General features: G+C 43.3%; 11 protein-coding genes and 2 long non-coding RNA genes across 25 annotated transcripts; 4 read left to right on the top strand and 9 right to left on the bottom strand.

The window, feature by feature from the left end:
- Positions 1 to 12,563: 12,563 nt before the first annotated feature.
- Positions 12,564 to 13,284, bottom strand: LOC136351282 (uncharacterized). Its single transcript, XR_010734250.1, has 2 exons — positions 13,156 to 13,284; positions 12,564 to 13,020 (listed from the first exon to the last, which is right to left on the bottom strand). It is a non-coding gene; the product is annotated as an uncharacterized lncRNA (long non-coding RNA).
- Positions 13,285 to 18,631: 5,347 nt separating this feature from the next.
- On the bottom strand, positions 18,632 to 21,468 carry LOC4345734 (subtilisin-like protease SBT1.5). Its single transcript, XM_015793391.3, has 2 exons — positions 18,901 to 21,468; positions 18,632 to 18,687 (listed from the first exon to the last, which is right to left on the bottom strand). Exon 1 carries the CDS (start codon positions 21,327 to 21,329, stop codon positions 18,939 to 18,941), a length of 2,391 nt encoding a protein of 796 aa, XP_015648877.1. The 5' UTR covers positions 21,330 to 21,468; the 3' UTR covers positions 18,632 to 18,687; positions 18,901 to 18,938.
- Positions 21,469 to 23,531: 2,063 nt separating this feature from the next.
- On the bottom strand, positions 23,532 to 25,171 carry LOC4345733 (E3 ubiquitin-protein ligase RSL1-like). Its single transcript, XM_026027332.2, has 2 exons — positions 24,459 to 25,171; positions 23,532 to 23,905 (listed from the first exon to the last, which is right to left on the bottom strand). The coding sequence occupies exons 1-2, from the start codon at positions 25,106 to 25,108 to the stop codon at positions 23,836 to 23,838; spliced, it is 720 nt and encodes a 239-aa protein (XP_025883117.1). The 5' UTR covers positions 25,109 to 25,171; the 3' UTR covers positions 23,532 to 23,835.
- Positions 25,172 to 26,792: 1,621 nt separating this feature from the next.
- On the bottom strand, positions 26,793 to 28,161 carry LOC4345732 (E3 ubiquitin-protein ligase RSL1). The gene is made up of 2 exons (XM_015794146.3): positions 27,271 to 28,161; positions 26,793 to 27,149 (listed from the first exon to the last, which is right to left on the bottom strand). Exons 1-2 carry the CDS (start codon positions 28,143 to 28,145, stop codon positions 27,077 to 27,079), a joined length of 948 nt encoding a protein of 315 aa, XP_015649632.1. The 5' UTR covers positions 28,146 to 28,161; the 3' UTR covers positions 26,793 to 27,076.
- Positions 28,162 to 31,301: 3,140 nt separating this feature from the next.
- LOC107281837 (uncharacterized) lies at positions 31,302 to 34,162 on the top strand. Its single transcript, XR_010734799.1, has 3 exons — positions 31,302 to 31,744; positions 32,882 to 32,973; positions 33,914 to 34,162. It is a non-coding gene; the product is annotated as an uncharacterized lncRNA (long non-coding RNA).
- A 4,553-nt stretch (positions 34,163 to 38,715) lies between these two features.
- On the top strand, positions 38,716 to 49,822 carry LOC4345731 (AT-rich interactive domain-containing protein 4). Of its 8 annotated transcripts, XM_066303381.1 has the most exons (22): positions 38,716 to 38,964; positions 39,048 to 39,202; positions 39,710 to 39,894; positions 41,025 to 41,216; positions 42,589 to 42,642; positions 43,087 to 43,175; positions 43,267 to 43,519; positions 43,613 to 43,669; positions 44,379 to 44,410; positions 44,940 to 45,075; positions 45,151 to 45,324; positions 45,455 to 45,692; positions 45,778 to 46,075; positions 46,395 to 46,509; positions 46,864 to 47,069; positions 47,287 to 47,522; positions 47,639 to 47,710; positions 48,155 to 48,271; positions 48,369 to 48,488; positions 48,616 to 48,675; positions 49,182 to 49,417; positions 49,501 to 49,822. In XM_066303381.1, exons 3-13 carry the CDS (start codon positions 39,733 to 39,735, stop codon positions 45,783 to 45,785), a joined length of 1,395 nt encoding a protein of 464 aa, XP_066159478.1. In that variant the 5' UTR covers positions 38,716 to 38,964; positions 39,048 to 39,202; positions 39,710 to 39,732; the 3' UTR covers positions 45,786 to 46,075; positions 46,395 to 46,509; positions 46,864 to 47,069; positions 47,287 to 47,522; positions 47,639 to 47,710; positions 48,155 to 48,271; positions 48,369 to 48,488; positions 48,616 to 48,675; positions 49,182 to 49,417; positions 49,501 to 49,822. The 8 variants fall into 8 exon arrangements, with proteins under 8 accessions (XP_066159478.1, XP_015650469.1, XP_015650479.1 ...); XM_015794983.3 differs by having other exon boundaries at positions 48,155 to 48,488; XM_015794993.3 differs by having other exon boundaries at positions 47,597 to 47,710; positions 48,155 to 48,488; positions 49,247 to 49,417.
- Positions 49,823 to 65,606: 15,784 nt separating this feature from the next.
- Positions 65,607 to 78,442, top strand: LOC4345729 (AT-rich interactive domain-containing protein 4). Its single transcript, XM_026027485.2, has 12 exons — positions 65,607 to 65,749; positions 66,182 to 66,393; positions 73,782 to 73,973; positions 74,944 to 74,997; positions 75,463 to 75,551; positions 75,642 to 75,893; positions 75,987 to 76,044; positions 76,778 to 76,809; positions 77,256 to 77,391; positions 77,467 to 77,640; positions 77,791 to 78,028; positions 78,114 to 78,442. The coding sequence occupies exons 2-12, from the start codon at positions 66,232 to 66,234 to the stop codon at positions 78,119 to 78,121; spliced, it is 1,395 nt and encodes a 464-aa protein (XP_025883270.1). The 5' UTR covers positions 65,607 to 65,749; positions 66,182 to 66,231; the 3' UTR covers positions 78,122 to 78,442.
- Positions 78,443 to 83,795: 5,353 nt separating this feature from the next.
- On the top strand, positions 83,796 to 93,540 carry LOC4345728 (AT-rich interactive domain-containing protein 4). 6 transcript variants are annotated; one of them, XM_015795079.3, is made up of 17 exons: positions 83,796 to 84,029; positions 84,124 to 84,245; positions 85,949 to 86,167; positions 86,240 to 86,431; positions 87,408 to 87,461; positions 87,928 to 88,016; positions 88,107 to 88,359; positions 88,453 to 88,509; positions 89,507 to 89,538; positions 89,942 to 90,077; positions 90,162 to 90,335; positions 90,804 to 91,379; positions 91,479 to 91,616; positions 91,741 to 91,839; positions 92,843 to 92,943; positions 93,028 to 93,118; positions 93,215 to 93,540. In XM_015795079.3, exons 3-17 carry the CDS (start codon positions 86,003 to 86,005, stop codon positions 93,341 to 93,343), a joined length of 2,286 nt encoding a protein of 761 aa, XP_015650565.1. In that variant the 5' UTR covers positions 83,796 to 84,029; positions 84,124 to 84,245; positions 85,949 to 86,002; the 3' UTR covers positions 93,344 to 93,540. The 6 variants fall into 6 exon arrangements, with proteins under 6 accessions (XP_015650565.1, XP_015650567.1, XP_015650569.1 ...); XM_015795081.3 differs by having other exon boundaries at positions 85,938 to 86,167; XM_015795083.3 differs by having other exon boundaries at positions 84,124 to 84,275.
- Positions 93,541 to 94,790: 1,250 nt separating this feature from the next.
- LOC136351596 (protein SENESCENCE-ASSOCIATED GENE 21, mitochondrial-like) lies at positions 94,791 to 95,108 on the bottom strand. The gene has a single exon (XM_066303781.1). The coding sequence runs from the start codon at positions 95,106 to 95,108 to the stop codon at positions 94,791 to 94,793; it is 318 nt and encodes a 105-aa protein (XP_066159878.1).
- Positions 95,109 to 97,089: 1,981 nt separating this feature from the next.
- Positions 97,090 to 98,477, bottom strand: LOC9272028 (uncharacterized). Its single transcript, XM_015793163.3, has 2 exons — positions 97,865 to 98,477; positions 97,090 to 97,651 (listed from the first exon to the last, which is right to left on the bottom strand). Exons 1-2 carry the CDS (start codon positions 98,251 to 98,253, stop codon positions 97,465 to 97,467), a joined length of 576 nt encoding a protein of 191 aa, XP_015648649.1. The 5' UTR covers positions 98,254 to 98,477; the 3' UTR covers positions 97,090 to 97,464.
- A 9,339-nt stretch (positions 98,478 to 107,816) lies between these two features.
- LOC4345726 (conserved oligomeric Golgi complex subunit 3) lies at positions 107,817 to 118,662 on the bottom strand. Its single transcript, XM_015795532.3, has 25 exons — positions 118,333 to 118,662; positions 118,152 to 118,235; positions 117,513 to 117,611; positions 117,324 to 117,368; positions 117,168 to 117,242; positions 116,967 to 117,062; positions 116,005 to 116,082; positions 115,283 to 115,368; positions 115,128 to 115,194; positions 114,978 to 115,040; positions 114,799 to 114,900; positions 114,569 to 114,673; positions 114,392 to 114,484; positions 113,764 to 113,852; positions 112,964 to 113,183; positions 112,333 to 112,416; positions 111,895 to 112,011; positions 111,759 to 111,791; positions 111,557 to 111,643; positions 111,404 to 111,466; positions 110,283 to 110,399; positions 109,909 to 110,001; positions 109,313 to 109,438; positions 109,140 to 109,240; positions 107,817 to 108,315 (listed from the first exon to the last, which is right to left on the bottom strand). Exons 1-25 carry the CDS (start codon positions 118,408 to 118,410, stop codon positions 108,186 to 108,188), a joined length of 2,331 nt encoding a protein of 776 aa, XP_015651018.1. The 5' UTR covers positions 118,411 to 118,662; the 3' UTR covers positions 107,817 to 108,185.
- A 473-nt stretch (positions 118,663 to 119,135) lies between these two features.
- Positions 119,136 to 120,081, bottom strand: LOC107275352 (transcription factor MYB77). The gene has a single exon (XM_015793820.3). It carries the CDS (start codon positions 119,854 to 119,856, stop codon positions 119,254 to 119,256), a length of 603 nt encoding a protein of 200 aa, XP_015649306.1. The 5' UTR covers positions 119,857 to 120,081; the 3' UTR covers positions 119,136 to 119,253.
- A 522-nt stretch (positions 120,082 to 120,603) lies between these two features.
- LOC4345725 (1-phosphatidylinositol-3-phosphate 5-kinase FAB1B) lies at positions 120,604 to 131,357 on the bottom strand. The gene is made up of 11 exons (XM_015794444.3): positions 130,243 to 131,357; positions 128,274 to 128,975; positions 127,858 to 128,011; positions 127,394 to 127,738; positions 125,992 to 126,909; positions 125,592 to 125,920; positions 125,400 to 125,523; positions 125,161 to 125,331; positions 123,584 to 125,044; positions 122,322 to 122,585; positions 120,604 to 121,366 (listed from the first exon to the last, which is right to left on the bottom strand). The coding sequence occupies exons 1-11, from the start codon at positions 130,944 to 130,946 to the stop codon at positions 121,043 to 121,045; spliced, it is 5,496 nt and encodes a 1,831-aa protein (XP_015649930.1). The 5' UTR covers positions 130,947 to 131,357; the 3' UTR covers positions 120,604 to 121,042.
- Positions 131,358 to 133,152: the final 1,795 nt, after the last annotated feature.

Raw genomic sequence — 133,152 nt, 5'->3', positions numbered from 1 at the left:
CCTGTGAAAATTTCCGTTTTCTATGCAGATTTGGTACTGAATAGTGTAACTGTTTGGTATCCTGATTGGATTAGGACTTGATTTAAACAATCAACCAGCATGCACTGACGTGACATTTCCATGATACCTGTACATTGCAACAGTGACAATTCAGAAACAAGTATGCAGGCAATTACAAGAGCTCATACTGTTCCTGCCTTTATTGCACACCACATATCAATATCACGCCGAAATTGCTCTGAAAAATTTTTCTTTAGTTTGGTGCCGTCATTGCGTTGCGCTACGATATAATCTGTCACTGACGCGTCCATTTCGCTAAATTAGCGCCAAAATGATGGAGCTAATTGCATGCCACGTATCAGCTGCCGTCCAGAGTCATCAGTCAAAGCTAGCTACGCAACAAACTGAACCCAAATTGAGGTTTTCAGATTTGAGTAATGCACGTCCTCCAGCTGCTAATCAACACTCTGTCCTGCTCTCTGCACACAAAAACATAATCTTTTTGGCCTCTGGTTAATTATATTGTACGAGTTTATGCTAAACACATTTTTGTACACGGCAAAAGGAGTTTAATTTGCAGGCACGTACGGCGATGGATGAGGGATCGCTTTAGCATCCCAGCTGTCCCAAAAGTCCCAGTCTGAATGTAATGGTAGTTGCCTTAACTTCTAAAGTCCAAAGTCCAAATAGATTTCGTATTCTTTTCAAGGACCAACCGCTCTACTTTGATGACTTGCGAGTGCGAGACACCCCAATGCAATCCTCCTTTTATTTTAGAGGGGACACCCAATTGAATTCAGTAGTGAGCCGGCAGGCCAAAGCACAAAATAAAATACAACGTGCCACCTTACATGCATGCACCAGTGCAGTTTGATTAATTAATGGAAAAGGCAATCAGCTAATCATGCAGTAATCCCCCATTGCAAGAATTAAGGGAACCAACCACAAGAGTGGCCAGAGGAAGCAACAAAAGGACATCATCATATTTGCCTTGCTTTGTGGCCTTAATTGTATATATATTGTATCCTTCTCTTCTTCACCTAGCTAGCTTAACTATATTTAGCTGCATATCTATCTTTTGGTACTAATGATTTGTTACAGACACATCTAACAATGCACTTTTAGATTCTTCTCTAACCTCCCAGGCTCATCCTTCTAATAGTAAAATGCTTGAGGTCTGCCACTAATAATATTGTAATAAGTTCCGACACTAGGAGTGGTTAAAGATAACTTGATCAATTTCGTCAAACGAGAATACTATTATGCCCATGCTTGTCAACTAGTAGGATTTGATTCGACACGCATCAACACAATCATGGGAGACGACACACAAGTTTGGTGCTTCAACATCCGTCCTAAAAAATCCTAATTATAAAAAGAAAGGATGCAGTATTAAAGAAAACATGTTGTGTTTACAATACATAGTTAATTTCATCTTAAACCCGTTTATCGGTGATTATAAAATGTTTCAGTTAGAGGTTTGAGAGGCGGCCCATTTCGACTTAATTAGTATTTTGCTAAGCGTATGAATTATGAAACCGATCGATCGACAAAGCCATGCGCTGCTACATGCTGCCATGTCTTACTGATTTCATATATATTGTTTCATACTTTCATGTCGTCAATTAGTACTTCTTCCATTTAGAAAACTAATTAATCGTAGATTAGTTATCGGTGGCTGGCTAGTCGCGGTTGCAGAGGAAGATCAAATGTCAGATGAAAAGTATCTAGCTAGAGAAACCCTGGCTTGACAGCAACATACGCCCATATATGTCCGATTTTTTGTAATGTACTACGTGCAATTTTCAACGGGATTGCTTAATGTAGCAAGCTATAGCTAGGGCCCTGGATCGAGCCCCTACAAGTTAAGTTCCAGATCTGATTGATGTCAAGTGTATGCATACATAGTTGGCAGTTTGGCACCATGCTATCCTCAAATTGATCATAGATCGACAGGGTCATCAGCTACGACAGCCATTATGTTGGAGAATAATATCGATGGATCGGATGGAGTCATATTATGTGGATTTTGGGACGTGAAAGATCTTATCACCATCCAAAATGTTGGTACAGCTATGGGCGTTTTGTTTATGTTAGGATTGCTACCAAAATTGGGTAATGCCCAATCAAGCCTTGGGTAATTAATGCCAATGCAACCCTGTTACATCTGCTTGTCTCGTGATAAGCTCGTCAACGATAACTTGTGTCGGGTCTTAGCAGTTGTGCCGTCACATGTATATTTTTGGTTTTGGCTCTCCGTGTTTTTTCTTTGCTCAATTAACCATACATATGTAAGTTTTTTTTTTACCTAGTTTTTCTCATAAGTTGACTCGACGCTTTTATACTTAACATAAAGCGGGAACTCCCTGCCCTCTTTTGAGGTGTGCCTTTCTTTGGTGGCAGAGAAACAAGCGAATTAACCATAATAAAATGCGTACAAAATGCACTTAAGACTTGTTTGATTTATTGCTCAACCCAAATCGACTAAAATTTGGTAGTGTTGAGATATGCTTGGTTTGGGTTTTATTCGCACAGTGAATATAGCTAGGTAGGGTTGAAGGGGCTTGGTCAGCTGCCAGCTTCTTGGCCACACCCTTTGCTCATACACACGAGATATTGGATCTAAAGTTTTATGGTTGATGGAAAGAAACCAGAATCAATCCAATAAAGAGAGTCCCAAGCGCACTCTTTCATCCCAAGCACCCTTCCTTTTTTCTGGTAAAGTTCTTAAGGGCCTATTCGTTTTGGGAGGAAAACTAAAGGACTTAGATTCCTTAGAATTAGTTCCTATGAGTGTTATTTGGTATATAGAAATGTAGGTATAGGAAAATCAAAGAAAAAAAATTTCCTTTCCTACAATTCGTAGAGAGAAAACATAGGAAAATTTTCATCCACTCAAACCTCTTAAAAAATTTCTATGGATTAAAATATACATATATTCTATTCATACATTTTTCCTATTCCTATGTCTTAGAGAGTTGGTGTGTTCAAAAAGACCAAAATTTAGTTGGTTAGAATTGGCAATGAGGTGCACAGTGAGCATAGCTCAACTCATTAAGTTTACGATGAATTTGTAAATTTTAAGATATACCAATCCAGCTTTTATAAGTGCTCATAGGGATATGCATGCACACATTTAAATAAAATCTTAAGATGTGCTAGTCCAGTTTTCAACATATTGTGTTTTTTTTGGGGGGGGGGAGAATTGGTAATGAGGTAAACAAGCCCTTAAGGCCATGGCCAATGCTCCAAACTGGAGCATGATCTCACCTCGCCTGTGACGGAGCGTGGGGCTCCTCACCGGGAGACCGCGCAGGCCCCCCTTTGCCGGTTCGGCCGGGGACTCAGGGAGAGATTCTAAGCTCTCTGTATGTGGAAGGCTCGCGAGACAGGAAACACACAAGACACGGGCGATGTATACAGGTTCGGGCCGCTGAGAAGCGTAATACCCTACTCCTGTGTTTTGGGAGATCTGTGTATGAAGGAGCTACAAAGTATCAGCCAGCCTCTCCCTTGTTCTGGGTTTCTAATCTGGAAAAGTCCAGTCCCCCATCTCAGTGGGCAAGGTCCTCCTTTTATATCTTAAGGGGATACCACATGCACCATTTCTCTCTTTTTTGTGGGGACTTACCCCACCTTTTCATAAACAGACGGAGACTTGTATGGTTGCCGTCCGAATGACCTTCTGATGGGACGGCCCATACCTACCTCCACTTCCGCCGGAAGCAGGCGCGACGTGGGAACATGGCTGTCTGCTGACGACATGACCAGTGTCAGACCGGTCACAAATCGGTCATTCTTGTCCACCACGTGTCAGTTTATCAATCTGCATATTCGCCCTTCTTCACACAACATCTTGCCTGTAATGGTTAGGATGAAGCCTGGCATATATCTGACCAGGACTAACGTGCCATCTCTGGGAGGTAACACGCTAGCTCCAGCTGGGGACGAGCGCCTAGAAGCCCTCGTCCTGACGGGATGGGGCGAGGCGTGCGTCAGATCGCCTGTCGCCACCTAACCCGCGATCTGACCGGTCTGTGACTGGTCACAGACCGGATAAACGAGTGCACTGCACTGCGTTACATGCGACGTGACACGCTCAGCCAAACCGCAATAAATGTGGTTAGGTGAGCCCCACTGTGCTCACCTAACCCATACACGCGGAGCAAAAACCCACGAGGGGTCGGGGCGCCTCGGCCCTCGGGGCCGAGGGGGGTGCGGCCCGACCCCCTCGGGGGGACTAAGAGGAGGGCGAACGCATCACCCTCGGGCCCGACGCCCCCCGAGGGTGCCAGGCCACGTGGGCGATTGTGTCTGCCTCAAGCCTCTAGTCATGATACTCCCGGTTCCATGTCACCGACAGCCTGAGAGGAATATTCGTGTCAGCTCGGATGGGACCGCACCCAAGCAAAACTGCGTGACCCCCTGCCAGAGGGTTACGTAATTTCGTCAGAGCCACGGTGAGGAAAGGGCGAGGTACCGTATTAGGGAGAGGCCTCGCCCTACACCGTTGTGGCTCCCGCACCGAGGAAGAAGATGGAAAGGGGATGGACGGGGGAGAAGAGCCTACCCAAGAAGCTCCGTCGGCCATCGCTGCATCGATCTGCCACCGTCGGGTGTCGGGCCTGCTACTTGGCCGATCGCCGCCACGTCAATCTGCCACCGATGCGTTGATCCACACAGCCGTCACGTTGATCCCTACCTCTGTCGTCGATTATTCGTCTTTGCCACATCGATCCCCTCCTCCGGCTCGTCCATCAGCCATCCATGCGTTGATCCACGCTTTCTTGGTGGTGCTACCTAAGAGAAAGAGAGAGAGAGAGGAGAGGCGGCGCCACTGTGGGAAGGGAGAGTTGACGGGAGAAGCGGCGTCGCCTAGGAACGAGAAGGGGAGAGGCAGAAAAAGATGTGGAAAGGGAAGAGGTAGACCTTATATGTTTGTAATACTTAGGGGCATACTACACATAATGGACATAGATGCAAATAAAAAAATACAACGATTTAAAAGCAAAATAGAGCTATGATTTACCAGGTGCTACCTCCGTCCCAAAATATAATAACTTTTGGCTATAAATTAGACACACAATTATCCAAATCCATAACTAACGTGTTTTCATCCTGTTTGACGTCTCCTTTTTTACGTGGCTATAGGTTCGATTGACCGTGGCCAATAATTGCAAGTCCGATTGCCTCGCCAGGTCACTCACGCATAGGAGTCCCTTCCAAGGAAGGAACAAGAACTGCTAATTAGGTGGGTCCCAGGTGGTACTGGGCTTTAATCGGATGACAGGTAGGCCCCATGCATCAGTGCGGTTTATTTTATTAGATTGGTTGATTTCGCATACTAGTATCGTTGGCCTTGCCCGCTCGAGTATAGTACACCATACAGGGCATCTAGCCTACCGACGCGGTACGTGGGGATGGAGGGCGTGACAGTGGCGGCCTCTCGTGGGCGCTCGCATCGCAACCAGACGGATGCCGCCTGCTGCCTCGGTAGGACGCAGGGATATGACGGGGAAAGCCTGCGTCCGCGTCACCGCGTGCGCGTACTACTAGGAGTACCATATGCATGCGGGGCTCGAGGGCTCAGATATCACAAGACGACGAGAGGACGAAGAGTCGTTCAGGCCCCCGCCGCGCCCCGCGTTGCCGGCTGGCTCTGGCCGATAGCCCGCTACCTGCACGCCATGCGCCCTGCGCCCATGCCGCAAGTGGCAGCGTACAGCCGCGCGCATCGCAACGGCTCGGCTCTGCGTGTCGCGGCCTCATCCGGCCGCCCGGCCGTGTGGGTTCAGGGTTTGTTGTACGTGCTTTTTTTTTTTTGTAGGAGTACGAGCGGCGCGAGCGTTTTCCCAGCTCAGGGCGTACAGGCATGGGCGGTATAGAGAGGTTCAGAACTTCAGATAGAGGAGTCAGAGCCACAGCTGTTAGCTATGGCTACGTACGAGTACCCACTTCTCCTCGTTTGTGTGGTCACTCGTACAGTAAACAGCAAGGCTTGACAGAGATCGATGCTTACGAATTTGGTCACGACTGCTGCTGATGCTAGCTAGTACTCCATGTGTCCTATAATATAAGAGATTTTGAGTTTTTACATGCAACGTTTGAACACTCGTCTTATTTAAAATTTTTGAAATTATTATTTATTTTATTTGTGACTTACTTTATTATCTACAGTACTTTAAGACAACTTTTCATTTTTTATATTTGTAAAAAAAATTTAAATAAGACGAGTGGTCAAATGTTGCAAGCAAAAACTCAAAATCCCTTATATTGTGGGACGGAGGGAGTAGTAGCTAGTACTTCCTTCACGCAATAATACATTTACGCCGTGTTTAGTTCCAAAATATTTCTTTAAACTTCCAACTTTTCCATCACATCAAAACTTTCCTACACATGAACTTCCAACTTTTCCATCACATTATTCCAATTTCAACCAAACTTTCAATTTTAGCGTGAACTAAACACAACCTTATTTTTAACTCCTTTTATTTATTTTAAAATAAATCTATTTTTAAAGTAATCATTATGCCAGAGTTTATCAAAATAGATAATAATTATATTGGGAATAGATAAAATGAGAAATAGTTGTATTATGATTCACTACGGCAGGAACCTTTATTGGTGCTAGTTAAGAATCGGCTATAGGTACCGTTTTCTCAGCCGGAATTAATTTAAGAGTACCAATGCATAGGCTGTTTTAGTTCCTTCCAAAGTTGAAAGTTTGGGTTGAAATTGGTACGATGTGGCTGAAAAGTTGTGTGTGTATGACAAGTTGATGTGATAGAAAAAGTTGAAAGTTTGGATCCAAAGTTTGGATCTAAACATAGCCATAATAGTATAGGTACCGATTTAATAACTGATACCTATATAACTATATACCAGACTACTAGTTATCAACTAAAAAATTGGCATCTTAAGGTCGATACATATTTAAGATTCTATAATAATGATTTGATAAAATAGAGATTTTTTTACAGAGAAAGTACTATAGAACTAGGAGTGTACTACCTCTATCCCAAAATGTAACAACTTTTAGCTATGAATCTGAATATACAGTTGTCCAGATTTATAGCTAAAAATGCTTATATTTTAGGATAGAGGGAGTATCAAATAGGAGAGCGTGCTCCTAGTAATTAATCCACCGTTTCTTCTTGTTTGATTTCTTAATTCCAACACGTACTCCGGAGTAAGTGCTTAGCTATATGTGCGCATGTGTGTGTCGGTTCGTCGGTGTCGAGATCATACCGAGCGAGAAGAGAGAGAGTTGTCCGAAAATTAACTAAAGCATCAAAAACTTGTGCGTATATACATGGAGTAAAATACTCTAGTGAAATTGTAGCGCGCGCGAGAATCGCATATATAGATAGATAGTACTAGATCGCATGTGCTTCACTTCATATATACACCTAGCTAGTATATAGTTCGTACGCACGATACTAGGTGTAGGAGTATATTGATATCGATAGAGTTATGATACGTGCAAGTTGCTCCCCTTGGAGATGCACGAATGCATGCACCGATGCACGGTCCTCACCGCCTGCTAGAGTTGCTGTCTGAATACGTACTACTAGTGGTAGCTATAGCAACCATTTCGTGAGTGGACGCATGCATGGGATCCTACAGTCTTTACTTCCGTTACTTTCTTCGTTGTACTGTAAAATATATAAAATTGGATGGATGAGATATAGACATATGTAGCATTAAAATATGTTATATTCATGAAAAATAGTTTTTCTTTCATCCCAAAATATAATAATATAGAATTAAAGGAGATATTTCGTTTTTCTAGTACAACGTATCTTAACAAACTGTAATAGAAAACGTCTCATTTGATTTTAATTTAAGTTCTTATATTTTAAAACGAAGGGAATACTACGTGTACGTCACTGGTGGAGAAACTATCTTTGGTCGGTCGCCCGAAATCCACAATAGTCTCGGTTCCACTAAAAACCGGGACTAAAGATGATCTTTAGTCCCGGTTGGTGGCTACAGTGGGCATATTTGATCTTTAGTCTCGGTTGGTGTTACCAACCGGGACTAAAAATGATCTTTAGTCCCGGTTCTAAATCTGTCAGGCCTTGTCAGGCCCCCCGATATCTTTAGTCCCGGTTGGTAACACCAACCGGGACTAAAGATCCCAGGGATCTTTACTCCCGGTTGATATCAACCGGGAGTAAAGATCCCAGGGATCTTTACTCCCGGTTGATAATATCAACCGGGAATAAAGCGTACGCACCAGCCCACGCACAAGCGCATGCGTAGCCCCTCTCTCTCTCTATCTTCCATCCTTATCTCTTTTTCTTCTCCTTCCTTATCTTCATCCTCTCCCCTTCCTTTTCTCTCACCCCCTCTCCTCCTCCCCTCCCCCTCTTCCTCTTGCAGAGGCAGCCGACGGCGGCGGGATGGGGGATGGGCGCGGGCTGGCGGCGGCCGGGCGGCGGTGGCGGGATGGAGGCGACCGGGCGCGGGCTGGCGGCGGCCAGGCGCGGGCTGGGGCTGGCGGCGGCCGGCCGGCGGCGGCGGGATTGCGGCCGGGCGCGGGCCAGCGGGATGGAGGACGGGCGGCGGCGGCCCGGCGTGAGCCGGCGGGATGGAGGCCGGTCGCCGGCAGCCTCGCCCTCCCCTCCTCCAGATCCGGCCAGAGGGGAAGCGGCGGGATGGAGGACGGCCGGCGGCGGCCCGGCGCGGGCCGGCGGAATGGAGGCCGGTCGCCGGCGGCCTCGCCCTCCCCTCCCCCAGATCCGGCCGGAGGGGAAGTGGCGAGATGGGTGGCCAGCTGGCGGCGGGATGGGAGGCCGGCCGGTGAGTCGATTTTTTTTTTGATTTTTTTTAATTTGTGGTTTGGATGTTTTGATCTGTGAATGAATTTATGAATCGATATTGTGAATGAATCTGTGATGTTGTGAATGAGTATGTGACTCGATGTTGTCAATGAACCTTTGAATCAATATTGTGAATATATTTGTGATGTTGTGAATGAATATGTGAATGGATATTGTGAATGAATTTGTGGTGAATCTGTTAATCGTGCTGTGGAGTTGTGATGTGGATTTGGGGTTTGATTTGATGATATGCATACCACTCGATTCGGGAGAAAATAAAAAAGAAAAAAGGACTAGCTGATGGACTGCCGCTACCCTCTCTTTAGTCCCGGTTGATGACACCAACCGGGACTATCTTTAGTCCCGGTTGGTGTCATCAACCGGGACTAAAGATCGATCTTTAGTCCCGGATACCGGGACTACAGGGGGTTACGAACCGGGACTAAAAAGCACTTCTCCACCAGTGCGTACACCCTATACCCCCCACTTGATTGTCTAGAATGTGGTTCGGGTCATTTATTTTGCGTCGTCAGCATTTACCAATCACCAGCCCCTACGTTATGTGCACACACATGTTGTAATTCGCCTCCCAGACATCTGCGCACGCAGTCTCGTGTCACAAAACTGTGTGCGCACGTACTACTACGCATAAACGCTGCCAGGCACGATGGGTGGAGTGGACCAAAGCTGGTGAGCAAACCGACAGGGCCCAAGCGGCCAAGCACAGGAAGGCTGCGCATACATCTACAAATTAAATAGCCAGATATTTAGACATGCACCATTGTCATCTCGTTTTTTTCAAATTTCGAGGAGCACAAATACAATAATACTATAGCGATTTTTTTTTAACTTTTGAAACGTGGTTATAAATAGGAGTAGCATTCTTTTGAAATACTATAGTAATGTTCAAGTTTAAAGTAAGGCTTGACGGGACAAGCATGTGAGCAGGTGTGTCAGTCACCGCGAACGATAGAATTGTGGCTCGTGTAATCCGGCGAGCGCAGCGCACGCAGGAATCTCCGGCGTTTTGATCTCCAGGGTCCAAGTATTTCCGCTCCGCCGCCGTAGACGATGAGCTGCATCGCACTAGTGCTCCCGTGGCATGGGCTCCGCACGTTTTTTCACCCTCTCGTTGTTCCGGTTCGCGCATGATGAATGATGATGATGTGCGTGGATAGGAGAGTCCAGGAGGGCAAAGCAAACCTTCTCTAAACTACACACTGCAGTCTGCACCCCGCACCAAGGCCCCGTTTAGTTCGCGAAATGAAAATTGTTGAGTGTCACATCGGACGTTTGACCGGATATCGGAAGGAGTTTTCAGACACGAATGAAAAAACTAATTTCATAACTTGCCTAGAAACCGCGAGACGAATCTTTTGAGCCTAATTAATTCGTCATTAGCGCATGTGGGTTACTGTAACACTTATGGCTAATCATGAACTAATTAGACTCAAAAGATTCGTCTCGCAATTTCCTCTCTAACTATGCAATTAGTTTTTATTTTTATCTATATTTAATGTTTTATGGAAGTGTCCAAAAATTCGATGTGATGTTTTTGAGAAAAACTTTTTGAAAACTAAACAGGGCCCAAAAAGAACTACACTCTGCAGTACAGACACACATCACATTCCGCATCAAGGCATGTCATGCGTAAAACGAATGCACACGCCATGAAACCTACTGTACTACTCCATCCATCCCTAATATAAGGGATTTTAACATTTTACTTACACTATTTGATCACTCGTCTTACTTAAAAAAAAATTGTGCAAATATAAAAGACGAAAAGTTGTGCTTAAAAGACTTTGAATAATAAAGTAAGTAAAAAATAAATAATAATTTTAAAATATTTTAAATAAGACGAATGGTAAAACAGTGCAAGTAAAATGTGAAAATCTCTTATATTAGAGGATGGAGGGAGTAGTGAGATGATCAAATTCGATCAATTCAGATTTCCAGGCCACAGCTGAGCTCGATGCATTCGTGCATGGAAGTTACGGCCCGACAGGCGACTTGCGATGTCGCATCTAAGCTCAGCCCACTGGCCCATGCAGTGATGAAATTGATGATGGCCCATACGGATGTCGCAGCACATATCTGGCCCAACAAACACCGCACGCACGTAAACTACGTTCTCCTAAGTTGGAAAAAGTACACCGAAGGTCCCTCAACTTGTCATCCGAATACAAAATCGTCCTCCAACCACAAAACCAGATATATAGGGTCCCTTAACTATACAAAACCGGTCAAAATAGGTCCCTCGGCAGTTTTGACCCTAGTTTTGTCTTACGTGGCAGCTGAGTCAGCGTGGGCCCACGTGGGCCCCACATGTCAGTATGACACTTCATCTTTTCTGTTTCCCCTCTTTTCTTGTCTCTCTCTTCCTCCCTTGCGAGGCGCGGCGAGCCAGCGAGGCAACGGTGATCGCAACTCCGGCGGTGAAGGGCGGTGGCCGGCCCGGAGCTCAGCGGGGCGAGGCGGGAGAGGAGGAGGGCGGCGCCGCGACGACGGCCGGCGACGGCTGCGGCTGTGGTGGCCAGTGAGGAGCCGAGCGGGAGGCGACAGCGAGGAGCCGAGCGCCGCCACTGTGCTTTTCCCTTGTCAGCGGCCGGACGCACCGCCTCGTCGCCACGTTGGGAACTTGGAAGCGGCGGCGTGTTGGACGAGTAGTCCTCGTCGATCTAGAGGCGGAGCGCGTGTGGAGGCGGCGCGGAGAGGTGGAGCAGGAGTGGATGGAGGCAAGACGGGTGGGAGAGCGAGGCAATGAGAGACCCGTTGGGGGTGACGGCCACCGCGCCACCGCCGCCTCCTCCCAACCGAGGCGGCGTCTTCGCCGACTCCTCCCAACCGAGGCCGTTGCGGCCTTCCCCCCTCCTCCTCCTCCCCGCCTTCGCCTTCCGCCACCGCGGCCGCCCGCCGCCTTTCCCTGCTCGCGCGGTTCCTCCTCGACGCGTTCCGCCGCCACCAGCGTTGGGGCCCGCCCATCGTCGCGGACCTCTCCAAGCTCCACCGCGTGGCTCCCGAGCTCGTCGCCGAGGTCCTCAGCACTCGCCCGCCGCCGCTCGCCCTCCCGTTGTTCCTGTGGGTGGCGCGGCAGAAGGTTCCCGGCGTTCCACGTGCGTGCGAGAGAGGGGAAAGAGAGAGAGAGAGAGGAGGAGGAAGGGAGAGAGAGAGAGAGGAGGAAGGGAGAGAAGAGGGGAAAGAGAGGGTGACGTGGAGACCTGACATGTGGGGCTCACGTGGGTCCCACGCTGACTCAGCCGCCACGTAGACCAAACCGGAGTCAAAACCACCAAAGGACCTCGGGTGACCGGTTTTGTATAGTTAAGAGACCCCACATATCTGGTTTTACGGTTATAGGACGTTTTCGTATCACGATGACAAGTTGAGGGACCTTCGGTGTACTTTTTCCTCCTAAGTCGCATCTCCGCTTCTGGCCCAAAGTTTATGACCCGCACGTAAGTCGCAACTCTGTCACGACCCAACTACTATGGCGGTCTAGCCTGCACATTAAATAGTTCTCTTTAGGTCCCTAAAATTATCGCCCAGTATAAGATTCATCTCTAAACCGAAATATCAGATATAACAGTCTCTTAATTTACAAAACCGATTACCTAAGGTTCTTGGTAGTATTATGCACTATTTTAATTGATGTGGTAAGATGAGTCAGCTACTAGTTCTTCCCAAGTTCCTATCCTCTCTTGAGGAGCTATCGGCATATTTACAAACGAAAAGTAATTTGCAAATAAAACTTTTATATATGTGTTCTTATCGATCCAAAAGAAAAGGCTGAAAAATAAACTTCGATAAAAAAACCTTAAAATCCGTTTCAAATTTAAGGTTGCAAATTTAAATTTTGGCAGATAAGGATAAGTATAAGCGGAAAGATGAGGCCCTGCACCTCTCTTCCTCTATTCTTCAGTCCTCACCTTCTTGCGACGATGGCCGGCGGGGAGCCAGCGTGGTAGGCGTGGCTAGCAGCTGGAGGGGAAGGAGCGCTGCGGTGGCTGCCAGCTGCTCCTACCCTCGTGAGATCAACGAGGTCGACCTCGAATGCGGCCTACCTCCATCGCCGCGTCGACCCACTCCTGTGCCAACACAGCTCGCGCCGATGGCCGCGAAGGCGAGGCTGGCTCAGGCATCCCCGATTCCCCAGTGGCTACATCGACTCCGAAGGCGTCGGCATGGCCTCAGGCTGCGTATAAGATAGGTATAGTAAGCTCATGCGTGCCTCATGGCATGCAAATTGCAAAATAAAAATCCTGCAGTATATTGGGAACTGATGGATTGTCGGATCGATCTCTGAAAATAAATTGAATGAATCTCTCACCTGATCATACGGACACGCCGCGCGCAGAATTACGTACCAAGCTTAGCAGCAGCCGATCGTTCATCTTCGCGCATGCGCACTAATTAATTGACAAATGAATCAATGAATGAGAAAGGGAGCGCTTGTCTGTTGGGTTTGGACGGCGACAACCGGTCGTCTCGATGGCTGCAGCGCCGGTAGGATACGGGGTTAGCTAGCAGCAGCAAGAAGCTCGCTTCTTTGTTTGTTGTTACTCCAATTTAGCAAAATGTTTTTTACTCCCGGTGGATAACCCCTGTTTCCCGTGTGAAATAATTGGGAGTAAAAATCTATCTTTAGTCCCGGTTAGTGAAATGGAGCCGGGCTAGGTTCGGTTGCTCTTTTATTTTTCTTCTTTTCTTCATTGTTTTTAATATATTGATTTCACTCCATCCCCCATCCCCAAATCGTAAAATCCCAAATCGATTATCACCTCCAAATCCTCAAATAGATCATCTCCAAATACATCACAAAATCTTTAAAAAATTACATCACAAGTTCTACAAAATTCATCACAAATACATCACATATTCATATTACACACAAATCAAATACATCTCAGATCCAAATCACAAATTCTCAAAAAAAAAAAAAATCCGGCCGCCGCCTCGCCGCCCGCCGCCCGCGCAGGCCGCCACCTGCCGCACGGCCACGCCGCCACGCAGGTTGCCGCCTTCCGCCGGCCACCGGGCGCCGCCCTCCGTGCAGCCGGCCGCCGCGTGCATAGAAGTGGGGAGGAGGGGTGTGCAGAGAAGTGGGGAGGAGAGGGGAGGAGAATGAGAAGGAGAGGAACAGATATGGTAAGTGAGGAGAGGAGGAGAGGAGTTAAAGGAGAGGAGGAGGAGATAGAACCGGGAGGAGGGAGGAGATAGCTATCTCGATCCGATCCGCACGCATGCCTCGATCTCCACGTATGCCGATCTTTTTTCCCGGTTGGTGTGACCAACCGGGACTAAAGATGTTTTTTAGTCTCGGTTTTTAATAAAACCGGGACTATTGTGAAATTTGGCCGATCGACCAAAGATGATTTCTCCAGTAGTGTGGGCCGGCAAGAAGATGCCTTCCCTGCAAAGGGAGGAACACGGCTACGAGTGCTGGGCAGCTGTCACGCGGGGGCCACGAGGGGCCTGCTTCCGACCGGCTACGACTGTGGCAGGGGGCCGATGAGAAGGGGGCGGCGAGGGAGAGAGATATGAGAGATGGGGTATGGAAGATACAGAGAGGAGAAACAATCCCTCGTTATTTACGTGTCACTTAAATAGTTAAGAAAAATTAAAAAAACTGAGAATGTTTATTAATATGTGATATATCACTCTACAAACATTCAAGTTCAACAGTCGCAACGAAAAATCAAATTAAATTACAGCTAGAAAACGTGTATTCATAGTCTTCTTATTATTTTTTTAAAAAAGTTCATAACTATTTAAATAGCATGCAAGCAACGTGGGGACGTTCTCTCGACTCTCAAGAGTTTAAAATCCACTCTCACTAGGGATAATAGAGAAAGAGAAATAGGCCTGACATATGGGGCTCCATATAGGTCTCACTCACCACGTTAGTTAAAATCAAGCACTATATTGCTTGGAATTTTGGGCATACTGGTTCTGTAAGTTGAGGCACCCGTTATATTTGAATTTCAAACTCGGTGTCTAATTTAGGGACCTAAAGTGAACTTATTCCCCTGCACGTAGACCTTCCGCCCTGATCACTTCACTAGGGCTGCACTTTAAGTCGCGGAGCCATGGCTGTCCAGAGACAATTGGGCTGCACTTAAGCATGTCCTCACGAAACCTTTTCAGGGCTAGCATAATGGGCCCCTAGATTGTGTCGATCTATGAGACAGCAAATCAGCAATCGGTCCCGCTCTTGCCCTGAATTGGAATAAGTCCACTTTAACTGTCTTAAAAGTGACCCTAATCTAATACATGACCCTGATCAACAGCAAAACCGGATAAGATGACTCCTCGAACTATTGAAACCGGTGCAATTTAACTCCCTCAGCGGTTTTGGAGGGTGGTTTTGCTGATATGGTGCTGACGTGGTGATATTGACCTAATCTTTATCCCACGTGGCGCTTACGTGGCATTAAAATTACAAAAATATAGGACCCACATATAGGCCCCACTGACATATAGGCCACGGCCCCACTGACATATAGGATCCACACGTCATCCTCTTTCTCTTCTTCCTCCTCCCTCTCCCTTCTCTCTTTCTCTCCCCCTTTCTCTTCTCTTTCTCTCTTGCCCTCCATCTCGCCGATCTCCCAGAGGTGTCCCATGCAGATCGGCGGCAGCGCGCCCCGAGGAGCGATGGCTGAGCCGTCCGCGTTCGGGCGACGAAGCGAAGGCTGCGGCGGGCAGCGACGTCCCTCGCGCTGCTCCCTACCCCGCTCCCTGATCGCAGCTCGCCGTCGCCGTGGGAGGAAGCGGCCTGCCCAAGGACGAGCGACGGCTGGGCGGTCGGCGGGGAGATGCGTCGGCGGCGTCGATCTGGAGCCGGTCGGCGGCGAGCACTGCCGAGGCCGAGGACGGGGGCTTCATGGATTCCTCCTCCTCTAGGACATGGGAGTGGAGCGTCTCTTCCGGGATCTCAATCGTCGAGCAGGTCGAGTCCTCCTCCTCGGCGACCGCGGCCGCGCCTTCTGGCACACCTCCATCGGCTTCGACCTCTAATACTACTCGGAGAAAGGCTACCCCCACGAGTTCCCCGCGTCGCCCGAGGTGGAGGCCCGACCGTTCTAGGAGATCGGCGAGATGGAGGGAAACATCTGCGTCACCTCGGCTTCGGCGAGATCCATGTGTGGGGAAAGGCAGGGACCTCGCAACGACCGTTGCCGCTCTGGCCCGCCGCCGACTAGTCCCTCGACCGCCGCCGCGCTACTATTGGTTGCTCGCCGCCGCCGCCTCCCTACTATCGCCTGCCTGCTGTCGCCGCCCGTCAAGTCCCGCCCCTGCAGACCGGTGAAGGGGAGAGAGAGGGGATGACACGTGGGTCCCGCATGTCAGTGGGTCCCACAATATATTTTTTTTTATGAATGACAGATGGGTCCACGTATATTTTTTAATTCAAATGCCACAGAAGCGCCACATGAGATGAAGACTAGGTCAACATTGCCACGTCAACGCCACATCAGTAAAACCGCCCTACAAAACCGCTGAGGGAGTCAAATTGCACTAGTTTCAATAGTTCGAAGAGTCGTCCTATCCATTTTGCGGTTGAGGGTCACGGATTAGATTCGGGTCACTTTTAAGGGAGTCAATGTGGACTTATTCCCCCTGAATTTGGAGAAAATATATGGTGGAAGCTGTATATGTGATGGAAACTTGAAAACTACCGTTGAATCGAAAAATAGACGTCCGAAATTCTTCCACATCATCACGATTAAAAATTTCACTCGCAGATTTACTCATGAGTAAAAAATTTTGTTGGGAGTAAAATTTTTACTCATGATGACGTGAACGAATCTCGGATGTTCATTTCTCGATCCAACGGTAGTTTTCAAGTTTTCACCACGTTTGTGATTGCTTATTTTCCCCTAAATTTGGCCTATTGAATTTCGATATCCGGCGATGACAGTGAGGAAAAAGGTTAAAGTACAAAGAAGACGTAAGCCTAGAAACAAGTTAGTCAGAGCAGTTGTTTTTCCATTAGGAGTGCTGACTATTAGAGATTCGCATGCCGCATTTCTTTTTCTTTTCTTTTCTTTTCTTTCCTTTTCTTTTTGAAAGATAGAAGCCACAGTTACTGTCTTTGCAATATATAGCTACATGTTGATATATCTGCCGAGTGCACGTTTTGACTTTTGAGTATCACTATCATGTACTAATGATGTAACCGTGCATACATATTCGCGTGCAAGTTTACGTGCATGTTCAAAGTCTTGTTACCTCCCTGAGTTAGTTGGTAACGCGTGCATCCATGTGTTACGAGTGGGGTTAGTTTCAATAGTGTGTACTCATGAGGCTCAATGCAAGAATTACAAGTCTTGTCTCGCATTGCATTTGCATGTAACTGCGTGTAGCAGATGGTAGAATTAAGTGAACATGGTAGAGCCGTGAGCCGTGAGCATCACGGGCATAGCTAACACATGCCTGTGCTTTGATAAGCACTTGTGTTTGTGTTTAGTAGAGCTGGCCGGATGGAATAAAACGAACCAACAAGAAAATGCCGCGTGGTTACACTTGCACGGTGCAAAGGAAGCTCTCTGAAAAACCTCTTCAGATCGGAAACCTGTATGATCGAACATGTTCTATGTTTCTAGTTGAAATAAATTTCTGGTAGTAAAAAAAAAAAGATCTCGGTGCACTATTTCTTCTGTAGTTCTGTGTTCCACTCACGACAGCTCCACAAGTGCGTGTGATCCCAACAGTAAAAGAAAATTAAAAAAAAATCGCCTCCCTGGTCACAATCTCCTAGTAGTAGAGTACTATAGTACATTAATCCACTAGCCATGGTCTGTACTCCCTCTGTCCTATAATATAAGTGATTTTAAATTTTTGTTTATATTGTTTGACCACTTATTTTATTAAAAAAATTATGCAAATATAAAAACGAAAAGTTGTGCTTAAATGCTTTAGATAATAAAGTAATTCAAAATAAATAAATAATAATTTCAAAAAATTTTTAATAAGACGAGTGGTTAAACAGTACAAGAAAAACTTAAAATCCTTTATATTATGGGGCGGAGGGAGTACACTCAAAATCTCTTATATTATGGGACGGAGGGAATCCCTCGTATTATGGACGGAGGGAGTACGTAGCACTACTTACATGTGGTCAAATCAAGTCAACAACTCAACAAACATTATTCGATACAATATCCAGCAGCAGTACTACTAAAAGCGGTTATTATCATCAGTTGTTTAGCATCATGGGGGAACACAAAACAGTCACCCACCCACCAGCACAGGTAAACCACACCACCCTTACACACAAAAGTCTCTGTATGGCCACTAGCACCGTCAAGGGACGGCTTCTGTAAGTAAATCCTTGTCCCGAGCACGGCATTGCAGCAATAACTTGCAGCATGTTCCGCCCAGGCACAAGCTTCATTTTTGGTCTCCGGACCGCACCAGCTTTTGCCACCCCCTTTCGCTGCCATTGATGCCACGTAATTGCTCTCACAGTGCAAGGCCCCTTTCGGAAAAGCCACGCCGCGTATGATGATGATGATTTTTTGCCTTGCTTTGCTGATGCTCCTCCTCCCAGCAGCAGCGGCAGGCAGCCGCCTTTGGCTTTCCCTCCATCTCCTCCCAAAAAATTCAAGAGGCAGGAGGAGGAGGATGAGGTAGGTTGAATTGAAGGCAGTTAAGCTTGATCCAGGTGGTACACTAGCAAGTACACGTTGGGCCAAATCTCTCAATCGAGTCTCACACGTCCATGTGAGCTCAGGTGAGGACCATGGGTGTTGATAGCACAGATGATTGGATTAATTCCTTGCCTCTTTACACACATCATAAAACCTCTTGAAAACCCTCACATTGTAGTGGTACTGTGGTGGTAGTAGTAGCACCACTGCAAAACCACATAATAATGGCATATGCTTCAGAGAAGAAAAGAAGAGATGATCAAGATGAGGAGACTGAAAGGGAGGTAGAAGAAGAAGATTACAGAACCCTGAGCTAGAGTCCCAGTATAGCTTAAGCTTATACATATGTATAATAATAATAATACTAACACTACTAGATACTAATGCAATTATGGTCCAAGGAGCAATGTCTCACTCACTGAACAACACTGAGATGATCGCGTCGGATTTGTCGTCTTTACTGCAGCGGCGCTTGCACTGTCACGACGACCGGGGTGTTCACGGCGTGCCTCCCGTCGCTCCACGTCACCGCGCCGCTCCTCACCTGCGAGCTCCCGGGCTCCATCTTCTTGGCTGGCGCCGCGGCCTCCACCCGCACCGTGAAGCTCAGCTTCTGCCCGTCGCGCCGGAACGCCAGCTGCCGCGGCTGCACGGTCACCGCGCACCCCTCGGGCGACCTCACCGTCGCGCGGTACACCGCGCGCCCGCCGCCGACGTTGGTCACCGTCCGGATGAAGTGGGTCTTCATCGTCGCCCTGGTGCCGTCCGCGGCGAACGTGGCGGACATGGACGGGTAGTTGAGGTTCCCGGCGTGCCCCGCGCGCCGCGCGCCGCGGCAGTCCGCGGGGCGCCGCGTGATCGCCCGGATGTTCTGCTCGGTGTAGTTCAGGTTGCAGAGGAAGTTGACGTAGTCCACGGGGGTGATGTCGTAGACGAGACCAGGGTCCATGGCGCGCATCGGGTCAACGTGCCCTGCGCCGAAGTCGAACACGTCGGCCACGACGCCCGTGGACTCGTCCACCATGGTGCCGTTGCTGTTGTCCTTGATGTAGGCGGTGGTCATGAGCGCTGACTTGATCGCCGCGGGGCTCCAGGTAGGATGCGCCGCCTTGAGCAATGCGGCGAGGCCGGAGATGTGCGGGCAAGCCATGGACGTGCCCGAGAGGATGTTGAATTCCGTGCGGCGGCCGTCGGAGGGGATGCCGGCCGGCCCGACGCCGCTGGGCCATGCGGCGAGGATGTTTAGGCCGGGGGCAATCAGGTCTGGCTTGAGTATTTCCGGGGATTGGGGATTGGGGCCACGCGCGGAGAACGCGGCCACCACAGGCGCCGGATGCACGCCGAGGTGGGTGCCTTCGAACAAGATGGTGCCGGTGGCCGGCGCCTGCCGCGTCGACGACCCAATGTACTTACGGAGCTTGTCGCCAGCGGCCGCGCCGACGGCTGTGGCTGGCAGAACGTGGCAGTCGGCGACGAGGCCCTCCCCGTCGAACACCCCGTTGGCGAGCACCATCCCGATGCCGCCCGCGCGGTGAACCACGTCGCCCTTGGCGGCGCGCGAGTTCACGCCGCGGTCGCACACCACGATCTTGCCCCGCACCGCGGCGGGGTCGAGCGAGCCGTCGAGGCACATGGACGCCGAGTAGCCGTCAGCCGCAGACGAGGCAGCGCCGCTGCTTGCTCCAGCATATACAAGCTCATACATCTTGCCGGATTGGAGCGCTGGCCCGCCGTACACGCTGACACCGTCGAGCACTTGACCATTGCCGAGCTGCACGTTGGCCGGGAAGGCGCGGTCCATGGACCCAGCGCCAACGGTGGCCATCCAGGGAGCCACATTGGTCACAGTGAGCCCACCAGGGCCGCCATTGCCGGCCGAAGCCGAAACAACAATCCCAGCCTCCGTCGCCCCGAATGCCCCAATGGCAATGGCGTCAAGGTAGTACGGCACGACGACGCCACCGACGCTGAGGGACACGACATCGACGCCGTCGGCGACGGCGGCATCGAAAGCCGCAAGGATGTCGGAGTCGAAGCAGCCGCCCACCCAGCACACCTTGTACGCGGCGAGGCGTGCCTTGGGCGCCATCCCGGCAGCCACGCCCCGGGCGTAGCCGAGGGTGGACGCCGGGAACACGTAGCGGCCGGCGGCGATGGAGGCCGTGTGGGTCCCGTGCCCATCGGTGTCGAGCGGCGACCTGACCTCCGCCGTCTCGTTCATGCGGCCGGAGGTGGCCTCATACCCGGCGGAGAAGAACCGCGCGCCGACGAGCTTGCGATTGCAGGAGTTGGGCGGGAACCCAGGCCCCGACGAGCACACCCCGCGCCACTTGGACGGCACCGGACCAAGCCCACGGTCGTGGAAGCTGCGGTGGGTGGGGGAGATGCCGGTGTCGATGATGGCGATGACGAGGTCGGAACCAAAATCCGAGTCCGCGAGGAGCGCCGACGGCGGGGACGACAGCAGCCCAAGGAACCGCGGCGAGCGGGTGGTGGCGAGCTGCCGGACCCGCTCCGGCACCACCGCCGCCACCCCGGGAGCCTCCGCCAGCGCCGCCGCCGCAGCCGGCGACATCCGCGCGGAGAAGCCGTGGAAGGCGGCGGAGTAGGTGTGGATCAGCGGGCCCCCCTCCCGCCACTCCCCTCCACCACCACCACCCTCCGCTGCCATCACCGCCGCCTCGTACCAGTGCGCGTGCGTCGGGAACGCCGAGGGCTTCGCGTCCGCATCCACCCGCACGATGAACGTCCTCTCCTCCCCTCCCCCACCCAACACTCCTCCAACGGCAGCGGCCACAACCACCACCACCACCAGCAGCAGGAGAGTGCGGGACGCCGACGACGCCATGGCGGAATGCCGGATCCGGAGAGGTGAGGAGATCAGTGGAGATGGGGGAGGAGGAGGAGGGGAAAGCACAAAGCTGGACACGGGGTGGGGTGGTGGTGGAGGGGGAGGGGGAGATGCGGCGTGGCCGTGGCCGTGGCGGTGGCCGGTGGCAGGGGGACGGATATGGGGGTGGGGGTGGATGGGCCGAGGCGTAGTGGGCCAGAGCGTGTGTTTGGACCTTGGATTAACCGCTTGTTCCCATGTGTTCGTCAGTCCGTGTACGCACGTATACGTACGCTTGTGCGCTCGGTGTGCTACTAGCTGCTGCTGCTGCTCGTCACGGGCGGAAACCTGACGGGGAGACGGGCGAAAAAAACGGGGTAGATTTGGCGTGTAAAACCCGTGGCGTTTCACCGTCTCGGCCCTTCCGTGCGTGCGTTGCCAACTCGAAATCGACCGCGTGAGTGGTGGTGTTGTTGTTGTTGTTGCAGCTTGTCCTGGCTAGCTACACTACTGTTTCGGGGGAATGTTTCTGGGAGAGGAGCATATGTGGACGACCTGAGTACCTGACCAGATGAGTCTGTGCCGAGCCAGGTAAGGGGAACGTTGTCTAGGCCAATTCGGCCCAACCCAACGTGCCCAAATCAAGGTAGCTGATTAGTTCGTGCTAAATTGGGCGAGATATGAGTAGCCCTATAGCACCCTAGGTGGACCCAAATCAGAGTCAGGTAGGATTGCTAAATGTTGAAAACGGAACAGCCGGCCGGCCCTAACCAATCTTGATAGATCCATTGCTATTCAGTGCCTCATTTGGTAGAAGATGTAAATCAACGATTTGCACTCTAATAAATAGATAAATAGACTATGATAAGATGATTACCACTTTGAACGGATTAACCCAACTTTAATTTCTTTTATTATTTTCTACAAAGATTAGCAAGCCAAAAAAATACCATTGTGCTTGTGCCCCTTGAATACATAATGGATCGATCGCCCTTCTGTTTATCAAATCTCGCATCGTTCTCTCCTTACCTTTTCTCGTCGCTTGAGCAAGAAGCTGGTTGCTGCCGCCGCTGCTAGGGATCAGGAGCCCCCCTTCCCGATACAGTTCCTCCAACCACCGATGGCACTCTCCCTCTTTTGGAGTCCTTCCTCGCTTCGGCACATAATTCATAAATGTACCAGACAAAATTGTCTTCTTACAAGCACTGATAAAAGCCATCAAACTCTAGCTTGTTGCTTATTGTTGGGGAGAACCGTCGTGCAAGGAGGAAGAGCATGTCGCACCTATAGTTCGCCATCAAGAGTGAAGGGGGACCAACACAATCGATGTTGGTGAAGAGAGATGTGAAAGTAAGACGGTGTACCAAGGCCTAGCAGTGGCAAGTTGGTTGGAGAAGGCCTCCTCCGCCTTGCCTCGCCGCTATGTCGGGGAGCACATCACCGAAGAAGAGACATGTCCACCTCGATGCATTGCCTAGTTGCATGACAAGCGTTGTTGCAAAGGGGGAGCTCGTTGGAGAAGTGCCAAATCGCCTTGCTGTGCCACCGAATCATGTTGCACGGCAAGGTGATTTGGCACTTCTCCAGCTTGTTGTGTCATTAGGGAGCTCGTCGTGTCATTAGGGAGCTCGTCTCCAGAGAGAGAGGGGTGGGGGAAGGGAGGGGTCTTTACCGGAGAAGGGTTCCACGCCGACGGGGAGCATGCCGCCTTCGCCAAAGAGGAGAGAGGCGTCGTTGAGGTGCAAGTCATCGTCACCAGATAAGATATCGAGGGGGAAGAGAGGATATCAACCTGGTATTGATTGGTTATCAATAGGTACATCAGTTGCTATCGATATAGTATCAGATCTTATATCAACAAATATCATATCTTATATCAACAAATATCAATAAAATATCAAATCTTATATCAACAAATATCAGTTGATACTAGTGAGGTATCAGATCCGGATGGGATATTATGGTAAAGTGACGAACTAGAGAGCAAAGAGAAATTAAAATTCGCTTAATCCCAAAACAGAGGAAAATCCTAGAGGTTACAACAAAATGGGTGACATTTATTAGTTGCAATGTAGAGGGTTGTATCTTATCCAAGCGCACCGGATAGGGTGGCAAAACATCAACTTTCTCCTCGTTTGGAGGACGCGTTTTTCATCTTCAGCCTGAATTTTGCATGACGTTCATACTTCATAAGAATCAGTTTAATCAACTCCCAAAAAATGGGCAAAAGTTGGTGCATCTAAGAGGAAGAGTAAGACTTCGACACAATTGTTCCACCAAGGAAATTTCTAGACTCCCATACAAATGGATTCATCACGGAAATTCCCATAAAAAATAAAGGCAGTAGGAAAACCTGTGTTCACTGTTGAGTCCAAGTGATCAGAAAAGATCAACGAAACAAACATTAAAAAAAAACATTAAGTGGCATATGTCATTCGAGCGAGAGATCAGTGCATGTTCGCTTGTAATTAAATCGACTTCTGCTTGACTATCATCGAGGAGTATTATCACCACCAGGGCATCGTTACCCAGAGCAGCCGTCATGTATCAGCTGCCACTGTCTCCCACATCCATAGCAGAATTCAAAGCCGCACCTGGCATGGCATTATTGGTGAATCCAGACATAGATACATTATCTTTAAGTGATTAATCACAAATAAATCATCAATGTAACTCTACTGCCCTAAAGCATATATCTTTAAGTGATGTTAATTAGCAATGATATCTCTAGGTTGACATATAAGTTTCTATACTTTCCACACGTTAATACTTTTGTTACGTACCATCTATACTTATTTCTTTATCTCTTATAATATCCGTGGTAACAAATGGATCTTTAGTTTAGATAGTAGCCTACGTTCTAATCTTATAAAGATTCAGATTAAATACGGGCATAAAAAAAGATATTAACGTATGATTAATTAAGTTTTAATTATTACAAACTTAAAATAATACATATTTGATACTTTAAAGATAACTTTCATATATAAAGTTCACACATAAAACGTGCTGTTTCGTGTGTTTTTCTCGGAGTTTGAAAAACGTGTTAACAGAAACCGAGTTAAAATCTTTATCTTCATCGTAAAAGAACGGGGCAGTATAGAAGAAGATCACCAGCGACAGAGCCTCGGATCACAGATGGCGCACCTGCATGTGATGTGGAGGCAGCCGTGGGACTTCTCGACGTAGAACCTGCAGCGCGGGCAGCGCTTCCACCCGCCGTTCCGCGCGGCCTGCACCAGCAGCAGGTCCTCCCGCCCGCGCTCCCCCTCGCCGAGCCGCCCGAACTCGGCGCAGCTCACGCCGGCGTGCCACGGCACGCCGCACCGCGCGCAGAACAGCCGCCTGCACGCCTGGCACTCCGACTGCGTCACGCCCGCGCACCCCTCGTCGTCGGCGTCGGCGACCATCATCTCGGAGCAGCCAGGGTACGGGCAGTACGTCCGCCGCGCGCCGGCGAACATGGCCTCGCAGAGCGCCGCGCACCACCGCTCGAACACGTCCCCCGGGAGCGCGCCGCGGCACAGCTCCGGGTCGAGCGCGCCGCCGCACGACGGGTCGGGGCAACGCACGGCGCCCGCGCCGCCGCCGGACTCGACCTTGGCGCGGACGTGGCCCGCGAGGCACGCGCGGCAGAAGGCGTGCGCGCAGCCGCCGCCGCCGCCGCGGTGCGCCTCGGAGGGCGGCATGGGCTCCATGCAGATGCCGCAGCTTGGATGCTGCTGCCGCTGCGGCTGCGGCTGCCGACGCTGCCGCTGCCGCGGCCGCTGTCCCTCGGCCGCTTCCGCCATCGCCATGGCTCGCGTGCGCGGCGCCAGCTTTGCCGGGAAAGATGGGAAAGCTTTCTCGCTGCTGAAAATGCGGTGATCGATCGATGTAGTTGGGGTAGTGGATAGATTTAACATAAATGAACCGCTTTATCTTCGCTTGGTAAAAACCGACCAAATCCATCTGTTTAACTTTAACCCTAGGAACGTGGGGATTTGGTGGGTTCTGTTGGTATTTTTTTTCCGTTGGGTTGGGTTTAGTGGGAGTTGAGGAGCCGGCCTACCGTTTCAGTTTCCCGGGACGTGTTCGTGCGGTTTGCTCCACGTTCCCCCAAGATGTCCCAATATTGCTCTAAAAAAAAGATGGCCTGTGTTTTGGCGAAATTCTTTTGACATATACGAACACACATTTAAAGTATTAAACGTAGAATAATAATAAAACAAATTACAGATTCTGCCTGTAAACTGCGAGACGAATCTATTAAACTTAATTAATCGTCATTAGCAAATATTTATTGTAGCACCACATTGCTAAATCATGGCGTAATTAGGCTTAAAAGATTCGTCTCGCAATTTACATGCAAACTGCGCAATTGATTTTTTTTCCACATTTAATGCTCCATGCATATATCCAAACATTTGATGTGACGGAAAAATTAGAAGTTTGAAAGGAAATAAACACAGTCATCGTGCCAATATTGATCATTGCACATTTGCAACAATAGTTTTGAGATGGAATGGGCCAGAATTATTTTTCGTTTTAAGAATCAGCTAGTAATTTGTTTGGGACTTGTGGTGCCTAAATATTGTTACAGTTGTAATATGCGCCAAATGCACTGTTTTGGCACCAATCTACTAAGGCTTCTAATGCATCATTAATTAACTATTAGCTAAAAAATTAAAATTTTGATAAATATGAATTTTTAAAGCAACTTTCGTATATAATTTTTTTTAAAAAAAATCATTTAGCAGTTTGAAAAATGTAGATGAGTTAGGAAAGTTGGGAAAAAAAACTCAGCCTAGGTAAAATAGTATAATTTTAGGCTGACTCAATTTATATGAAAGTAACCATTTCAATTCTGGTGTTTTTTCCTATCTTGCGTTCTGATTGGGACTGAAAAAATTTACAGCAGTCAGTCCATTAACAATTGGAGGAATATTGATGGAACTATTAGCCATAAAACCGGATGCAACCTTTTTATGGCACCATAACACGCAGTTTTTATGTTAAAAGAAAAATCATTGGATGTAGTTAAATTGCTCAAAAGAAAAACTTTGAGATTCGTCCATTTCAAAGAAGGCCTCATGCATCGGATTTGAGGGATCAAATAAATGGACAAGATCCACAAGTTTACAAGTGCTAACATTGAAGAGATGGAAACAATTCGATAACTAACCCTTTTTTCTGTGGTGCTACATACTCTCAATTCTGTCTAATTAACAAAACAAGGAGGCTAGAACGGGCCAGAATGGCAGCTAGCCAGCTAGTACATATTTTTTTAGGAAACACGTTACAAACGCAGACGATTATAACACGCATATACCCATCGCTATAAACGCACACACTACCCCTATACACATCTCCGGAAGATTGGACTAACTTATGTTAACGGGTACATCATTTACCAGAAGAATTATTGAACACCCGAGTGTATACACATTGGAAGCACTTTTAATCACTCACAGATCTAAAATGGTCAAATGAAGCAAGGTCGAACGTTTAACAGACAATATATAGATTGCAAATAATTTGAATGTGGTATTCAAGCGAATATTATCGCGGTAGCTGTGTGCCATGTGTAGCGAATTTAGATTTAGAAATTAGCTCCAAGTTCATACTTTTGATAACCGAAACTTAATTCGGTGAGAGAATGACATATAATTCATGCTACTGATGACCATCGGTCTCCTAAATATGATAATTGATGCTACTAGGGTCTCACTGAGAACACAGAAAAATTCAATCAGATCAGCCCAGCCAAAATTAAACTGGAATTCTCATGCAGTGCTGCAACTCGCATGAGTAACGCCCCACTGCCCTCCACATCCATAGCAGAACTCGAAGCCACACCTGCAAAATGTTGTGATGATCATGATCATCTCAAAAACAATTTGATACAACATATATACTCCTGCAAAGAAAATTCAAGATATGGAAGAAAAGACATCTGAACGATAAAATGATGCAGCACCTGCAGGTGATGTGCAGGCAACCTTGGGACTTCTCCACGAAGTACTTGCACTTGGGGCACCTCTTCCACTTCTTCCCCTTGGCCATCTCCACCACCAGCAGGTCCTCCTTGCCCCTGTCCCCCTTGCCGAGCTTCTTGTACGCCGCGCAGTCGACGCCGGCGTGCCACGGCACGGCGCACTGCGCGCAGAAGAGGCGCCGGCAGCTCGGGCACTCCGACTCGGTGACGGCCTCGCCGGCGTCGTCCAGCATCATCGCCGAGCAGTCCTTGAACGGGCAGTACGCCCTCGGGGCGGCGAGCACCATGGCCTCGCACAGCGCCGCGCCCCACCGGTCGAACACCTCCCGCGGGAGGATCCCCTGGCAGAGCTCCGGGTCGAGCGCGCCGCGGCACCGCTCCTCGGGGCACCGGACGTCGGCGATCCTCTCCTGGATCTTGGCGCCGACGTAGCCCGCGAGGCACGCCGCGCAGAAGGCGTGGTCGCACCCGCGGCTCGCGCGGTGCGCGGCGGACGGCGGCACGGCGTCCATGCAGATCTTGCAGAAGACGAGCGTCGTCGCGGCGGCGGCGGGGATCGAGGTCAACCGAGACGACGACGACGCGGCGTGGGAGGAGGAGCACTCACCTATGAAGATAACCGGCGCCGACGAGGAGCGCGCCGTGGTGGCCGCCACGGAGGACGACATGATCACCTCCTGGAGCTGCAGCTCGGAGGCGTACTTCTCGTCGGATATCGGGAAGAGCTCGCCGTCGTCTCCATCGGCGGAGTCGTCGTCGTCGTTGCGGCCGTGGGAGAGGACGGAGAAGTAGAAGTCGTCGACGAGGACGGTGAGGTCGGCGGCGGCGTCGTTGGAACTGGAAGACCCCGACGCCATTGCCTCGTTTCGCGGCGGTTTCTCTCGCACGTCTTCGCGCGGAGATTAAATAGGAGGCACTCAACAGTCTGAGGAGTGGGTGAGTGGATTAACTACGGCAGCGGCGTTTGGGTATCTGGGATGAGAATGTGGGCGGATTAACAGGTGAGTGGGTGACTGTTGGTGGTTTACATATGCATATTCCCGAAATATCGCTTTTAAGTGTGGTGGAAAGTTTGTTGGCTTTAGGGCGCCATGGTTGGAAAATGGCGCTAAGAGCGAGATCAATAGTATAGCCAGTGGATGGCTCCAAAAATTTCCATATCATGTAGAGCCATGGTTAGAGTACAATAATAAGCTGCAGTGCATAATTTTCTAAATATTATTTTTCATTTTATTTATCACATTGTATCTTTTTCATTTGTATAGAGCAAGTACTGCTCAGCTATTCGTGAGCCAATTACTTAAGCTTTGCACTATCTTCAGGGCCGACCCTAGGGTCAGCCCGTGCGGCCGCCTGTGGCTCCCAAATTGTAGGGCCCCCATGGGTGATGGGCCATGGCCCATGGGACATCCATCGCCAGGCCTGAGGAGCAAAGGAGGAGAAGCGATCTGACTCCTCCCGTCGCGCGTCGCCTCGATCTCTGGGTGTCTACGTTGTCGTCTAGGGCTAGAGGCCATCAGGATTCAGCCATTCAGATTCATGCCAATCACCCGGTGGCCACGGGCAGGCGTCTGTTGCTCCTCAACTCCTGTTGCAGTGTTGCTCATCGCCTCATCGGCCGATCGGCGCCACCGCGCCAGGCGCCTGCTACTCGCCTGCTTCTGCTGCTCGGCGCTCGCAGTCGCGGCTCACCACGCTCGTCGGGTCGTGTCCCTCGTTCGAGGTAAATTTCATCTGTTAAATTTCCCCATCTTTTTCTCCTCTTCATAAATAAAAAATCACCAGCACATGATGATTATTTTTTCAGCACAACATTAATCATGTGGTCGAGAAAATATGCATCCGGTAGCGAAAAAAGGAAACGGAAAAAGCGTTCGGATGATTTCATTGAAACACAACGAGGAACTATTGACAGAATTTTTCACAAGTAATGCTAATGCATCAATGAGCCAAAATTTTGAAAGTGCCAACTAGTAAGTGTTTATGATTATGTTATTTCTCTTTGAAGTTTTAAAATGTTATATATAGATAATATTTTATCAAATCGAATATTAAATGTTGTGTTTATAAGATTATATAAATATATGTATTAGTTTATATAGATATATAAGGGCCTCAATATAAGTTTTCGTCCTGGGGCCCAAAAACCCAGGACCGGCCCTGACTATCTTGTAACTCGTGAGGAGTTGGCGCTAATTTAGTCGCCGGCTACAGCTCTTTCTCTCTTCCAATTTTGCTTTCAACTCATTTTTTAAGACAGGGTGGACTGCTATCGCTGGCTTGGAGCATCTATTGATTTTTTTATACCACATTAGGTAATTTTATTTTTGTTCATTGAATTTGTGTGTCATTCCTTATGGAAATCGACATATACTTAAGGACTTAACGCTGGTTTGGCTAATGAGAATGCTAGTGTCATTGTCTTCATCTTCATGTTGGCCATGTTTGTTTAATTCAAACTCCAAACTTTTTTAACTAGTACCATCTCTCTAGCTTCAAATATTATTGTCGTTCGAGTTAGGGGTAGAAAATGTTTTTAATCAATCAATATTCAATACTTCTAAAGTTGGTGCAATTGGCAGAACTAGCTTTTAAAATAGATTATGGAGTCATATGCGAAAAATAAATAAATAAATACACATGTAACAAAGAAAGAGATGCCACATCGCTCGAGCTTTCTTGCAGCTTGCAGTCTCTCTGGAGTTCTAATGTAACATCTTGAAAATGTGTCATTTTCCAATCCTGCATCATGCCGATTCTTATGTTCTTAATAACTTCTTAAACTTAGGACAATATAATTAGAGGGACCTCCTAAAACTAACTTGCACAGAATCCTTATGCGGTATTTAATCTCTTTTGTGTTTTTTATTTTAAAATATATATTTGGTTAAATTGAGGTATTTCTTGATTTGGTTTAAAACCTTCTTTTGACAAAAATTCTTTTATTCAAATTTAGTTTGAAAACCCCTTTCTATTTTTTATGAATTATGGTCCAAGAAATTCTCCACTATTGTCCTAGAACCTAAACCAAACGATTCCAATTGGATTTAATTGTCGACCCATCCTTTGATTTTAAACCTATCCTTTGATTCCAAACATATTCTTATTTATCGCCAAATATCTAAATTCTTCCTTTTGATCTAGCCGCTAATTTAATTCCCGTGGCTTGATTTCCTTCTCGGCACAAGAATAATATTATTACAAATATTGTGAATAATTGCTCTTGTGCTAAGAAAATAAATTATATCCTTGTCACCTAAATTTCCTTTTAGCCTCAAACAATTCCTTGAAACCCATGCCATATATTTTAGGGTTCAAATCGTATTCTTTTGCCTCCACCTATTTTCGTACCACATCCCCAAAAATATTTTGAGGAATACTATTAATTTCCCTTCCTATTTGAGTGCTTCCAAATAAATTCCCTCAAATTCCACCTCTAAATATTGCACTCAAATAAATTAGGAAATCTCCTTTGTGAATTCTCTCCGAATTCAAATTCTTCGCAAAACCTAGTTATCCAAATCAAGTATACAAATTAGATTTCTTCCTTTTTGTCATCGGGCCGAAACTCCGTTCTTTCTTCCTTTTGGCCCAATCCTTTTTCTTTCTATTTTCCTCCTTCCTCTTGGGCTGCCGGCCCAGCTAAGCCGAGCCGGCCCAATTCAACCCACAACCCAGCCGCCTCCCTCCTCCTCTCAGTGCGCGTGCCGTGCACGGCGCACGCCGCCGCAAACCTCGCCGCTAAGGAATCAAGCCGGCGCCGTTCTCTTCGTCCCCACTCCACCGACGCCGTGCCTTGCCTTCCTCCTCTGCCGCCCAATCTTACGTCAGCCACCACCTCACCTCGCTGACGACATCTGCAAGCCGAACCGACTCCAACGTCCAATGGGAGGAAAGAACCGGTGTCGTCATTCTTTCCTTCACGTCGCTGCAGCCGTGCCTTCGTCGCCCTCCTCCTCTGCGAACCGACCTTTGAAGCCTATAAATACCGGCGAGCCCATCCTTTCTCCCCCACACATCGAGCTAAAAGCTCTTTCCCTTCTCTCTCCCAGCCATAACCGGCTATTGCCGCCACCGCCCGATCTCCCTCACCAGAGCTCCACTAACCAAATCCTCGCGCCATTGGCTTCGCCTCGACGAGGTGATTCCATTTTTCCCCTTTCCCCTCTCCCTCCACCTTGAGATAAACCGCCACCACCACCTTCTCTTATCGCCGGAGTTGAGCTCCTGCCGTCGCTGTTCCGGCCATCTCCCTCTCCACCTAGCTAGCTACCACCCTCCCCGGATGCGCGTCGCTCGGGAACATGTTTTGCCGCCGACGTCGCAGCCTATCGACCACCGGAGCACCAGCGCCCCTTTCTCCCTCTCTTCTCCCTTCTCTCGGCTCTCTGTGAAGCGGGAGGAAGAAGAAGACGAGAAGAAGAGAAAGAAGAGAAAAGGGAATAGGCACTGACAGGTAGGCCCATGAATAGTAACCTTTCATATTTTCTTTATTTAATTCAAATCCCAATCTTTAGAAGCCCATATCTCCTAAACCGTAGATCCGATCTCAGTGAAACCTGGACCTAAATTCATATAAATTCAAATGCTTCATTTTGATGCCTAATTTGTTATTTTATAATTTTATTTGAATTTATTCAAATATCATTTGAATTTATATTTGCCTTTTTCAAATATTTTCTTTTACCCAAAAATACCCATTAGCCACTAAAAAGCCGCCGGTTGGAACTTTACGCCTTCCATGGGGACGTTCGTGTGGTCTACTGGCCCCGACGTCGAACCGTTGGTTGTAAAGCCCGGCAAAACCAAACCTAAGGTCGAAGTGCTGCTCCTAGCACCCCACGCCTCGATGCCTATAGCGGTCGGAGCTTCACTATTCCATCGACCTCCACAGCACGCCGCACAGTTAGCTCTCGGGCCATGTGTGATCCTAGCCGCTCCGCCGCCACTCACGGTTGTCGGAGTAACACTTCTGCCCCACTAAACCTGCACAAACCTCCCATCCCTCTAGCCATTATATTGTCTGTTGACACTGGCTAGAGAAGATACCAAACATAGTCGTCATGCTTTAGCGACGACTAGCGAACACCCAAACCCTAGCCGATATTTATCCTACCTCGATATCGGCTTAGACAATTGAAACCTTAGTCAGCTTATTAGCCAGACTCCCCGCCAGCTATAATCTCAACCATTTACCCTCCAACTACCCATAGCCTATGCAAGAATTACGAGCCGATATGCTATACTATTTCAGCATCGACTCGAGAACAACTAAACTCTAGCCACTGTTCTATCAAAGCCTGACCTTGACCTATACCAGCCACATGCCTACTTAACCACATCATTTATCCAGTATATTTCCTATCCTCCAAACCACAGAAGCCCATGCATGAAATATAAGCGACCCTAGTTGCTTAATCTCTTATCCACCTTAGCCTCCAACCCTTTAGAACCTGCACATAAAATATTAGCCAATAATCCCTATACCCTATAGAAAAGATAGGTTATACACTAAACCCTAGCCCTCTTAACCGTTTGTCGTTTTCTTGTTATTCTATGGCTTTTATTGAATTTGGATCTTCCTCTTCTACAGTAGAGTCTGTTATATTTTGAATGGCAACCTGTGGTATTTCAAGGATCGGATAATCAGGTTGCCTATCTCGGATTTATTTGCGTTAGAGCAAGGCAAGTTATTATTCCTCTCCTTTGAGCATAAATGCCCTATATTCTATATCTCTATTCTATGCATTAGTCATACATGATTTCAAATGCATAACCTGAACATAGCAAACCAGATATGCTAGCTTTTGCTTAGCCCTGCCTAGTTAGACTGCATAAAATATAATGAACTTAGATTGGAACAGTACGGTAGAAATGGTTGATTTCCGGGTGGCTAGTACTGTTCCAACCGACATAAGATTGCCAAGTACATGTGAAGAACATACGAGTACGACCGCAATTCTCGTATGGGCATAGACCTAGCTGATTAAGTTATCTAGCAAAAGTGGTACCTCTGTATAGTGGTTCTTCTTAAGTCCTCGCGCAGGAGGCAAACTTACGCCGAGCAGGGCGATTGTGATATTTACCGAGGCGCAGGTAAATATCTTGATTATCTCGCGAGCTGTGTGTGTATTATGAAAACCTGATTGAGATGACGGGGGTCTCTCAACCAGTTCTCTCTAAAAACCCCGGGAACACCAGAACTCCTCTCGCTGCTGATAACGTTACGTTCAGAGCGCATGGGGACTAGGGTTCATGGAACAGGTACCACTGATGTTAGTAACCGAAAAGCTTTGACATGACAAGGCTAATGTGTTTGGCACGTCATGGATTGCGGGTAAAGCGTACATCTACTGCAGTATGAATATTATTAAAACTATTCGAATAGCCGTGCTCGCGGTTATCGGGCATTGGGGCTCACAATGGCATCTTGGTTAGAACATAATTTCAAACTTTATTAAATACTGTTGCATTTAAAACATTATAGACTTTCCTTCAATATTCTCTGCTTTCTGCAAGTAAACCTAGTTCTACACAGAAGTTACCATTTCATGCATTCATTGTTGGTTAATATAATAGCTTGCTGAGTACGTTGTACTCACCCTCGCTTCAACCCCTTTTTCAGAGTCATTTTGGAGTTCTTGCCGAAGCTGGAAGTTCAATCATATAAGTTAATCTCATTTTAACTTAGTTCTCAAGTATAGATTAGATAGATGGTTTAACTCTATAGCAAAACACTAGAGTTATGTCATCGTATAGCTTCTGCTGTAATAGTTAGCCACAAGTTTGTAAATACCCTATTATTTTATGTAAAGGAATCTCCTTTAAAACCTTGATCAAATGTATGCAATGAAGATCCAGATCGTTGAACCTATATCAATCTACTGATCCAGGGCTTGATACAGTCTAAACATGTCGGTTTCCGAATCATTAGTTTTGGGACCCGACATCTAAGCTCATTATCAATAAACTAAACTAGGAATATCTAGATCCTTCAAATGAGTTAACAATACCACTAGACTATAATAAACATTACACAGTCTGAAAATTTGCAAAATAAAAATTAGGAAAAACTAAGGAAGATATAATATAAAATGTGAAATAAATAATGATACTTTGGAAGGAAAACAAATAGCGGTGGTCAAAAGAAAAGAAAAACGTAAGAGGCTCATTGGTCCCCTAATAAGCCAAAACCAAAGTTAAAATTTGAATTTTCAAACTTAATTTTGAATTGATTTTAAGATATTTTATACGTAGTTTTTTTTTTCAGCATTGGCCTTTAAATCGCTAAGAACACATATGTAAAATTTTTACCTATTAATTTTTATTCTCTAATAAGCCATATTCCTAATCGCTAAGAACACATATGTAAAAGTTTTACCTATAATTAATTTTTATTCTCTAATAAGCCACGGAATATGGGTAACCGATGAGACCTTAAGACTTCGTTAGAAAAAAAATCAACAATTCAACACGCCTTACATTCCACGTATGTCTCTGAAATTGAAATAAATAGAGATAGATGAAAGCTCAAAATATATATAAAAAAAAGGTGCCACACCGACGACAGTCACACTATATTGCTTATACAATCGTCGGTGGCATGCTAGAACCGGTCAACTGAATGTGATAAAATTGAAATTTTAAGAGCTCTCAAACAAAATTTCTAATTTATTAAAAGCTACAAAATTTTTTTTTTTACTAAATATGCATTTCTCTACTACTTAAAAAGCAAAAAATGTTTTCGTCGTGTGTTAATCCAAGCAACACCGAGATTGTTCATGTGTTCCAGCTTCGTTTCGTTGTCCTATGTAAGCCACATTCATATATTTAGACTATGTTTGCATGGCAAGACGAGATAACCCAGATCTCCTCCATATACTAATGCATGCACCTGAAGGCGGCAACTGCGCATAGATCGATTGATCGGTCAAGAAGATGATCATATCGCAATGGTGAGAAAGGCGGCAGCGATGACGACTGGTGGAGTGGTGGTGTTAGTATCGGTGGAGGTGACAAGACAACGACACTATGCGGCTATGACGACATGATGGCTAACATCTCGGCAGAGACGATGGTTGTGGGTTGGTGGTGTTGATCAACCAACTAAAAGCAGTTGTGTGCCATCATAGCCGCAACAGCGGTACCATTGACACCGACCATCCCCAAAGTCAACCCCTCCATCCTCGCCCATGCAGCGACCACTGTGACCATCACTACGATGGCTATGCTTTCCATGTGTCGGACAAGTATCCTTTTTAGTACCTTTTTTACCAATGTAGCAATGTTGCTCATATATTACTATTATACTTCAATTCTCAACTTTCGACAAACACAAAATTGAAAGCCCATTAGAGGGTTATTTAGAAGTAAATTAATATCATTACGATTTTGCCATAAATAAATTATTTTTTCAAAATATTTGCAAAATTGTTATATTCTAGTATCATAGTAGTACTATGTAAAACGTCATGTTCACGATTCCACAAAATTTACTCCCTCCATCATGAAATACATGACGTCGTTGACTTTTCGCATAACGTTTGACCATCCATCTTATTATATAAATATTGTTTATTTTGTTGTGACTTGTTTTATCGTCAAATGAACTATAATATTTACTTATATTTATACTAAATTTTTAAATAAAATGAATGATCAAACGTTATGCAAAAAGATAACGGCGTCATACATTTTGGGATGTAAGGAGTGTATGATTTACCCCACACACCGCAATGCAAGCTCCTTATTTATATACAAACTATGTTTTCTACAATAGTCAAGATTTAGAGCCAGACCATTGTTTCATTAAAAAAAGTTAGAGCCATGCCATTTAGTAGGGAAAATGGTTTTATCTCTCGAGGGGATATCTCCGCCTTTTTCATGCCATTCAAATAGCCCACTAAAAAGGTGAAAAATATAATAAGATAGATGAATAGAAATATGTCACTTTATAAACATACAAGTCTATATATCCTAGTAAGCAAATTTTTACATTTCAGTGAACAAGTTGTTTGTAAGCATCATCAAACAAAGTTGCCCTCCTCGAGAAAAAAAAAAGAAGTTGTCTCATCACGTCAAATATATGAAGAGCGGGCATGGGATATAAATGGCTTAGTATTATTTTTTGTGAAGAGATTGCTCGAACACAAAATATGAGGGAAAAGGTAGAGGAACATAAGTAGGTTTATATTGAAGGCCATATCATATCTTATACATGCACTATCCTCTATTTTGAGTTGTCTTTTGTTGACATAGTTGACAGATAAATTAATGAAAGCAACGTTCTCTATCTAAAATATGTTGATGACCTAACAAGTGGTAAAGCATGCAAGCGAACAAATGTGACAATTTTCACTCAATCAGGGATAGGGTGGGTGGAGGGGAGAATAATGAAATATAACGCTTTAGGGCAAAATTCCAATGATCAAAATTCCATTAGACTTGATATGACCCAATTAGAAACTATATATTGCTCTTGAGTAAATTACACGGACATTTAAACTTGTCCTTAAGTGTCGACCAAATACCTAAAACCTAAAAGCTTATATATTATGGATTGGTATTTTTAACTTGTTTAATGCAGCATTTACAGTCGAAAAGTGTTTATAGCTCTTTAAAAGTCTATGCAATATGTGGCAACTTGATGTTGCCTTAATGCATAGTAGGAGTTTGTCAATATAAGGTTTGTGAATATATTTACTCATATGCATGTCAAGCTCACATTCTCGTTGGTATCACTTCATACCAATTCTTAGAAAAGTCAGACATATTTGAATCCATTATGGCATGCTAAACAAATGTAAAATGTTAAATTTACAATTTAAAATTAAATGTTTACTAGAGATCTAACTATGGGTATTGTTTTAGAATAAATTAAAAGAACCGCTCTGATAGAATTGTTTACTTACTATTAGACATATTGCTTCTTAATATTAAAATGAATATACAAATTTCAATAATAAAGTAACAATATAACCAAATCAAATGTATAATATAGGCACGGTTCTTTTTAGCCTTTTCTAAATTTTGGTTATCTATTTTTCTAAACGCAAAATCAATTGTTGTAAGCTATTTATCTATTTTCCAAATCAAAAATATTTCATAGTTTTTTAGACCAATTGTTGTAAGCTATTTTTGAAGTTTATTTTTCAAAATATTATTCTATGTTAATGAAGTACTGTAAAGATTATATTTATCAAGTTTTTTTAAAAATATTATTCTATGTTAATTAAGGCTGTGTTGTTTTGGAGGGGTTGGGAAGGGATGAAAACTGGTTGGGAAGGGATGAAAACTGAGCGGATAGTTTCCGTCCGCTCCGGAGAAAAACAAATACGAATATCTTTTGGATCGGATAATTCTCGGATACTTCGGATACGAATATGAATACATATATTTTCTCCCGGATACGAATACGAATATGGTATCGGAATTTTTGATGGATATGGAAAATAATTCGAAAATCCGGTGAATAGTGCTATTCGGATATCCTCAGAAGCCATGACCCATACCCCATTTCTTTATAACTCCATGTCCTTCAATATACCTTTTCAGATTTTAATAGTAGTTCATCTCTTGACACTAGTCCACGCTATTAATATTATTTATTTTTTCTAAAAAATATTTATAAATTATACTATATTTTATATAAAATGAGGTAATTATATATGTTGGATATTTGTTTCTATTAAAAGTTGAGTTGGTTTTCTTGTTCCGAGAAAAAAATGTTTTCGTATTTGTGTCCGATCATATTCGATTCTTATTTGTATTCGAGATAATCCGTTTTTGTTCCGTATTCAAACTATCCGTATTTGTTTCCGCATCTGCTGACATGGAAAAACATTTGGTTGTTAACAGCATCTGAAAAAAAACTATGAAAACTAATATGGTATGAGCATTATCCATCAGTATCCGCTACGTTTTCATCCCAACGGAAACCCCTCCACTCCGCACGGAAAACGGAGCGATAGATTATCACATGATTAACTAAGTTTTAGCAATAAAAAATTTAAAAAATAGATTAATATGATTTTTAGAGCAACTTTCCTATATAAACTTTTCACAAAACACGTACCGTTTAGCAGTTTAAAAAACGTGCATGTGGAAAATAAGGGAGATGGGTTGGGAACTCATTCTCAAGTAGTACTGTACCGATTATTTTTTAACTCCGAGTAGAGGAAAAAATGTTTTAAACAGTGCCATGAATTTAAAAAAGAATTAAAAATTATTGTTGGTCCCGCATGTTAGCCTGAGACGGCCGTCCATCCCCTCCCCACCCACCGCCAGCAAAATTTTTAATCCTGAGTAAATTTGCGAGTAAAATTTGAATGATGTGGATGAATCTTAGCCGTTGCATCTACGTTGGATGAGTGCCGAGATTCACCTCACCTTGTGACATTCCTCACCCAAGACCCAACCTGGCTCCCCGGCTCCCCGCTACTCCGCTAGTAATCGCAACGCGAGCGTTCCTCAAGAACCCGACGAACAAGCATGAACTGCCTCACCATCCACCGCCGCCGCGTCGCCCCTTCCCCAATCCCATCCAAAATTCCTCCGATCCCCGCCGGAATCGAAGACAGGAGCCGACCACATCACCACCCCGGCGGCGCATCGATCGCGTATGCGCTGGATGCGGCCAAAAAAAAATCCCAAAAATCAGCACGGATCGGAGAGAAGGTATGCATCGCATTTTCCCCCACTTTTCCTCGCTATCCCGCTGTAATTTAATCCGTCATCTTGTTTTTGTTTCTCTCTGCAAGTTATGAGTCATCGTCGTCATCATCATCCCATCGCGGATGCAAGCGCGACAAGGGGAAGCGTGCTAGGGATATCTCCACCGCGGCGGCATCAGTAGCAGCATCAGCAGCCGTAGCAATGTGAGGAATCCGTGCGCCGTTCGATCTCCACTGGCTCGGTTCGTCACTCTCCTCTCATTTTTTTTTTGCCGTTACGATATTACCTTTTTTGCTTGCTTCTGGGGATTAATTGGCGTTTTCCCCTCATTTTTGGCTCTATTAAATGCTTGGAGAGGGGATTTGTGCTAGGGTTCATCACATTCTCGCCCTAACATCCCAGCTCTACCCTCTCCTCTTCCTCCGCCGCCGCCGCCGCCGCCGCCAAATCGAGCCCGCTTTGCGCCTCCGCCAGCGTCCTAGCGTCTCGTGAGTCCCGGTTCGGTGTTGTGATAGTCGATTTTGGTCTCCTGTTAGGTTAGATTTGCTCGATCGATTTTCTCTGCTCGATCCGATTTGTTCTGCTCGATCCGATTTATTCTGCTCGATCCGATCTGTTGTATTTGCTCGGTTCTATTCGTTCCTTTTTGGTTCCGGGTGGAGATCTTTTTGTTTGATTTGCTCGGTTGGTTTTGGGTGGAGATTTTTTATGGAGGAGGTTTGGTCTGTTGTTGCTATTGGTTTTGCAGCCTTGCAGCGTTCAAGTTCAACCATGTCTCATTTCAAGAGCGGCTCAAGGGTGAAGTGCACGATGCTTGCAGTTCTGTGCGGTAAGGTAGGCAAGCAGCGGACGCCACCTGGTCCAGTGCCCGAGTCCCAGCGGCCGCGGCCGTCATTCCCATTCCTGGAGTTGATCTCGTCCGGGAGGTTGGATGTAAGTATCTTTTGCTGTTTATTTTTCTAGAGCAAGTTTAATAGTAGGCTAAGGGACGGATCTAAGATGTTGGGGCACAGGTGATCTAGGATGTTGGGGCACAGGTGTTACCACTCACTTACTAGACGTGCCCGCGTTTCGACATGCTGCGCTTAGGCAAATACTCGTTTCACTTCAGTTTTATTTATTCGGCCTAAAATAATACCAAAAGTATTTTATACACATGATTACAATCCACACATGGCCAATGAAGTTAAAATAGGATCGCAGCACAGGTTAATATTATCTATCATATAATATTGCTTATAGAAATTTGTAAACATGCATGTGTGCCGTGATTAAATAAAAAATCACTCTTGCAAGTTTCAGCATCCTATTCATGGCCAGCAAAGCAATCCATTTCGCAAAACGGCCCCAATAGCCAATTGATCGAGCCAAATCTTGTTAGCATAGATGCAATGATGAATATAAATCATGTTGCAAACAGATCTTTACACTTTTACAGTTGTGTATTAAATTAAGTGGCTCACTTTTGTTGACAAAACCCCTAAAATCTAAACCTACTTTCCATTTTCTCTCTTGTGGTTCCATATTAGCATGCTGTTCCACTTCAAAGCAAGCATAGATATAGTACGTTTTCTAGCTTAGTAAGCTAGTTCCCCTCTCTGCCTAACAAGCATCTTGCGAGAACAATTCCATCTGGTTCATCGCTCTATCAGTTGATCAGATAACAGGTTTTTAAGTTTTCACCATCCTTATAGGCTCTCAGTACTGCGTTGCAGCTTGCAGTGGCTGAAGCAGTGGCTGATAGGTTTGGCGGCCAGAGCTGGGACTTGAGCCCCGACAAGCCCCAGTGATGGATATGCCCCTGTGATAACCAAGAAAATAGTGTTAACTCTTATGCAAAAGCTAGCTATACACATGCTAAGATAAATGCATTAATTAATTATATATACATGAGAGAAAGAGAGAAGAAATTTAGAGGCAACCTTATAACCAATCTGTTACACATGTGAATTCTAATGCTAATTTTCGATTGCCTTATAGCTAGTAGTTAGCTTTACTATTAAACTTGGTCTTAAGTACATATTTTGTTTGTCAGTTCTGAACTTGGAAATTTGGGCATGCAGGTGCACACGCTGATCAATCCTACGGTTGATCAATTTCTGGAGGCACAACGGGCTTTGCAGCCCCGCTTCATATACCTCCAGGGACAGCTGCTTGACAATGAGGAAGAAATCGGCGCACTTGTTTGGGGCGATGCTGATGTTTCTGATCCACAGACATTTAGTTCACTCATTTGTTCGCCTTTTCCTACCATAGTAAGCACCAAACTCTGCTGATTTTCTATGTATTATACCATTTTATCATGTCTAACTTAAACCGGCAAATGTTAGACAATACAAGAGCCTGGCCTAGGAAATTAGCAAGCATATTACATAAAAATTACACAATACAACACGGAAATAGAAGCATAAGAGCACCTTAGGTTGGTTAGCCGCTTAATACACCATGTAATGCATAATAGCAGGTGGCTGACAGACACCTAGCGCCAATTTTTGAGTACTGATGTTTGGCTGCTGGCCTGCTTGGCGCTTGAGCTCCCATAGCACCTGTACTATGCTTCTTTTAGCACTGCAATTTATAGCTATATCTATGCTTTTTTGTCCGCCTATTCCTACCATAGTAAGCACCAAACTCTGCTGATTTTCTATGTACTACATCATATTATCATGTCTAACTTAAACCGGCAAATGAGACAATACAGGAGCCCTAGAGGGTCTGCAGAGCTGGTGCCTAGGAAATTAGCAAGCATATTACATAAAAATTACACAATACAACACTAAAATAGAAGCACAAGAGCACCTAAGGTTGGTTAGCCGCCTAATACAGCATGTAATGCATAATCGCAGGTGGCTAACAGGCGCCTAGCACCGATTTTTGAGTTCTGATGTTTGGCTGCTTGGCGCTTCAGCTCCCATAGCACCTGGACTATGCTTCTTTTAGCGCTGCAGTTTATAGCTATATCTATGCTTCCTTACATGTTTGGTTTACTGATCCACTTTAGTTATTAGTGTTTGCTGATGAAGTTTGGCAATTTGTATAATTGGGTGCTAGAGTGCTTGCTAAAGTGGTTATGACCGCTCTTAGCATACGGTATTGATCTTTTAGTTTAGTGTTATCACCGCTCTTAGCATACGGTATTGATCTTTCAATTGAGTGATCGATAGTATGATTAGTTCATGCATGCATGCAGCTGGGATTAGAGCCAGGCAGCGATAGCATTAATACTCTTATGGAGCTATAAATATGGGCATTTAGGTTATCTAATTGGATTTGATGGTTTAATGCGATAAAAATACATGCCTTATATAGTTCTGCAGAGGGAGTAGTTCATAATTGCGTGCATCTAGGCTCCCTTTGTTATTGAGGTTGATTGTGATTTAAGGGCCAATTTAGAGATTAACAGATTGGCCCTTAAAATTACTTATTTTATTTTTTGTTTTTTAACCCTTGTAACCTTGTTTATATATTCCAGATATATTTATCTGACTTGTAGCTAGTAACAATTCAATTTCTTCTTAACCTTCCTCTGCCTGTTTTCCTGTTTAGTTAATGAAAGTTATTCTTTCCAATTTTTCCTTAGTCTTCTTCGTTGTAGCTACTTATCTTACCTTTTAAGATCTAATTCAGGTTTATTTGGAAGTTCCAAGTGGAGAAAAGATTGCTCAATCTCTTCAATCGAAGGTAGTCTATTTTCTGATATTTTCAAGTCGCTGTTTCTTATTTACATTTGAGCCTGTAGATTGCTTATTGCTGCAAATATCTTTTACCACGTAGGTGGGAATCTGCTTTATCGATGCAATATCCAAATGTCCCCATTTGTTGTTCAATTTTTTTTCTGTAGAGTATTATAGAGCTTAGTTTCTATAAAACAATTACTAAATTGCATTTGTTTAACTTGTTTTGACTGGCATAGTGAGGTTCTATTGATGGTATTTTTATATAACTATATGCTTTTAATATCTGCAATTACTGCCCATTTTCCCACATGCTGATTACTAACTTACAATTTTCTTGGCAGTTTTACTAAGCTTTTTTTTCCCCCAAAATACAATTCCAACTCTGTCATTACTTTGGAATCTTATTTCCAATTTCAAATTTGTATTTTTTATACTCTTTCATTGCTAGGGGATTTCATATATAATGTATTGGAGATATTCATTATCATCCTATGCGGCATCTCATTTTCGCCATTCCTTATTGTCAGTTGTTCGGAGGTATCTCATATCCGTCTTGCATTTGTTGAATATATTTTAAGCCATTAAGTTTTTGTTTCTTTATCCAATAATTGTGTATTCCTGTTTGTAGCTCCTGCAGCCATGCATGGGATGCATTTCAGCTTGCATATGCTTCTTTTGAACAATACTGTGTAAGAAATAATGACGTGCAACGTCTTATGCTTGGGCCTCATCTTCTTGGGGATGCTCCAAGGATATATATCACCCCTCCTGGAAACAAAATGGCTGAGGAAGAAGATACCTCTGAATACTTTCCAGACATAAAGATATACGATGAAGATGTGCACTTAAAGCTTCTTATCTGTGGAGCACATTGCACCCCTGTAAGTTGAAGCGATCATGCCGAGATTTTTATTCTAAAATATGGCAATTTTTCTTATTCCAAATCAATGATTGTATTTCCATCCCTTTTACAGGATTCATCTATATTGAACTCACTAGAGGATGGTTTGAATGCTCTTCTCAATATTGAAGTATGTGTCAAATCAATGTTGCTGCTTTTTATTTTCTACATCTAATTCGTGCTGAGTTCTGAATGGAGTATTACCCAGAGACCTATTTTGTAGAAATTCTAGGTTATTGGAGTAATGAAGTACGTGATGCTATTATGCTAACTTACAAATCATAAATATTGTTGCATCGTAAGTAACGGGCTAGTGGCCATCGACCACTATTGCTACTTGTAAGCAGCTTATACAAGCTGGTGGGGCTAGGTTCCAAAGTCTATACTTGCATGGTTATGGAGTGAAGCTTCCTGTAGATTAGTCATAGTCTCGTTTTCTGAGACGTAAATTTTCATTTTAGACTATGCAGCATACCCACATCTAAGAACTTAGTAGTGGTGGTGGTGATTGGTGGGTCTGCCATCCCACCACCTCCTCTTTTGTTTGGTGGGATCTTCTAATTTGTGGATTTATTTTCTGATTGATGTGGATTGCAAATGTATATGTTTTTTTTCATGAAATATATGTATATTTGTTGATTGTTGCAATACACCGGTATTTTGCTAGCACCATTGTATGCAAATTTTATGTACCATGAATTTAGGAACAAGATAATATGGCACATACTGCACAGTGTCAATTCATTCTTGTCTATTAAACTGCACGAGAAAAATGATGCAAGTAGTAAAATTGTTGATAGGGCCTTTTTTTAATGTTTGATTTTCTTCTCTCTTTTCAGTTTCGGTGGTGCAAACTCCAGGATAGAGTCAGGTATCTTCAGCTGCTGTATACTACATATTCAATACCTCGCAACCTGTTGTGTCTTAAACACTATTGCTCATGTGTGAGTTATGTTTGCATCTGTGTCTTAAACACTATTGCTCATGTGTGAGTTATGTGTGCTGTATAATACATATTCAATATCTCGCAACCTGTTGTGTCTTAAACACTATTGCTCATGTCGCAATCATATCGTAATTTTCTATGCCACAAAAATATTTGAAGCTTAAATTGGTGATATATCAAATGAGCTAACCTGTATTTTGCTGCTATAATTTAGAGGTTAACTGAGGTTACATTTCCATATAGACTAAAGACAAAACTTAATGGTAACACAAATTAAATGCTTTTATTGGTGTGTAAAATGTAAACTACTGCGCGATAGAGTATTTAACCTGTATCCTTTTTTAATCATATTTTAAGTTGTGCTTCTTATTCTTATTTGCAGTTCTGCATCGTTGCTTGCATGATTACTATATAATGTTTAGCTTGTTTCTGCTCACAATATTTCTCTTTGCAGCGCTGCTCCTCCTCTTCATGTTGATTCAGCTCTGTTAGACGGGGTGGTTACAATATGTTGTGATATCACTACATCCAGTTCTTCACACGTGTCACTGCTTCTTTCTGGCAGTCCACAAACCTGTTTTGATGACGAGGTATGGTTTCTGTATTTATGGAGCATTATTTAGTCTTCAGTCTGATATTTGCAATGTCATATGCTGTTTATGTAGCTTTTGGAGAAGCATATTAAGAAAGAACTTATTGAGAGCCGCCGGTTAGTTCGTGTTGTCTCGGTTAGCGAGGATGATGGACCATCTTCAGCCGAGCCTTTGACTTCAATGTCCGTGGCTTCTGGAGCTTCTACTTTTGAAGTGTTGATGACCTTACCTAAGTGGGCAGCACAGGTTAATTTTCTTCAGAAAAGTTTAAATGAAACTGATTAGACAGCTTGGTGACATGTGTGATATACTGACAATTTATCCACTGCTAAACTCAATATATATTGACAACTGAAGATTTGTTTGAATTGTGTAGGTTTTGAAATATCTTGCTCAAGAAACGTCTTACAAAAGCCTGGTTCCACTTGGAATTGCTTCTGTAAATGATACTCCAGTTTCTTCGTTCGATAAAGAAGATGTGGATCGGCTTCTTTTCTTTTGCACAAACCAAGATGAAGATGAAGCTATTGGAAATGGTCTATATCACCATCTGCCAAGATGGTCTGCATCCCTTGCGAAGGACAGAGTGAAGAGAAATTTTGTGTCAAAACCAGGTGATTCTTAGTGCTAATGGAGTTGGAGTGGACTAGAAACATCTTATGAAAGGGATTAACCTATTGTTTTTCACGTTCTTTTCAGCTAGGTGAAGGATACAAGGGCAACGGCAATTTGTAGTTGTGCAAAGGTGTTGTCAGTGCTGAATGTTGAGAGAATGCACAACTCACTTGCACATCAACAAGCATCGCAAGGGCGAGGCTCTATGTTGAGCGAATCCAAATTTCGGAAAGCAAAACAGGCTGTGCAGCCCAACTTGATGTACCTCCAGGGTCAGCAGCTTGAGAATGAGGAAGAAATTGGTACACTTGTCTGGGGCGAGGCTGATGTATCTGATCCATAGATATTTAGTTCACTCACTAGTCCACCTTTTCCGACCATAGTAAGCACCAAACTCTTAGCTTATTGCAACAATGTTGGTCACTGCTCTTAGCTTTCAAATAAATGATAACCGATACTACCATAAGCTTTCGTTTCAATGCGCTGTTCGATTTTATTTATGTGATGGACATTTATACTCCGTAGAAAATGTTAGGCGATTTTCTTAGGGCTTCTATAAGAATTTGTGGGACACATATTTCCCGAAACACTTTTTACCATGCACCCTAGTAAGCTTTATCCATAATGACTAAATTAGTACTATTTTCTTATGTAATATTGCATTTTTCTTGTTCCAATCAGTACTTTCATCTCTTTTACAGGATGCTATGTGATCCGCTGCGGCGGCAGCATTAGCATCCGCAGCAGCTGTAGCAATGTGAGGAATTGGGGAGATCCCTGCTTCCTTGCGCAGTTCGATCTCCACTGGCTCGAGCGGTTCGTCCCTCTTGGCAATCAATTTTTTTTGCCGTTACGATCTTGCCTTTTTTGCTTGCTTTTGGGGATTAATTGGCAATTTTCCCTTTGTTTTTGGCTCTACTAAATTCTCGGAGAGGGGGATTTGTGTTAGGGTTCATAGCATTCTCGCCCCCACATCCTAGCTCTACCCCTTCCTCTGCCGCTGCCGCCACCAAGTCGAGCACGCCTTGCTCCTTCGTGTTGTGGTAGTCGATTTCGGTCTTCTGTTAGAGCTTCGATTTGCTAGATCCATATCTGGCGTGTTGGTTTGATTTTCTTGGTTCGTCGTAGTTCTTGTTAGTTTTGGGTTGAGATGTATTTTTGGTGTGGCAGGCCTTTGCAGGGTTCAACGGTTGCGGATCTGTGGTGTTTTTTTGTTCAACCATGCCTCATTTCCTGAGCAGCTCAAGGGTGAAGTGCACGATGCTTGCAGTGCTGTGCGGTAAGGTAGGCAAGCAGCGGACGCCACCTGGTCCAATGCCCGAGTCCCAGCGGCTGTGGCCGTCATTCCCATTCCCGGAGTTGATCTCGTCTGGAAGGTTGGACGTGACTATCCTTTTGCTGTTTATTTTTGTAGAGCAAGTTTAATAGTTGGCTAAGGGGTGGATCCAGGATGTTAGGGCACCGGTGTCACCACTCACATATACTTTCTCTATCATATCCCGTACTAGGTTTATTTATTTTAGAACGGAGGGAGTACATAATATGACATTTTTCTTATTCCAACCAATAATCATGCTTCCATCTCTTTCACAGGATGCTAGTTAGTTGGGCTAAATTAGCAGCAATTAAATCTTGCCAGAAGAGCAGAAATGTTCCCGACACATTAAGCCGGTGTTTGAACTGCACACAACGAGGAAGCCAGTCCTGTGGACACAAGCAAAAGCCCAATATACTTACCCCGTAGAAAATGTTAGGCGATTTTCTTAGGGCTTCTATAAGAATTTGTGGGACACACATATTTCCCGAAACACTTTTTACCATGCACCCTAGTAAGCTTTTCTCAATCATGACTAAATTAGTACTATTTTCTTATGTAATATTGCATTTTTCTTATTCCAATCAGTACTTTCATCTCTTTTACATGATGCTATGTGATCTGCCGCAGCGGCGGCATCAGCATCCGCGGCAGCTATAGCTATGTGATCCGTGCACCATTTGATCTCCCGTGGCTTGAGAGGTTCGTCACTCTGGTCCTCCCGGCCAAATAATTTTTCTTTTGGCATCATGATCTTTGCCGTTTTGTCTCGCCTATAGTGATTTCTAATTGCTTGGCTATTTATTAGCGTTTTCCCCTTCATTCTGGCTGTATTAAATGATTCAAGAGGGGGATTTGTGCTGAGGCTAAACTAGGGTTCATAGCTCTCTCGCCCCCACAGCCCCGCTCTACCCTTTCTGCTGCCGTTGCCGCCACCAAATCAAATGCTTCTTGTGCTTCTGCCGGCATCCTTGGTGTTATGTGTGATATACTGATAATCGATACACTACTAAACTCAAAACATATGGTGTTTTATACCCTTGTTTATCACTAACTGAAGATTTATTTGAACTCTGCTGGTTTTGAAATATCTTGCTCAAGAAACGTCTTACAAAAGCCTGGTTCCACTCGGAATTGCTTGTGTAGATGGCACTTCAGTTTCTTCATTCGATAGACAAGGCGTGGATCGGCTTCTTCTTTTTTGCACGAACCAAGATGAAGATGAAGCTATTGGAAATGATTTATATTCCGATCTGCCAGATGGTCTGCATCCCTTGCGAAGGACAGAGTGAAGAGAAGTATAGCTTTCAATTAAATGATGACTGATACTACATTAAGCTTCTGTTTCAATGCGCTGTAGGACTTTATTTATGTGACGGACATTTATACTCCGTAGAAAATGTTAGGTGATTTTCTTAGAGCTTCTATAAGAATTTGTGGGACACATATTTCCCCGGAACACTTCTTACCATGCACCCGAGTAAGCTTTATCAATCATGACTAAATTAGTACTATTTTCTTATGTAATATTGCATTTTTCTTATTCTAATCAATACTTCCATCTCTTTTACTGGATGGCATGTTATCCATCGTGGGGGCGGCATCAGCATCCGCAACAGCCGTAGCTATGTGATCCGTGCACCATTTGATCTCCTGTGGCTTGAGAGGTTCGTCACTCTCGTCCTCTCGGCCAATCATTTTTTTTCGCGTTATGATCTTTGCCATTTTGTCTTGCCTCTCGTGATTTCTAATTGCTCTGCTATTTATTGGCGTTTTCCCCTTCATTCTGGCTGTATTAAATGCTTCGAGAGGGGGATTTGTGCTGAGGCTAAACTAGGGTTCGTAGCTCTCTCACTCCTTTGTTATGAATAGCACTTCTATTCGTTATAGGGGCACTAGGCCCAAATATATACAGGTACAAGAGTGGGTAAATATGCACAAAAGCCCCTTATACAATGGGGAAATACAAGAATACATATACATCTAACACCCTGCAGCCCCGCTCTACCCTTTCCGCCGCCGCTGCAGCCACCAAATCAAGTGCTTCCTTCGCTTCTCCAGCGTCCTTGGTGTTGTGTGTGATATACTGACAATTTATACACTACAAAACTCAAACATATGGTGTTTTATACCCTTGTTGATCACTAACGGAAACTTTATTTGAATTCTGTAGGTTTTGAAATATCCTGCTCCAGAAACAGAACAAAAGCCTGATTCCACTTGGAATTGCTTGTGTAGATGGCACTCTAGTTTGTTCATTCAATAGACAAGGCGTGGGTCCACTTCTTTTCTTTTGCACAAACCAAGATGAAGATGAAGATATTGAAAATGATTTATATTCCGATCTGCCAAGATGGTCTGCATCCCTTGAGAAGGACAGAGTGAAGGGAAGTATAGGTTCAAAACCAGGTAATTTTTAGTGCTAATGGAGTTGGAGTGGACTAGAAACATCTTTGAAAGGGGTTAACCTATTATTTGCATGCTCTTTTCAGCGAGGCAGATCGGTTACAAGGGCAGCGACAATGTGGAGTGGGGCAAAGGCGGTGTCGATGCTAAAGTTGGTGATTACTCACTCGCACATGAACAGTATGTCATAGCATGGGCAAGGCTCATTGTTTGGCACAATGAACTGCATGAAAATTTGGATGCGATATTCAAAGAATCGAGCTGACAGTAGTCATATGTGAGGGAATCCAAACTTGTAGTTTGATGAACCTAACTTATTTTTAGTGTTGATCTGAATGTTACTTGTTGGTTTATTAACTGCAACCAAAATTTGAATCTTGAATGTTGATATTAGAGATTTTTTTTTCAGTGTAGTGTATTTTCTAGCCTAGGCTTCTAAATCGCTTATCACTTATTTCCCATTTCATAAGCTTCTGATTTAATGTGCTATTGATTTTATTTATGTGACGAACATTAATACCCCTCCATAGAAAATGTAAATGTACGTGATTTTCTCCGGGATCTATAGAATTTTGTGGGGCGCACATTTCCCGAAGCACTTTTTATGAGATATTTTCCTCCAAAATGTGTTAACACAAGCTATTATTTTTTCCAAACCACATCCTTGCATTAACGAGAAAATTGATATTTTGCCATCTTCAGGGTGGGGTTTTGCTGAAATGCCACTCCGGAATGTGGCTTTGTTATAATGCCACTTTGAAACGAAGCCATCTTGCTACAATGCCATTTCGACCATTTTTTTTATTTCCAAATGGAGGGCAGATGTATTGAGAAATTCACCAGATAATGTGATAGAGATTGGTATTATATTAGTATTGAGAAATGCATTGTGACCTTGCATAGAAGGTTTTTTAAGGGATGTAGGCCTTATATTAGTATTGATTCAACTGCACATGACGGTAGATAAAAAGAAAAAGAAAAGGAATAACGAGTGCCAATTTGATTCATAAATATACATAGAATATAACAGAATGCCAACTAAATCCTTCCCATGTATTTTCCCCAAATTATAAACCCTGATTTTCAATTCCCCCAAATCAAGGACCCTAAATTCCCAAATTGCAAACCCAAATCAAAACCCTAAATCGGTGCAAACCCTAAAGAACTTGGGGCTTAACTCACCGGATCGGGACCTCGGTCGTTGGAGCCCTCCCCATGTGGCACCAACTTCAACCCGCATGTGCACCTCTGAGCTCCTCCACTAGCTTCATGCCGGTTCCCTTCACGCGAGTGTCGCTGCCACATCACGCATCCGTGTTGTCGCAGTTCGACTCCACCGCCCAAACCGGTCCCTACTTAAGTTGGCCGCATGAGACTGAGGCTTGCCTCGGCCGCGGCTTTGGCGACACCAAGGAAGAGAAGCCGTGGTGGGGTGTGGTTCACCGGCCTCAGCCTGCCGTGCGCCATCGCCGCTGCTGCTATCACCTTGGCGTCGTCGACCCTCAACTCGCAAGAACATCCGACTTGTGTTAATTTGGGGACGTCGACCCATTGTGCGCCGTTGGCTTCAACTCCGCCGGAGCTGTGTGCGGCATTAGCCCAACCCATCCAATGGGTGAGCTCACATACACTTTCATCCTCGTTTTGTGTAAAAGGGTTAGCCCGTAAGTGATATGGTTGGAGGGACAAGCTCTTGTAAGTTGGTTTCAACCTTGCTAAATTAGAAAGGTGATACTAACCATGCACATAGCTCTTATGGGCCATACATGTCAAATTTTAATTGGGCCAGGATATCACACAACTCTTCTCAAAGGACCCGACATCCCCGTGGCTACACAGGCCAAATCCCAATTAGGCCATGATGTCACACACACCCCTCAAAAGACCCGATGTCCTTGTCAGTCCAACTTACTTGTATAGTTGCACAAGCATATAGGCAAATCCAGGAACATGTTCCCTCTTAGCGCACATCCGTACATCTAGCAAATCCAATATGCACGCATAGACCCATACGCGCAACCGCGACGGTCGGCTCTGAAACCAATATGCACGCACATTTATCCGTATGTGCAACCACGAGGGTCAGCTCTGATACCATTTGTAACATCCCGCCCACCACAACGGTGTAGCCCAGCCCATCCGATGGGAGGGTCCACTTACACATACCATCTCATTTACACGTTCGTCCTCGCTTCAGTAAAAGGGTTAAACCGGGAGTGATATGGTTGGAGTGACAAACCCTTATAAGTTGGTTTCAACCTTACTCAACTATCAAGGTAGTACTAAACATGCGCACACAACTCTTATGGGTCACACAGTTCAAATCCTAATTAGTCTAGGATGTCACACTCACGCGGATGCTAGGCCATCTCATGCCTCATAAGCAAGCACGCCTTTTGGGCCACCACCGGCATGTTGGTAAAAATTTCATTTTTCATTTATGTTTCACCCGAAAATTACATATTATAATACTTAATTAGTAATTATTTTAGTCACAAATTAGTAATTAATTTTAGTCACCTTGAGCCTTCATTTTAAGCTATATATCTGCAGCAAATTATGCATGTGCATTTTAAATTATTTCCTTTATCGTCTTGGCCCAACGGACTTACCATTTAGGAATATTTTTGCACTTTGAATTTCTTTTTTTGCCAAATGGAACCAACAAGAAATTTAGTGAAAAAAAAATAAAATTTTCCTTATCATTATGATACTTAAATTTTAATTATTAGGATTTATTTTTTTTGTTAATATTTGTCAGTGCTATGGATAAGGCATACTCAATAGTCTTGAGTTAAGCTCGGCGGGGCCCACCATATACCAAGTCTTATACAAAACCATGCCTCATATACGGGAGGTGTTCCGGATAAGGAAGGAGAAACAGAGTTCTACAGAGAAACTACAAGAACTACTCAAATCGTATACATACTTGTCTCGCTAGTTCTACTTGGACAATAGGATATCCGTGGGTATAAAAAGAAGACCCTCTTGGAGGAGAGGACACGTCCAGTCAGAATAGAGACCAATACAAGCCAACACCAATAGATATCGGCATGAGAGATAAGCCCAGATAGATCCAATCCGGAGCCCCAGAGGCAGACATGAGGGATCTAGCGCTACCCAAACCTCGCCGAGTTCATATTCGAGGGAGAAGACCACCCTCATGTGGTGTTCCATGTCACCAAGTCGACGATGACCAGATATGTTATCCCAAATATTGTACTTATGTGATTTTGATGAATAAGAGCAATACCGGCTTCGACCAACAGGAGTAGGTTGTTACCATATAGATAAGGGGCCCGAACCTATATAAAAATATTTTTCTCCGTCTCTTTTACCACAATCTCACGTATATCATGGTACTAACGATCCCTATACCCTGCGAACACCGTAGTCACGATCTACTCCATCGATAATATAAATATTAGTTTCACCCATTGCAATGCACGAACATATTGCCATTAATTAAAAATTCTATTACTATTTTAATATATTTAATTAATAAAATGTGAAAAAAATACTACTAGAAAAATGCTCGTTTATTGCAACGGGTAAAGTCGTTTTTTTCCAGTGGTACAATAAAAGTCATTTTTTCCAATGGCACCACAATTATTAGGAGCTGAGAAAAAAATTAAAATATTGGTATCGCTATACATTATAATTGGAAAGGTTAATTAAAATCCTTCCTTGCTTTTGGGTCGAAAGCCCATTCCTTCCTTCCTTTTCAGCCGCAGCCTAATCCGCTGCCTCCTATGTCCCTCTGCTTGGTCTGCGTCTCTTCGGCCCAGCCCGTAAGATTTCCATAATATCATTGGGCCAAAATAGAGTGAAATGACATGATTGAAATAAAATATATTAATTGTGCACATAAATAAAAACCTATTCCTTCATATCGTAAGACAATATGGAATAATAAAATATTAAAACATAAAGTGACATAAGGTAAAATTAACATTAATATATGAATAATGGTGATAAATTAAATTTTGTAGCCAAATTTCTTGTTGGTTCCATTTAGCTACATATGATCTCAATTGCATAAGAAAGTTTATAATGCAACTTTATGTCATCAAATAATTGCTTAAACGGATTAAAATGCATTTATATAAAGAGGAAATCATTAATTCGGGCAATAATAAGAGAAATTCAATTTGGCCCAAAGATCGGCCGTGGCCCAGAGGCCAGAGCTGGCCCGTGAGGCACGCGAAGACCAAGTGCGACCTGTCAGTGTGAGTTGTCCTATCCTAATGGATTGCGATGATCTCTGATGGGTGGCTGATGCAGTGCGGGAGAGTCATGGGCCATCGATAAACCCCAGAAAAAATTGCCACCAGCTGAAACCCTAACTGTCGGTGACATAGGACCGGGAGTATCATGACTAGAGGCTTGGGCAGGAGCAATCACCCACGAGGCCTGACCCCCTCGGGGGGGGGGGGGGTTGGGCCCGAGGGTGATGTGGCCGCCCCCCTCTTTGTCTTCCCGAGGGGTCGGACCGCTCCCGTTTCGGCCCCGAGGGCTGAGGCGCCCCGACCCCTTGTAGGTTTTGCGCCGCGTGTATGGGTTAGGTGAGCGCAGCGGGGCTCACCTAACCGCATTTATTGCGGTTTGGACGAGCGCGTCACGCCGTATGTAACGCAGTGCAGCGCGCTCGTTTATCCGGTCTGTGACCAGTCACAGACCGATCAGATCGTGGGTTAGGTGGCGACAGGCGGTCTGACGCACGCCTCGCCCCATCCCGTCAGGATGAGAGCCTCCAAGCACTCATCCCTAGCCGGGGTCGGCGTGTTAGCTCCTGGAGGTGGCACGTTGGACCCGGTCAGATATATGCCAGGCTTCATCCTAACCATTACAAGCAAGACATTGTATGAAGAGGGGCGAATATGCAGATTGATAAACTGACGCGTGGTGGACAAGAATGACCGATTTGTGACCGGTCTGACACTGGTCATGTCGTCAGCAGACAGCCATGTTCCCACGTCGCGCCTGCTTCCGGCGGAAGTGGAGGTAGGTATGGGTCGTCCCATCAGAAGGTCATTCGGACGGCAACCATACAAGTCTCCGTCTGTTTATGAAAAGATAGGATAAGTCCCCACAAAAAAGAGAGAGATGGTGCATGTGGTATCCCCTTGAGGTATAAAAGGAGGACCTTGCCCACTTAGAAGGGAGATGAATTTTTTTTGGGATCCAGAACGATCAGAGAGGGAGAGAGTAAGAGCTCTCTGGTTCGCCAGCTCTTTTGTAGCTTCTTCATACATAGATCCACAAAAACACAGGAGTAGGGTATTACGCTTCTCAGCGGCCCGAACCTGTATACATCGCCCGTGTCTTGTGTGTTTCCATTCTCGCGAACCTTCCACACATAGACTAGGAGCTTAGAATCTCACCCAGGGCCCCCGGCCGAACCGGCAAAGGGGGGCCTGAGCGGTCTCCCGGTGAGGAGCCCCACGCTCCGTCATCTGGCGCGCCAGGTAGGGGGCTCTGCGTGTGTTTTTCTAAGCTCTCGCATTCTTTCGTGTGCGCCAAGCTTTTCCTGTTCAGCCCAATGGCCGAACAAGCAAAGGCGCACAACCTCTCTCCGAGTGTTAGCGGTGACGACGGGGAGCCGAACCCACGCCGTCGAGCTCGTACTCCACCGCCCCCTCCACGCCAAAGTCCTAGGCGGGAGGAGGCGCTCGAGAGGGTCGAAGGATCCGCGACTTCGACATCCACGGGTGATGGGGAAGGGCGGCGAGATGGGGAGCGTCACCTCCTCGTCTACGGCGACGGCAGCACGCCCCAGGGCGCGCTCCAAGCTGCGGGCGCGCTCCTACGTCACCCGCCCATTGTCCCTGACCCGGAGTCTCCAGCCCAACGTTGGCTGGACGACGTGGCCAACTTAGTCATGACGGCACGGCAGCGCCTAGGTGCTGGTGGGCGGTCCTCCGCCACCAAGACCTCTGGCGCTGCTACCACCGGCTCCGTGTCGTCAAGGCGGAGGGCGCGGCGAGCGGCGGCTGTTGCTCGCCATTCGGCCGCCACTCCTTCGTCAGCGCCTCCGACCCAGGAAGATCTGCGTGGGGGGCCGGATGCCCGCATCGGTATCGAGCGCCGGCGTAATGGCCGACGTGCTGCCCACGCAAAGGAGGGCGCCTCCTCGTCCGGAGTGTCACATCAACACGGACGCGGGGATCAGCCCTCCGTGCCCCCGGTTGGTGGTGTCGGCTGTAGAGCCTTTGTGGCGAGCCTTCGGAACGTCCGTTGGCCCCCAAGGTTCCGGCCCACCATCGCCGAAAAATATGACGGGAGCGTCAACCCCGCCGAGTTTCTCCAGGTCTACACGACCGGGATCGAGGCCGCCGGGGGTGACGACAGGGTCATGGCGAATTTCTTTCCCATGGCCCTGAAGGGACAGGCACGGGGTTGGCTAACGAACTTGCCACCCGCGTCGGTCCACTCCTGGGAGGATTTGTGCCAACAGTTCACCATGAACTTTCAAGGCACATATCCGCGCCCAGGTGAAGAAGCGGACCTGCACGCAGTATAGCGAAGGGATGATGAGTCACTTCGCTCGTACATTCAGCGGTTCTATCAAGTCCGCAACACCATACCATGCATCCCTGCACACGCGGTGATCTACTTGTTCAGGGGGGGTGTGCGGCACAACCGCATGCTCGAAAAGATCGCCTCCAAAGAGCCCCAGACTACCGCGGAGCTTTTTCAGCTCGCGGACCGAGTGGCTCGCAAGGAGGAGGCCTGGACTTGGAACCCCTCCGGTTCCGGTGTGGCAACTTCGGCCGCCCCCGGGTCCGCCGCTCGGTCAGGGCGGCGGGACAGGAGGAGGAAGAAGAGGTCGGCCCATTCCGACGACGAGGGTCATGTCCTCGCCGTCGATGGCATTTCGCTGGCCACCCGAAAGGGGAGGCCTGCGAGCGACAAAAAGAAGGAAGCCGACGCTCCCTGACCTCGGCTACTTGGAAGAGCGAAGGCGGCGCGCGGCCCTCCGAGCCGCGCGCTACCAGCAGAGCCTGCGGCGCTACCATCAGCGCCATGTCCGGGCCCGATCACTCTGCGTCGACGACCTCGTCCTACGCCGCGTCCAAACGCGTGCTGGATTGAGCAAGCTCTCACCAATGTGGGAGGGTCCGTATCGAGTGATCGGTGTCCCCCGGCCGGGCTCCGTTCGGTTGGCCACGGGCGACGGCACAGAGCTGCCTAACCCGTGGAACATCGAACACCTTCGTCGCTTCTACCCCTAGTAGGGGTCGGGTGTCAGGTCTTGGGCTCGGGCCAACCCTGCGCCCCCCCGGGCGTGCAGGGTTGGCCGGGGGCTTATCTTTTTTCTCTTCCGTATTTCAATAAAAGCATTTTCGATTTCCTAAAGGCTGTGTCTGTGCTTTTGTTTCCTTTTGAAGAATCTTGACTTGAAATAGGTCACTCGTGCTCAATCCTACCCTCGGGGGCTCGGGTCGGCTAAAATCGCCAAAAGGGGCCCAGAACCGAGCCGTGCCCCGGGACGTGGTGAACTCCGGGGGGGAATCGGCAAAAACCCACAATCGGGTCACCCATAACCCTCGGTCACCACGCTCCCGGCCTGGCCAGTCTCGACATGTGGATCTCCCCAGGCACTAGCCTTGATCCGCGCCGTTTGAGGCTGGGACCTGGGCACGAGCCCTTGTTCAAGCCAAGACACAGAAGGACCGTGGCACAGACCATCCTCGTCTCATACACAGAACAAATGAAATTGACACAAAAATTTTCTCTTTATTTGATTGCAGATTAAATCAGCCTATAACAAGAAGGGGGCCCGAAGGCCTCGGAAGAAGAAGGAAAGGCTATTAAGATTGGCGGAGGCCTGGGGGCTCACTCCGACGCGCCCGGGTAGCCGGCCTCGCCGTCGCTGTCGTCCGCACCGTCGTCACCGCACTCCTCGTCGGAGTTGAAGGCAAACGCGAGCCGAGGGGCCGCTCATTATTGTCGGTCGGTTTTCCCTTGCTGATGCGCACGATTTGCGACCGCCGGGATTCTGCCCGAAGAGAGAGAGAGAGCAGGGAGGAGAGGCCCCCGAGCCGAACGGCGGCCCAAGGCCCCCGACGGCCGGAGCTGGCCCTCCACCTGCTTGTCCGACGGTGCCAGGCGCCCCCGACCCCCAGGATGGCCCCGAGGCCACTGCGGGAAGGCCGCACCTATCGCCCTCTGACCCCGAGGCTAACCCTGTGCCGACTCGACCCGGGAGAGTGCAGGGAGAAGAGGCCCCCGAGCCGAACGGTGGCCTAAGGCCCCTGACGACCGGAGTTGGCCCTTTGCCCGCTTGTCAGACGACGCCAGGAGCCCCCGACCCCCAGGACGGCCCCGAGGCCACTGTGGGAAGGCCGCCCCTGTCGTCCTCCGACCCCGAGGTCGTCGGCACAGAAGACGAGTGCACCCCGCGAGGCCGCTTGGACAAAGAGTGCCCCAGGGATGTGGCCCCTAGCGAAGAGGATCGGCCCCACCGAAAGGTGCAGCGGCCCGTCTACTTTGTTAGTGAGGCCCTCCGGGACGCCAAGACCCGATACCCTCAGGCCTAGAAGATGCTTTACGCTATTCTGATGGCTTCGAGGAAACTGCGCCATTATTTCCAGGCGCATCAGGTCACGGTGGTTACGTCTTATCCCCTCGGCCAAATCTTGTATAACCGAGAGGGTACTGGACGGGTGGTGAAATGGGCAATCGAACTCTCTGAATTCGATTTGCGCTTTGAACCAAGCCACGCGATCAAGAGCCAGGCCCTCGCCGACTTTGTGGCGGAGTGGACCCCAGCTCCCGAGCTCGTCTCCGCCCCCGAGGCCAGCTCGGGCCCATCGCAGCTGCCTCACACCACCCTCTGGGTGATGTAGTTCGACGGCACCTGTAGGAACCGGCCCCACCTGTCACCAGGCCTTAGAAGTGGCGTCACGCCCGACCGCTTCCCTCGGGGAGGGCGATCGCCCTGGCATAACGCCGGGGGCTACTGTCGGTGACATGGGACCGGGAGTATCATGACTAGAGGCTTGGGCAGGAGCAATCACCCACGAGGCCTGACCCCCTCGGGGGGGTCGGGCCCGAGGGTGATGTGGCCGCCCCCCTCTTTGTCTTCCCGAGGGGTCGGACCGCTCCCGTTTCGGCCCCGAGGGCTGAGGCGCCCCGACCCCTTGTAGGTTTTGCGCCGCGTGTATGGGTTAGGTGAGCGCAGCGGGGCTCACCTAACCGCATTTATTGCGGTTTGGACGAGCGCGTCACGCCGTATGTAACGCAGTGCAGCGCGCTCGTTTATCCGGTCTGTGACCAGTCACAGACCGATCAGATCGTGGGTTAGGTGGCGACAGGCGGTCTGACGCACGCCTCGCCCCATCCCGTCAGGATGAGAGCCTCCAAGCACTCATCCCTAGCCGGGGTCGGCGTGTTAGCTCCTGGAGGTGGCACGTTGGACCCGGTCAGATATATGCCAGGCTTCATCCTAACCATTACAAGCAAGACATTGTATGAAGAGGGGCGAATATGCAGATTGATAAACTGACGCGTGGTGGACAAGAATGACCGATTTGTGACCGGTCTGACACTGGTCATGTCGTCAGCAGACAGCCATGTTCCCACGTCGCGCCTGCTTCCGGCGGAAGTGGAGGTAGGTATGGGCCGTCCCATCAGAAGGTCATTCGGACGGCAACCATACAAGTCTCCGTCTGTTTATGAAAAGATAGGATAAGTCCCCACAAAAAAGAGAGAGATGGTGCATGTGGTATCCCCTTGAGGTATAAAAGGAGGACCTTGCCCACTTAGAAGGGAGATGAATTTTTTTTGGGATCCAGAACGATCAGAGAGGGAGAGAGTAAGAGCTCTCTGGTTCTCCAGCTCTTTTGTAGCTTCTTCATACATAGATCCACAAAAACACAGGAGTAGGGTATTACGCTTCTCAGCGGCCCGAACCTGTATACATCGCCCGTGTCTTGTGTGTTTCCATTCTCGCGAACCTTCCACACATAGACTAGGAGCTTAGAATCTCACCCAGGGCCCCCGGCCGAACCGGCAAAGGGGGGCCTGAGCGGTCTCCCGGTGAGGAGCCCCACGCTCCGTCACTAACCCTATTCCCATTTCTCCCCGACCCGATTTTTCCAACACTAGGTGAGGGGTCGCGGTCACGGGAACGCTGATGGAGCAGCGGCGACTACGCAGCGACAACATTGAGGCACCCATGCACGGCGAACTTGATGCCGCGCATGGCCCCAGCGAGCCTAGGGCGGCGACATGCAATGGGATGTCATGGCCAAGTTGACAATTCGTGCGAGCCGAGGCCACTGGCACCGAGCGAAATGGCGGTAATGGTGGTAACGGCACGCTGCGAGCTGATGCCATGCGTCGATTCCTCTTCCTACCTTAGTTCTCCTCCACGACACGTATCAAGACTATAATGTGGTGAGCCTCGACCTCGCGCGACTAACTGATGTGGGTGCGAGGCCGGTCCAAGACGGCGGCTAAGGGATGCACGGCGGCGCGTGAAGCCATGCACCAGTCGCACAAAGGCAACTGAGAGTTTGGAGGAGCACGCACACGGCGGAGCTCGTGCCGTGCGCCGCGAAATCCGACGAACTAACCCTAAACTCAGTGTCGTAGGGTTTCTCATTGAGTTGGGGATTCGCTGGTTTGGGGTTAACTGAAATCAGGATTTGGATTCTTAATTTTTGGGGAATTTCTGAGTTTAGGGTTTCAGAATTTTTGGAAAAATCAAAATAAAGGTTTTGAATTTTGGGGATTTTCTTACTCTTATACTGATATGAGTCTCCTCCTAATAATTTCTTAACTCACTTTTAGAATCGGTAGGACTTGGGGTTTAGGTCGTCACAAACGTATGGGGATTAAGTTTTCTTATATACGTGCTAGGGGATCGGGGACGAGTCTATGGCGTAATCGTATGCGCTCGTATATGAATGATAAATTAGCACAAAATTGACGGATGAAATCGCAGTGACGACAGAAAAGTTAAGTTAAGATTATGTGAAAAAAAATTATGACCACGAGGCTCGTGCTAGTTTTAGAATAAGGCCTGGTTTAATTCCTAACTTTTTCTTCAAACTTCTAAATTTTTCATCACATCAAAACTTTCATACGCACAAACTTCTAATTTTTCCATCACATCGTTCCAATTTCAATGAAACTTCTAATCTTGGCGTGAACTAAACACACTTAAGTTAAAGTAAAAAAAAGTTATTTAGTTGGCCCCGCGTGCAAGTCTGGGCATCCTCTCTCTCATGGACCGTCTATCCCCTCCCTACTTCCCTAGTCCCCCTTGCCCTAGTATCGTTCATTTGCGCTGATGTCATCGAAATATCAAGAGCCGGACGAACAAGCAGGAACTGGACGCACACCATCGCACTCTGAAGCAATCCAACATGGCGCATCCACTCGGCGCTCGCACGCCTCCCGGTCGGAGACCTGCCGTGCGATCCCGATTTCCGCCCAAAAGTACTCCTCCGGATCCAAAGCCAAGAGCAAAACACAACACCACCCCAGCGGAGAAATTGGACATTAAGCCACTGCAAAGAGTGGGTTTCGCCACAATGCCATTCCGCGTCGTTAAAATGCCACTTCCAACCGATGTCAAACATTTGTTTTGCCATTTGGGCCAATTCTCTCTATTTTTACCTAATTACACACCCAGGCTGACCAAAATACCCTTCCGGGCGTTATTTCTCTCCGACCTCCACCACCTCGTCGCCGTCACAAGCGAGGACCACCGCTCAGCCTCGACGACGCCGTCGCCACCGCTATGACCAACGTTGGCTGGAAGCAAAAGCGAGGAGGAGGAGGGGACAACGGTAAGAAGTGCTCCATCGCCAAGATATTCACCTCGCTCGCCGCCCCTACCCGTCATGTACTCCACCGTCGCCGTCGTGCTCCCGTCGAACTGCCCCTGCCTATCGTACAGCACGCCGCACCCCACGTTGCAACAATGGCGCGGCGGTTAGTTTACTCACCGGCGGCGAGGTGACAGGAGAAATTAAGTACGCAGCGGCGAGCGACGCCGAACACGACGAACCAGATCCTGGCTGAGGCGAACACCGGCGCCGCCGTGAACTGTCACATCCTGATTTTTGTTTCAGGATTTATAAATTATTTAATAAATTATTATTAGAATTTATATTAAATGTTCATTAATTTACAAGTGAAGTTAAATGTGGGAAATAAAATTTCCTAAATATAAAGCATGGATGGATTTAATTTTTATTAAATTCTCCATGATTAAGTCAACTCTCTGAAATTTTCTCAGATTTTTCAGAGCTCAATTCCTAAATGATACAAAGAACAGTTCAGTAATTATTTGATCAATAATGATCTAATTATAATTGTTGAGAGCTTTTCTTGTTTAAAAATCCTTAAATTATAAATTGTTGTTTAAAAGGAATTATTAGAAATGATCTTAAAAGACTAAAAGAGAAGATCTAATTTTAATTTGCTAAATCTCAATATAAAATTGGGCTAGATAAAATTTTGTTAAATACTTTACTTGATTCTATGGTTCCTAGATTTTTTTCTGGGATTTATTTGAGCCAAGGAAGTATTTTTAATAAATGGAATTGCATTTCATGAATAATTTAAATTGAAAAAGGTTTTTAAAAGTCTCTTTTGGCTTTGGGCCGAAAGCCGACCCAAAACCTCTCTTTTTCTCTCTCCCTCCCCGGCCCAGTCGGCCCAGTCCGCCGCGCCCCTTCCTCCTCTCTCTCAGCCGCTGACAGGTGGGCCCCACCTGTCGGACCCGTCGTCTTCCTCCAGTCGCCGCCGCCCGAACCCTAGCGCCGCGCCGCCGTCGTCTCCTTCCAAATTCGGCCGCGTCTTTCCTTCTCCGGTGAAATCAATAGAGGGGAAATGTTCTTCGGGATCTCCTCTACCTTTTCTCTTTTGGAATCATCGGCTAATTTCGTTTGGAAATCCGTGGATTCGAGGTCGATTCAGATCGGTCTCTCTCCTCCGAACCCTAACCTTTCCTTCTCGTCGCCGGTCGCCGTGGGCCTTCGCCGCCACCTTTCAACCCCTATAAAAGGATCCCCAGGTCCTCCGCTACCCGTCGCCACCCTCGCCTTCGTCTTTCGCCGTCGGAAGCGCCCTAGCCTCGTGAGACTTCGTGCCGCAGTCGTCACCGCCGCTCCAGCCGTGTTTTGCCGTCGCTCCAGTCGTCGCCGTCGCTCGGGGAGGTCGCCATCGTGGTCGCCGTCGCGCCGCCGTCCTCGTCCGCCCCTTCGCCGTCGCTGTTGACCGCCGGAACATCGCCGTCGTCGTCAAGCCGAAGGACTCCGCCTCCTTTTCCTCGACGCCGCCGCCGTCCGTTCATCTTCCGCCGTCGTTTTGGTCATCGGTGAGTTCGCCGCGTCGCTCTCTACGTCCTGGTGCCCTCCGTTCGCGTCCTCGCGCCGTCGTTCGCCGGCGAGCTTGCGCTCCCGAGCCGCCGCCGGAGGTGACGTCGCCGCTGACGTCATCGTGGCCGTCTGCCGTGGCCCGGTCGTGGACCGTTCGATCTCGGCCGTCCGTTTTGGATAAGATCGATCTCGGCCGTTCGTTTCCTTAGACCGTCCCGTGCACCCGGACCGCCTTTGATGACGCAATAATTCCCTTTTCCTTTTCAAAAATAATTCATTATTGCGTCATAATTCAATTAAAATCCATATAAGTGTTTTAATCCGATTTAATCTTGTAAAATTCATAATAAATTCATATGAAGTCAGAATGAGGCCGTTCAAGTCTCATAATTCATCTAAAATTATGATCTACATGTTTGTTTACTTTTTATGTATTGTTTATTTGGTTTTTATTAGTCTTTTTCTTCGTTTTACGTGTTAGCTTGTCGTTTCCGTCGTTGCGAAGGTTCGTGAGTGCGCCGGAAGTATTCAAGAAGATTAATTGAAGACCGATTATTGCAAGACAAGTCACACAGATCCTAAACACAATCCTTTGAGCATGTTGATCCTATATTTAAATTCTCTATTTATTTCAACTGTGCATTTCTTTTCGAATATCACTGGGTGGTGTGAATCTATTCCTTTGTTATGGCCCGTTTGCATTGATTACTTTATTCCTTGATACCTTGGGTTATTATAACTTGACTAGTTGAGCTATATATATTGGTTCAGCTAGATATTAGATATGATTGCTTAGCCATGCTTAGAAACATTAGCACACTATTGGGATTACTTATGACTCATTATTATTTAATGATGGCTTAATGATAGTTCACGATGGTCAATCGTGATTGGTTAATTAATTACTTGCCAACTAAAACTTGATAATGGTGGGTTGTGAGCACATGGTTTTGAGAGTCGTGCTCATGACAATTAAGGACCGGTTCGCGAGCTACTGTTGTGAAACATTAACCGTGCCAACCACAAGCCAGCGTGGGCAACGGCTTTACCTTTTGTATAGCATGATTCATTGCAGAGCACCAGACTGAGAAGTGGCGGAGATAAGCCCACGGGGGTCGCTGGGGAGTCTATGCCTTGTTTATAAGGGGGTGATTATGATCCAGGAAAGGTGCGCTGTGGTGGATTGTGTTGTGCAAGGGGTATTGTCACAGCTCCTTTCCGAGGTACCGTGGTGGTATTGAGGCACATGGTGACATGTTGTGGGGCTGTGTCTTGTGGGTACAGTGGTACACCTCTGGCCAGAGTAAAACTATTCGAATAGCCGTGCCCGCGGTTATGGGTGGGTTGAGCAATGTTTTTCGTGATTAGTCTCACACCTCTCACAATAATTATGGATGTTATACCTGGTAATAATTTGCTTAGCTCCTGGTTTGGAGTTAGATCTGTACAGCCGGGTATGGTTGTTCAGGATGGTTGGGCCTGTGCAGCATGGGTGTGTTGTTCAGTGTTGATTAAAATTTCTGATTAATTACTCCACTGTTTTATTTCTCTTAAATGTTTTGCTAAATGCTGCTTTTGCAAATGAGCCTATATTATGCCATCCTTTGGTATCCTTGTGCACTTGCATATTTGCTATGTGGCTTGTTGAGTATGTCATATGCTCATTCTTGCAATAATCAATCAACCTCAGTTGAAGAAAAAGGATCTAGGAGGAGAAGACGTTTGGCTTATACCCCAGTTGAGCTGCCTGTGGGAGTGGAGCCGGAGCTTCGCTAGATTTTATTTTCCGCTGCAGTTTTCTTCATGGTGAGGACTAAGTGCCTCTTAAGTAAGTATTTATCGTTTTAGTTAATTTGATGAATCTGTATATTAAATTGTCAGTTTGTGTACCTCGGCTGATTCCTGGACGAGGATTTTATGCACAAATAAGTTCGGAAATTACTAGTGAATTTTCGGACGTGACATGAACCCGACCGACTGCACGCATGCTTTGTCACGAACGACGAGCAGAATCAAATCAAGAAACAGCCATGAAACAAGAATGGAGGATGGACATGTGGATCAAGAGGAGGAGAGGAGGAAGATGAAGAGCTCACGAACCAGTAGTGCTCGTCGCCGGAGTATAGCTTCAGTCCATCAAGAGGATCCTTCCGCCGCGTCATCAAGTCAAACGCCGACCACAAATGGCAGGCCGCGGCCACTGAGTCAGACGCCGCCGTGCGGTCCAAGTGCTCGCGCCTCGCCGCGTCGGCCGCTACAGCGCGGCCCGGGTGCTCGCGCTTCACGAGGACGGCCGCCTCGTCATTCTCTTGCCGGCGACGGTGTCCAGAACATCTCCTCGCACAGCGCTGCCTCTTCCCCTTCTCCTCGCACAGCCTCGCCTCTTCCCACATGTTCGCCGGATGAGGAGGTGAAAGAAACTGCAGGAGAGAAAGATATCTTGGTCAGTTGAAGTGTGAAAAATGGTGAAAATTTTATGAAATGGCTGAAATGGCAAAATAAATGTTTGGTATCGGTTGGAAGTGATATTTTAACGACGCCATTCCACGTAATGGCATTAGTGACCGAATGTCCAATTTCTCACCTCAGCGACGCATCCGATCGCGTATTGCTCTCGAGGTGGATGCGGCCGAAAAACCCCAAAAGCAGCAGCAGCAGATAATCAAAGCTGAGGTACGCGCCCAGAAAAAAACACGGAACATATTCGTATGCATTTTTGTTCTCTCCACTTCTCCTTGCAATTTCGCTGCGAAAATGCTAAATTAATTCGTCACCTTGTTTAATTTACTCTTTTGTTTTTGTTTTTCTCTCCGCAAGCTATGAATCGTCGTCGTCGTCATCACCATCTCGTCGTGGACGCGACCGCGAGAAGGGGAAACGTGCTAGGGATATCTCCACCGCGACGGCATTAGCATCAGCAGCCGTAGCAATGTGAGGAGTTGAGGAGATACCCGGCCGCTTCCGTGCGCCGTTCGATCTCCACTGGCTGGAGCGGGTTCGTCCCTCCCGGCAATCATTTTTTTTTTTGCCGTTACGATCTTGCCTTTTTTGCTTGCTTCTGGGGATTGATTGGCGTTTCCCCCTCATTTTTGGCTCTATTAAATGCTCGAAGAGAGGATTGTGCTAGGGTTCATAGCATTGTTGCCCCTCACAACCCAGCTCTACCCCTTCCTCCTCCTCCGCCGCCGCCGCCGCCGCCGCCACCAAATCGAGCGCGCCTTGCACCTCCGCCGGCGTCCTAGCGTCTCGGAAGTCCCCGGTTTCGTGTTGTGGTAGTCGATTGATTTCGGGCTTGTGTTAGAGGTTCGATTTGCTAGATCCAGATCTGGTGTGTTGTTTGATTTTCTCTTTTCGTTTTAGTTCTTGTTAGTTTTGGGTTGACATGTTTTTGTGGAGGTTTGATCTGTTGTTGTGCTTGGTGTGGCAGGCCTTTGCAGGGTTCAGCGGTTGCGGATCTGTGGTGTTCTTTGTTCAACCATGCCTCATTTCCCGAGCGGCTCAAGGGTGAAGTGCACGATGCTCGCAGTGCTGTGCGGTAAGGTAGGCAAGCAGCGGATGCCACCTGATCCAGTGCCCGAGTCCCAGCGGCCGCGGCCGTCATTCCCATTCCCGGAGTTGATCTCATCCGGGAGGTTGGACGTAAGTATCCTTTTGCTATTTATTTTTTTTAGAGCAAGTTTAATATTATCTCCATCTTATTTTATTTTATTTTATTTTATTTTAAGTGCAGTTATGAAATTTTCATGTCCAATATTTGACTGTCCGTCTTATTTTAAAAAACATAAAAAATAGTCACATATAAAGTAATATTCATGTTTTATCATCTAATAACAACAAAAATACTAATCATAAAAATTTTTTAAATAAGACGGACAATCAAACAGTAGATATAAATAGTGCAAAACTGCAGTCTTTCTGAGACGGAGGTAGTAGTAGGCTAAGGGGCAGATCGAGGATGTTGGGGCACTGGTGTCACCACTCACTTATACTTAATAGACGTGCCCAGGCGGCGACACGCCGCGCGCAGGCAAATACTCGTTTCACTTCAGTTTTATTAATTCGGCCTAAAATAATACCAAAAGTGTTTTATACACATGACGACAACCCACACATGGCTAATGAAGTTAAAATAGGATCGCAGCACAGGTTAATATCATCTATCATATAATATTACTTATAGAAACTCGTAAACATGCATGTGTGCCTTGATTAACTAAAGAAATCACTCTTGCAAGTTTCAACTATCCTATTCATGGCCAGCAAAGCAATCCATTTCGCAATATTACCCCAATAGCCAATTGATCGAGCCAAATCTTGTTAGCACAGATGGAAGGATGAATATAAATCATGTTGCAAACAGATCTTTACACTTTTACAGTTGTGTATTAAATTAAGTGGCTCACTTTGTTGTCAAAACCCCTAAAATCTAAACCTACTTTCCATTTGCTCTCTTGTGGTTCCATATTAGCCTGTGTAATATTCGCAGCGATGATTTCAGAAATAGATGGGGATTTTGGGAAGAACAGAAGGGGATAGGAAGAACAGAGGAAGAACAGAGGAGATAACAGAGAAAGTTTGGGGGAGGATTAGTTTTCTTCCTTTTCATTCATGATGTCTTCCCCACCGAGTGGTCCCTTGTCTTATAGACCTTACAGCTAAGCAACAGCATGAGCTCGCAGGCCCAACAACCCAACATAACTCATGTGAGCGCGCAGGCCCATTTCACTCTATTCCTGGAACGCTACTGTAGCTGTCCATCACGACTACTGTGGCGCGTCGCACTGAATACCATCAGCTGTGACAGTACCGCCCGCCAAAGATGCAGCTTGTCCCCAAGCTGGCGCAGAAGGGAATCGTGTCTTCAACACATCATAATCCTCCCAGGTGGCATCATCAGCAGACAGAGATGACCACTTGATAAGCACCTGAACATGAGCTGCATTCCCCTTTTTTACCAGACGCCTGTCCAGAATCAGTTCAGGCCACACATCGGCAGCATCCAGTACAACCGGTGTGGGTAGAGAAGTAAACACTGGAGTGTGATCTGGCACATGAGCTTTGAGTTGAGACACATGAAACACAGGATGGACCGCACTGCCTTCAGGTAAAGCCAGACGATAAGCTGCCGACCCAACTTTCTCCAAGATTTGAAATGGTCCAAAGAACTTGAATGCCAGTTTGGGATATGGGCGATTCACCACCGAAGACTGAGCATAAGGTTGCAAGCGAAGAAAGACATGATCACCAACAGAAAAGGAACGCTCAGATCGCCCTTTATCAGCCTTATGCTTCATACGCAATTGTGCTCGTTGTAACTGTTGCTGTAAAAAGACAGACAACTGATTGCGTTCAGAAATTAAGTCCACCACAGAATGATGAACTGAGGACAGCAGCACCGGCACTTGACTGATATGAGGTTCCACTCCAAACAAAGCTTTGTGAGGGGAACAACCCAAAGATGTATGAAAAGATGTATTATACCAGTACTCAGCCAAATGCAGCCAACTGTTCCATTTGGTGGGAGTAGCTTGAATCATGCACCTCAAATACATCTCGAGACACTGATTCACTCTTTCGGTTTGCCCGTCGGTTTGAGGATGATATGCCGTACTCATGTTCAATTGAGTGTTCCATACTTTAAACAAATCACCCCAAAAACGACTAGTGAACACTTTGTCATGATCCGACACAATTGACTGTGGTAAGCCATGGGTCTTAAACACAAATTTATCCACTGTGACCGCTACTTGTGAAGCAGTATAAGGGTGTCTCAAAGGAATGAAACTAGCAAATTTAGTGAAACGATCCACCACAACAAGTATAACAGTGTAACCATCAGATTTGGGCAAACCTTCAATAAAATCCATCGAGATGTCGATCCAAGCTTCTTTCGGTACTGGTAAAGGAACTAACAACCCAGGCAATCGACAATGCTCATGTTTAGCTTGTTGGCAGATTTGACACTGTTTAACAAAGTTGAATACTGCAGTTTTCAGACCAACCCAAGAGAACAACTTTTTGAGCCGGTGATAAGTGGCCATAGTGCCCGAGTGACCACCAATTGGAGAGGAATGAAAAGCAGTGATTAACTTAGTCTGCAAACCCAGATTAGCTCCTATCCAAATGCGACCATGATGACGAATGAGACCATCAGTCAAAGAATAACCCTGATCATTAGGAGAATGGACTGCCAATTCTACCAATAACTTCTGAGCCTGAGTATCCACAGCATACGAGTTTAACACTTCCTGCAACCAAATGGGGCTAGCCACTGACAGAGCAGATAAGTGAGACTGAGGAGGCACTCGAGACAAAGCATCAGCTACCACGTTCTCCACTCCTTTCTTATACTGGAAAGTATATTGTAACCCCATCAATTTAGTCATTGCCTTTTGCTGTAAATCAGTCCCCAGAACCTGATATTGAGATGACAAAGACTTTTGTGATCAGTGCGAATGATAAAAGGGCATCGTTACAAATAACAACGCCACTTATCCACAGCCATCATAATCACCAGGAACTCTTTTTCATATATAGAAAGCTTCTGATTAGCCACTCCCAATGTCTTGCTATAATATGCAATAGGATGATTATGCTGACTGAGGACAGCTCCCACTCCAAACGCACAAGCATCAGTTTCCAAAATAAAAGGTTGGGAGAAATCGGGCAAAGCCAGTACAGGAGTTGAACTCATAGCAAGTTTCAGCTTCTGAAAAGCCTGCTGAGCATCATCAGACCACTGGAACGCTTTCTTCTGTAGTAAGACAGTTAAAGGTTTTGCCAGGATACTATAATTTTTAACAAACTTTCTATAATACCCTGTAAGCCCCAAAAACCCTCTGAGTTCTGTCACATTGGCAGGGACTGGCCAAGCCAACATAGCTGCAGTCTTAGTAGGATCAGTACTGACTCCTTGATCTGAAATTATGTGTCCCAAATACTCCAATTGAGAACAGGCAAAAGAACACTTGGACCTTTTGGCATATAACTTGTGTTGTCTCAGCAGTTCAAAAACTTGTTTCAAGTGTGTGAGATGAGACGGTAAATCAGGACTGTACACTAGAATATCATCCATAAACACCAAAACATACTTCCTGATTAAGGGTGCAAACACTGAATTCATCACACATTGAAAAGTAGAAGGGGCATTGGTCAACCCAAACGGCATCACATGGAATTGAAATTGACCATGGTGTGTTTTAAAAGCAGTTTTATATTCATCATCCTCCACCATCCATATTTGATGATAGCCAGCTTTCAAGTCAAGTTTAGAGAAGAAACGAGTACCAGCAAGCTCATCAAGCAATTCATCAACAATAGGCATAGGAAACTTACTTTTCACAGTAATAGAGTTGAGTTTGCGATAATCCACACAAAAACGCCACGTGCCATCCTTCTTTTTAACCAATAAAACAGGAGAAGCAAAAGGGCTCATACTGGGAGTGATCAACCCAGAATCAATCATGTCCTTGACCTGACTTTCAATCTCATCTTTTTGCAAAGGAGAATACCGATAAGGTTTGCTATTCACAGGAGCTGAACCAGGGAAAAGAGTAATAGCGTGATCATAAACTCTGTGAGGTGGTAAACTGTGTGGATCTTGAAAAACATCAGCAAACTCATGCACTAACTGAGAAACAGCAGGTGGAACTGAATCAGCAGAAGGGAAGTCAGCTGTTTCCAGCAGTGCAGCTGCCCATATATCACACCCTTTTTGACACTTAAGAACCTGAGACAAAGACATAGCACTCAACTCAGTTTGGGGAGGAGAATCAGGGACTCCCTGAAGTTCAACCCAAGTACCCTGATACATAAACTTCAAAGTTTTGTTGGCCCAATTGCAAGACATATCACCCCACTGTGCCAACCAGTCCATCCCCAAAATAGCATCATGTCCACCCAAAGGAACAACTCTCATATCATAAGTGAAAGTACGCCCTTGAAACCACCAAGTAAACTGAGGAACCATAAACTGACAGTGTATACAATCACCATTAGCTACTTTAACCAGGGAGGGAGCAATGGGCTGCAACTGCAATCCCAAGAGTTGAGCAAAGTTATAGTCCAAGAAACTATGAGAACTGCCAGAGTCGACCAGTAAGAGCAACACCTTATTCTGGACCAAAGCTCGGAGTCTGATAGTGTTCACATGACTAGCACCAGACAGGGAATTGAGTGAAATATGACAATTCTCATCCTGGTCAGAGTCTTCTTCAGCAGTCACTGCATTCAAAAGATCATCCGGAATCACTTCAGTAACTTGCATAGCTTTAATCTGACCACCCAGCGCACACTGGTGCTCAGGAGAATATTTATCCCCACATTTGAAACAAAGACCATTGGCTCTTCGATAATCCCTTAACTGTCGAGCCTTCCATAGTTCTGCTCGTTCAGGCTTAATAGCAGGAGTATCAGTACCACCCTGAGGCAACTCCCCTTTGGTAGGCAATGGTTTATACATCAATCGCTTAGATTGCTTAGTACTCAATTCAAGTAGAACACTCTCTTGCATCAATGCCACAGCAGCAGCTTGCTGAACTGTGGTAGGCAACTGAACCATCACTGCTGCACGAATGTCCTCCTTAAGCCCCAACATAAAAACGATACACCAGCATCAAACCTCCCACTGATGGATCAAATACACGGATCTGATAGACAAGAGAATCAAATTGATGCTTATATTCAGCCACAGAACCTGCCTGTCTTAAAGTTTGCAGAGCCTGAATCTTCTCACGTTGCGAGGTGCTCTCAAACTCACAAACAACAGCATGTCGAAACTGAGACCAATTAGCAACTTCCTCCACGAGCTTAAACGATTGATACCACTGGGCAGCATTCCCCGACATGTGAAGAACAGCTGCTGAAACTTGAAATACAGGAGGAATCTGGTACATCTCAAAATGTCTCACACATATCAATCCAGACTCTCACATCAGCCCCATCAAAACGTGGAAAATCCATCTTCGGAAGACAACTCTTAGCGCGCAACCCCCCATCACAACCCGCACTAGATTCACCATTCCCCCAACGAGATATTGACTTAGAAAAAACCAGCGGTGGAGGAGGAGGAGGTGGTGGTGGTGGTGGTGTTGTTGTGCCCAGACTTGCCACTGATAGAGAAGACGGGGAACCCAAAATACTCACCGGTTCTGAAGCCATGGCTTGCTTGTGCAGCTGCGCCGCCTGCACTTGCTCCTTCTGCAAAGCGGCCACAGCATCCATGGCGAGATCCACCTTGGTAGCGACTTGATCAATTCGGCCGCTCTGCTTGGTTAACTTGTCGTCCAAAGCCTCCATACACAGCGTGAGGGAGTCCAGCTTCTCGAGAAGCTTAGCCTCCATGGCGTCGAGAGATTGGCGCAAGGGAGCGGAGAGTTTGATCGGCGCCGTGGTGAAAGACTCCTCCAAATCCAGCCGAACCAGAACCGGATTTACAGCAGCCGCACCCAAGGGTAGCCGCCTACCTGAGCATAGGAATTTTACCAGCCGGATCGAGAGAATATGAGCCTAAATCGACCACGAACGACCTGAATCTGATACCACTGTAATATTCGCAGCGATGATTTCAGAAATAGATGGGGATTTTGGGAAGAACAGAAGGGGATAGGAAGAACAGAGGAGAGAACAGAGAAAGTTTGGGGGAGGATTAGTTTTCTTCCTTTTCATTCATGATGTCTTCCCCACCGAGTGGTCCCTTGTCTTATAGACCTTACAGCTAAGCAACAGCATGAGCTCGCAGGCCCAACAACCCAACACAACTCATGTGAGCGCGCAGGCCCATTTCACTCTATTCCTGGCACGCTACTATAGCTGTCCATCACGACTACTGTGGCGCGTCACACTGAATACCATCAGCTGTGACAGCCTGCTGTTCCACTTCAAAGCAAGCATAGATATAGTACGTTTTCTAGCTTAGTAAGCTAGTTCCCTTCTCTGCCTAACAAGCATCTTGCAAGAACAAATCCATCTGGTTCATTGCTCTATCAGTTGATCAGATAACAGATTAGGTAAGGAGCTTTCCTTGACCTGGAATTGTACTTGGATAAGTATATGAAACCATGGCACTACCTTGAAACCGAAAAATGTGCAGTACACTCTTGAAGCCTGCTTCTTGTTGGAAACCAGTGCAAAAGACAAAACTCATAGAGTTATTTTACCATCCTTAAGAAGTACTGGGAGTGTCGAGATACTAATTTTGCACTAAAATTTTTGGTATTTCAAGATAAACCTATGTGGAGGAGATATAACCCAGTGGCGAATCTTGAATGAAAATCGAGGGTGTGCTCATATACATGTAAATTATTTTAGCAGCCAAGTAAATATGCATATGCCTGTCATTTTCTAACTCAGTTAATTAATTTATAAATAAAACAAAGAAAACATGCATTGTCTAACCAAATTATAATTCAAAATTGTTGGTGCAGCCCATGGCCAAGTCAATAGTTTAACCGTATAACCAAATTCCCAAATTATCTATGACTTTATAGTTTTTGGAACATTAAAAAAACCAAAATTAATAAACTGGAATTCTCCACGTTGACTAGTTGGCACATGAGGTAAAATCTCAGAATCTGCTCATCTATTATGTGATAGGATTAACAAGCTAACAAGCAATCTGGCCAATTAATGCTCGCAGGTTTTTAAGTTTTCGCCATTCTTATTGGCTCTCAGTACTGCGTTGCAGCTTGTAGTGGCTGATAGGTTCGGCAGCTAGAGCTGGGGATTGAGCCCCGACAAGCCCCCCAGCCCCAGCGATGGATATGCCCCTGAGATAACCAGGAAAATAATAAGTTTGAGCTCTTATGCAAAAGCTAGCTATACATATGCTCTAAGATAAATGAATTAATTATATAAATGAGAGAAAGTGAGAGAAGAAATTTAGAGGCAACCTTATAACCAATTTATTAGACATGTGAGCTCTAATGCTACTTTTAGATTGGCTTATAGCTAGTAGTTAGCTCTACTATTAAACTTGCTCTTAAGTACATATTTTGTTTCAGTTCTGAACTTGAAAAGTTGGCATGCAGGTGCACACGCTGATCAATCCTACGGTTGATCAATTTCTGGAGGCACAACGTGCTTTGCAGCCCCGCTTCATGTACTTCCAGGGTCAGCAGCTTGACAAGGAGGAAGAAATTGGTAGACTTGTCTGGGGCGATGCTGATGTATCGGATCCACAGATATTTTCTTCACTCATTTGTCCGCCTTTTCCTACCATAGTAAGCACCAAACTATGCTGGTTTTCTATGTACTACATCATATTATCATGTCTAACTTAAACCGGCAAATGATAGACAATACAAGAGCCCTAGAGGGTCTGCAGAGCTGGTGCCTAGGAAATTAGCAAGCATATTACATAAAAATTACACAATACAACACTAAAATAGCAGCATAAGAGCACCAAAGGATGGTTAGCCGCCTAATACACCATGTAATGCATAATCGCAGGTGGCTAACAGGCGCCTAGCGCCGATTTTTGGGTAGTGATGTTTGGCTGCTTGGCGCTTCAGCTCCCATAGCACCTGGACTATGCTTCTTTTAGCGCTGCAGTTTATAGTTATATCTATATGCTCCCTTACATGTTTGGTTTACTGATCCACTTTAGTTATTAGTGTTTGCTGATGAAGTTTGCCAATTTGTATAATTTGGGTGCTAGAGCGCTTGCTAAAGTAGTTATCACCACTCTTAGCATACGGTATTGATCTTTTATTTGAGTGATCAATAGTATGATTAATTCATGCATGCATGCAGCTGGGATTAGAGCCAGGCAGCGATAGCATTAATACTCTTATGGAGCTATAAATATGGGCATTTAGGTTATCTAATTGGATATCATGGTTTAATGCGATGAAAATATATGCCTTATATAGTTCTGCAGAGGTAGTAGTTCATAATTGCATGCATCTAGGCTCCCTTTGTTACTGAGGTTTATTGTGATTTAAGGGCCAATTTAGAGATTAACAGATTGGCCCTTAAAATTACATATTTTAATTTTTGTTTTTTAACCCTTGGAAGCTTGTTTATATATTCCAGGTATATTTTTCTGACTTGTAGCTACTAACAATTAAATTTCTTCTTCAGCTTCCTCTGCCCATTTTCCTGTTTAGTTTAATAAAAGTTGTTCTTTCCAATTTTTCCTTAGTCTTCTTCCTTGTAGCTACTTATCTTACCTTTTAAGCTCTAATACAGGTTTATTTGGAAGTTCCAAGTGGAGAAAAGATTGCTCAATCTCTTCAATCGAAGGTAGTCTGTTTTCTGATATTTTCAAGTAGCTGTTTCTTATTTACATTTGAGCTTGTAGATTGTTTATTGCTGCAAATCTCATTTTGCCACATAGGTGGGAATCTGCTTTGTGGATGCAATATCCAAATGTCCCCATTTATTGTTAAAAATATCATTTTCTTGTAGAGTATTATAGAGCTTAGTTTCCACAAAACAATTACTAAACTGCATTTGTTTAACTTGTTTTGACTGGCATAGTGAGGTTCTATTGATGGATTTTTTATATAATTCTGTGCTTTTAATATCTGCAGTACTGTCCATTTTCCCACATGCTGATTACTAATTTATATTTTCTGGCAATTTTACTAAGCTCCCCACCCCCTCTCCCCCCCCCCCAAAAAAAAAACAACAATTCGTGCTCTGTTATTACTTTGGAATCTTATTTCTAATTTCATATTTGTAATTTTCACACTCTTTCATTGCTAGGGGATTTCATATATAATGTATTGGAGATATTCATTATCATCGTTTGCAGCATCTCATTTTCGCCATTCCTTGATGTCAGTTGTTCCGAGGTATCTCATGTCCATCTTGCATTTGTTGAATATATTTCAAGCCATTAAGTTTTGTGTATTTATCCAATAATTGTGTATTCCTGTTTGTAGCTCATGCAGCCATGCATGGGATGCATTTCAGCTTGCATATACTTCGTTTGAACAATACTGCGTAAGAAATAATGAGGTGCAACGTCTCATGCTTGGGCCTCATCTACTTGGGGATGCTCCAAGGATATATATCACCCCTCCTGGAAACAAAATGGCTGAGGAAGAAGATACCTCCGAATATTTTCCAGACATAAAGATATACGATGAAGATGTGCACTTAAAGCTTCTTATTTGTGGAGCACATTGCACCCCTATAAGTAAAAGCGATCATGCCGAGATTTTTCTTCTAAAATATGGCAATTTTTCTTATTCCAAATCAATGATTGTACTTCCATCTCTTTTACAGGATTCATCTATATTGAACTCACTAGAGGATGGTTTGAATGCTCTTCTCAATATTGAAGTATGTGTCAATCCTTTTTCTAGTTACCATATGTTGCTGCTTTTTATTTTCTACGTCTAATTAGTGCTGAGTTCTGAATAGAGTATTACCCCAGAGACCTATTTTGTCGAAATGCTAGGTTATTGGAGTAATGAAGTATGTGATGCTAACTTACAAATCATAAATACTGCTGCATCCTAAGTAATGTGCTAGTGGCCACCAGTCAGTATTGCTACTTGTAAGCAGCTTATACGAGCTGGTGGGTCTAGGTTCCATAGTCCATGCTTGCATGGTTATGGAGTGAAGCTTGATGTAGATTGCTCATAGTCTCACTTTCTGAGTTGTAAATTTTCATTTTAGACTGTGCAGCATACCCACATCCAAGAACTTAGTAGTAGTGGTGGTGACTGGTGGGTCTGCCATCCCACCACCCCCTCTTTTGGTTGGTGGGATCTTCTAATTTGTAGATTTATTTTTCTGATGGTTGATGTGGGATTGCAAATGTATATGTTTTTTTCATGAAATATATAAAAATTTTAAAATTGGAACTTGTATATTTGTTGATTGTTGCAATACACTCATATTTTGCTAGCACCATTTTATGTACCATGAATTTAGGAACAAGATAATATGGCACATACTGCTAGTCTCTGTTCATTTTTGTCTAGTAAACCGCACGAGAAAAATGATGCAAGTAGCAAAATTGTTGGTAGGACCTTTTTAATGTTTTTATTTTCTTCTCTCCTTTTTTCAGTTTCGATGGTGCAAACTCCAGGATAGAGTCAGGTATCTTCAACTGCTGTATAATACATATTCAATATCTTGCAACCTGTTGTATCTTAAACATTGTTGCTCACGTGTGAGTTATGTTTGTGTCTGTGTCCTTGCTTCAGTAATCATATCGTAATTTTCTATGCCACAGAAATATTTAAAGCTCAAACTGATGATATATCAAATGAGCTAACTTATATTTTGCTGCTATAATTTAAAGGTTAACTGAGGTAACATTTCCCTATAGGCTAAAGACAAAACTTTATGGTAACAAACTAAATGCTTTTATTGGTATGTCTTGTAAAATGTAAACTACATTGTAATAGAATATTTAACATGTATCTTTTTGTAATCATTTTTTAAGTTGTGCTTCTTATTCTTATTTGCAGTTCTGCATCGTTGCTTGCATGATTGCTATAAAACTTTTAGCTTGTTTCTGCTCACAACATTTCTCTTTGCAGTGCTGCTCCTCCTCTTCATGTTGATTCAACTCTATTAGACGGGGTGGTTACAATATGTTGTGATATCACAACATCCAGTTCTTCACACGTGTCACTGCTTCATTCTGGCAGTCCGCAAACCTGTTTTGATGACAAGGTATGGTTTTGTATTTATGGAGCATTTTTTTAGTCTTCGGTCTGATATTTGCAGTGCCATTCGCTTTTTCTGTAGCTTTTGGAGAAGCATATTAAGAAAGAACTTATTGAGAGCCGCCGGTTAGTTCGTGTTGTCTCAGTTAGCGAGGATGATAGACCATCTTCAGCCGAGCCTTTGACTTCAATGTCCGTGGCTTCTGGAGCTTCCACTTTTGAAGTCTTGATGACCTTACCTAAGTGGGCAGCACAGGTTAATTTTCTCAGAAAAGTTTAAATGACACTGACTAGACAGCTTGGTAATATGTGTGATATACTGACAATTTATCCACTACGAAACTAAAACATATCATGTTTTATACCCTTGTTCATCACTGACTGAAGATTCGTTTGAACTGTGTAGGTTTTGAAATATCTTGCTCAAGAAACGTCTTACAAAAGCCTGGTTCCACTTGGAATTGCTTCTGTAAATGGCACTCCAGTATCTTCGTTCGATAGACAAGATGTGGATCGGCTTCTTTTCTTTTGCACAAACCAAGATGAAGATGAAGCTATTGCAAATGGTCTATATCACCATCCGCCAAGATGGTCTGCATCCCTTGCGAAGGACAGAGTGAAGGGAAATATGGTGTCAAAACCAGGTAATTCTTAATGCAAACGGAGTTGGAGTGGACTAGAAACATCTTATGAAAGGGATTAACCTATTATTTTTCACGTTCTTTTCAGCTAGGTGAAGGATACAAGGGCAATGGCAATTTGTAGTTGTGCAAAGGTGGTGTCGATGCTGAATGTTGAGAGAATGGGCAGCTCACTTGCACCGTCATAGCAAGGGCAAGGTTCTATGTTGAGCTAATCCAAACTTATAGTTTTGATGAACATGTCTTGTTTTTTTGTGTGAATCTCATTGTACGGTTGTTGGTTTATTAACAGCGGCCAAAATTTGAATCTTGAAACTTGATTTTAGATTTTTTTTTTGTTTCATTGTAGTGTATTTTCTAGCCTAGGCTTCTAAATCGCTTAACATGTTTTTTTTTTATGGTTGCTTCATTCAGTTCTCTACAGCTTGTCAACGGTAGTCCAACTGATTAGAATCGAAATGTTGAGAATCCTGTAACAGATAACTACTCTCCTGCTAGTACTACGACGGCATCATCAGATCGTAGAAAATCTGTTATGGGCAGTAGGATTATTTAAACTGAAAGTTTCCGTAAATTCTATGAGAAATTTATGCGTTCAAAACAAATACTAGATTGAATAGAAAACGATCTTACGCTGTGCTGCAACTACGATTAATGACGGCCGATTGCCCTCCACATCCGTAGCAGAACTCAGAAGCCAAACCTGCAAAATTTTGGGAAGATCATTGTCAACTATTTTTTATATACAATACTAGCTAAATACCTGTGCGTTACAACAAACTATTTTAAATAGTTAAAGAAATATTATGTACTTGTTAAAAAATCAGTTTTTCCTTGGTTAAAACAAAATTAGTCTATCAGAGCAAGAGCGGTTAGGGACTACAAAACTACTACACACAAGTAAGAAAAAAAAAGCTAGCAAAGTACTTTGACATCATGGCCCACATGTTATTGGTGGTGGTGGTGACTCTTCATCACCACTCTGAAAATAAATAAATAAATAAAACATGATATGTAAGGGCATCAACAATGTACATAGCCCATAAAGATTATAATGTGGGATTCATCTAGTTTCTTATGCTTTATTGAAATCTTTCACAATGCTTGATACCATCAAGTCTTATTGTTAAGTATTCTATTGAATGATGTACTATATTAGAAGAAAGGTATTAGTTTAAATCAGAACTATGTCATGCCTCATACCCCGAGCAATGCTTGGTGTGTCCCTCCTACATCTAAGTAGTCAACCCCAACGCTCCTACCCTCAAATAGGGTATGTTTTAAGTTATCTTGTTCGCATAATATATGTATTTATTGCAATCTGCAATATCCTCATGTACCAATCCACCATTTTTATTTTTTCAGATCGAAATTGAGTAGCATGGCTTTATTGGGCGCATGCGATGGTGAAGTGCGACACCAGCATCGAGCCTCATCCTCTGAATCGTATATGCGTGTCGACCAAATCTAGAGGCTATGGCATTGGCTGGCCAATCTATTGTCAACATCGTCCTCTACGCCAGCTAGATTTGGAGGATGCAGTAGTTGAACATCTATGCCGACGGATTCGTCTCCAGAGAGTCCTTCTGGCGCTCCATGCAGCAACATGGAGGATAGGCGAAGAGGAGGATGGTGGTGGCGGCGTCAATCGTAGCTGTACTCTGGTCCAAAATGTATTCCTTTTATTTGTTTTAGATTACATGTGCAATTCATTTACTTTATGTTGTGCGATCATAATGGAAAAGAAATCACTCAATGACATCCTAATGGTGAAAAGAATTACTGAATTACTATTACCATTATCTTAGCAAAATAGAGTAAAAATAACTATTAATGGTAGTAAAAGTATCATCGAAGGATGAGATCAGCAGGGGCTAAATTATGGTGAATTTACTACTAAGATGGAATGGAATCAGAATTATGCAAGAGAAGAACCGGTATAATTTATCCAATCCATACATAATATAGAGAATATAGTAATTTGAGAAATTAGTGTCCCGCCTCATGGGATAATTTTGGAGCAGGAATTGGGAAGAGAAAGAGGTGGTGGAACCAGGAGGGGAGCGCATAGGTCATCCCAACACAAATGCTTAGAAAGGTGCTTATGAAACTAAACTGGTTATTTGCCATGTCGGATTAGCGAGATGTTTGGCGTAGGCATTCAACTCTTCGTCGGAGGCGATACTAGACCTAAATAATGACTTTCCTACATGTATCAAATTGGAAGCAATTGGAGCACCCATCAAATTACTTGCATCTTAGGATACCAATCTAATACGAGATACTTGATGATTTTTGTCATTTATTTTCTCTCCTTAAGCACCTGTATGCCTATATAGGCACTTTTCATTGAGGATGTATAACCAAGCCACTAGGGATATTTTATTGCGTAGAACTCAGATTTCTGTGTACAATGATACTGTGAATGGTTTACTTAGGAAAAAGCAATAAAATGATACACCAGTACACCATCTACAAGTTAAGGGCCTGTTTGGCACAGCTCCAGCTCCAGCTCCACCCCTTCTGGAGCTGGAGCTCAGCCAAATAGTTTCAGCTCCACCAGAACTGGGAGTGGAGTTGGGTGGAGCTCTCTCACAAAATATACTAGAGTTGTGGAGCTGGATTTAGGCAGCTCCACAACTCCACTCCAGACTCAACTCCTGGAGTTATATTTAGGAGTTGGAGCTGTACCAAACAGGCCCTAACACTTAACTATGATATTTGGGGTATCTAGATGAGAATTTAGACAGGCTAATTGGTGATTGTTGGTGGTATCACTTAACAGTTTACCACCCTGCCAGGTGCCATGGCTTGATAGCAAGCAAACATCACGATACAATAGACAATGTGATTAAATCTCCATTCCCACCTTACTTTCATGTCCCCTAACTGAACAAAGTAGTTAATAGCCTTGTCCATCTTAAGTTCTAACTCCTATTCCTCCTTAAAAACTCCTTCAACAGACATGCCTACTAGAAATCCATATGGATTTAAAAAGAAAAAAAATGGATTTTACATCTCTTGATTCATCTCTAAAATAATATGTTTTATGATATTTTCAAGTAGGTGTTTCTTTTTTACCCTCAAGTTTACTGTATTATTCTTGAGTGAAAACAATACAATTGAGGACATCATATTAATTTGACATATGATGCTACAAGAACATATATATAGAAAACCAGCCAGATTTGGCTCTCGAGTCTCGAGATCTTCATATGACAAAGAGAATTACCCTCCATATAATTAGCACTTCGTCTCATATTATCTAGATTCCACCATTTGTATTGTATTCTTCTAGATATTTTAGTAATATCTTGTAGCATGTGTTTCTTTTATGATTTTTTTAGTGACTATATTTCTTACTCCTTTCGTCCAAAGATATAGCAACCACTGGATTTGATACAACATAGTACATATTTATCTCTACTATTATAAAAATTTAAAATATTTTTGCTAGAATTTTGGTACATCATCCGTGTTTAAATCGGTTTTAATTTTTTTCTGTCAAATCATTTCATTTTTTTTCTTATGCCAGAGTGTCCCTCTTATCAAGACGCAGGCGAATTAATTGGGCATGCATCTTTTCACGCGCCCCTTGTCGCACGTAGCGATTGGGCTCGCACCTAAGTCCGTTTTCTACCCGCGCCTTTGTGCCCCACCGTGATTGGGCTCGCAACGCCTCGCGCACGTGATTTGCCCTTGCCACATGTCCGACTAGGACTTTGTTGCACTCGCCCACGATTTTAAAATTGAAGATGTTTTTATCAAAACTATGGTACGTCGTCCGTATGCAATTCCCGTCATGCGTAACATGCATTGCGAAGTCACGACTCGCGAGCGAACTATGAAAGAGAGTCCGTGTGATGTGGATACCAAGCGAATGAAAATTCACAGTCAGTGTGGATATCACGTACGTTGTTGCCCAAATCATTCGATTCTATTCGTATTTCACGATACGATTCATGGGACATGTTAGCATGATGTCAAATCAGTCTTCACACATGCTCGTACGTACTACCAGGGATACCATAACAACAATCCATAAGAATCAGTTTTACTTTCAAAAAGATCATGCCAACTGAAATAAAGGATGATCGAAGTTGATGATTTCGTCAGTTATCAATTTCTGCCCGACTTGATATAGAACCTGACGACAAATCGAGCTCGTGTTTGAAGGTCTCATTGTTTGGGTTATGCTTATTCCTATAAGTCAAATTTTAAATTTTAGAACTTAATTTTGAATTCGACTTTTTGGTTTTTTATCGTACTTTATTTTACAACATTTGCTTTTGAGTAGTTAAGAACATGTATATAAAAGATTTTCTCACAAATAGTATTTTATTTGGTAACAAGTCATCCGGATAAACACATGAATAAACGAAACAATGGGTTGTGATTATTTATCCACCGACACTATTTACAAATTAAATTGGTTCTACCCGTTGCAACGCACGAGCATCTTTTCTAGTAGTACTAACTTACAAGGTTGTGTCTAATACTCCCTCCATCTACTTTTGATAGTCATATTTCCAAATCTAAAAATTTTATTTTTGATAGTCATATTTCAATCCAACAACCTATCCTCTTAATGATTTTCTCGGATTTAATGCGTGACTCTCTATTCTTCCACACATGATTGGCTACATGGGCCTTGAGAAATGTAAATATTAATGAATCGCTTGTTTACGAGAAATGACTAGTAGCATGTTTAAATGGATGATAAGTAAAATTACTTATCCTTGGTCTATGTGCCAAGATAAAAATATGACTATCAAAAGTAAATGGAGGGATTATTATTCTATGTCCTCATCGGTAAGCCAAAAGCTTTGGCTGATAAGCCAAAGTTGGCTTCTTCAATTCAGCTAAAGAAAATCCATTGATTGGCTTATTTGGCTTAAATGGATTGATGAGTATTGTATGCTCCAACATCCTTGCGGGCCCTACCTATATTTGGCTGAAAGCTCTCAGCCCAATAAGTGAGACGATGGGCTTTGGCTGAAAAGCCTTGGCCCAAACAGCCATCCGATGAGGCCCCTAGATTATTATATTTTAGATAATCTATTTTAGAACGGAGTGAATATATTTTGGGAGAAGGGAATATCTCTTATTTTTCTCTATTAGACAGGAACTCGTTGAATCACATCAATATTACATCGTACGTACAACTTTGAGTAAGAAAGTAATATAATCAAATCAATGTACTACCTACATCCTTAATCTATGACGCCATCGTAAAAAAGAATCAGAGGGTGTACATAGCAAATAATCTCCCCAAATTTTTTATTATGCTTTTATTTATGAAATGAAAATCTACCGTGGGGATATTCCCGCCACTGTTTTCCAAAAAAAAAATCTCCCTATAGTAATACTCTTTTGAGATTTCCATCTCAAAAACAAGTACAGTTTTATACGTTCATATCCAACGTTTATTATTTATCTTATTAAAAGTTTTTTTATGATCAACATTAACAACATTTACTATTTGTCTTATTTAAATTTTTTTATGATTAATATTTTTTTGTCATTAGATGATAAAAACTATTTTTTTTAATTTTTTTCATAAATTTTTTAAACAAGACCGATAGTCAAACTTTGGATACGAATATTTGTCATTGCACTTATGAATACTTGTCATTGCACTTATTTTAGGACAGCCTACTCGCTTTTATTCTCCCAAAGCCCTGTGGGCTCACAAGTCAGGGACAGCCCGTCCCCTGAGGCCCTGACCCTTCCCCCGGTATCCAGAGGCCGACGAACCAGCACGAACTCCACGCACCAATCTCACCACATCAATCCACATGGCGTCGCGTCGCACGCTCCCCGATTCCCCCCACCCAAATTCCTTCCTCCGATCACCACCGGAACCAACCAAACCCAAATCGCCAAAACAACATACGATCGCAACTAGGCTGTGCTGTGGCCAAAAAAAATCTAAAAAGCACTCGTGCAGCAGCAGAGAATCAGAGAGAAGGAAGAGGAAAAAAAAACCGCAGAAAAAGAATTCGTATAATTTCCTCCCAACTTTTCCTCGCGATCCCGCTGCGAAAAGAAAAAAAGCTAATTTAATCCGTGCTCTTTGTTTTTATTCCTCTCCGCAGGTAAATGAATCATCGCCGCGGTCGTCGTCGCCGTCATCATCATCATCATCATCCTCGCCACGAGGGGAACAGGAAGCGCAGGAGGGATCAAGCAGGAGCTGTGGATTCCGCTTCCGTGCACGGTACGACTACGATCTCCAGTGGCTCGAGCGGTTCGTCCCGGCCAATCAAAATATTTCCTGGAGATTGCTACTTGCTCGGTTATTTATTATTTGAGGGGTTTGCATTGCTAATCCGCGGAGGGATTAAGACGGGGAGGAGGGTTGGTGGATTTAGGTTAAAATTCCAGTGGTTTTCCTTTTTTTTGGTTAGACAGATAGATTCTTTTTTTCCGGAGTGGTTGACTGGATTTGATTTTGACGGGATGGGGGTCGGCTCGCGTGCGATTCACCACGCGTTTATTCCCCTCTCGTTCTGTCTGTATTATTAATGATTCGAAGAGGGGGATTTGTGCGGCGGCTAAATTAGGGTTCCATGCTCTCTCGCCTCCACGCTTTTGCCCTAGCCGTCGCCGCACAAATCGAGCGCATCCTGCCGCCGGTGTCATAGCGGCTCGGAGTCGCGGGGTTTTGGGCTGCGCTCGTCGATTTGGGTCTCCTGGTATGGTTGCTCGATTCGATTCGGTTCGGTTCGCTTGGTTCGATTTGGTGCTTGTTTGTTCTGATTTTGGCTGGAAATTTCGTGAAGGGAGTTGCAGTTTTCAGTCACCTGAAATATTCAATTTTTTCAGTCATTTTTTTAAGCTGTTCGGTTTGCTTTTTGGTCCGTGCACTGGTTTAGTGATCTCAGCTTCATGAACATCTTTACTTGTCCCATTGTGCCATGCAGTATGTTGGTGAGGCCTGTATGTGAATCGATTTTGGTTCAGGTGTCAGTTAGTTGATTGCGATTTGTAGTTTGTATGCTTCGCGAAGTGCTCATCGTTATGTCTTGCAGTTTATATGTTTGTGCAATTTTAAAATAAACCAAATGCAGTTATTAGGGAAACCATAGGTAAAAGAAATTTTTTTATGCCCTGGTAAATAAAGATAATCAATTCAAAATTGCACATTGTGTTGATATTTTTGAATTGCACATTATAGTGCTATTTCCACTGCAGGCTAATGCAATTATTGTACTGTTGGATGTTCATTCTTCTCTTGTAGATGGTTCCAGTTTGCATTTGTCGAATGCAGAAGCATGTTAATTTTTCTTGTATCAAATTTTACGGTGGTATTGGAGTTGTAAATTGAAAATTACATACACATGTTATATTTTGCGATTGGCAATCTATCACAGTAAAGTAATGTTTGTTCAGCTAGCACAGATTTACCCATACAGTTTTAGGAAAGAAGTATGAAGGAGTAACAACCAAAAGTGTTACACAAATATATTCTTTCTTCCTGGGCTAAACTAGCAGCAATTAAATCTCGCCGGAAGAGCGGAAATGTTCCTGACACATTAAGCCGGTGTTTAAAGCCCACAGAACGAGGAAGCCAATCCTCTGGACACAAGCAAAAGACCAAACTACTTACCAAACTGTTCTTTTTTTTTATTATTTTGTAATGGGCCCACTTGGAATTGTAACCATTTTGTTTGATTCAACATAGCATGGACAAACTGCTATCATTGGATGTGCAGATCCAAAGGTTGCAAATGTGACTGACACATTTTAAATTTTCAGGTGACTGAAAACTAGACGACCAGGAATTGCTAGTTCTCAGTCACCCGAAATATTTAACCTTTCAGTCAATCTCTTAAGCTGTTCAGTTTGCTTTTTGATCCACGCACTGGTTCGGGTGATCTCAGTTTCATGAATGATTTGCTGTTGCTAGTGGTGTTGCAGGGTTCAATGGTGGAGTGAGCTGAATTGGGGAGATGTGATTTTACCGGTTCAGCCATGGCTCAAATCCAAAGCAGCTCACTGGTGAACTGCACGCTGCTTGCGGTGCTATGTGGGAAGGTTACAGACAAACAGCAGAAGCCACCTGGTCTGGTGCCCGAGGTGAAGCGACCACGGCTTTCATATCCATTCCCAGAGCTGATCTCGTCTGGGAGATTGGAGGTTAGTAGGCTTTTGCTGTTTACTGTGGTGATGCATTTCTTTTGTTGTGTTATGAACCGGCTCGGGATGCAGGTGCATACGCTGATCAATCCCACAGTTGATCAATTCCGGAAAGCGCAACAGGCTGTGCAGCCCAACTTGATGTACCTCCAGGGTCAGCAGCTTGAGAATGAGGAAGAAATTGGTACACTTGTCTGGGGCGATGCTGATGTATCTGATCCACAGATATTTAGTTCACTCATTAGTCCACCTTTTCCGACCATAGTAAGCACCAAACTCTTAGCTAGCAACAATGTTGGTCAGCGCTCTTAGCTTTCAATTAAATGATAACTGATACTACCATAAGCTTCCGTTTCATTGTGCTGTTCGATTTTATTTATGTGACAGACATTTATACTCCCTCCGTAGAAAATGTTGGGCAATTTTCTTAGGGCTTCTATAAGAATTTGTGGGACACACATATTTCCCGAAACACTTTTTATGGGTTCTTTTCCTCTAATACCTTGCATTAACTGTTGAGATGCATGTCAATACTGGTGCTGGCATGCTTAAGAGGCAAAAGCAATGCTTGGTCACGTACTTAAGAGGCAAAAAAATGAACAAATGTGGATGAATCAGAAGTTGTATAATACTCTCTTTGGACTGATAATACTTGTCGCTTTGGACAAGGGCACGGTCTTTAAAAACAACTTTGACCACTATTTTTTATTACTATATATATATATATATAGAAATATCAATAAATATATGATTTTATTGAAGTACTTTTTAAGATCAGTCTATATATATGGTCACCATACTTCTAAGACAAATATTTTAGATGTTATTTATAGTCAAAGTTTTTAAAGTTTGACAATAGCCTTGTCCAAAACGACAAGTATTATCAACCTGGAGGGAGTAGGATTTATCTAACCTCAGTTTGATTCCTCAAACACTCCACAATTAATTTAACAATCGTATTCCGTCAACAGCTTAAACATGTAATCACAACACAAACGCAACACAACAGCTCCAACTTGGTTCTTAAAACTGATATTCCAATATTTTGTTTTTTTAATGCCCATAACTTGATTTACATATTCCACTTATATTTGTCTGACTTGTAGCTACTAACATTTTATTTTTTAAAACCTTATGCTCCTTGTTTTTCTGTTTTGTTTCATAAACGGTTTTCTTTTCCAATTTTTCCATGGTCGTCTTCCTTCTATCTATTTATCTTACTGTCTAAGCTTTTATACAGGTTTATTTGGAAGTTCCTGCTGGGGAAAAGCTTGCTCAATCTCTTCAGTTAAAGGTAGTTTGTTTTGTGATATTTTCAATTAGTTTTTTTTAAAAAAATTTGTGAACAGGTTGTGGATTGTTCCATATGTCTTTTTGCCACAGTTGTGAATCTGCTTGTTGGGATGCATATATACTTGTAAATATCCAAATGATTCCTCATACTTTTTTTTAAAAAAAAAATTGCTCTGATGTGTAGCATGAGCTTAGTTTCCATAAACAATTACTATACTCAAACTGCATTTGTTTAGTTTATTTTGTCTAGCATAGGTGTTGTTCTATTGTTGGAATGTTTATATCATTATATGCTTGTAAGATGAGCAATTGCTATTCATTTTTCGGCAAGATGATTGCTAACATTTACAAATTTTTTTTGCAGTTTTACTGAGCTTTTTTCTTTCAACAACAATTCCTACTCTCCTATTACTTCAGAATCTTATTTGTGATTTTGGAATTTGTGTTTTTGACACTTTCATTCCCAGGGGATTCCATATGTATTATATTGGAGAAATTCATTTTCATCGTATGCAGCATCTCATTTTCGCCAAGCCTTGATATCAGTTGTTCAGAGGTATCATATTCATCATGTCTTTGTTGTATGTATCGTAAGTCCCATTTAGTTTTGTTTTTTCATCCAATAATCGAGTGTTCCTTTATGTAGCTCCTGCAGCCATACATGGGATGCATTTCAGCTTGCACAAGCTTCTTTTCGACTGTACTGTGCAAGAAATAATGATGCGCAAAGTGTTAAGCTTGGGCCTCGTTTACTAGGGGATGCTCCAAAGATAAATATCTTCCTTCCTGAGAATGAAATGGTTGAGGAAGAAGGTAGCTCTGAACATTTTCCAGCCATAAAGATATATGATGAAGATGTGAACATGAAGCTTCTTATTTGTGGAGCACCATGCATCTTGGTAAGCGTTAGTGGTCATGCCTAAATTTGTAATATTTTCTTATATATTATTGCATTTTTCTTATCCCAACCAATACTTCCATCTCTTTTACAGGATGCTAGTTTGTTGGGCTCACTGGAGGATGGTTTGAATGCTCTGCTCAATATTGAAGTATGGGTCCATTCTTGTACTTACCATGTGTTGCTTTATTTCTGCATAGAAGTGCTGAGTTCTGAATAGTATACCCCAACAATCTAGTTCATGGAAATGCTAGTTGATTGGAGTAATGAACTATGAGTCTGTTAGCTTACGGATTATAAGTATGCATTATTGCAGCCAACAAGTATTGTGACTTGTAGGCAACCTATACTGGCTGGTGGGGCTGGGTCCCAAAGTCCATACTCCATAGTGCCATGGCTATGGAGTAGATTGATGATACAGCTTGGTTGCAATCTCATTTTCTGAGTTGTGAATTTGCATTCTAGAGTATGTTGCACATCCTATGGTGACCGGATTCGTGGTTCACCGCCACATCCCACGACCCTGGTTCATCATCTCAGTTTGTGGTTCATGGTTGATCTGGTTCATCATCCCAATCAATGGTTGAGTCACGAATGGCATCACTGTTCTCTATGGTTTCTGGAGAAGGAATAGTATTGGCAGGGTTGGAGATATAAGTGGGCTGTCTGGTTGACAGCCCACCTAGTATCTTCTTTTTGCTTTATGTCCTTTCCACATCTTTTCTTTCATTATACACTTTGTGTTATGTATTTTATGCGCAATTTACATAAAAATAGCTGTAGATTGGGTAATCCACCAAAACAATTTACATAAAAATAGCTGTAGATTGGGTAATCCACCAAAAACTTAGTGGTGGTGATGGTGACTGGTGAGTCTGCCATCCCATCACCTCCTATTTAGTTGGTAGGATCTTCTGGTTTGTCAATTTCAATTTCTGGTTGATGTTGGATTGCGAATTGTATATGTTTTTTTTTCCAAGAAATATATACGACTTTAAAGTTTAGAACATATATTTGTTGATTATTGCAAGACACTGGTATTCAGCTAGTACCGTTGTATGTTAATATTTATGCACCATGAATTTTGTAGCAAGATAATATGGCACATACTGCCTGTTTAATGTTTGATTTTTCCCCTTTTTTTCCAGATTCGAGGGTGTAGACTCCAGAACAGAGTCAGGTACCTTCAGCTGCAGTGTGGCATATATAATATATATTCAATATCTGGCAACCTGTTGTGTCTTATAAATACTAGCTCATGTGTGAGTCATGTTCTTTTACCACAAATTTAATAAAGCTCAAACTGGTGGTATATCGAATAAATTAACTAATCTTGATTTGTGCTGCCTATAATTTAAAGGTTAACTGCGGCGATATTTCCCTAAAGAAAAAACTAAATGGTAGCCAGATTAAATGCTTCCATCGGTGTCTTGTAAACTATAGTCACAATAGAGTATTTAACACTATCTTTTTGTGGTCATATTTTTAAGTGATGCTGCTATCCTTATTTTGTAGTTCCACGTCATTACTTGGTTGCTAGAGATGTTTAGTTGGTTTCTACTCTCAACATTTTCTCTTTTCAGTGCTGCTCCTCCACCTCTTCATGCTGAAACTCTTCCACATGGGGTGGTTACAATGCGTTGTGATATCACAACATGCAGTTCTTCACACGTGTCATTGCTTGTTTCTGGCAGTCCGCAAACATGTTTTGATGACAAGGTATGGTTTCTGTATTTATGGAGCATTTTTTAGTCTTCAGTTTGATATTTACAGTGTCATATGCTGCTTCATGGAATTTTGTAGCTTTTGGAGAACCATATTAAAAAGGAAATTGTTGAGAAGGGCCAGTTAGTTCGTGCTGTCTTAGTTAGGGAGGACGACAAACCATCTTCAGTTGAGCCTTTGACTTCGATATCTGTGGCTTCTGGAGCTTCTACTTTTGAAGTCTGGATGACCCTACCTAAGTGGGCAGGACAGGTTTGTTTTCTTCAAAAAGTTGAAGTAGTGTGCTGAACACAACTTGGTAATATGTGTAAAAAAATACCCACTAATTTCCCCATGGTCTTTTGTGTCATTTTTTTTGGATATCATGTTGTCCTTTTGTGGACGATAAATCCTGTCAAGTATCTCGTTCTTCCTCTGCAGTTGTCTGTACTTTGGTTTCATCAGTAAAGCTGGGAACACCTTTTGTTTGTTAAAAAAAATGGGCTAAAAACACATGTATCAGGAAACAGAAGTGGTTTGGACATTTTAATACATAATATGACTACCAAGACCCCTATGCTCTTTAATTGTATCACCAATCTTTCTTGACAAGTCAAACCTCAATGTGTGAACTCAACCATATGGTGTTTTATACCATTGTGGATTCTAATTATCTTTCCTTACATGGTTATGTTCAATGGATCATTCATCACTAACTGAAGATTGTTTTCTACTGTCTAGGTTTTGAAATATCTTGCTCCGGAAATCTCTTACAAAAGCCTGGTTCCACTTGGAATTGCTTGTGTAAATGGAACTCCAGTTTCTTCGTTTGATAGACAAGATGTGGATCGGCTTCTTTTCTTTTGCAAAAATGAAGCTATTGTAAATGGTCTATATTCTCATCTGCCAAGATGGTCAGCATCCCTTGTTAAGGACAGACTGAAGGGAACTCCAGAGTCAAAATCAAGTACTTTTAGTGCAAATGGAGTTGGAGAGTACCAGAAACATCCAATGAAAGGGACTTCCCTAGTAGTCAAACCAAAGCTGAAATCTGCAAAAATGAGGCCTATTCCACACTCTTCGAAGCGGCAGATGCACCCTTTTGTGGGTATCCCTCCGTCCTTTATTCATGATGCTAGTCAAGTTAAGCCTAGCTTGCCAGCACCTCCGGTAAGGCATAATGCATTACCTGTTGCTCCAACAACTCAAAGAAAATTATCATCTGGGACATCACGTGTTGAACCAGCTGTTCCGTTAAATCCTCTGCCAATGAAGAAACATGGGTGTGATCGGTTGCCTATTGGAATTTGCTCTGAAGTACTCTCATTTACCATCTCTCCTATTCTTTTTTATTGTTTTATGCTGAAATGCTCTCTAAAGTTAAGGTCAAACATATTTTCCCCTTGTCCTTTGCAGGAAGACTTCTTAAAAGATGTCATGCAATTTCTACTTCAGAGGGGGCACACCCGACTTGTTCCTCAAGGAGGACTAGCCGAATTTCCTGATGCAGTACTAAATGCAAAACGCCTTGATTTATATAACTTGTATAAAGAGGTTGGTCTTCACTGCTGCTATTTTCATGCATTAATTATGGGCTTATCGCCTTGTGGGGTTAAATATGGAGAGAGAAATGCTGATTTAATCATTTATCTGATGAAAATGATGATTGATCATTCAGGTGGTATCCAGAGGCGGATTTTATGTAGGCAATGGCATAAATTGGAAAGGTCAAGTCTTTTCAAAGATGAGCAACCATACTGTTACAAACAAAATGACGGTATGCATGTAGTTGATATTTGTTTCAATCTTGTTAGATTTGCTGCAGTGAATTGGTTATTTTCTGTGGTACCATTTATCACACTTCAGTTGTTATGCTACTTAGATTTACTCTACTATATGGGTCAGCCTGTAAGAGGGACATGTTTTGGCACATAGTCAGCTTTGAACGTTCTATTCCTGGAAAATTTGCTGCACAGGTGGAGCCAGGAATCCTAAGATTTATTTGTCAAGCGACGGGTCAGGAGTGCTAATTTCATTTTAAAATCACTTAAGATACAGCTTTTAGCATTGAAAATCTCAGAAATTATGGGTAGGCCAAGCTCCTGCTCGCGCCTCCCCCTCTCTCTGCCACTGGGCCTGCCTGCAATAATTTGCTGACAAAATTCACTATGGAACACTAAATGTGGTCTTGGCTAGAACGCACTCTAATGGGCTTCAGACCATCTAGGATTGGTGATCCATCATGTGGTTATTCCTTAAATTTGGTGGAGTGACTCCATTCTTCATTTCTCTACCTAGTGTGTGCTTTTAGAGATGAGCTGATGATGGACAAACACATTCCATTCCTCCAAACAAATAACATATTTAGAACCATGTCATCAATTGTCCATCTTATTCCTCAAACCACACAACCCATGTATTCGTGGTATTTGCTAGCAGACACTCTGCCCACTGAAATAATATGCCCGCTGAATGAGAAATATTTGAAAATGACCTTGCTATCTTCGTTTCTTCTATTTAATTTAAATAATTAAAAGGTGGGCCTATTAGGCAGTGATGGGGCTTAGGGGTGTTACGAAAAGCCTTGATCTTGGAGTCCTTTGTGCCGTACACGAGCCTCTGCGGTTAATGTACAGATAGTTGCTATGAGCGGTTAACCACAAATCATAGTGTCTGTAACACATTTATTCTTTTTTGTTTCCTTTTGTTATCTTTTATTTACGGTATGTTAGCTGCCATTTCATTTGCCTGTTTCTGATGTGCTAAATGTGTTGCAATAGGGTGTTGGAAACACGTTAAAGAGACATTACGAGACATACTTGTTGGAATACGAACTTTCACATGATGATGTCGGTGGGGAATGCTGCTTACTCTGCCACAGGTTCGAGGACACGATTTTAGTATGGTGCTGTTGCAACTGTTTCCTGTCGGTATAATCTAACATATTCCTTCCAACTATTTCCAGTAGTGCTCCAGGTGATTGGGTTAACTGTGGGTTGTGCGGTGAATGGGCGCACTTTGGGTGTGATAGACGGCAAGGGCTAGGCACATTCAAGGTAGAAATATTTCCTGATCTGTATCTAACGTTTTATATTCCTTTCAATAATTTCATTATTTAGGTTGTGCATTGATCTGGGCTGCTGCTGTAACAGGACTATGCGAAGACAGATGGGTTGGAATATATCTGCCCCCACTGCAGCCTCGCGAACTATAAGAAGAAGCCACCGCCTCCCGAGAGTGCTAATGGCTTCAGAATAGCATCTGCACAACGGAATATTTAATTTTTGTTACTCTTTTTTAGCCTACTGTCCCACTTTTGGGTAAGACAGGGCTGGTAGATAGCATGTTTTAAACAATGTAGTGTTTAGCTGTATTATGTCATTAACATCATTTATTTAGTGAAAGGTTTTATATTGATTGTAATCAGTGAAGTGACAACTCAGAAAGGCTCTAATTAATTGCTGGGTTCAATCGTGTATTCCATTGCCATGCTGGATACCTGTTGCTCATAGCTACCCCTTTTGCGTAATATGGGAACATGGGAGAAGCGATTTGTCTCTGAACTTTATCACCATTGATAACTTTTATTCGTGATTCATTTTATTCATGTACATCTTGCTTATGGAACATGCTTGATTCACTCTAGATTCAGACATCTGCCTCTTGTTGAGGCATACTTCGTTACTTCTTGTTGCTAGTTGCTTCCGGAGATCAAGGATCTCACATTGCTAGTGTGTTGCAGATTTTTGTCAGTTCAATGCACAAATGTTGATAAATATCTGTTGAAGTATTCTTCCATGCATAATAAATCTGCCGATAAGTATATCTTCGCGCAGTAATGTTCAACGATATACCGCAAATTGATAATTTGACCTGTTTTGAGGCATATCGAAACTATTATTTTCCTAGTTAGAAAGTATTGTCAAGCAGTTCTCAAATTATGTTACACAATAATTTGGCACTAGTGATTAATACAAAGATCTACAACACGATTCTAGAAATAGAGAGGGGTGCTACTCGCTTGCTTACTCTATTTTAGACCAAGAGTTAAAAGGAAATGGAGAAAGGTGCTATTCTTGCTTACTTCACTCTACTTTAAACCAAGTTTAGGCTGAGTTTGGATTGCGATTCTAGAAATAGAGAGGGGTGCTACTCGTTTGCTTTACTCTATTTTAGACCAAGAGCTAAAAGGAAATGGAGAGATGTGCTACTCTCACTTACTTTATTTACTCTACTTTAGACCAAGTTTAGGCTGATATGAGTGTCTGAGTTTGGATTGGAGGGGTGTACATATGATGAAAATACATAAGTTGTAGCTAAAAAATTTTCTTGATCGGGTTACTGGGCAAGCTCTGTCCGTGATTCTAAATTGTGTTCCACAAACAGACCAACAATTTTCAGATTGTGTTCCGCACACAATTTGAACCAACAAAAAGAAAAAACTAACACAAATTTCAAATTGTGTTCCGCGCACACAAAAACTAACACAGAAATTTGAATAAAAAATGTGCTTACACAATGAAGTGGCACACATACAAAAGCACAATGAACGAAGTGATTAATCCCTACTTCCACACACACAAAAACACAACGAAGAATCTGCTACTTGGTGATTAATCCACAATACAACACACAATGAAGACTTCTGGTGCGCGTTCGTGTGTGCGCTTGCATATGTGCATCATCTTGATGGTGGCTCCAATGATCAGTGATCTAGGGCATATCTAGCTAGTTTTTCTTGGCGAAGAGAAGCTGGGACCGGAGGTCGGCGGCGTCGACGTCGTTGAAGTGGTTCTCCGGCATCCAGTTCCCCGTCCTGGGCTCCCTCATCCAGAAGAACCCCTCCTTACTCCCGGCGGCGGCTCCCTCCGCCGCCTGCAGCTTCGCCGTCGTGCCGGCCGCCGCCGCCGTCGCAGGCTCTTGCTGCCTCACCGCCGCGGCCGCCGCTGCCGAGAAGGAGCGGCGGCAGCAGCAGCTCACGGCGGCGATGCCGGCGCCGGCGACCCGTGCCGACGAGAGGAGGGCTCTCGCTGCCGCCGCCGCCATTGTTGCCGCCATATCGCTCGAGCTGGCTGGGAGGATGGCCGTCTGCCCGTCTCGTCCTAGCTAGGGTTTCTTCGTGGCTTCGTGAGATTGTTGGGGGGACGGATCACGACGCGCGTGGGCAGTTATAGGCTGGCGCTGGCGTGCATGCCGGAGTCCGAGTCGGAGACGAACAATGCGGCGCATCATCCGAATCGACTTGGAGCACAAGCATTCAAGCACAAAGGGCCGGCTAAACTCGAGGTGGGCCTTGGATTGTGAATTGGGCCTTACTAATAGATGCATAAGGTATCATTAGATTCGATTTTGAAAGTGCTTTGCATAGTTATAATACTTGTTGATATATTATGAAAGGAACTAATGGTCAAAATATAATCGTGAAGACCATATAAAAATCTTATACGGCTTATATTTCGAGACGAAGGGAGTATAATATAATGTTTTGTAAAAGTTTGAAAAAAAATGCTAGATGGTCTGGAAAGATTTTTTAAAAAATGGTAATTGATAACATGTACTCGCTTTGAATTTGCTCCAAAACTCATGCTTGGCAAATTTTATTGTTTGGCGACAATGACATGGTGGTGACCTCATCAGCTTATTTTGTTTTGGTGTTGAGGTAAAATCCTACTACAATGTTGGTGGGGATGGCCAAGCAAGCAGCCAAGCATATGGTGTTGGAACTTGGAACCACTAGTGGATTGGATTGCAAGCCCAAACCAATGTTAGTACAGGACAACAAGAGGATACACATATACAATATTATAGGTGCCAACAAGATGGGAAAAAGAAGTGGCACAAAGGAATGTAGTTGGGAGTGGGCAGTGATATGGAAGATGATAAAATCCCTTTCTGACACACCGCAGATGCTCTTAGTCCAATTTTAAGAGGGAAATGGGGCTAAAAGCATCTACAGTGTGCTAAAAAATCGAACCATAACACTGCAACATGCTAATCATGCTGACACATAAAATCGAACAGGCTTCTTGATTCGAACAGAAGAGATAAAAAAAATCATGGATCCATTACTTAAATACAAATGCAAAGGAGCTCACTGTTGGATTCCACCGGAAAATACTCATGGTTGCTGAGTGTGGGTTTCACGGGTCCCACCATTATATAGTATTAATTTGAGTATGGTTGTCTGTGAGATAAATCGATATGTACGTTGGAGATGCTCTAAGTTATACGCTTATACTCCCTTAGGTCATTAACATATGACGTTTTTAGCAAGTCGTATATTAATGATCCGTGTTTATAATTTAAGAACCGCGATAGATCGATGATAATAAATCTAATTCCAGTAGGGATATAGTTTGGTAATCCCAATGAAAAATATTTGCATATTTTACTGCACCGCTAAAGATATTTGACGAAATATAACAATGGGCCTAATCGTCTCTAGTTTCTTCCAATTCAGAATAATTCGCTTTTCATGAACGCACATGTGCTATCTTGCTCACATTTTGTAGTTTTTTAACTATCTGAAAAAGAAACCCGGCCATTTTCGGAGATTCTTCACATCAAGTTGTTTGGATATGCCACCGAATCGTCCATCGATCCTTGTTCCCCAATTTCATCTTACTATGCACACCGCTAAAGATGTTTGGCCGAGTCTCGATTGTATAGGTATTTGATGAAATATAACAATGGGCCTAATCGTCGTTCTAGTTTCTTCCAACATTCCGAACAATTCACTTCCACGAACGCATATATGTGATATTCTGCTCACATTTTGTAGTTTGTACTATCTGAAAAAGAAACCCATTTTCGCCTGCACATTGATTCTTCCCATCAAGTTGTTTGGATGCCACAGAATTGTCCATCCTTTGTTCCCCAATTCCATAGCGAGGCATCAAATTCGGCACCCTTTTTAACCACTAGTGTTTACAGGGAGAACCTACACGTTGGACACAACTGAAACCTAACGAATCACACAGCAACAAGCAGTCAAGCACACAGAATCTCTTATTGTTCTCCACTTAACTTTCTTGCATGCAACCTTCCAGAATATAATTAATCAACCATATCGGATCGTACGTGTATAACAAACAAACACACAGATCTAACAACAAGTTGCATATCCCTTCTAGGATTACAACACGCAAAAAATAGAAACAAAAAATACTGACCCAATATTCTGATCAACCCCTTTCTACTACTCCATGATTAACCTCTCTTCATTACCACTCAAATTAACTCTCTTATCACATCTTCTTCTTCTTATGCATGCATACACATATGCAAAGTCCTTCTGTTATTGACATACCTGGCTAATAACTTCCTCTCAAAGTTCTCCATGAACAGTAGTAGTACGTGCTCCTCTTCTCAGTAAGTACTTTAACACTACATAGTAATAACTCTAGGCTACGGCTAGTGTCTTCCTTGGCCTGCCACGGACGGGCGCCGCCGCACGGTGAGGGCTGTGGTGGCGAGCCAGACCTCGCCGCTCCGGCCGGCCCGCGGCCGCCACCGCCTCCCGCTCCCGCGCCTCGTCGACGGCGATCTGCTGCCACCGGCACTCCTCGCTGCAGAACCCTTGGTCACCTCTACATGTACACGAGATTATCATATATGTACATGAGAGTGATATATTTTATATTAACCTATCTTATTTTTTTAAAAAAAAATTAATAACTATTTAGATGACATGTAAAAATCGAAGGGATATTTTCTCGAGGATGAAAACATTTTTCTCATGTTCATGCATGGATGCATATGCATGATAAATGTCTTCTTGAGGTTTGTTAGGTTTTTGGTACCTATACATGTAGACATCCTTGGTAGGGCTGAGCTCACGCCGGCACAGGGAGCAGGCCTTGAGGAAGCTGCACGAGACGGCGCCGTGGCGCCCTGCGGCGGCGGCGGCAGCGGCGCGCGGCCGGACCATCTGCTTGAGCACTACGCTCGCCGCGTGCGCGTGCGCGTGCCGGCCGTGGTGGTGCTGGCTGTGCACGATGATCTGGAGCCCGACGACGAGGCGCTCGCGCTCGCGCGCGCGGCGGCCGCCGCCGCGCGTGCCGGAGCCGTAGTGTCCACCGGCGCCGCCCATCCCCATGGACGCCGCGACGAGGTGGTTACCGCCGCGGTGGCAGTGGACGACGCCACCCTCCTCGCCGAGGTGGAAGATGCTCTGGCTTCTTGGAAGCATGGCTGCCGGCGGCGGCGGGTGGAATCACCTCACCTCAGGTGAGGCGGTGAGACCACCACGCTTGGAGCCGAATAGCTAGGCGTACGTTGTGGCGGTAGGAGATGAGAGGGAAGGATGAGGGGAAGTGAAGGGGAGAGGAGTGATGGATATTTAAAACCACCCCATGTCCACAAAATATGTTTTTTTTTTATTTTGTGTTCACTGCTTCCATATGACTCAATAGTAGCTGATCTATAGAAGAAGAATCTTCTATTGAGATTGGGGCCCAATATATGGTATAAGGTTGTAATATGCTCTCTCTAAAACTGTCCATATAAGGAGTCATCAAGTTTAAGGAGGAATTTTCCAGGATTTAACGATGTTGTGCTTTCAGTGGTAGGCGATGTACCCGTCGATAGCGAGGCGCCTGTGGTGACTTCGTCAATCTCTCCAAGATTTGCCGGTCCAGTCTTCGAAGATGCTCATAGGGGTAGGGTTTACGTGCGTGCGTTCATAGGGGTGAGTGCGCGTGCGTTGTGAGTGTCTGCGTTGTACTGTGTAATTTTAAAAAAAAAGTTTAAGGAGGAATTAATAAAACAAAGAAACTTTACGTATGCATTGTAATCAATGGGTATAAAAAAAATTTTGGGTTTCGGTCAACAACTAATTTGCACATAGAAACTACAAATATGACCATCTTAATTTTTGAAGAAACCAAATAATAAAATATGTCGAACACTTTTGGATGAACATATTATGTCATTCATTGGAATCCTTATCCTCTTCGGGGCTTCTTTGGAACGTGAGAAATTTTCTTGATATATTCCTATTGTAATTGAATTGAATTATGAATATCCTATAAAAATGTTGTATATATTGCAAAGAATGTCTAAATTGGAGTTCGTACTACTGATAAAGATTGACGTGTACAAGAAAAATGAGGACCATTGTGTCTTCTTGTAGGAAAAATGATTACATATTGATTTTTTTTATGCTGTTTACCTCTAGTAGACCCAACATACCCACAGTAATGATTTGCATAATTGCATTGAATTGACTGAGTTAATTAATTTGGGTAAATTTCAGAAACTGATCAGCTCTATTCGCGTGATTTTTTTGGAAACAAATTATTCATTGACCTGACATTTAAAAGAAAGCTAAACGCACAAACTTGAATCTTGGACAGAAACAATTTGCGATTCTATTAAATACTCTTTGTCTATAGTTTTGCTACTTAGGTTAGTAGTAGTTAGTTTATGCTCTCAACATTTATTAACTGATTATCTTTTCTGAAAATATGGTGAAAGGTACAAATGATATGTACTGCATACATTGCCAATTTATGCCACCAGCGAAATTAAGGGGAGGGGATCTACGAAAATCGCTTTCGCGGTAGCGGATATCTCTCAACTCTCTAAAACCTATCAAGTTTTTTTTTCCTTTGATACGATGGTAACATTATTTTTTGTATAGAGGATTTAACTCTATCAGATGTGCATATATTTAGTTAATTGGTTCACAATTTGATGTGTTAGGTTCACCTCTCTGAACTATTATTTATTAAATCACAAGTGAAACCTTTTTGAAAACAGAGAAAAAATGGGTTATTACCAAGGGAAAAAGTTCAACCAAAGCAAAAGTGCACATGAAAAGAGACCCTATGAATAAAACCGTGTGTTGAGTGTGAGATAGGAGTAGATGAAAATATTGAGGTCAGATCAAAGTGGTCCAAGAGGGCCCAAGCTTAGTAAAATATTTCAGCAACGATAATATTTTGTCCTCAAGCAACGTGTTTCCTGCTCGTGTACAATACATAAAAGAGGGAATCTCAATAATTGTGGATGTCTTTTTCACCATGAAAAATGGAGACATGGTTGCACAAAAAGCATCGTGCGTACGCTTTTCCCTTTCAAAATGGAGTTATTTTGTTTGTTACTACATATTTCCAACTTATCTCTAAGATCTTTTTTTTTCAAAAATAAAAAAAAAACTATCTCTACGTATGTGAGAGATGGAGACAATATTATATATATATTTTTCACTTTAGAGCAATATATGACAAATGTAAAGATACGAAATGTCGTTTTCTAGGGGGAAACTCACAAGGAGGGCATCCTTGCTGTTGCTGCCCATGCAAAGCAATATCTTGAATTGGCATTCAGAGATATATATGGAAAAGCTCTCAGGATATGTTCCGAAACGGGCAGACAAAGTTCCTTATGATTGTTTGCACGAATCAACAATATATCGATCGTGTTTGCATGCATGAGCATGAACCATCGCTGGTAATACGTGCCGTCAACAAAACAAACTAATCAATTATAAGTTGTTTTTTCAAAACACGATACACATACATACACTCACATAAACACATGCACACTTACCTCTATAAACATACACACGCACACTCTACTCCTATGAAAGCACCTCTAAAGACCAACATACACTACTAAAAAAACCTCATAGGGACCAATCTTATAGGTGTCGGATAATTTAAAACCGACACCTATGAGTCTTTTCTCACCTCCGCACGATAAAAAAAAAATTTAAACACTATAGGTGACGGTTCTATTAAAAAAACCGGCACCTATATTATTATATTATAGGTGCCGGTTTTTTAATAGAACCGAGCCGGCTATTTTTACCATCGAGAGCTCTATCCATCCATCCCGGAGGCTCGCCCCTCTTGCCTTCCTCTCCTCGCGGTGGCGTGGGTAAGGTGGAGGCCGCCGCAGAGGCTGGTGTGGCGAGGTGGCGGTGACGACGGTGGTGGTGGAGTAGGCCTGGATCTCGCCGGCCTCCTCTCCCGAGGGACCTCGCCCCCTTTCCCTTCTCCCCCTCTAGCACGGCGTGGGGTGATGGCCGACGCGGCGAGGTAGCGGCGCGGTCGCTGGATCTCGCCGGCCCCCTCTCTCCCAGGGGACCTCCCCCCTCCTCCAGTGCGGCGTTGGGTGGCGGCCGCCGGCACGGAGGCCGACGTGGCGAGGTGGCAGTGCGGAGGCGGGCACGGCTAGGTGGTGGCGTGGAGGCCGGACGAGGTGGTGGTGGCGGCGGTGGAGAAGGCCGGCGGTAGTGTAGGTGCCATCGTTTTTTTTTATTTTTTAATAGTATATGTGCCGGTTTTAGAACCGGCACCGATAAGAATGAGGCAAAGGTACCGACTGGGAAACCGACACCCCTATAGCCAGTTCCCAAACGGCAGCTACAGGGGGTTATGTACTAGTGATATATTGAGATTTGTAAAGTCATCGTAGACGCCTCGATGTCGTGTCGATGGGTACTGAAAGAACAATTAATTATAAATACGAGCACTCGTATCATGTCTAGAACTTCAACCCAAATGAATAGGTTCCTCTACTAGATATCTAACTAGTTGATCGAGCTACGATTAATTACTTTTTAATTTATTATATAGTTGCTAGACCTTATCTTATAGTTTCAATCATTCTCAATGTAGCTTAATTTTTGCATGTGTTAATTAGACTACTCTTTTTTTATATATTGGCCTCCATATATTCTCAAGGGAATATTGGAAGTACCAGATCTGGTGTAAAGTGTAGGAAAGATCAAACTAAAGGAAATTAAGATGCGCTCGATCAAGCAGTACACGCGATTCATAAATTGATTCCATGGCGACTGTTCCAATTTGTGTTGTTATTTTTATAGCCTAGCTAGAAATTAACAGTGGACGTGCCATATGCACATATGTGAAGCATCGATCCATTCACATGCATGTCATGCAATCTATGCATGCGCAACACATAGGTACAATGATGAGAAAACACGTCTGTCTTATTATTTCCTGTAAGTACACTGGCCACTGTAGAACACGAAGATGCTTTGTACCTGCAGCACATGCAACTGGCCACTGCTGATGATGATGCTCTATGCATGAACAGTTGAACACGGATAAAGTGATAATAGCTAGCCTTGCTAAAGAAAAGTTGTACAGTCGTTGAGGACGATGTTAACACGCGGAGGGAACGAGAGAGGGGTCTCTGTGCATATTTTATACTGAATTGCTAAATCATACTCGACAGAAAAATGAAAATAAAGTTTTATAAATTTCTAGCCTTTAGATCCGCTTCACGATTCTTGCTTCGGCAGGTTTCTCCTCCAACTCCGATGATCGGCGACGATAACGCTAGCTAGTTAGGGTCTTAAGTTGAGGTGAGGGTGGGATGGAGGTAGAAGGAGGGGGAACAGGGAGTTTCCCTAGACTTAAAGGGATGGCGCCTAAGGAAGACGGCGGCCTGGCAATGGGCGTCAGCGAGGCGCCGGTAGCAACACTGAAGCCACTGGGATGGAGGAGGGTAGCGGGCTAGCATCACAAGCGGGGACGAAGGAAAAGAAAGGAATTATAAGGCGGGGACGGCAAGGGAGCCATTGGAAACGGGAAGTATGGTAGGGCGGAGGCATCTCACCGACGTCTAGCTTGAGGAGGAAAGGTGGGGAGGGGGAGAAAGAGGAAAGAGAGGTGGCCGGTATGGCGGGTCTCATCGGTGTCATTTGTGCCTTTAGGTCACTAACAAGGTGGATGCTGGGGTGAAAGGAGGAGGTGGCAACGACATTTTACACAAGCACGCACACATCGGGGAGGAGAGGCATTAGGGTGAGAAGAAAGGGTTTACTAGAGCAACACGAATCTTAAAATGGTCCGAGCCATCCAAAACCTGATTGAAATTGGGGCAGAAGGGGGGGATTTCCTGTTGAATGTGGTACATGTTGTCCCTATTTTACATGTCGATGAGTAGAGAGAAATAACGGAGTGGAAGAATTATGTAAATTAGCCTATACTATATGGTAAATATATAACCCTATGCATGTACATTTTTTATAGCTTGTTGATTAAGTATTATATATGTGTTGATAAGTGTGAAGTGCTGCCAGCCTTGTCAAACAAGCCAACAACATGTTCTACATGATGTTGGTTGATTTTATCGGTCCCTACTGATATAATTAGGGAGGAGATAATTCCAATGTTTTCATCTCTAACAGGGAAGAAACAAATAAGAAATAAGAGATAAGAGATAAAATGTTACAATCATAGATGGTAACAAATCATAATCCTATCCGGATTGCCCCCAAGCCCTCACCAGCGCATATAAAAGAAGGAGAAGGCGTTGAGAACAAGTGATGACTAATTCCTATGCTAAATCCCGAAACTCTAAAGAGAGCCTGATTGATCTCATAGCACTGGAAGGGGTTCGTAATGCAATTCACTTCCGCGCAGGTGAATCAAGAAGGAAAAACAAAATAAGTTGATCATGGCTTCAATTCAACCAGTCAGTTTTAATCATCGAAATTCCACATTAATCTTAGAATTGGTGATATTGTGTTAAACTAAGCTATTAGATCATGAGTAAATAATTCCAATACGCGAAGCCAAAAAAAGACATGCATATTCAATCGTACAGTCGTACACAGCAGTAGTAGTAAGTGCATACAAGAAGCCAAATTGGCAAACCAATTCTTGATCAGTGATGCCGCTTCAGCTGTTGAGGGCATGTTTGGGGAGCTTCTAATGATCACTCGAAGCTAAAAGCTGGGAAACCCAGCTTTTCTAGATTTTTAAAAGTTGACTACCAACCAGCTACTTCTCAGAATCTTAAGCTCCCCAAACAAGCCTTGAGCAAGGTCTACTGGCTACTGGTTAGTACTCTTACATGCTTAATGCAAGTAGGTGATAAGAAAAAAAGGTCCTTTGTGTATTAGTTATCTGATTCTCTCTTGCCTAGCTTAGTGCTTTTGACACCAAGCTAGGTCAAAAAAGTCGTACAAACAAGCATTTTCAATATCTTCCTTTCTTTTTGGTTGATTTGGTTCTGTGCTCAGCAGTAAGCAAACTCAAGAACCTCGTGTCGTGCCCCCCAAGTGGATGCCACTCTTCAATAATCTTCACCTGTTGAGCCAATGGCTGCAAACGGCAAGACCATGATTTACAGGTGAACATGTACTTTTGTCCACCAATTTAAAGTTCAGGTTACAGTGTCAGTAGTTCTCTGGATTAGTCAACGTGATCAAACAATAAGTGGAGAACAAATGCAAAAAACAAGAAATAATTTATTTCGGTAATCATTTGATAGGAGGTAAGATTCACATCTTATCCCTATGAATGTATTAATATTATTTTACCCTTGTCATTTAGCTTTGCTCGGGACAAGCAATGTTCAGTGCAAGGTTATCAGGATCGGGATACTAGGTAGTATCGTTTTGCTCAAAGTAATATCGTATCGTAGGATCGTATCGTAGTATCGGGATACTATGAGATTTTTCTTTTTTTAAGTTTAATTAATATTTATATTAATTATATATAGCCATTCTATATAAAATAATGTAGTAATGGTATATGTCATGCAAATAGAGACATTTATTAAAGAGAAACCACGTTGATTTTGATATATTTAACTGATTTTCATATAAATTTGAGCATATTTAGTTACATTATTTTCAAACCATGTTATTTTAAATAATATTTTGTAGTATCGTAGGGATCGTAGAATCGGGATACCACCTAAGATTCCGTAGGATCGTGTAGTAATTAATAGTAGGATCGAGATACTATGAAAATTAGGATACTAGGTGGGATCGGTATCGTTTCGGCTTGATAGGATCGTAGTATCGTAAGATACTAGAATACGAATCGGGATACTGACAACCTTGGTTCAACATGGTGTGTGTTGGCGGTTGTGTTAAATCCTAATTCGTCTGTCAAAATTTTAATAAATAAAGAGAAGACAACATGTTATCCTGACATTCTTTCCTTAAACTCGTATTTTCAGGAGTTTTGTTAATTTAACATGTTTTGTAAAGTTAGATCATAAATAAGAAAGTAAATTTCACAAAACTCCGGTAACTTTCACAAAATATTTCATAAATAAGGGAGTAAATTATTTGTAGTTTTTTTCCTAAAAAGACTACAGATAATTTGATCAAATTATCACAAACTATATATTTAAGGTGATGAATTATAAAAGTATAGATTTAATAATAAATTTATCATAAAACTATAGGTTTAAGACTAAGTATCGCAAAACTACAAATCTAATAATAAAATTATTATAAAACTATAGATTTTGGGATTCAAATCCTCATGTTATGTTTGAGTTATTAACGTTCAAGTTTTGGACTAAATTGATGTTAAACCTGTATTTTTACAAAACTATCTCTTACCTTGTTTAAGAAAACTTCAAAATACCGAAGGATTGATCGGAGAAGTGCACTTCCGTTTCTCATGGATTCAATACTTTAGAATATTCCTAAGTAAAAAAATTCACCCATATATGTACATTTGCTGATCTCTTTTTTGTTGGACATAAGAATCGCTAACACAATCACCCTGTATATTAAAGCCGACATTGTGATACTTTTCATGTCACACTACATACTAATCATAGATTAATTAAGACAGGCCTCAGACTTCCCTTTAAATCCCGATCCCATATAGAATCACAATAAATTGGTGAAAATGTACACAAACCCATACAAAATTAAATAGAATCTGACCTGCAGGCTAAGTTTCTTTTTCCAGGCTAAAATGAATATGCGCCTGAATATGCACCATCAAATTCAACATATACTAATCTATATATCAAGGTAAAATCTATAAACTTTTCCGAAACAAAAATTTTTCCTTGGTCTCAATACTCTTATTAAACGGATCGAGGGCGACTTGGATTAGATGGTTGATGCGTTCTTAGCCAAGCAAAGCTTCGATTTGCTACGTCGACCGTGCCAGCATTTCGTTTTTCTCCTGTAGGGCACACTAGTCGCTGGTTACGTGGGGCCACAAGCCAGTCACCTTCCCAGCAGTATCCATCCATGGGGCTATTTTGCCTTTTTAAGTTTTGAACGACGAAAGTTTTCAAACTATTTCATTTAATCATTTCATCTCATGCGATCGATGCATTAACATATAGGGTGGTCCAGCTAGCGAATTCTCTGAGCTTGTCACTCTCTGTCCTCACCGGAAAAATATCTATCGTATATTCAAATCCATACGAGCCACACAAGTCACCATGCTACGTACGTTTAATCCGATCAATTACCACCCTTCCTCTGAACTCCCCTCAGATACCGGAGATCAGATGAAGGTATAAATTTTTATTTTGGTAATATTTATGGGCTTATAACGTATATGGCCCCGTTCGAAGACTATCAAGTACTGACACACAAAACGAGAAACTTATTAGCGCATAATTAATTTAGTTTTAGTTATTTTAAACTTGAAAAATGGATTTATTTGATTTTTAAAAAAAATCATATAGGAATTTTTTCACTAAATATACCGTTTAGCAGTTTGAAAAGTATGCTAATGAAACGGAACCTATTTATGATAAGTTGTTAACAAGTGAGCTATTAATCTCGAAGCAAGTGACCGTGGCAAAGAGTAAAGTTCCATTTCTGCAAATACATCCATCTACTGTTGGTGCGGACAAGTTTTTACAACAAATTGCTTTTACTACTCCATCCGTCCCATAATATAATAAACCGGAAGGGAACTACCAATTATATTTTAATAAGTAAAAGTAAAAACCGAGACCAGTGACAAGAAAAAGAAAAAACAAACCACCACATCAACAACAGAAACCTCGCCGAGCACTTCAAACAGCGCCAACTGAAGAAAGCTTACAACACCAACTTGCTAACAACTAATCTCTCCGTTCCAGAATATAGCAACCTAGCACCATCACAACACCATGCTAAAATGTGTCCAAATCTAACTTGTTACTGCCCAGTCTATACCAATCATCCTTTATTTAATTTTCACTTAATCTTACCCCCTATTATCCTCCCGTTCTTTAGACACCCCTTATTTCTTTCATCCTTAACATTTAAAAAACAAAAGGTTTGAAATGTATATTTTAATATGAGGGATTAGTGAGCAAGCCATTGCTCAAAATGAAAGATGTCTTATCGGGAATGATTAGCTAATGGTTGTACGCTTACACCCTCTGTTCCAAAAAGAATCAACTTTCAGAGATGAAGCTAATGGTTGTACGCTTACACCCTCCGTTCCAAAAAGAATCAACTTTCAGAGAAGAACTTAGACAGATACTTCTTTAGATTCATCCTCGAAAGATGGTTTTCTATGGGATGGAGGATTCGTTGTTCTATGTTGAGTTGTCCTAAGTTGAGTTTTTTTTTTAGAACAGAGGGCTTAGCATCTAAGCTGGCACACAGATCACACATAATGAATGCGATGTGATGTGATGCGATTAGTTTTGCTGCCCTCGAAGCTGATATATCGAGCATGTAACGTGCTCAGTTCTATCGCATATCCTGGCCAGCTCGGTTGACAGCAAGAGGGAGCAACCCAGCGTGCGTCGCGCTGAAAAGAGAGCGAGCTGGATTGCGACAAGAGCCAAGAGGTAGGGTCCCGATTGCGTGGTAACGGATGGGTTCGAGGCTGGTCCGTTGCAGCGGCTAGAATACCCATGCCCCTGCTTCTGCTTCTTCTCCGGCCGGCTCGCCGGTGCTCGCCCACACCGGCGAAAATGGCCGACGCCGCCGGCCGCCGTAGGTGTTCTGGCCGGAGAAATTCGCGAACTGCAACGCTAATCGGCAGGCCTCACAAAATCACAAGACAGAGCAATCTCAGGTGTATTAAAAGGGAAGAAATTAAAGTGTGATCACACGATACAACTGCAGGGGTTGGGGGTGGTGGTCCAGCACTTTATCCTCGGCCAAACGGAACCACTTGTGTACAGTAACTTGTTAGCTGAAAAGACGCAATCACGGACCCGCCATTGCTGGCCCAGTGGGAACATCACGTCAAGCATGGCATTGTGCACACTGACCTCCACACAAGAATGATGCTCCATTCCACAGTAACATAGTACATTTTTACAACATCACTGATCACTCTGGTACAACGGGGTTACTGTACTTCAGGATACCATTTACCGTCTCAACGAACAAAACGTAGGGTCGCATTTGCATCTTGATAACGGTTACAAAAGAGCGTCGAGCTGAGACTGGAGGTCGGGTATAGGCAACATACCAATTGATTGGATTTCGTCAGCTGTGTATTCTGACTTCAGAAGGGAGTGTAGCTGTATATGAGCCTCAACTATATTTGTCCTGAGACAAACATGGAATTAGAACAAATACAGAGAAGAGCAATATTTTTGCAAGTACAGAAATGCCTGAACATTTTCTTTAGTTCCGCACACATCTAAGTACAGCTTAGTTCTAATCCATTTCAGAGGGATTAATGTTTCTTCAAAAGTACAAAGTTCAATTTTTTACACCCCAAATCATTAGAAGTAAAGAAGAATAACACCAAATGATAGTTATACGTTCACTGAATTGATAAATTGATCAATGAGGAACTCAGATAAAAGATTCTGACGCTAAACATAACTTACACATAAAATGTACCAAAAGAATTGACAAGGCTGAAATATAGAACTACATTAATTTGTAAAAGTAGTGGGATTTTAAGTTTAAAGCTTGCTCAACTAAAAGGTTAAAGCTTGCTCAACTAAAAGGACTTGAGAGGGAAAAAGTTTGTGGTAGTTAAAAGATGAAAATGCCCCCAGTGATATTTAAGTCCATCCTTCAAGAAGTCAACTAGAGAAATCAGACATGCTATGTATACACATTCATCATAATGCACTCTAGGTTAAAAAATTATTAGTGACCAACTGGTGATAGCTTGCCCATGATAGCTTTCTCTTTCACCTCGTATGGTTTAAGGGATAGGGTTACATGAATTATTTATGTATAAGATTTCTTATAGGCAACAAATTGTACTGATTGATCACTCTGGCAAAATGAACTTAATTTGAGATATTGTTTTTGAAATAACATTATTTATTAAGCCATCACACCAGGATATTATGTAAAAAGCAGACGTGAACAAAAGATAGGTTTGTAGATGCTGTGGAGATGTAAATACTTACTTGATTGGTTTGAATAAAATCAACCGCGTAGATGGATTTTGCAAATACAACCTCATCATGGTCATTACTTTGGGTAAATCTTGCTGAATAGCAGTCCCAACCTACAAAAAGGGATTTTTATGAAATACATGGAAAAAGAAGCATGATCTGACTTGCATCATCTTGGAAAATACCTTTTGAACCAGCTCCGCAACCTTATCAGGAGAAGCAAATGCTTGAGTCTTAAGGGGTTTAGCCAGAACAGAATCCAATTTCTGACCCTGGCTACCCGAGGACAGTACAACTTTGACAGCCGTTACCTGGCCCAGACAATCATGTTCATCTCCATTAGAATAAACTACTTTTCGGTTTTGAAAAGAATACTAGAATGCAGGTTCATAATCTGAAATTTTCGAAATCCCAAAAAGGGATGTTAGAATTGGACCCTAATACTTCTGTTCTCGAAATCGCAGGAGAACTGTGAAACATTGCATTAAGGAATTGAACCCTAATACTGCATGGACAAACTGAAAGAATCAAAAGAGGTTTTGGCCTCATTTGGCATGGGCCAAATCCCAGCCAATCCCCATACGTGGACTGGTATTTTGAACTAAAACCCTTATTATCCATTCACGGGGAAAGGGTGCCAACTGCCAATGGCAAGTGAGGCCTTAAAGTGAGAACTGAGCCTTTCCCAGAAAAAGAGAAAAAAGAAAAAATGGATTGAGAAGTGAGTCAACTACTGCAAAGGCTTCCCCCTTTCTCACTTGAAAAGAGGTCAATTCCATACCTTAGTAACAAAAGAAAGCATTGGATCCACTACTAATTTTGTAATGGACATTATAAACTCTTCACAGGTAGATTTGAGGCTTTTTTCCAATTCCTGAAAAAATAGTAGTAACAAAATTAGCTGAAAAAATATTAAAAAATCGAGGATATGGGCATCTACAAAGCAATCACATTAGACTGCTGCCTTATTTTATGCATGTGAAGTTGCACGTGCAAGTCCTATGTATGAACAGCCGCATCACGTTTGGACTTATTTTAATTTTCACAATGTGGACTGAATTTATGAGATCAACTAATGAGAAATTAACATAAACATTTTTTTTTACTTTTAGGCCAAAAAGAAATAACTATCAGCTATCAGTTCAAGATGGTTACTTTTCTGGCATCAATTTGGTTCTCCAGAACACGGGGAGAAAACGTCCTAGCAAGTGATGTTGACCTTGACCAATCAAATAACGAGACCTGCCCCCTGAGGATCCTTCTTAAGTGATCCTGTAAAAAGAAACATTGTTATATGCAGCAATTAGTTAATTGGATACAAACCATGTGCACGGTATGCATTTTTATGGGAGCACAAGTGTAACTAGCAAATAAAACATAACCTTTCTACTGAGGATTTTCAGGTAATTAATTCAAAGAATATTAGATAGTTCAAATGGTTCATCACGAAACAAGGCAACCTAATTAGAATCTTCAGACATTTTACAAAGATTTCTGACAAACATCAATACAATTAGAAAGTTCTCTAAATAAAGTCTAGAATGTAACAGTTGATCTTGTCAACGTATCATTTATGAGGACAAGACCGCACACCAGTACTTGACACCTATATTTCAGGGATAGCACCTTATGTTTGCTAAGTTCAGCTGACCAACCCATGAGTTTAATTTGATAGAATGCAATAGACATTAATATCTTTGTCTCAGCTGATGAGCCAGGGAGGTCATTTTACTTTTTTTCCTACTTTATATCTTACTACAGGCAAAAAGAAATCTCTCAACTTATTCATCTGGTGAATGGGCAAGAGAAAAGAAAGCAAATGCCATTTGTTATATGGGCGCAAGAGAAAATAACAATAAGAATTTGTCTACGGAGACATCTAGTACTAATGATTCTTTGTGTTCTTACCACAAATATGAAACAGCTGATGAAAGCAATAAAAAACGCAAGTAATTTGTTTGTTGCCAGATGGTCTATTAGAAGTCTGGTTTCATGGCGACAAGAGTTATCAAATATACTGGCATTTTTTATATATCAGTAAAATAGTTTTAACGACATCTTTCCATGCATGTAACAAGTGAATACTCCTTTTCTTATAAAAAAAGGTGAACATGTGAAACAGTTTCCGTAAAAAGCATGAACAGTATACATGTAATACAAGCAAAAACAATCCATAACTTCCTCAAACATCAAGCTTCATGTAAAAAATGGTACACATGGTTATGCAACGGCTAAGCAGTTCATACTCAAAATGAAAAGAACAAAGTTGCACATACCAGCAAATGGGAGAAATCCAGCTCCTTATGCGTGACAGAAAACTCAATATCAAATGGAGCAATCTGAAAACATGTATAGTACCACATGAGTTGCCCGATGGACTTATGCATGCTATAAAATTTTGACTTGACATACTGTACAAATTGTATCACCTGTTCTCTTAAAATAAGAAGGTGCTTAATTAGGAAAAGCTGTCCATCCATTGCAGTTGCTTTTTTTGCAATGACCTTGCTTGCATTCTGTTCACAGGATCAAACAGATACGCTCTGAATATCAAAGAGTGCAGTTCAACACATAAAACATGTTCTTTAGATCTTGTTAAGACATGAACAATAAGGGAAGGAGAATACAGACCTGAAGAGATGTGGAGCAAACTTCTACAGCTTCCTGGTGAAAATCGAAATTATATGTCAAGTTCGATGCCATGGCCTCGATCAAGAAATGAACAATGAACAACAGAAAATATCTTAAGCTTTAAGAGGTCCAATACCTGGGCTAATCCAGTAAAAACTGTAGGTTCTAAGCGGTGATATAGCTTTGACAGACAAGACACTGTTTTCTCCAGTGGTCTATACCATGTCACATATATGTCCGAGTTGCCACTAACCTACAGATTGAAACATAAGAAATTAGATTAATGCTTTAACTACACTGATAATTCATAATGCTCGTGATTAAAACTGGATTCAGTTATAAGCAACATGTGCTTTGTTTAACATCAGATGACAGCATGGAGAAAAATGATGTTAGCACATAAGGGAGTGAAGAAATTACAAAATCTATAAAACTGATAGTACCATCTTAAGCACACATCTGAGCCAGTAAAACTGTGTGTGAACCAACTGTTAGGACAGATTTTTATTGAATGACTAGGACCATGAAGAGTTAAATTGAAATGAACTTTCATTAAACTAAGAACAAAACTAACATTAGAACTTGTAGTTGCATCTACGGATCTCTCAAGCTTTCCAGGATAATCCAGATCTTCATCAGAAGGGCGGAAGTTTGCAATCTGAACAATAGTAAGAAAACAAAATTAACAAAAAAAAAAAGATGAAATAGATTAAACAATATATAAGAAAAGTCTCCTTCATTCCTGAGCTCAAGATTGTCTAAATAATAACTAAAAGTCAGGGGATCTTCAAGTTCAGTTTTCAATTCATGGCTAGTTCATTCTAGTTCTGCAGACATTGCTAACAATATGTTCACTATCAAAAACTTCAAATGACACAATAATCAACCATTTCCCTTGTAATTGGCATGCAACATCCAGCAATGCTCATAAAAGAATCTCATTCAGATCACCAGTGAAGAACGTCAAGCACTTCAAATAACTAATATATTATTTTAAGTGCCATTTAACCATCAAGTTTTCCCCAAAAGCATTGCCGGTTCTACAACAAACTTGACATAAGTCCACATGACAGCTGTTCTCAACATTGGAACCATACATTATTTGCGAACAAATGAACGAAATATGCACCACGTACTCAAACGAGAACATGCTGACTGAAAAAAAAACATGAAGTCACCAATAAGGGGCATATTTTAAATAGTACCTCCTCACGAATATGAGTCCGAGCACAAAAGGCCAACCGCTCATGAACGTCTGCAAGTATCCTTTGCAATATGGGTCGAAGCCCAGCTACTGATTCTCCTCGTCTACTTAGTTGTTCCCCTAGCACTTCGACCTTCAGAATGTCAACGAGTTCACACAGAGAATCAATGCTTCCCTCATAAATCAGTCTAGGCCTCAGAGTATCATACAAGTACGTGCACCTGAATACAAAGGCATATCAGATATTCAGTTAATCACCTTAGATGAAAAGTTGATAACATAAAAGTATGAACGCTACACAATACACACGTCAATATAAATTTGAATCATACAACAAGGGTGTTGCAGAAACTAACCAAATAATCTGTGTTCCATATGTTTTAACAAGAAAATATATTTACAATGTCAACATATCTATAGGTTCTAAACTTTTTGTATGACAGAACTTCAATAATCATCTCTCTTGTTTAGGAAAGGAACTTCTATCTATTTCTTAAGTTGATGAAATCTTCTGTAAACTCATCTTAACATAGGAATTTAAGGTTCGATTACACATTTATACTTGACTAGCCCACTAATAGGAAGCTGGTATAGGCCTGAGGAATTTTTGGGGGGTCTTATATTAAGATCCAGATAATTTCTAGTTCCTGAAAATCCTATTTATTCTAAAGCCTATTCCTTGATTGTTGGTTAGCTAATAAAAAAACTTATGCAAGTCTAAAGTCAGGTTTTAGCGAATTTGCAGAACAAATTACAGATGCTTACATTGCAGTATAAGAACCAGAGGGACTAAAAGCTTACAGTGGGTCCATTAAAGGAGCAATACTTGAAACATCTGATGCAGATGCCGGGAAAAAGTGAGCAAAAAGCTGGTGCTCAAATTGGCATGCCTGAGAAGCAACAGGAAAAGTAGTAAAATATGTCTTGCAGTCAAAATCAGCTGAATATTATAAGAGGAGAGAAAAATAAAAGCATGAATACTGGAGATTAGATAAAATTGGTTATGTGCCGTCAAAGGCTCAGAATTCAGTTTTATGACATTGAAAGTCCCAGGTTGAGGGGAAGCCATCATAACTAACTTCTATTGGCCTCAAAAGGATGGAAATGGTAAAATGAGGAATTGGGTGACCTTGAGATACTAATAAGTGAACCCCGAGACTTTCAGTTGTATAAAACTAAAAATCAAGAACTTTCAATGCTTTAGAATAAATATGCCAAAAATAATAATGATAAGTGCATCATACTCAGCATGAGGAGTAAGCAGAGCACGTAATATTAGGAAACTAAATATACAATGTGTTGCTCAATTCTTCTACATTACAGAATGCTATCGTGTACAACTGTAAGATGTAACTTTCTGAATATGGAAAGAGAAACCTACAACACAGATGAAAATAAGAAAACTAGAAAGTATTAAACATGCAGTTACCTCCATCAGATAGGCACATCCAGATCTTGTTAGAGAAGGCAAAGCTTCTTTTCTAGCAAATTCAGAAATTCGTTGCTGCACCATGCCTCGTATCTTTAGTTGCATAACAAGTGATAAGAAATAATCAGGTCCATGCCAAAAAAGGAAAATATAAAACCAATAATTGTTTGATCTTACCAAGTATAACCTCTGTTCGCAGAACAAGCTGTGACATTCTGAAAGAATCTGCGTGTATTCTTTCCTAGAAGATCTACTTTCAATCTCACCTAAGATTGGTTTAAGCTGGAAAACAAGAACCAGAGGCAGCAGAGTTATAACTTTGAGGTGTTACTGGTATATAGATCACATAGCTACAGTTTGTTTAAGCCTTTCTATATAACTGTAGATCATTTGATGAAAAGGTATACCTCACTAGCAGCTGCCTTGAAGCGAACATAGATAAGGGATGCTTCCACACCCTCTGTAACAACATTTTTTGCTGAACCATTACCTCGAATCGCCGCTTGAACCTGAAATAAAATCAAGCTATTATCTGGTATTTAGTAGTCATATCGCATTTACCTACCAAAGTTCAACTGAAAATCACCTGGGATGAAGCGGCTTTAAGTATTGACAGGACATGTGACCGAATCATACCTAATGCACGAGACTGCAATAAAAGAAGCATATAATTATCAGGTCAAAGTATCTAACCTGTGATGACTATCCATGTAGTTCAATTCAAGTAGACCTTTACCTGAAGTTGGCGAAACTTAACCAAGTACACCGCAGATTCAGCATATTGTGGATTATTTTCAACATACCTATAAGCACCCAAACAGGATACAGCATGAACTCCTTAAATCTCAGCACCCTAAAACTACACACAGAGCATTGTCTATTACTACTTACGAAATACAATCATCGAGCCGTTTCAAAAGTGGAAGAAATTGTTCATTTCCGATGTTCATAGTTTGAGAATAAAAGCTAGTAGAGACCTGCAAAATGGAGACAGTATTTTAAACCATATGAAGCAGGTTAACCAGAGAAAAAATAGGATTTTAAAAAAAACAGATTGTGTAATCAACATTACAGATAATGTATGAATGAGATCATCAGGATACATTGTGTACTTGGATGGTAGAATTGAATAAGTGTGGTTAGTGGCCAGAAATGTTCAAGATTATGCAGCTACAGAATATACTAGAACAGTAGCAAACAGTGGGATCTTCAAAAATACAAGCCACTCATCATCATGTACAAGTTAGCACTAACCACAAGGTGACAATACGAATCAGCTCAAAATTCAGATCTAAGACATCCATTGGGATCAAATCTAAAGTATATATCCTCCGAAACATGGAATAAACATTTTCTGGAACAAATGAACCACGGAGACCATGCTGACCTCTCCAACTAACAAAATGATCAAGGATGCAAGCATTAGGATGTAGTAGATAACGTTGGAAATTTTGAATAAGGTTTCACATAAGTTCAACAATTAAATTTCAAAGTAGATGTATGGCAGAATTCATTATGCTTGTGTGAGATGTAGAACTTGTAGGAGAGGCATTAATTTAATCAAATTTATTAATCTAATGCTCAATAGACAAACTAGGGATGCCAAACCTTACATTTTCCAATTCATCAAAGTAGTTCAACCTACTTCGAAGTGCTTCTGCAAACTCAATCAGCCTTTGTTTCTCCAACAACTGCATTACATTCGAATTTAGAAATGATAGTCCATTGACTGAAACACTTCATTAAAAAAACGGAAGAGGGACCAGCAATATGGCAAAATGAGAATATATATTTGCATTTACGACATGAATAAACTAAGAGAATACTACACAAAAAAGGGTAGTTAAAAGGTAACTCATGTGTTCATTTAGGCCCTGTTCTTTTCAGATTATTCACCAGATTGTTGAAACGGATTATTTGCTTCATGCTTCGAAAAATACGTTTTCCAAAAAAAAAACTACTGCATTGCTTAGATCACTTGTTCTAAGCTGTTTGTTAAGTTTATTTCTCAAAATATTTCCTTTTTCCCTGCTTTTAAAGTAGATAATCCTTAGCAATAATCTGGTCAAAAAATTATCTCAAACAGGGGTATATGAAATGAAGCATGCTTGTAGATCATAATACAGTTCCTACAAACAAAAGATTACTAGAATGATTTGTTTTTATTAATGCAACAGTTTTGTAATGTTAAATCTATATGTGTTGAAACTGCATCAAAGAATTTTGTAATTCTGTTCAAACTAAAAGAGTAGATAAGAGCTATACAAAATATATCACTAATAAGATCATTAACATGAGGTCCAAGATGACAAACAGGCCAATGAGTTTTTCCTTTGGGCACCTAAAATGCCATATTGTAAATTTACCAAAGCTGCACAATACAAGGCAGGCGATCTGTTAAGTTTCACTAATATTGAATACATTCTTAAAAGTGGTTTATGTGCACATGGCAGAGTAACAGTCCTTTAGAGTGGAAGTTTCACTATAAATAACTAATCTGACAAAATGCCAAAAAAATAACAGAAAGAATAGCAAAAGTGCAAGTATTTAGAATCTTAGAGAAAAGGGTGCATACAAGTTGGTCGCAAGCATCGTGCAAAGTTTTTGTCTTTGTGGCAACACTCAAATGCAACGATTGCAGTTCTTCAAATAAGTTCAGTGTGTCATCCACCTGAATGGACATATTTTAAATATGTTATATTGAAAAGGATAAGAGCATCCATGTTCCTTAAAAGATTTTGCAAATATTAACAAACAAAAGGGTTCATAAACCTACTTGTTGAAGAATACCATCACATGTTTTAACACGTTCCTCTAATGTACTCTCGTAGAGACGATACTTTTCTTCCGTCTGTCAAATAAACTAGAGGGGTAAAATCATTGTTTTACCACAAGTTGCCATCACTAACAAAAGAAATGAACATGCACAAACCTCAGATTTCATAGCTGATTCCAGTTCAGAAAACCATTTGTAGAACTACAGGAGGTAATAAAGGTATTAGCTCAACCTGCAGAAATAGTTTACCTTCTATCCTGACACAACTTAAGGTTGAATAGATAGAATACCGAAATTCTCTGATCAATCATACAAGTGATATATCAACAAGATTATGAAACTAACCTGATGCGTATTCACCAAGACTGCATCCATTGCACCCTCCTCTAATGCAGCCTCTTTTTCTGGCACAACCACACCCCCATCCTTCACTAAACTTTTCTCCTGATGTAACACCCAGCAATATGTTTTAATGTCAAGCAATAATATAAAGCCGGAAGGGAAATAGACCTCAAAATACAGCCTTCTATCAAATTAAAAAAAGCAACCCTCCAATGAAATAACATAACAAGACCATAAAAACAACGCACTTATAAACCCATTTGATACCCAATTGAAACATCAAACATCATCACAAATCCAGCACTAGCTAGAGTATTGAATTGTGGAGAGTGAGCTAATAGTGGCACAGAAACATCACCAACGAAACAGAACTGCAAATTCACCTGACTCATGTACTGTCAATTATAAACCAAACTAACCGCTACCGCTGAACTACCAAATGGAGTATGTATGCTGTGTTGCAACTAATGAAATATCTCAAATCCTTCAAGTACAATTGACGGGCTAGTCTATCCCGAGCATAGCACGGCAAACTAAACTAAACCAAACCATGGTAGCATCAGATCACAACATTTAGTCATCGCAAGCAACAGGGCCTATGGATCAAACCATCGCACACAATCCCGAGATGTGGCGCCTCACCAGGTTGGCCGGGAACGGCCGCTCGGACACGGCGCGGGAGAGCGCGGCGATCGCGGCATTCTGCTGCTCCGTGAGCGGCGCGTTCTGCAGCAGCGAAAGCCCAAGTCCATCAGATCAGATCCACCAGTGCTACCACTGGATCACACACCCACCCGACGCGCAGCGAAGCGAGGAAACCGACCTTCTCCCAGGTGGAGGCGAACTTGTAGGCGTGGGAGACGGCCTCCGAGTTGGGCAGCGTCTCCGGCGTCGTCGCCATGGGCGTCCCCGGCGGCGGGCGGCTGATGCGGCCGCGGCCCCGGGCGGGCGTTGCCGGAGGGGTGGGGAGGCGGCGGTCGCGTCCCCTGGTGGCGTTGCGATGCGGGCCAAGTGGGACGCGCGGCGGCGGCGGCCGGCTGTCCGGTGGCTGACGGCGGTTGATTGGCGCGGCGGTCGGAGCACTGGGAATGGCCTTCCCGGTAGTAATCGAGACTTGCGAGAGAGAGAGAAAGAGGAGAAAGACTGGAAGAGCGAGAAACGTAGGGCCTGTTTTGGTTGTGTCAAATGGAATTTTGGGACTTGGGCCCAACTTCACGTGTTGTGTGGGCCACGTACGGGCTTACATTTATGGGCTTACCATACCAGTTTGTAAGGCCTGTTTCGGCAGCCCACATCTTCGGCCCATTGTGGTTTTAGATTTCGGCCTGTAATAGGAGTGGACTAAAGATTATGGGCTTCCATAATGGACCTGAGGCTTCACTTCGGCCTTGTTTGGCATAGGCCGAATTATTTAGTTCAAAATTCCGGGCCTTCTCTCGGGAGGATCGACATGGTTTGGCCCATACTAAACATGGCCTTGGTGGGCTACTGGGCTGCATTTTAGCCTTGGTGCGACGCTAGAATTTTACCCCGGCCGAATCAGGAGGTGGATCCGGTGACATTTTCCAGAAAGTAGTTGACGTGGCACGGTGGAAGAGCTAATTTTGGGATTTCTCCTAGCTTTGGGAATTAAAAATGAATTGCACTCGCACAAATGTCCCCAAATTGAACCATAGTAAACCTTTAAACTTCTAGCTAGATGCACGGTTCGACGCCGGTCGCAATGGCCAGCCACGAAACGGGTTCACGCGGTGGCCGGCCACGCAGGCCCCAGCCTGAGCTCCAGCTCCGCCTCGCACAGCACCGGCAACCCCAGCGTCAGGCTGGTCGCCACGTCCTCCTCCTCCACATCCTTCTCACCGGCGAATAAGCCAGCCTCCTTCACGCCCCCGGCCCTCGCGGGGAACAGCTGGAGGCAGACTGGGGCATCGTCCCGGTCGTCTCCGGCGGCGGCGGCGGCAGCGGCCGGCGGGGAGCCGGCGCCGCTGGCGTGTTGCACTTGCAGCAGCTTGCGGAGCGCCGAGTTCCACCGGTTCTTGACGGCGTTGTCGTAGCGGCCGGGGAGGCAGCGCGCGATGGTGGCCCACTTGTTGCCGTGCACGCGCTGCTGCGCGAGGATGATCGCGTCCTCCTCGGCGGTGAAGACCCGGCTGTCCAGCTCCGGCGACAGGTGCTGGCACCACCGCAGCCGGCACGACTTGGGCCCGCGCCGGGGCAGCGCCAGCGCGATCTCCGCCCAGTTCTGCCGCCGGTGCTCGCGCACCGCGCGACGCAGCGCCTCGTCCTCCTCCTGCGTCCACGGCGTCTTCCTGCCGCCGCCGCTGCCGTCGCCGCCGTCCGCCGCCATCTTGCTCAAACTATCCCGGCAGGGGCGGAGTTAACGTGTGGAGGCATGGGGTTAAGCTGAACCCAATACTACTTTTTTTTTTTTTGGAAACACAAAAGCTGCTGTTAATATAGTATAAACTACACGAATCAGAGAAATGTATAGAAAGAAAGTGGATTGAAATCTTGATAGAAAGAAAGTGGATGGGATAATTGGAGGAAATAAATCAACCCAAAACCGGATGGATTTCCAATATATGGCACTACCGGCCTATCTAATGGCATAAAGAAGGATCGGGAGAGGGTTACTGGTTGCTAGAGAAAAATGAATAGCTTACTTCCAAATTTCAATTCGAATCAATATGGAGGCAGGTGGAATTGAAATGAACTTTTCCGGTAACACACATGAAAATGTTCATATTGTCTTTCAACCTCAATCCCATCATGTATAATTGTACTATAAAGTCGGTGGAGGATAGTGAAATTATCCAAACCTTATTTTTGTGGAATACTATATCTGAAGTCTTCAAACCTCTGATTCGACCAGTCTAGCCAATTCAGTATCGTTTGTCTTGCAAAAGAAGTTATTATTCTTCAGAGCGCGAAATTAGGCAAGCCATATAGCCATTGTTTCCAAACATATGCACATAAGCGGAACAGTAGCTGTTATGCACACAGAAGGAGCTTTCTGGCCTCTCTTTTATGGCAGTTTCTGTTTCTTATTCCAGACCTCAACATTCTCCTGCCAGAAGAGTTTGGACGCAGGACATTTGCATGAACTACTCTTATTTTTGTTATTACAGACGGCAATAGCCCCCCCAAATAAATAACATGGCATATATATATAATAATATACAACGAGCACTTACAAAAAAAAAATGCCCCACTTCTATTGTTTACATCCAACCAAAATGGAATGGGAACTAGAGAGAAGCGACGACATTATATTATTACATAATAAATCAAAAAGAAAATAAAAAAACTAATGCATAATTACAGTTTCAAGGATATATACACCCGATGATTCTTGAGCCAAGACGACTCCACTGCAATCGGATCTGTGCAAATGAGAGTCCAAGCATTTTGATAATTGCAGTCGTAATACCACATTGATGCCGCAGCATCCAGACTGATCGTTTGGCGCTTTTGATTGGATCAAGACAAAAAACCAGGTGCTCTCTGCCTGGCATAATGAACTGAATATTGTACTACTCTTGTGAAGCATTTTGAGGATCTTCTTGGCAAAGATTTGATGATGATTTGCTCGGATTGATTATTGCAGGCATCCATTGCTCCGGAATTACAATAAAATAAGCAGACATAGCTTTTCTAAACCGCTTCTTATACTGCATGGGTGAAATCACAGTTGGAGGGGCATTCTTCGGCCCGCCGAGAATACCGGACGATTTGACCCATGTCTCGAGGTGCTTGTCCCATGTATACTGCCTCATAAAATCAATTATTCCCAGAACCAATTCATGTTTCTCCTCGTCAACTCCCACAAGCAATGAGTAATCCATCACATCAATTCCCTACAAGAGGACAAGACTTCATTAATGAGTCATATGAGAAGATATATCGAATGCTGCTACTGGCCTGCAATAAATCTTATCAGCCTGTCTCATAAACCCTACCAAAATTGAAGAGAATGAAAAACATTAAGGAAATAGACAACAGCGGCAAGTATGAAGTTAACATTGTATATGCCTCTTTCTTGAAAAAAAAAAAAAAACATTCTATATGCCTCTGCTAGGAACTTATAAACCTTAGCTTCAGGTGCTACAGCCAAAACATCGAAAGGCCTGTTCACTTTGATGCCAAAAAAAACCTTACCAAATTTTGGCATTGCCGAAATTTTGGCATAGTTAGTTGCCAAAATTTTGGCAAGTTGCCAAAATTTTTGCAGGATTTCTTATATAGTTACCAAAATTTGGCAGCAAACTAAATGCAGCCACTTTTTTTGACAATTTTACCAAAATTTAGTAATGTTGAAAATGACATCAAAGTGAACAGGCCTGAAGACAGGATGATCTTCAAGGCTTCAAGCATGAGAACACTAAATCCTAAATATATTGTCTGACAAAACAACACAAGATTATTGTTGAATGAACATTAAATTCATTCAACAACATATAAATTTAATGGTGTTTTTGCCACTGAGCCCGGGCAGTGGCTCCTCTCCTGATTATTTTCATACTAGTAAGGGAAAACGAATAATTTGCAAGGAAATAAAGATTTTTTTTGTGAGTGAAAAATAAAGATCTTTAAGGAAACTGTGCAACATTCCCTACCCTCTTATAAATTGTAAGCAACTTTTAGACATAAATCAAGATGAAGACTGAAAAAAAAAAAAAGAGCACCTTAGGTAGTGACTGTAAGAGGCCAAAGTTAAAGGTGAAGATTTGAAAATATTGAATAATTTTTAAGTCTTAGCTCAAGGATTCATGTATGAATGAGATAATTCTCACTATCAGAATCTGAACTTACTGCCAGAAAGGAAGTATCATTCCAAACAGCTCTTTCCAGAAGCCTCTTTGCCTTGTTCCCAACGAAAATTGGTGACGTTGGCATTGCCTCAATCAAGTTCTGGTCAAGAAGAACCTTGTTGCTGCTGGAATCAGCATTATACCTTGACCTCGAAGATCCCTTGAGATCATAGAGCCTTGTAATATTCCGTCCAAATAAAAGATTTTCCATCACAAGTAAATCCATTTTTGACTCCTTGCCACCCTTCACATGCTTAATTGTAACCTAAGCAAAAACATAGACCTTTTAGTATAAGTAAGCTTCATAGTGGAAAATCTACCTATCAGATACTTCAGCAAGGCCATTCCAGCCAATAAATGTGAGCATCTATCATCAATACAGCATGCATAATGCTATGACTATATAAATCATGGATTATTGCTCTTGATTAATCCAGGAGCTTCTGAGAGAGAGAAAAATAGGTCCATCGGTCCAAAGTTGCAATACTTCCTCCAAATACTGGGTTATGGGTTGAGATTTCTGAAGGAGCGTTTAATGGAACACATACTAGATCAAATTAAGCAATTGCAGGTAGTCGCCTAACAAGTTGTACGAAAAAAATAGACCTCCAAAACCTGTATAGATCGCAGTTCTTACATATATTTAATGAAATTTGCAATTGATCATGTTTAAAGATAAAGAAATAGAGCTGAATGTAACTTAAACAAGCAAATGTAAACAGAATAAATACATATCCCTTCCAGTTACAACTTGTACCATGTTAAACTTAAAATATGATTGTAAAGTGGATAATTGGATAAGAAATAAAAACTGTGCTCCTAAACACCAGAAAATATCAGACACATAAAACATAGAACTTTAGTGAGATTTCCTACAAATGCTACTATTTTAATCTGATAACTCGAATAGTATCACATAAATGTGGTTTTTTTTTCTAGAAAAGTCAGGTTTTGCTTTTTCCCTGTAAAATAGGAACTAGTACATAAGTTAACCCACAAGTAAGTTAACAACATATGAGTATCACATAAGTTGCTTGGATGGAAAGAAACATTTTATTATTTCTTCCACCTGCTGTACAATTTGGCTGTGGCCCAAAGATTTGTCACTACTCATGAGTGACAGACAGAGCTACATTTAAAATCGAGGCTCTGCTTGATAGCCAAATGCCCCTAGCTATTTTTCTCTTGAATCAAAAGAATTAAGTTTCTTCTTAGAACCAAAGTGATCAATAAAACAGAAAACAGAAGGTCAAAGGGATATACCTGATAGATTCCCAGAATCTTTGCAAGGGATGTAGGGCTTCCGGTGCTTATAGACTCTGATAAATATTTAAAATAATCTAGTCCAAACTTAAGGAATGATTCAAGTTCTGTTTTTGTGACCTGCTTTATTATAAATCTATCATCCAGAGATTTTGCAAAAAACACATTGCTTTTGCCACCTTGTGCTCCCCATTTCTTGCATCGACTGATAGATCTTAAAAAGTCAAGTTCAGATGGACAGCAAGACCTTCTAAGAGCTTCAAAGCTTTTCGCATAGTAGCACGTCACTGTGTATTTCACCTTCCCGAGTGGGCCACCATCCTCAAAGGGAACTCTTAGGTGAACTAGATCGGGAACAAATGACCCTCTGGTTCCAGATATTGACGAAGCAAGATCATCAGCGGATCCGAAATCCTCAAATAAATGAAAAGGATTAAAATTTCCAGAATCATATACAGGCAATGGAAGTGAAGAATCTGGACCATCTTTGTTCTTGCTGTTCTCATCCAACATTTGGTGACAGTACATGGGTGAAACAAGTGCATAAGAAATTATACTGGTCGGTTCATCATCAAATACTGGAATAACAACATCATTAGCTCCAGTTGGCAGAAAAAGTCTTGCTCCACCTTGCTGTGATAACTCACGGAACAATGTAATGTACACAGGATTGTAGTCAGCCAGGGCCCCAAATCTCGGTGCTGTCCCAGAATTTGTGTTTAAGGAGTCATAGAATGTCATGTATGGCATTTTGAGCCAGCTTGATAAGTCTTCTACTGTATCTCCAGACCTGACAGATAAAGAAGCATTGGTTGGCACTGCCTTAGCTTGGTTTTTAAGATCAGCTGAACCTTCTAGCAGAGCTAATGGTTTCAGGATACTTGTATCAGGAACTGTTCCATTTTCACCTCTCCATTTTGCATCCAATGTGTCTGAAATATCAGCATTTACTGGAAACTGACCATCAGAAAGAACCCTACGAACACCAATACTGGATTCTTGATGATCCAGGTTATCCTTAACATCTGCGCTGTTAGAATGATTGATTTTGGCAATCGCATCTTCCATGCCATTCAACCCTGCACCAATCCTTGAACTATTTCCATTAGATTGATCAGGTTGGTTGGGCTCCTTGTCATTAGCATGAAGTGGACTTTGGCTCTGCTTCAAGGATCCTTCCTTAGCATTTGAAAGAACTTCGGAGCCCTTTGAGCTCTTCTCTAGTTTTGTAGTTGCATTGGTATCAACTGATTTATCGTTAGAGTCAGAACTCCTACTCCCAACCCGTAAACCTCCTAGTGTGTCACAGTACTTGCCACCTGAATTTGCTATAAAGATTAGCCGCTGATCCCACAGGTAACACAGAAACAGTAGCTGCCTCCTTAGTTTGTTAACCTCAAGAATATCAATGAATGGCTTCCCCTTTCTGATCTCCTTGTTCAGTAGATTCTTCAATGATTCCTAAAGGTGAATGCTCCAATAATTAGCATACAACTTTAATAATGTGTCATTTTTTTGAACAGAGCCAAATGGAGCCATGGCTCCATAACAAAACATAAATAAAAATAATAATTTACCGTAAAATCTGCTTTCTCTATTTGCAGGATCTCTTCCAGCTCCATGATGTTCCTTCTTAACTCGAGGATTTTCATGTTGCCATCAAAAGAACCTGTAATTGGCCTTCCCTCTGAAATTTGGTGGAGTGCATTCAGTACTTCAGTGAACAGAAGTTCAGCTGAGTCAACCACCTGAATCATAGACAATTAGCGTCAACCAGAAATTATCACATAATTGCTCACAAAATTAAACAGCCTACCTCATTTGCTTCTTGCTCTACCCATTCCTGGTGCTGAGAAGTGAAATCAAGTTTCGGTGGTGGCAAATACACTGAATGAACCTTGATCGATGCATATCGGAAGCAAGCAACCATTTCACCAAAGCTAAAATACAAACATGTAAGCCATAGTATTTACCAATTTAATGAAATTGAAGAGGAGTGAGGGGATACCCGTAAAAACGAAGGCAATCCCTGTGAAGAGAATGGCCACAACTGGCTACCCTACTAGCTGCCGCATGATTTGAGAAGCTAAGTTCCAGAAATTTTCCAAAGGACAAGCCCCAGGCAGCATCAGACATCACTACTCTTTTAGTCGCTGGAGGGAGCCCAATAACACGAGGACATCGTAAGCATCTATGCCACATCCATATTTTACCATCATGTTCACCAGGCAACTTCACTGCAAGTTTCCTCACTGAAATTGTTAAGCTGCCTTGCGGGTGGACATAGCAATAAACATGGGCCTCCGGTGGCAACTCACAAGAGATACAATTATTGTTCTGAAACAAAATGTCAAAGTTAAGCAGTATATAAAGTTTCTATAAATTGAATTCGAGAATGACAATCTAACCTGATCAAAGAGCTGGTCACGCAGAAATCTTCCTAAAGGCTTGTCAAAGTTGCCATAATACTTTATGCGGAGAAGGTGTGGCCGCTGACAAACAGTTTCTTTCCAAACACAACGGGAAGACAGAGAAACCAATATACTCTGGTTGTCAGCAGGAGATGCCGGAATTTCATCTTTTTTTATTACTGAATCATCCTTTGAACTGTCATCATCAAGAGAAATTTGCACATTGAGAGGAACAGACAGTTTAGCTCTTATCTTGTCACCATTCTCAGAATTATAGGCAAATAAGTGACCGCTCTCAACAGACTCCAAATTTGTTCGATGTGCAGACAACGCATTGAAATCATTATCCAGGGTATGTCCAGATGTTTCAGGTTGACGTTCTTCAAAATGCTTTTTATTAACTACATCTCTAGAACAAGAAGGACAATGACAAAGTGAACTGGCCGATTGCTGAACCAAGGGATCAGTAGATGACCAAGGAACCATACCATGCAAACAGGCAATATTTTTATCCTGGCCATTGAAATGGGCAGATTCGGTTTGGGCAGAACCAGCTCCCAGTTTTTTGCAGCTTTTATACTCAGGAGAGCACATTACCATTGTTTGGTCCATTGTTTGAAAACCATTAAATGTTGAACCATCCGTTTGCACATCAAATGCTTGCAAGCTATCGTTTGGTGATGAAGCAGTAGGCATTTGTAAAATAGGTATAGTTGAAATGGATCTATCGGCACTAGAAGGCTTATCTGGCAAAGCAACAATAATTGGTGACTTAAGAGGGAGTTCTGGAAGTGTTGCACCTTCATCCACAAGAAAAGATGTTTCCAGAGCCAAGTGATAGGCTGCAAAGACTCCATATTGCACAACATGCTTCACTTTTTTCAGCTCATCGCCATTAGCTCCTTTGAGCAATATCTACAGATTAGGAATAGTTAGCACATGAAATTGACTTCAATTTTATTATTCAATTCTTTCGTAAAGTACTAGAGTAAGTATTAACGTTGATCGTGAAGCGCTACACTCTTCAAGGAGCAAACATCCACGCCAGGGTAATACCAAATGATATTAGTTGTTTGTGAAGGAATAGGTTCTTAACAAATCATATTGCACAGAAATTAATACATGATCACTTGCAGGTTATTTTTCAATGTATTGATTTGATTCAACCTCAACCTTCACTGTATCCTTGAAATGCATTGATTTGTTTTTTCCCCCTTTCCATTGTTATATTTCAGCTGAATACTCATATTAGGGTTTAGGGAGGAAAAAATAAAGTACGGTATGGTTTAAAGGAATGCTTCACAGACTAAGGATTAAATAGATAAAGCAAAGGAGCTGCAACATATGACAAATGGTAAGTGTTATAACTGAGATACTGAGTTAGCAACTGAATACTTACTGTACAACCCAAGGGCTTTGGGCAGCCTTCAAAAAACATAAGGGTCTTCAGCATTTTCTTTCCACCTTCTCCAGCAGTCCCATGCTCTTCAACATATTTCTCCACATGGAATAGATCACAATGCCCAAGCTTTTGGGATGACACGTAATCAATTGACGGAACTATATGAGCACCAGTGCAACGTGATATCCTTTCCAGAAGTGGCCTTTTGATATTCAGAACAAGTGAAATGTTTTTCTCCAAGAATAAATCCTGAGCATATCGAGACACAGATTTCTCTACCAACACTACACTTGGTTGGTGGGCTTTGATCTTTGCAACTGCCATTTTCAAATAATCTGTTTCCTGGAGCAAAAAGGACATGACAACGCATCACCAATAGCAACATAACATTCAATCTATACCGCCCTTAAAATGAACTTCGGCTTTACAACATATGCATAAAAAGATATTAATGGCAATACCTGCTGCAGTAAAGTATCAAAACTTGAAAGCAAATTCGATATGCGCTGATATTCAAGTGCACCACCAAGGATCAGGATGCGTGGCTTTTCTTTCCGTGACGCCATGCGCCGATGAGCAACATTCTTCTTACAAACAACTCCTTTTACAACAAAACTGGAAATAAAGAACCAAAATGAAGCTCTTACATGGAGCACTAATAAGATACGAAAAAGTAATAAAGTGTGAAATTTCAAAGGCCAATAACTTGATAAAACAAAATTGCCAGCAAGTTTGCATCATGAATTTGAATTACAAAAGGCTGAGTCACTGTCGTATTCATATTTTTTTAACTATAAGGAAAATGAATACTCCAAAGCAGACAGATATAAAATCATAACAGTTTGACCATAATCTGCAGAAGGGTAAATTTGTTTACCTATCACTTGGACGACCACAAGCCAAGCATTTCACCTTCACATAGCCACCAGGGTCCATCCGTCCCCCTTTGCTGGTATCTGGTTTTAGAATAGATGCAGCTTCCCAAGACAGAGAAGTAACTATATCTAGCCAACTCTGTTTGCCAGATTTATCAACCAACTGTACCTTTTCCGCCTGAAGAAGTTGAGCAACCAATGCCCGAAAATGCCCATCAACAATGTCTTTCATGGCTCTCTTGTGTTCCTCAGCTGACTTATCTCTACTTCGACAATGTCCGCTGCCAAAACTGTTTGAGCGTAGATATCCCCACTCTCCTGTGGCATCCTCCCCATCATCCTCATCACATAAAGCACCATCATGGTCGTCCTCTTCATCCTCAGGTTCAGGAGGCAGCCAGAGTGAGCTATTGTTTTCAAAATCTACAGGCTCATTTTCTAGCATTTCCATGCTATACAAGGAAGAAGATCGAGTATTGCATTCCTCAGTATTATCCATGATGTGATCTCCAGTCTTATCTACTCCCACAGAACCAATAAAATTTTCCGTATCTTGCATCGGAGAAACAGATTCTTTTACATGACTACAATCAACTTGATGAGCATCAAAACACACAGTTTTGAAGTACTCATCAGAATTTTGCAAGTGTTGTGTTTTTGAATCTGAGTGGAAAACTGCATAATCATCATCCTCATCATCACTCCTGGCACAAAACAGGTGTTGGATTGTCAAAATAATGCTCCTTGAACCTTAATAATGCATATCTTCCTTTCATTTGTTGATTCATGTGCAAGATATTTCCAGAGAATAAAGCATGAAATTAAGTACTAATGCTAAACTAGTGCAAAAACTGGGGTACTAATTATCATGAAATTAAGTGCTAATGCTAAACTAGTGCAAAAACTGGGTTACTGATTATCAAGTAACTTTGTGGCATCTCATTAAAAAAAAGGACTACAGAATATGCAACAATTTGACATGGTTTTTGGCACAGATGAGCAATAACAGATTGGCAGCTATGCCAATTAGACAATAAAAATTGGCACAGAGTGTGAAACATGTTGATATCAGCAGGAAAAGCAAAACAGAATGTCACCATAATGAGTTAAACAATTGTCAGTTGGAAGTTATAAGGCACTAAGCTTACTAAATAAAGCTGGGTAAATCTTTATGTCTATGAATTGAAAAAAAAAATACTTCCTCCGTTTCATATTATAAGACTTTCTAGCATTGCCCACATTCATATATATGTTAATGAATCTAGATATATATGTGTGCCTAGATTCATTAACATCTATATGAATGTGGGCAATGCTAGAAAGTCTTATAACCTGAAATGGAGGTAGTACCACACAATTGGAGTATTGAAAAATGGAAAATAGCATGTGACCATACTTTCCCGTCTGCACCTTCCAGACAACTGTTTCAATGCTGATGATTAAGAGCAAAATCGTGTAACTAGTTCCAATCACACTTGTTGGCTAACCACCAGCCAGCCCATAACCTATGCTTAATTTTAATTGCTTATATTACACTACCATGAACAAACATAAATGAGCACCATAAGGCATAGATTTGAGACTAATTTGATGGCACCCTATAATGAACACCAAATGAAAGCAACGAGTATACTCTAAGTTTGAGATAGCATTTGTGCGCATGTATCAAAAGCAATGTCAGCGGGCAAGCTCTCCAATATAAAATATCAAAGCGCAACTACATGGATTTTCAAGTCCAAGCATCCAGAAGGAAAACAAAAATATTTTGAACAAATTAGCAGCTACCTTTTGTCCAATGCCTTTTAACAAAATCCAACATGATATGCAGCAATGTTCTCAGAAGCTGAATGCAAGTTCCTATCAGAATATCAGACAACCATGCATATATGTGATCTTACTTCCTAGATGGCAGTACAACTAGTTAGGCTTCATTTTCTTATTGAGCAAAGCAAAAAGCTCATAAAGGCATACCTATTTATGCCAAAATTGTATGGATCCGATGTGTTGTCCACATAAGTCGCAGGCTCCACGCCCCCAGCCGGCTCCATTGCAGGCAGCTGCTTCTCTGCACAACCTTCCCTCTCGCAGCACTCACCCTGGCCCTCGACTGCCATAGATGGGAAGTCAGTGTAGCTAACATTCGTGTAAGACGACATCTGGCCGTTCGTCCCGGCGCTGCTACGCGCAGTCGAACTGGACTTGTCGCTCCCGATGCTCACGGCAGACGCCGACGGGCTCAGCACCGGGCTCGATGGCTGCGCCACGTCCCTCCGAGCCGCCGCCTCCTCCTCCAGCCAGCGCCTGAAGCAGTAATTGCAGACCCTGATCCGCTCGCCGTCCTCACGCGCGGCGTCCCCCGGCGCGCGCGGCACGGAGTTGGCCGTGCACCGGGCACAGAACACGCGGCCGCAGTGGCGGCAGTGGTGGCGCCGGTTCAGGATGGTGAACTGCGCGTCGCAGTCGTAGCACACGCGGCAGCTCTGGTCCGGCATCCAGAAGTCCCTCGACAAATCATGCGGCTGCGGCGATGCCGCGCCACCACCACCCCCAGCACCCACCTGCGACGCCGGCGGCGGCGGCAGCGGCGGAGGCGGAGAGTGATCTCCCCGCCGCGGCATCCACGACTTCACCGCGCCAAACAGCTCCACTAACCGCCCCTCCGGTGATCCCATCATCCAGGCCACGCACACCGCCGCCGCCGCCACCACCACCACCACCACCAGCAACCCCACCCCTCATGCTCAATCCGGCGACGCCTCAATCCACATAGCTCTTACCACCACTTCCAGAACCAACGGAGACCACCACCACTCCCGCCGCGCGCCGCCGGATCAGATCACCACAGATGGCAGCAACTCTCGGTGCCCCCAGCAAAACCGCCCGAATTCGGCAGGAGCACTCCAACCTCGCCACGAACCCGACCGCGGCTGCTGGATCGAAGCGGGATTTGGAACAAGGGGAAGTGATTTGGGCTAAGAGAAGAGGGAAATTTGGTTGGATTTAGGAGGGGGTGAGGGTTCCAGAAGGGCGCCAGTGGAGCGGAGCACGGGACGGCTGGAGAGGCGAGGATTCACGAGGAGAGGGATAGAAAAGGGGAGGGGGGGAGATGGATTAAACCAACGCGTCTCCGGGTTTTTTCAAATCTTTTTTCAGGCAGATAATTCTTTTGTTTTTTCTTCTTTCTTTTCATTTTCATTTTTCTTGATTGGGTGTTGTTTGTTTCTGTTCTTTTCCTCGGCTTTTTGGTTATTTGCTTCTTTTTTTTTCTTGCCGCCTCCGGCTACCTCATCTCACAGGCGTGTGAAAGAGACGCTTGGGTGGTTTTCTTTCACGATTTTCTTTCATCGACTTCGTTGTCACGATTTATTGATGTTTTCCCTTTAAAGAAGTAAATTTTGATAATCCTTTTTATAAAAAGGAGACAAATTTCAGTACGTTGGTTTAGATAGGATATCTTTGCGTATGCTTCATTGTCGTAAGCAGACTATAATTTTGTGTTGCAGTCGCCACTCACCAGGTGATGTAGCTCGAGGACATGAGCTCCAATCGATTAATTTTGTCAAAACATATTTATTCTACATTCTTTTTATTGATGTTGTTACAACTTTTTAAAGCGTATGAGCATATTTGATGCCTTCTGGATTTCTTTCAATCATTCTAGAATGATCATGGTTTCCTTTCATTTCCTTTCATGAACAAATAATTGTTTTGTGTATCTTTCATACATGAATAAGGCCATGTTTAAAAGATTAGCCCATGGCTAATTTTGAGAGCTAATGTTTAGTCATGAATTGGTAGGCTAAACATTAGCATAGGGTGATATGTATAAAAGATTTTTGCATTTCTTTTTTAAAATGTAATTTATTTGTTAGATGCTATATATATATATATATATAAATAGAATTTTCCAGTTGTTGTTTTTAATGTAAATCATCTTTTATATTGTACACAAAATATTTGTGTGACATTATCTTTTGCGTAAACAATTTCATATACCGCACAAAAATAACTTTTAAAAAATAAAAATGAAAAATGGAACTTATATGCAAATTTCTATATTGTATAAGGAGGCTACATAAAAAATTCATATATTATTTTGAAACTTCTAATGAGATAAATATTAGCCTTGCATCTTACGGGTAATAGGTCTGTTAGAAAAAAAAAAGACCGACCCCAGTGGTACATTTTAAAATAATGGTAATTATAGGAAAAGATAATGTCAATGAAAAATTATTAAATTAGAACAAACTCAATGTCTTTGAGTAGATTCTCTCATAAAAATATCATCTAAACCCAATTAAGTCCTCATCAAATACTAACTCTTGATACTACTTCCTCCGTTCCCTTATATTTATCACCAAGCAATATTCACATTTAAACTTTGACCATCTTTCTTTTTGCAAAAAGAAATTCTACATACTTAAATAGATGTCATATTGTCAAAATGTATAGCATAATAAACATAAATATTAAGATTTCATTTAAATTTTTTTAGTGGTTAAAGTTGTAACAGTACCAGTCAACTGTGATAAATATAAAGAAATGGATAGAGTATTACCTTTAGAAGCAAAAGAAAGAACTGTAACATTTTATTTATTTCTCAAACTACCTTTATCAGTTGTGATGATTGTAGATTTGTCGTTATACTATTTGCCTCCACTTTGTACCAAAGATCTAAGATGAGTTCAGTTTGGGGTTAGAATAACCAGCTTAAACCAAATATGATAAATTAACTCAGATTTTGTGTTCAACAATGTCACGCCCTGAAGTTCCCCTCCCTTGCTCTAAATTCATAAAATAAATCATCCGAAGAAATTGTTTAATTTAACCTAGAGATGAATCCCTAATTAATAAATGCAAATAATAATCGGAATTGGCATG

The sequence above is a fragment of the Oryza sativa genome, chromosome 8 (assembly GCF_034140825.1).
Source record: "Oryza sativa Japonica Group chromosome 8, ASM3414082v1".
Lineage (NCBI taxonomy): Eukaryota > Viridiplantae > Streptophyta > Magnoliopsida > Poales > Poaceae > Oryza > Oryza sativa.
This window is presented reverse-complemented; position numbering and strand designations above follow the sequence as displayed.

What these genes read in the sequence shown, in the direction of transcription:
- LOC4345734 (XM_015793391.3), bottom strand. Translation starts at nt 21,329, where the DNA reads ATGGCGTCGTCGGCGTCCCGCACTCTCCTGCTGCTGGTGGTGGTGGTG.
- LOC4345733 (XM_026027332.2), bottom strand. Translation starts at nt 25,108, where the DNA reads ATGGCGATGGCGGAAGCGGCCGAGGGACAGCGGCCGCGGCAGCGGCAG. An exon ending in TGCCTCCACATCACATGCAG is followed by an intron (nt 23,906 to 24,458) that starts GTGCGCCATCTG and finishes ATGCCATGCCAG; the next exon opens with GTGCGGCTTTGAATTCTGCT.
- LOC4345732 (XM_015794146.3), bottom strand. Translation starts at nt 28,145, where the DNA reads ATGGCGTCGGGGTCTTCCAGTTCCAACGACGCCGCCGCCGACCTCACC. An exon ending in TGCCTGCACATCACCTGCAG is followed by an intron (nt 27,150 to 27,270) that starts GTGCTGCATCAT and finishes AACATTTTGCAG; the next exon opens with GTGTGGCTTCGAGTTCTGCT.
- LOC4345731 (XM_066303382.1), top strand. Translation starts at nt 39,733, where the DNA reads ATGTCTCATTTCAAGAGCGGCTCAAGGGTGAAGTGCACGATGCTTGCA. An exon ending in TCTCGTCCGGGAGGTTGGAT is followed by an intron (nt 39,895 to 41,024) that starts GTAAGTATCTTT and finishes TTGGGCATGCAG; the next exon opens with GTGCACACGCTGATCAATCC. An exon ending in TACCTAAGTGGGCAGCACAG is followed by an intron (nt 45,325 to 45,454) that starts GTTAATTTTCTT and finishes TGAATTGTGTAG; the next exon opens with GTTTTGAAATATCTTGCTCA.
- LOC4345729 (XM_026027485.2), top strand. Translation starts at nt 66,232, where the DNA reads ATGCCTCATTTCCCGAGCGGCTCAAGGGTGAAGTGCACGATGCTCGCA. An exon ending in GTCCGCCTTTTCCTACCATA is followed by an intron (nt 73,974 to 74,943) that starts GTAAGCACCAAA and finishes GCTCTAATACAG; the next exon opens with GTTTATTTGGAAGTTCCAAG. An exon ending in CTCAATCTCTTCAATCGAAG is followed by an intron (nt 74,998 to 75,462) that starts GTAGTCTGTTTT and finishes TTTCATTGCTAG; the next exon opens with GGGATTTCATATATAATGTA.
- LOC4345728 (XM_015795079.3), top strand. Translation starts at nt 86,003, where the DNA reads ATGGCTCAAATCCAAAGCAGCTCACTGGTGAACTGCACGCTGCTTGCG. An exon ending in TACCTAAGTGGGCAGGACAG is followed by an intron (nt 90,336 to 90,803) that starts GTTTGTTTTCTT and finishes TCTACTGTCTAG; the next exon opens with GTTTTGAAATATCTTGCTCC. An exon ending in TGCTGCTTACTCTGCCACAG is followed by an intron (nt 92,944 to 93,027) that starts GTTCGAGGACAC and finishes AACTATTTCCAG; the next exon opens with TAGTGCTCCAGGTGATTGGG.
- LOC136351596 (XM_066303781.1), bottom strand. Translation starts at nt 95,108, where the DNA reads ATGGCGGCGGCGGCAGCGAGAGCCCTCCTCTCGTCGGCACGGGTCGCC.
- LOC9272028 (XM_015793163.3), bottom strand. Translation starts at nt 98,253, where the DNA reads ATGCTTCCAAGAAGCCAGAGCATCTTCCACCTCGGCGAGGAGGGTGGC. An exon ending in AAGGATGTCTACATGTATAG is followed by an intron (nt 97,652 to 97,864) that starts GTACCAAAAACC and finishes GTGTACATGTAG; the next exon opens with AGGTGACCAAGGGTTCTGCA.
- LOC4345726 (XM_015795532.3), bottom strand. Translation starts at nt 118,410, where the DNA reads ATGGCGACGACGCCGGAGACGCTGCCCAACTCGGAGGCCGTCTCCCAC. An exon ending in AATCAGCTATGAAATCTGAG is followed by an intron (nt 117,243 to 117,323) that starts GTTTGTGCATGT and finishes TTTATTTGACAG; the next exon opens with ACGGAAGAAAAGTATCGTCT. An exon ending in TTCTTATTTTAAGAGAACAG is followed by an intron (nt 111,467 to 111,556) that starts GTGATACAATTT and finishes ACATGTTTTCAG; the next exon opens with ATTGCTCCATTTGATATTGA.
- LOC107275352 (XM_015793820.3), bottom strand. Translation starts at nt 119,856, where the DNA reads ATGGCGGCGGACGGCGGCGACGGCAGCGGCGGCGGCAGGAAGACGCCG.
- LOC4345725 (XM_015794444.3), bottom strand. Translation starts at nt 130,946, where the DNA reads ATGATGGGATCACCGGAGGGGCGGTTAGTGGAGCTGTTTGGCGCGGTG. An exon ending in TACAATTTTGGCATAAATAG is followed by an intron (nt 128,976 to 130,242) that starts GTATGCCTTTAT and finishes GTTTTGTGCCAG; the next exon opens with GAGTGATGATGAGGATGATG. An exon ending in CAAAGCCCTTGGGTTGTACA is followed by an intron (nt 126,910 to 127,393) that starts GTAAGTATTCAG and finishes CCTAATCTGTAG; the next exon opens with ATATTGCTCAAAGGAGCTAA.